Source organism: Chiloscyllium plagiosum, unplaced genomic scaffold (genome assembly GCF_037043375.1).
Source record: "Chiloscyllium plagiosum isolate Xiang-an unplaced genomic scaffold, Cpla_swu_hap1 HiC_scaffold_36, whole genome shotgun sequence".
NCBI lineage: Eukaryota > Metazoa > Chordata > Chondrichthyes > Orectolobiformes > Hemiscylliidae > Chiloscyllium > Chiloscyllium plagiosum.
Genome location: NW_028270174.1, coordinates 58,680,608 through 58,824,786, shown reverse-complemented (window position 1 = coordinate 58,824,786; position 144,179 = coordinate 58,680,608). Strand labels below are relative to the sequence as shown.

General features: G+C 50.0%; 1 long non-coding RNA gene across 5 annotated transcripts; it reads right to left on the bottom strand.

The window, feature by feature from the left end:
• Positions 1 to 48,295: 48,295 nt before the first annotated feature.
• On the bottom strand, positions 48,296 to 137,223 carry LOC148139966 (uncharacterized). Of its 5 annotated transcripts, XR_015753269.1 has the most exons (8): positions 136,702 to 137,223; positions 136,116 to 136,249; positions 133,484 to 133,691; positions 129,747 to 130,075; positions 128,100 to 128,189; positions 59,684 to 59,852; positions 54,496 to 54,570; positions 48,296 to 48,621 (listed from the first exon to the last, which is right to left on the bottom strand). It is a non-coding gene; the product is annotated as an uncharacterized LOC148139966 (long non-coding RNA). The 5 variants fall into 5 exon arrangements; XR_015753272.1 differs by lacking the exon at positions 59,684 to 59,852; XR_015753271.1 differs by lacking the exon at positions 128,100 to 128,189 and having other exon boundaries at positions 59,684 to 59,855.
• Positions 137,224 to 144,179: the final 6,956 nt, after the last annotated feature.

The following is a 144,179-nucleotide window of genomic DNA, read 5'->3' as shown; positions in this document are numbered from 1 at the left end:
AACATGCAAAGTGCACGGCTCATGCTCGTCTATACATCACGGCTGTGGGTCCCATTTGGATTCATAATGCATCAAGAGCTGGCATTGTGAAGCTCAGAAACAATGAAGTGGTGTGTCTCGGGCTGTTCACTGCCTGGTGTGTCCCATGTGGTGATCCATGAACAGTAGAGTGTGTGTTGGGTTGCTGTTCACTTCCCGGTGTGTCCCATGTAGTGTTCCATGGTATACAGGGGGTCCCAGCAGCTTTGAGACACGTCTTTGAAACTTGGTCTGTGCCTGTTCACTGAACATCTGTGTTTGTCCCTCTCAGCTGATCATGCGGTCAGTTACACGAGGAAGCCCCTCGAGTACTATTGTTAATTACCAGGCATCAAACTTGGAACTGAGAGGCTCCGGAATGACTCCTGTTATTGGAACGTTAGTGGAGGTGCTGGGAATGCTTTGTTGGAGGTTGTGCTGTGAGCTGTCGCAGACATTCAGGAAGACCTGAGGATTTGGTGACACAACTGTGGATGGAGCATGGGGACGATAGTAACAGCATCTGGGTCTGTAACATGAACAACAAATGGAGCAGAGGCTGCAGAGAGGGGAAGCTCTGAAATCACAAATGCGTGTGTCTGGGGAAAGGGATCCACCCCGGGTTTTCCAGGAACAACTTCCCAAGCTCCACCTAACCAAGGAGCAGAGTGTGAGGGGACCTTGATTGAACAAGGAGCTAGTCACAGAGCGGTGTCTCCTCCTTCAACACGACCTGCAGCTTCACATCAGGGGGAGGACCGTGCTACCAGTGGTTTTTGGGTCAGAGTTTCATTCAGCTTCTATGTTCCAGAAATTTCCAGGCAGGAGTGGGTGACAGCTCCACCATCTTTCCGATCTCAACATCAATGTCATCATTCAGTGACGGATGATATTTATGGTGGATGAGAACAATAGGCCCCCTGGGAACATCAGGCAGCAGACGATCAGGGTGATGGAGCAACACTTGCCATGTCTGAACGGCTCAGAGTGAACCGTCCAGTACACACGGTGTAACTAAGTCCTGTAATCCCTCTGTATTTCAGTAACATACGGCCTGCCGTTCTTCCTGGAAGAAAATGACAGGTTATATATGACGTTAAATCCCACCTGCCAAACTTTTATCCATTGATTAACTTGTCCATATCCATTTACAGACTCTACAACTTCCATTGATTATTTAATTTCCTGCTTATCTTAGTTTCATTGGCAAACTTAGTTACAGTACATTTGTTCCACTCCTCTAGATCATTGATATAGATGGTAAATAGCTGAGGACCTTGCACTGGTCACTGTGTGACCCTACTGGTTACATTCTTTTAAACTGATTAAATCTGATTTATCCGGAGTGCCTGTTTTTTCTGTCCGATAACCAGCCCTCCCCCATTCCTGTGTAACACGCTTGAAGGGCTGAAGAAGGACAAGGAACTTCAGTCAGCAATCCAGCCCCACCAGCCTGCTCCACCATTGAATACAATCATGGCTGATGTCAGTCTGCTCCACCATTGAATACAATCATGGCTGATGTCAGCCTGCTCCACCATTGAATACAATCATGGCTGATATCAGCCTGCTCCACCATTGAATACAATCATGGTTGATATCTGCCTGCTCCACCATTGAATACAATCATGGCTGATGTCAGCCTGCTCCACCATTGAATACAATCATGGCCGATGCCAGCCTGTTCAACCATTGAATACAATCATGGCTGATGTCAGTGCTCTCCACCAATGAATACAATCATATGTGATGTGAGCCTGCTCCATCATTGAATACAATCACGGCTGATGTCAGCCTGCTCCACAATTGAATACAATCATATCTGATGTCAGCCTGCTCCACAATTGAATATAATCATATCTGATATCAGCCTGCTCCACGATTGAATACAATCATATCTGATGTCAGCCTGCTCCACTATTGAATACAATCATATATGATGTCAGCCTGCTCCACTATTGAATACAATCATATCTGATGTCAGCCTGCTCCACTATTGAATACAATCATATCTGATGTCAGCCTGCTCCACTATTGAATACAATCATGGCTGATGTCATCTCGGTCTCAGTCCCACTTTCCAGCCCACTCTCCATATCCCTTCAGTTACTCAATATCCCAGCATCCACTGCACTCTGGAACAGTGAATTACACAGATTTACAATCCTTTGAGAGAAGTTCTCTCATCACTGTTTTAATTCCTCTCCATTTATCCTAAAACTATGAAGTCTTGTTGTCGATTGCCCCACATGAGAAAATACCCAATGCATATCGACATTATCAATCACCTTTAGCATTATCCAGTCCTCGGTGATATCTCCTCCCATTTTTCTAAACTCCAGCGAGTATAGGCCTGAACTGCTCAATCTCTATTCAGAGGACAAACTCCTTATCTCTGGAATCAGTCTACTATACCTCTTCTGAACTGCCTCCATGGTAATTACATCCCTCCTGCAGTCAGGACACCAAAACTATACACAGTACTCAATTGCGATCTCACAAATGCCTGGCATTATTGCAGCAGTACCTCCCTCGCTTTATTCTTTCAGAAATAAATACCAAATTTGCAGTTGTCTTTCTCATTATCTGCTATACCTTCATCTGTGTCTTTTGCGATATGGATGAGGATACCAGATCCCTCTGTACCTAAGCACTCTGTAGTTTCCCTCTGTTTGGATAGAAAGTTGCCTTTCTATTACACTGACCAAAACAGCCTCATACGTTTCATTGTTTCATTTCGTCTGCCAAATAATGGCGCAACCTATCCTTAACCATTCATTACAATTTCTCACCTGAGTCAGTGTCTTCTGAAAAACTGATTACAGCATGTCCATCCCCTCAAATAGGTGATAGTATCTATTGCTAATATTTCGGGCCTGGGGACTGAGCCCTATGGTATTTTTGGAAACAGAAAATAGACCAGTTATTCCAACTCAACGCAATTCTTTGTTTCGTCAATCCTACATCCAAGCGAATAAATTACTTCTAACCATATGCGATCTTATTCTGCAGATTAGTCTTTTGTGCACACCTGATTCAATGTCTATTGCAAGTCCTGATTTTACATCTCTCGGATGCTCATTATGCAGCTTGCTTGTCACATTCTTAAAGACTCAAACAAATAATGAAAATACGATTCATCCTTTGTAAAATTATGTTGATTCTGATGGATTGTGGCTTGACTCTGTAAATGTCCTTTCATTAATTCCTGAATAATCGATTTTAACAATTTTCTTAAATTCCAGCAGTTTTCTCACTACTTTATAATTCCATCGTGAAGGTGATAAACTTAAATTCTCACCTCTCTATATTCTCTTTGTTCCCTCCAATCCTGTACAATTGACGCATGGTGTGAAATGACCTACTCTGGTTGCCGTGAAAGAGGCATGAGTGGCTGAATGGACTCATTCTCTTCCCTGTGCACAAAATCAATGGGCTGATGTCAAAACAAAATCAAAACAAAACATAGATTAAACCGAGCTGAACCAAGGCAAATTAAATTAAATTACATGAAGTTACAATACCTAGCACAATCCTACCAATCACCGGTAGCATGAGTTGCCATACCCGTATTTGTTCAGAATTCTTCCTCTCAGAGCCCTCACTGTTACGCAAATGCCCTGACCAATATAGCCAATGAAACCATGTATATATGGTTGAAATAGGGCCGCCACGTCCTATAACAATGTTCCTTTTTTCTGGTGCCCATACTCGTAAGGACGTCTAGGGGGATGGGCTCCATAACTAATCTACACCACGATCAGAGTCTTGGGAGGTTTCATGGAACACAGTTCATCAGAATGTTCTTCCTCGCACAAAATGAAAGAATACTAAACAATTTATTCCCATTCAAGTCCAAACAGGGAGGATTCAGCGAACACTAGAGGAGGGGCACCGGATTTGCCTTGACCTCGGTTCCCAAAACACCTTCCAAAACACTTGCTATAGTGCACCAATACCTACGAAGCTTGTGGCATGATCACAAGCAATACGTATGTGTACCAACATCTATTGTACATTTGGGGCACATTGAGGACGCTCCTGTCTTAAATTTGACAAGCTGCTCGGGTGTCAATTAAACCTGCGGAGTACCTTCAACTGCATAGCCTACATCCTATTGCAAATTGAAATCTTCCTTACGGTCTCCCAAATATTTTCTCACTCCTCTGGTGAGATCTCCACCCACAATTCCTGAGCCCAGATTCCATGCAGCCGCTCTATATCCTTTGAGACACTACTTCTTAATAAATGATAGAGGGTGCTGACCGAGAGAGCACTCTTCTCTCCATTTCCGACCTATGGGGACTAACCATTAATGTAGTCTTTTTTCTGTATAATATTCATCATTTGAAAGTAACGAAAGTGGCCCCTCCAAGGTAACTCATATTTCTGGCTCAGCTGCTCGAAAACCATCATGACCACCACATCAAATAATTCTCCCAAACATGAAACTCCTCTGGACTCTCAGAGCCGAAAGGCAGAATCCATCAATCCCAGCTGGGATCCTATCAATCCTACAATGGGAGTAAAAGGGGACGTTTATTTTTGTAAATTGCCCTCACTTTGTCGCATCATTTTATAGGCTTTAACTATTTTAAGGACAATTTGATTTCTGCAATGGTTCATAACAGTCCTCGTCTTGGCAATGAACAACAGATTAATGAGGGGTCATTTTGCCTGGGATGCCTCAATGTCCAGCCGAACTGACCGCAGTTCTTTGCAAGCTGAATCAGCCACATACGGTTGCAGGGAACCTAGTTGGCATTTCTTAAAGTCTAGAAAATTCACACCCTTCACCTCCTGCAGAAGCTGCAATTTGGCGAGCTTCATAAGAGGCCACCTGTGGTGCCAGATAAACAAGCTTAACCAACTGTAAAGCCTCCATAGAACTGACCTGGAGAGCATCAAAAGGAACATTTGCATGGGAAAGAAGAAACGAGGAAGTGCATTCATTCTAACCGGAGGTATTCTACCCAACCAGGATATTGGAATATCTTCCCAGAGCTGAAAGTCCTGTCTTATCTTCTCGAGCACCTGCACAAAGTTTGCTTTATATAATTGACTGAAGGCCGGTGTGATAAAAATGCCTAAATAGAGGAGACCTGCTTGTGACCATCTGAAAGGGAATCGGATTGCACCCCCCATGATCAGGTACTCGAATAACACCCGAACAGGCATGGCGTCCTATTTCATAAAATTGGTGTTATACCCCGAGAAATATTTAAATAAATTAATCACTTCTATTAAACGGGGCAAAAATATCATCGGGTTAGTTAGAAATAGAAGAACGTCATCTGTGTAAAGGATGATGTTATGCCTTCCTGACCCTACCACCCGTTCAGTTATATTGGGACCCCTTTGGGTGGCCTCTGCCAATGGCTCAATCACCAACATAAATAATAATAGCGAAAGGGGCTCCCTTGTCGGCTGCCTCTGCTGATGCTAAAATTATACTATTAGACATTATACCATTAGTGAGAACTCCTTTTGCTGTTGCGTCACTATATAATTCTGCCATCCAACAGGCAAAGACACCTCCAAGGCAAAACGGTTCCAAGACATAAAAGAGGTATGGCCACTACACCCAATCAAATGCTTTCTCTGCATCCAGCGAGACTACCAAGCCTGGAATCGACCTTGCTGGCACACCTAAACCATATTTTGCACTCTCCTAATATTAATCAGGGACCTGTGACTCCTAACAAAACGTGTCTGGTCCTCTTTCACAATGAAGGACAAGATCTTCTCCAGCCTCAATGCTAGTATTTTCGACAAAATTTAAAATTCCACGTTTAATAACTGTATAGGCCCATACGAATAGGCAATCCTCTGGGGCTTTCCCTCTCTTGAGAATAAGAGAAATGTTTGTTTCTCTCTGTGAGGATGGGAGGCAGTCCTGTCCACAAGAATAATTGAATATATCCAACATTGGCCCAGCCATCATGTCTATGAACTCCTTATAAATCTCACTCCACAAGCCATCTGGGCCGGTCGGGTTGCCACTCTGGAGCTGCCTTACCGCATCCTGTATCTCTTGGATGTCACGGGGCATTCAAAAGAGACTCCTATTCTGTAGTTATACCTGGGAGGTCCAGGGTGTTAAAAATGACTCCGTTTTCATAAATCTGTCCGCACAATCCTCTGATTGGAGCAATGCCGAGTAGAACTTTCGGAATGCTGCATTAACCCTTTTGGGAGCGCAGGTGATAGTATCAGCACCCTCTCTAATGGATGTAATAGTTTGGGGGCACTCTTCTTTCTGGTCAAGTGCGCCAAATACCTTCTCAGTTTAGCACCATACTCGAATAACCTCTGTTTCGCAAAGGAAATCTCCCTCTTTGCTGTCTGGGTGAGCGCAGTGTTCAGAGCAGCCCGGAGGGCTGTAATCTGCTGCAACTTAGTTACAGACAGTCTGTCAAAGTATGCTGTCTCAGCTGCCTTCAGCCAAGCCTTGAGCATATGCTACTGCTTTGCCTTTTGCCGCTTCCGAGTCACCGAGTAAGAAATAATCAAACACCTTGCATAGGCCTTGGCAGTCTTCCAGACAGAGATGGATTACTGGCCGTACCCAAGTTAAGTTCCTAATGAAAACTTAAATTCCCGCGAAAAGTACTCAATGAATTTGCTATCTTTCAGGAGGCAAGGATCCATGCGCCAGTGCGGTGAGCCTGTACCATCGCCATCGACCTTAACATTCACGTACACTGTTGCATGATCAGAAGTTTGCAGGGCAGCAACGAATTTAAAAAGTCCAAGGGGGCAAAAATTATGTCAATGCTGGTATAGCACTTACGTGGTTTAGAAAAAGGTGAAAATTCACCCACAGCAGACTGACTCATAGAGGAGCATGGAGAAGTGCAGCAGGCAAAGTTAGGGGGGAACCCACGACGTTCTACAAAAACATCAAGCTGAACAGAATAATCAGGACCCATTTCGAAACCAATGGGGTAATCAGTATGTGAAACCGGGGAACATTGATAGACTGTGACATGAGAGCTTCACAACTGTTTTATTTGGGAAAGGAAGATGCAGGTACAGAATTCAAGAAGATGGACTGGGAAGCTCTCGAGCAGATTGATATAAGATGCAAGTTTGGATTAATGGTTTTCGATGATGTAAAGTCCAGGTGAGTTGTATCGCAGGAGACAAGAGAGGAAATGTCCTGACCTAAATGTTTTAGTCGAATCTGACCACACAAGAGAGGTGCTAGACGACTAGAAAACAGCTACGTGGTCCCAAGTCACTCGGAAGGTGGTAGCGATAGACCCGTGTCTGGTGGTGTACCACTGCGAGAAGTGCAGTGTATCTAATTGTTTGTGGTATCATAAATTATGTAAATATGAATGTGGAGGGTGTGGTGGGGGGATGGGGTCAAACGTAATAAGCAATTTTGTGTTTGACACAAAGATTGGCCAGGTGGTTGGCAGTGAGGAGGAAGGCCTAATGTTATGGGAAGATACAGGTGGAATGGTCAGATGGTCAGATCAATGGCAGATGGAATGGGACCCTGATAAATAGGATGTGATACACTTTGGATGAAGGAACTAGACAGGGGAGAATTCAATGAATAGCAGAACACTAGGGAGGTCAGAGGGTGTTTCTCTACACATCCCTGAATGTGACTGGACATTGTAATAGCCAGTTAAGAAATCACACGGGACTGGAGGCATGGTGTTTATTCATTGAGGCGACATAATATGAGTTAAACATGCCATTGGTTAGGCCATAGATAGAATACTGTGTGCAGTTCTGGCAGCCACATTACAGGAAGTGTTTTGGTTTCTCAGTAACATCAGAACCTATTGGGGTCACCACAGAGTTGGAAGCTTCAGTGGATTTGTTTTCCCTCCTAGATTGGAGAACTGCATCTGAGAATCTGTGTCTGATCTTTCCTTTTTGCCAAGTACATGCTTATGGGATATTACTGTATCAGAACACTTAATTGTTGATAGAGTCTAGGCCAAAGCCTTCAAATATTTTTGAAGAGCTCTGCTGTCTTCTATAACACGTGACTACATCTCTTCTTGTATAATTAGTTGGCTGCACTAAATGGGCTATCTCTACACTTCTCCAATAATTTCATTGAGCTGAATGACTTCCTCATATTCCTGTGAAGCTAGCGTGAGGAGCTGAATAATCTCTTCCTTTTAACTGTGGAAATGTGCAGTGTCCGGCAACACTGTTGCATGAATACTTCCAACAGAACAAGCCTGAATGTTGTCCAGGTCTTGCTGCACATGGACACAGACTATTTCAGGAGCTGAAGGGGGACATTTTTCCTGAAAATTGTGTGACCTTCAATGAACACCCCCAATTCTAATCTTTATGAAGCAGCTGAAATGTTTGTGCTGAGGAACTACCTTGAGGATCTTTTGCAGACATGTCCAGGACTGCATGGACTTTTTGTCCACAAACCACAATCATTGTGCTTTATGCTTTAAACCATTCTAACCAGGAAAGTTTACAACTCATTCCCATTAAGTGCAATCCTACTCAGGCTCCTTGAGACCATTCTTAGTTAAATGATGCCTTGATGTCAGGGCCGGTCACTCTTCCCTGAGCCCTTGTGTTCACGTCTTTTGCTCATATCAATAGGTCACAGTGTGGGGGTAAGGAGTGCTTTTTGACCAATCAGAGTTGAGGGCTGTGAAGAACTGGACATGAAAGAGGATATTAGAACTTATGATCTTATTGTGGGTGAAGGCATGCTTGCGGGGTGGGGGTGGGGGGGGGGGGGCGTGTGGATGAATTACATATCCCAGTTTGTGGCATTCTCACATTCTATTATTGGAAAGAAGAGGGTGTTATTTTTCTGGAAGCTCTGATATTGAATATTACCAGATTGTCTGGACCATCTCTGGCTGAGGTGTTGGGGCTGTATTCACAGTGAGACTGGGTCTACAACATGACCAACATATGAAGCACATGTTGCAGAGAAGGGATGCTCTATAAAAAGAGATGAGCGGCCTCTTTGATACCCAACCTGGGTTTTCCAATTACATTTTCCAAACCAGCCCAAATTGTGTGTGACAGTTTTGAGGGGCTGAATGGTCTCCTGTGTTTCTGTTCACCATGATATCACAGTATTAGCCTCTAACTGTTCCTGTCTAGCAGGTTTGAGGGACTGAATGGAACACAGAAACATGGGACTGAGTAGCGGGAGTGGGCCATTAGACACTTGGAGCCTTTTCCAAGAGGCACTAAGATTGTGGCTGATCAGGTTATGGTCACAGCCCCTCTTTCCTGACTGTATCCTTTATCCATGACTCACTTCTCTGCCAAATATTTAACTAACTTAGCTTTGAATCAATGTAAACAAAGAGGCATCTCAAACTTGTGGGGAAGAGAATTCCCACTTGAAATGCCTGTTTAGAATGTCTCCTCATCCCTCTTATAACAGTCATATGGCATGCAAATTTGTCCACGCTGACCAGACATCCCAATCTGATCGAGTCTGATTTGCCCGCATCTGGCTCATATTCCTCTATACCTCCTTATTCAGATACCCATCAAGATGCCAGACTCCACCACTTCCTCTGGCAGATGATTCCATATGCATACCTCCCTCTGTATGAAAACATTGCCTCTAAGTTCCATCTAAAATATATCCCCTCGCACCTTAAACCTATACCCTCTATTTTTAGAATCCCCTATTCTGGGAAGTAGACCTTTTCTATTTACAAACTCCATGCCCCTTATGATTTTATAAACCTCTATAAGGTCAGCCCTAAGCCCGTAATTCTGCAGGGAAAACCGCTTTAGCCTATTCAGCCTCTGCTTATAGCTCAAACTCTCCAAACCTGGCAACATCCTGTTAAATCTTTTCTGAACTTTTTCAAGTTTCGCAGCAACCTTCGTACAGCAGGGAGACCAGAACTGCACACAATATTCCAAAATGTGGCCTCACTGACATCCTGTACAACTGTAACATGACATCCCAAATCCGAAACTCAATGCTCTGACCAATGAAGGCAAACATGCCAAACACCTTGTTCACTATCCTATTCACTTTGAAGGAGCGTTGCACTACATCTCTCCGTCTCGTTGCTCAGCAACATCCTCCAATATATTTCCATTAAGTACCCCGATTTCCTTCCCAAAATGCAGCACTTCACATTTACCTGAATTAAACACCATCTGCCAATCGCCAGCCTATAGGCCCATCTGATCGAGGTCTCATTGCACTCTGAGATAATTTTCTTCATTACCCACAACACCAAAAATGCTGGTGTAATCTTCAAACTTGCTACCCTTACCACCTATGGTCACATCTACATCATTTTTATAAATAACGAAAAGCAGTGTGCTCAGCATTGATCCTTGTAGCACACTACTGTTCACAGGCCTCCAGTGTGAAAAGCAATCCTCTACCAACCTCTGTCGCCTTCCCTCAATCTATTTTTTTATTCAATTGTCTTGGGTGCGCTGGTTCCCATGTGTCCTAACCTTACTAACTTGCCTAATATGCAGAATCTTGTCGAAGAACTTGCTCTAGTCTATATGGAAAGCATCTACAACACTGCCTTCATCAATCCGCTTTGTCACCTCTTTAACATACTCAGTCAAATTAGTGTGACATGATTTCTCATGCAAAAAGCCTGGTGACTATCCCTAATCAAGCCTTGCCTTTGAACATGCATGTAATTGGCTATCCCTCAGAATCCCGTCCAACAACTCACCCACCACTGATGTCAGGCTCACCGGTCCAGAATTCCCTGGGTTGTTGAGTAACTGTTTTCTTTTCTACTGCCACTCCTCCATTGGTCACAGCAAATTATTGGTGTGACCAGTTTGATGATATGGCTTATAATATAGGTCTCACATTGGGTCAGGGCCGTCCTAGGAAGAAGTCATATAGATTTCCTTCTCTGTTAAAATAACAAATTCATGATTAAAACAAAGTTCCTCAAGCTATAATGTAAAGATGAATGACAAGCAGTGTAGAAATGACAAAAATGTACATTGATATTTCCATTACTAAAAGTAATGAGGAACAAAAACATATGCAGACACACACAGATACATACACAGGCACACATAGATAAACTCAAACACACACACAGATGTACACACGCAGACACACTCAACCTCACAAAAACACAGAAACACAAAAACACGGACACACAGACACACATGCACCTGCAACTACACACACTAACACAGACGAATGCACGTACCATAGTGCGTACAAAATTAGAGCAGTAAAAAGGTCATTGGCCCATCCAGTCTACTGAACTATTGATCATGGCTATCATGTTTTTCAAGCCAGTTCTACTACCCTCTCATAACAAGCCTTGAGCCCATCTTTAATCATAACTTATCGAGTTATATCCTAAAGACGCTAAGATATATGTGTGTGCGGCACGCGCATGCACGTGTGTATCTGTGTGTGTGGGTCTGTGTGTGTGTGTATGTTTCTTTGTGTGTCTGTGTGCATGTGTTGTCTTTGTGTGTCTGTGTCTGTGCGTGTGCATGTGTCTGTGTGTCTCTGTGTGCGTCTCTTTGTGTGTGTGTATTTGTGTATGTGCGCCTGTGCGTGTGTGTATGTCTCTCTGTGTGTGTCTGGGTGCGTGTGTATGTGTGTGTGTGTGTCGTGTACGTGTCTGTGTATGTGTGTGCGTTTGCCTAATAGCAGGAGACAGCATTATCGAGGACGGTTGTTTTTCAGACTGGAGGCCTGTTGTTATGGACCACTCAAAATATTCTTGAGCAGGCAGCGCACACTATAACTTTGTAATTTGTTTCAGTAAGTGCACAGTGAAAGTTATCAGGTTTTAAAAGAGACAAAAAGTATTCACAAAGCTACACAATGAAACACAAAGAACAGAATAAAGAACCCCTACAGAACTCAATCTATTCAAACTAGACTTAATTAGCTGTTCTGGAAGTACACAACCATCGCAATAAGCAAACCCCCCTTAAAAACAGTACAAATGGAACAAATGATTGCACGTTAAAGTTAGAAGGGCAGAAGGAGAGACAGAGAGAGAGAGAGAGAGAGAGAGAGAGAGAGAGAGAGCCTGTCCACACAGCTAAACTACAAACTGGTTCTGGACTGAACTGCTCACCTCGAGAGCTGACCACTCCCCTTTCATTATAACTTTAATCACAAAACCATGTAATCTCTGTACCAAACCAGTCACCTTGGAGCCGGGAACTATTTACGACGCCTCTGAAAAAAAAATCAAGGACACAGTATCTTTGAGATAAGGAAGCATTTAGAGAAACGGCACCAGCTTTGTGACACTGTGCACAGTGGTGTTCCACAGGGACTTCTGCTCAATCCATTTTTGTTTTGACATTTAGACAAATGATTCAGATGAGAATTATAGAAGGCGTGGTTAGAAAGATTGTGGATAAAACCAAGTTTGGCTATATAGTGGACAATGAAGATTACACAGGGACCTAGATCAAATTGCTTGATGAATCTTAAGAGTTGTACAGCACCGAAGCAAACACTTTTGACCAACTCGTCCATGCCAACCTGATTTCTGAAATTAATCGTGCCCGACTTGGGGTGGTGCAGTGGCTCAGTGGTTAACACTACTGCCTCCCATACCAGGGACCTGCATTTGATTGCTGGCACAGCTGACTGACTGTGTGGAGTTTGCACATTCTCGCTGTGTCTGCGTAGGTTTCTCCCACAGTCCAAAATTGTGCAGGTTATGTGAATTGGCCATGTTAAGTTGCACATAATATCAGGTGCATTAGTCGGGTAAATTTGGTGAGATGGTTCTGGGTGGGTAACTCTTCAGAGAGTTGGTGTGGACTTGTGCCATACTGTAGGGAATCTAATCTATTTGCCAGCAATTGTAATATATCATTCTAAATCCTTCCTATCAATATATCCATCTGGGTGCCTTTTAAATGTTGTAATTATACCTACCTCCACCACTTCTTCTGGCAGTTCATTATGTACACGCTCCACTTTCTGAGTGGAAACGTTGCCCCGACGTCACTTTAAAATCTTTCCCCTCTCACATTAAATCTATGCTTTCTAATTTTGGACTTCCAAGCATGGGGAAAATATCTTGACTACTCACCCCCTATCCATGCACTTCATGAATTTATAAACCTCTAGAAGGTGCAAATATGTCTCCCACGCAGCCTCTGTGCTTTCAGTCATCCGGCGCTTAAATTCTGAAATTCAATACAGACACCTCTTCCATCTCGATCAAACCACAATTTTAAAATCATTTTAGTCAACCACTCCACAATAGCCCCAAAAGTTGCAGCATTATTCTCCTCTGTGTTCGTTCATCAGCCTGTTCTGTCATGCTGCACCTGAATCCAGACAATCTGGTCTCGAGCTAGGGACACTACCAGACAAGTTCAGGAACTGGAATAGAATCCAGAGCTCTGCCTCAGAGGCAGGGATACTACAGACTACACAAAATCTAAACCATGCCCAAATTTTTAACTTTAAATGCCAGCTTCCAGATCGGTATGGATTTATTGAAATCTGGTTCACTCGACTGAATTACCCAGTTAAAATAACAACGTTGTTAAAAAATGCAAGGTACTTGCCTCAACTGTAGGATGTCGAGTTTATGTGCTCTGCCTTCGAGATAAACTATGAACATCTTTAAATACTTGTCTATTATTTCCAGTTTAAATGGCTATTATCTGTAGTCTGCAATATGAGGAATGAAATCCTGCAGACACACTCTGCACTATGAAGGATCTCGAATAGATATCAATACTGAACATCAGAGACATAGACGAGCATACTTTCTGGCCTGAAACACCGATCACTGTTTCCCACCTCTAACGTGTGACTGCCCTCTTCCTAAAACCATTAAATGGTACAAGGTAACTGATTACGTTCCAGCCTTTCTTCCCCAGTATTATCACTCACTGGGCTAAAGAATTGCAGATGGAGTTTAATGTTGATAAATGCAAGGTATTGCACTTTGGTAAAACAAACTTAAAAACACATATACAATTAAATGTTGAGCCATTGGTAATGTTGTAGAACAGAGCAACCTAGGGTTTCAGGCATGCTTCTTTGAAGTTTGCTTCATATGTAGACAGCATGGTTATAAAGATGTTTCACTTGATGTTCTTCATTATATAGACATAGTCATAGAGATGTACGGAAACGGACCCTCTGGTACAACTTGTCCATGTCGACCAGATACCCTAACCTAATCTTGTCAATTTTGCCAAGACCTGTCCGTCTTGAACCCTTCCTATTTATATATACTCATCCAGTTTTTAAAATACTTTATTTTTACCAGCCTCTGGCAACTCATTCCATAGCTGAAAATATGTTGCTGGAAAAGCGCAGCAGGTCAGGCAGCATCCAGGGAACAGGAGAATCGACGTTTCGGGCATAAGCCCTTCTTCAGGAATGAGAACCTTTTCCTCCGCTACATCGATGACTGTATCGGCGCCGCCTCATGCTCCCACGAGGAGGTTGAACAGTTCATCCACTTCATCAACACCTTCCACCCCGACCTCAAATTCACCTGGACAGTCTCAGATTCCTCCCTCCCCTTCCTCGACCTTTCTATTTCTATCTCAGGCGACCGAATCAACACGGACATCTACTACAAACCAACCGACTACCACAGCTACCTGGACTACACCTCCTCCCATCCTGCCCCCTGTAAAAACACCATCCCATTCTCCCAATTCCTTCGACTCTGCCGCATATGCTCCCAGGAGGACCAGTTCCAAAAACGCACAACCCAGATGGCCTCCTTCTTCAAGGACCGCAATTTCCCCCCCGACGTGGTCGACGATGCCCTCCACCGCATCTTTTCCACTTCCCGCTCCTCCGCTCTTGAGCCCCGCCCCTCCAACCGCCACCAGGACAGAACCCCACTGGTCCTCACCTACCACCCCACCAATCTCCATGTTCAGCGCATCATCCGCCGTCATTTCCGCCACCTCCAAACGGACCCCACCACCAATGATATATTTCCCTCCCTTCCCCTATCAGCATTCCGTAAAGACCACTCCCTCCGTGACTCCCTCGTCAGGTCCACACCCCCCACCAACCCAACCTCCACTCCCGGCACCTTCCACTGCAACCGCAGGAGGTGCAAGACTTGCGCCCACACCTCCCCCTTCACCTCCCTCCAAGGCCCCAAAGGAAACTTCCATATCCGCCACAGATTCACCTGCACCTCCACACACATCATCTATTGCATCCTCTGCACCCGATGTGGCCTCCTCTATATTGGGGAGACAGGCCAGCTACTTGTGGAGCGCTTTAGAGAACACCTCTGGGCACCCGGACCAACCAACCCAACCACCCTGTGGCTCAACATTTCAATTCCCCCTCCCACTCCACCAAGGATATGCAGGTCTTTGGACTCCTCCAAGGCCAGACCACAACAAAACGACGGTTGGAGGAAGAGCGCCTCATCTTCCGCCTAGGAACCCTCCAACCACAAGGGATGAACTCGGATTTCACCAGTTTCCTCATTTCCCCTCCCCCCACCTTGTCTCAGTCTAATCCATCGAATTCAGCACCACCTTCCTAACCTGCAATCTTCTTCTCGACCTCACCGCCCCCACCCCAGTCTGACCTATCACCCTCACTTTGACCTCTTTCCACCTATCACATTTCCGACACCCCTCCCCCAAGTCCCTCCTCCCTACCTTTTGTCTTAGCCTGCTGGACAAACTTTCCTCATTCCTGAAGAAGGGCTTATGCCCGAAACATCGATTCTCCTGTTCCCTGGATGCTGTCTGACCTGCTGCGCTTTTCCAGCAACAGATTTTCAGCTCTGATCTCCAGCATCTGCAGACCTCACTTTCTCCTCAACTCATTCCATACACATACCACCCTCTAAGCATAAAAATTGCCACTGTTGTCCCTTTTAAATCTTTCCCCTCTCATCTTAAACCTATGCCCTCGAATTGTGGACTTGCTTATCCCGGGGAAAAGACATTGTCTATTTTCCCTATGCATGCCTCTCATGATTTTATAAACCTCTATAATTCACCTTTCAGCCCCTAATGATTTAGAGAAAACAGCCTCAGCCTATTCCGGCTCTCCCTACAACTCAAATCTTCCAGCCCTGGCAACATCTTTGTCAATGTTTTCTGAAACTTTTCAAGTTTCACAACATCTTTCCGATAGGAATGAGACTAGAATTGTATGCAATATTGCAAGTGTGGCCTAACCAATGTCCTGCACTGCCGCAACATGACCTCCCGACTCTTGTACTCAGTGGTTTGAACAATAAAGGAATGCATATTAAACACCTACTTCACTATCCTATCTACCTGCAACTCTACATTCAAGGAAATATGACCCTGTACTCCAAGGTCTCTTTGTTCAGCAACACTCTCCAGGACTTTATCACAATAAGTCATGCTCTGATTTGCTTTATCAGGATGTAACACCTCGCATTTATCTAAATATACCTCCGTCTGCCACTCCTCAGTCCATTGGCCTTTCTGAACAAGATTCCATTTTACTCTGTGGTACCATTCTTAACTGTTTACTACACCTCCAATTTTGATGCCATCTGCACATTTACTGGCTATATCGCCTATGTTCTCATCCAAATCATTTATATAAATGACGAATAGCAGTGAACTGTCCTTTGAGTACAAGTGTTGGGACGGTATTTTCAGGTTGCACAGGACATTCATGAGGCATGTCCTGGAGGACTTTGTGCAGTTCTGTTCGCCATTTTATATTGAGAATATTATCAAGTTCGGGAGAGTTCAGAAGAAATTTATCAGGATGTTGCTGGGAATGGAGTGTTTGCTTATAAGGACAGGCTCAATAGACTCGGACATTTTCTACTCGAGCGTAGGGGGCTGAGAATTAACCTTTTAGAGGTTCATAATATTTGAGAAGAATCGGTAATGTTGAATGGTAGGTGTCTTTTCCCTCGAGTGGGGGATTGTTTTAAGATAAGAGGAGGATGTTTGTTAAAAGACATGGCGTCATAGAGCTGTATAGCATAGAAAGAGACCCTTTGGTCCAACGTGTCCATGGCAACCAGACAGCCAAAGTTAATCTCCTCCCATTTGCCAGCATTTGGTCAAATTCCATCTAAACCCTTCCCATTCATCGGTCCATCCAGATGCCTATTAAATGTTGCAATTGTGCCAGCCTCAATACCTTCCTCTGGAGGCTCATTACACACGGACCATCCTCTACATGAAGATATTGCCCATTCGAGCCTTTTTGTCTTTCCCATCCAACCTTAAACCTTTGGCATCTAGTTTTTGACTGCACTACCCTAGGGAAAAGACTTTGGCTATTCAATCTATCCGTTGCACCCATGATTTTACTAACCTCTAACATCAACCCTCCTCCTCTTATTCTCCAGGGAAAACAGGCTCAGCCTATTCAGCCTCTTCCTGTAACTCAAACAGTCCAATCATGGCAACCTCAGTGTAAACCCTTCTTGAACCCTTTCGAGTTTGACAACATGCTTCCTACAGAGCAGGGAGATCAGAATTGCATACACTATTCCAAAAGTGGCCCAAACCAATGTCCTGTACCGTCGCAATCCAGTCTCCTAACGCATATACACAATGCGCTTGACCAATAACATAGCAAATACTTTCTTCACTGTCCTATCTATCTGCAAATCCACTTTCAAGGAAGTATAAATCTGTACTCTGAAATCATTTTGATCAGCAATACTCCCCAGGATTTTACCAGTAAGTGTATAAGTCTTGCCCTGATATGCCTTTCCAATATGCAGCATCACACATTTATCTAAATTAAACTCTGTCTGCCACTCCTCGGTCCATTGGCCCACCTGATTAAGATCCCGCCGTAATCTGAAATAACCTTCTTTGCTGGACACTATACCTCCAATTTTGGTGTCGTCTGCAAATGTACTAACTGTCCTATGTTCATATCGAAATCATTTATATAAGTGACGAAAAGTAGCGGACACAGCACCGATCACTGTGGCACTCCACTTGTCACAGGCCTCCAATCTGAAAAACAGCCTTCCACCACCACCCTCTGTCCTCTACCTTTGAGCCAGTTCTGTACCCAACTGGGTAATTCTCCCTGTATTCCATGTGATCTAATCTTGCTAACCAGTCTCCATGGGGAGCTATGTCAAATGCCGAACTGAAGTCCATATAGATCGCATCCAGTGCTCTGCCGTCATCAATCCTGTCCGTTACTTCTCAACAAAAACAAAATCAAATTAGTGAGACATGATTATCCACGCACACCCCCATTTCACTATGCATATAAAGGGCTTTTGTCCATATAATCGATTTTCCTGTTTGTCAGATGCTGCCTGACCTGCTGTTCTTTTCCAGTACCACTGTCATCTAGACTCTGATCTCCAGCATCTGCAGTCCTCACTTTTGCATATCCCTAATCAGTCCTTGCCTTTCCAAATGCATTTAAATCCTGTAGCTCATGATTCCCTCCAACACCGTGCCCACCACTGATGTCAGGCTCCCCAATCTATAGTTCTTGGCTTTTTCTTTCCATTTTGTTTAATAGCAAAACTTTAGTCAAACTCATGACTTCCAGCATCTCACCTGTGGCTATTGATGATGACAACATCTCATCAAGGGACCCAGCATCACTTCCTTAGCTTCCTACAAATTTATTGGGTCCACCTGATCAGGACCTGTGAGGTGATTCATGTTTTACACAGCATGTGGTTCGTGAAGGGAATGCACTTTCTGAGGAAATGATGGATTGTGGGTGAAGTTATATCATTTAAAACGCATTTGATTAAGTACAAGAATAAGAGAACATTTGGACAAATCTGAGCCAAGCGCAGGCAGTGGGAATGATTTAGCTTGGGATTATGGTCAGCATGGACTGTATGGGCCGAAAGGCCTTTTTGCAAATACCCTGTATAACTCGATGAGTCTATGTGTGTTTGCATGTCCAAGTATGTGTCTGCATATTTCTGCTCGTGTTTGTCTATTCATGTGTGTCTATATATGTCTCTGTTAACCGCGGTGCGCATGTCTATCTCTCTGTGCTTGTTACATGTGTTCCTGCATTGGTGTGTGGATCTCTGTCTCTGCATCGCTATGCAATGGGAACTCTTCTTGTTTTTGGTGTGAATCACTGAAACTGGGTCAAAACCGCTCTCCCTTCCTCTCCATTTCCCTCTTTTCTTTAAAGTGATACAAGCCCACACTCTGCTGGTCTGGTTTAGGTCTTTTCAATCCATTCTCACATGTAAGGTTACTTGTGAGAGTAAAACATTAAAAATTCCAAGATACAGGAAGTGCATTAAAATTAACCCCATCGCCTTGGAAAGTGGCTCACTCGGAATTGCTTGGATATAATTGCAATAGAAATATGCTTTCATGTGTACACTGTGTGTTGGAAATATTACCCAGTGACAAACCATTTCCACATTGCAGAAGGAGCGCAGACATTTCTCCACACGAACATGTTCCAATCTGCGGGCCTAAGTACAATGACAATCCTCTCCAAACCAACCTCGTGTGTGCATGTGCGTGAGTGTGTGCGCGCGCGTGTAAGTGTGTGTGTTTGGTGCAATCAACATTCAGGTTGTATTGTGCTGCGAGCTGCTGCTCTCCCTATCTCCCTCTCAGACTGAATCCCTGATCGTTTACACACTTTAGCACCACGATTACAGTGGCGTAGGGGGTGGGGGATTGGCGTGGGGGTGCAACAGAGATTGCCAACAACAGAAATCTCAGCAGCTCTGGAAGCATCTTTGGACAAAAATGAAAGTTGACGTTTTGGATCGAGTGATCCTTACTCAGAACTCATATCGGGGCATATTACATCACTTTAAACATCACAGAGACTGCCAGACCCGCCCCACACAGATACACACACGAATACAGACACATAGAAGCACTCACTATACATTGACAGTAATACAGACCTGGAGAGTGTGTCAATATTTCACTCGCTCTGTTTGGTGTGTGTCAGTATATTTAAGTGGAGTGTGACTGTAGGACAATTTCAATAGTTGCAGATACCAAACCTGAAAGAATTGTAAAGTTTGTTGAGGACGGTGTGGAACTCCAACAGGAAAGTTATGTGTTGATGTAGTGTTCAGGTGTATGGCAGATGAGGATCAATGCAGCGCAGTGTGAGGTGATGCTCTTTAGTAGGAAGGACATTGAAAGACCATATAAAACAGGTTGTACCGTTATAAAGGAGGTGCAGGAACAAAGGGCCAGGGTGTATATGACAACAGGTTATTGAAGATGTCAGGACAAGTGGGGAAAGCAGTAAATCTCACAGAATAGTTTCAGAATCTGAGCTGTTAACAGGAGGAGGTGTAGAAGGGAGTCTCCGTGCTCCTTTCCTGGGATGTGAAGGAGACGATGTGTTGCGAGCCCACCCTCCTGCCGACCGAGACCGTGGGGATTCCATTTGTACCAGCTCGACACAAAAGGGAGATGGCATCAGGGATACGTCTTCTAAGTTGTGCCGGGGGGAAACGGAGGTGCCAGTAAGTTAAAAGTCAGAATTGCCCTTCACTGAACATTGCTCCTTACTCGGTTGCTGGGACGTTTCAGAATCTCCACTCGAGGCGTCCCAATACTCTCCGGCTCGTACCAGGGTCCTCCCAACATGGCGGGGGGAGGGGAGACGTGAGGGAATGGATATCGGGCACTCCACCACTCGGCTTTACACTTACTGTCCTATTCCAGGCTGTTTCTCCTGGAATGGGAGAAAGGGAGGGACGGAGGGAGGGAGGGTGGGAGTGGGTGCCTCTGCTGTTAGTGCTGGTGTAGGTGGGAGGAGATATGGTGAGGTATCTGGAGGGAGTCAGTCCACAGTGTTGTATCCATGCAATGTTATTAGTGTGTGTGTGTGGGGTGGGGTGGGGGAGGAATAATGGGGAGAGAGAGAGAGAAGAAAGGTACTGCAAGCAGCAGTGAGAGTGTGGAGCATGAAAGCTGTTCTGGGTCGCTGCTGCAATAGATATACAGTGAGTGTGAAGGACCAAAAAGAATACGGTGACCCTTATCCTGACAGAGCGGGGAAGGTTATTGATGCTTGTCCTGTATTGCTAGACATTTCTTCAGACTGCAGATACTGCACTGAGCTGGGTGGGGAGCTCAGACCATGCCAGGTGTGTCTGATAGTGTGAGCACCCTCTGGAAAGAGATTGGTCCCCCTCTGTACTACCCCATCCACCAGCACCTCCGTGCCCCTGTTGACAAACTGTGGTGTAATTGCCCCTTATCTGCCATGCTCGGGGTAAACTGTACAAACCAGCTCCGACATCAAAAAAGCTCAACTGTGTGCCCACTGGCCTTTTAAAGATGGCACCAGTGCCAGGGATCACGGAATACCCAGGGGCATCAGTGCGATGGTGAGTACCTCCAGCCGTGATGGGTGGGAGAATAGGACTGGCATTGTATGAGAGGGACACCATGGGGTGGGGTAGGTAGTTAATGAGGTGAGTTAGATAAGGTAGCACCAGGAAATTAGCTCGACCTTGTGCAGACAATCCCTCTGTCACACTCAATGAAAATGACACTGAGATAAATTATGGTTCGATCCAGCCCAATGGGACGAAGACACTTTTGAGCCTAATCCCAGTTATAACGCTGCAGCTGCTTGACCAATGCTCTCCATCACAGCGAAGGAGCTCAACGTCACCTTCCCCTTGGAAAATATGGCAGGGCAGGAGACTTAGGTATCAGTGGGGAAGCACTTTGAGACATATAATCATAATTCTATTAGTTTTAAAATAGAGATGGAAAAGGATAAACTGGGTCTAAAAGGTAACGCTCTAACTTGGAGGAAGGCCAATTTTGATTATATTAGCAAAAACTTCCAAAATGGATTGGAACAGATATTCGCAGTTACAGGGCCAGCTGAGAAGAGGGAAGCCTTCAAAAAGGAAATGTCAAAATCACAGAGACAGTCTGCCCTGTTAGGGTTAAGGGTAAGGCTGATAGGTGTAAGGAATGCTGGAGAACGGGAGAAATTGAGTGTCTGGTCACGGATAAGAGGGAAGCATATGTCAGGTAGAGAGAGCAGGAGTCAAGGTTTTTTTCAGTACTCATTCACGGGTTGAGGGTATCACTGGTTGGGCCTGCATTCATTACCCATTACTAATTTCCCAGCGGCCAGTTACGAGTCACATTTCAACTCCCCCTCCCACTCTGCCGAGGATATGGAGGTCCTGGGCCTCCTTCACCGCCGCTCCCTCACCACCAGACTCCTGGAGGAAGAAAGCCTCATCTTCCGCTTCGGAACACTTCAACCCCAGGGCATCAATGAGGACTTCAACAGTTTCCTCATTTCCCCTTCCCCCACCTCACCCCAGTTCCAAACCTCCAGCTCAGCACTGGCCCCGTGACTTGTCCTGACTTGTCCTACCTGCCTATCTTCTTTTCCAGCAATCCACTCCACCCTCCCCCCGCCAACGACTTATCACCTTCATCCCCTCCCTCACTCACCTATTGTACTCTATGCTACTTTCTCCCCATCTCCACTCTCCTCTAGCTTATCTCTCCACGCTTCAGGCTCTCTGCCTTTATTCCTGATGAAGGGCTTTTGCCCGAAACGTCGATTTTACTGCTCCTCGGATGCTGCCTGAACTGCTGTGCTCTTCCAGCACCACTAATCCAGTTACGAGTCACACACATGGTTGTCGGTCTGGAGTCACATGTAACCCATGCCAGGTAAGGAGGCAGTTTGCTTCCTTCAAGGCCATCAGCGAACCTGATGGGTTTTCCAAATATCGAAAATGGATTCATCATCGTCAATTGGCTCTTAATTCCAGATTTAAAGTGACTGTCGAGAAGGGTCTAAAGCCAGTAGGAGAATACATAAGAGGGAAATCCAGAGGCCATAAAGGGGACATGAGATAGTTATGGCAAATAGGGTTAAGGAGAATCCAAAGGGACTCTACACATACATTAAGGGCAAAATAATAACACAGGAGAGTTTTGGGCCACTTAAAGATCAGCAAGGTTGCCGATGTGCAAAACCGCAGGAGATGTAGGCGATATTAAACAAGCACCGTGCGTCAGTATTGGCTGTGCAGAAGGATATGCAAGCTAAAGAACTTTGGAAATAAACCGTGACGTGTTGAAAAGTGCCTGTATTACAGAGAAGGAGATGCTGGAGTTCGTAAACCCATAAAGGTGGGAAAATCTTCAGGACGTGATCAGATGTACCCGAGAACTCTGTGGAAAGCGAGTGAAGTGATTGCTGGGCCCCTTGCTGAGATATTTGTATCGTCAATTGTCACAGATGAAGTACCGGAAGATAGGAGGCTTGCGAATTTGGTGCGATTATTGACAACATTTAAGAAGGATGGTAAGGAAAAGCTAGTGAGCCAGACTTCAGTGGAGGGCAAGCTGTTGATAAGGATTATGAGGCACAAGGTTTGCATGGATTTTGAAAAACCAGGACTGATAAGTGATAGGCCACATGGATCGAAGCATGGAATGTTGAGTCTCACTAAATTGACTGAGTATGTTTGAAGAAGTGACTAAGAGGATTCATTGCGGCAGAGGTGTATATTGTTGGTATGGACTTCAGTAAGGCATTTGCCAACTTCCTGCATGGTAGATTGGTTAACAAGTTTAGTTCATATGGAATACAGGGAGATCTAGCCATATGTATACAGAATTAGCCCGAAGTCAGGAAAGAGAGGGTGGTGGTGAAGGATTGTTTTTCGAAAAGTAGGGTTTTTACCATTTGTGTGCTACAAGGGTTAGTGCTGGCTCCACTGCTTTTCAGTATTCACATAAATCATTTCGATGTGATCATTGCAGCAATAGTTGCTAAGTTTGCAGATGAAACCCAAAATGATGGTGTAGTGGACAGCAAAGAAGGTTTACCTCAGAGTACAATGGAATCTTGATCAGATGGGCAGATGGGCTGACAATTGGCAGGTGGTTTTTAATCTAGACAAATGGGAGGTGCTGCATTTTGGAAATGCAAATCAGGGCAGGACATGTACACTTCATGCTAACGTCCTGGGGAGTGTTGCTGAACAAAGAGACCATGGAATGCAGGTTCATAGTTTCTTAAAAGGAGAGTCGCAGTTAAGTAGGATAGTGAAGAAGGCATTTGGAATGCTTGCCTTTATTGGCCAGTGCTTTGACTATTTGAATTGGGTGGTCATGTTGCTGCTGTACAGCACATTACCTTCGCCATTTTTTGGTGTACTACATTCAATTCTGGTCTCCTTCCTTTTGGAAATATATTGTGAAACCTGAAGGGAGTCAGTCAAGATTTACAAAGATGTTGCCAGGATTGGAGCTATAGGGAGAGTGCGAGTAGATTGGGTTCTCACAAACTTTGATGATTGGGTTATTTTATTCCTGTAGCGTGGGGAGCATGTATAGTGTGCATAGCCAAGGTCTTTTTCCCCAAAACTAGAGGGCATGGATTTCTGATGAGAGGAAAAAGATTTAAAAATGACCTAAGGAGCAACTTTTTCCCACAGAGGGTGGTGCATGTGTGGAATGAGCTGCCAGAGGAGGTGGTGGAGGCTTTTACAATTATAACGTCTAAATGATTTTGGGATGGGGACATGAAGGGGAAGGGTTTACATCGACATTGGCCAAATGTGACTAGTTTAATTTGGGATATCCCATCAGCATGGACGAGTTAGACTGAAGCGTCTTATTCCATGCTGTACATCTCCGAGACTCTGACTCTATCTGACCTTGCACAGTGCTAACCACTGTGCCACCTTAGTGGGTGGCACGGTGACACAGTGGTTAGCACTGCTGCCTCACAGCACCAGGGACCCGGGTTCAATTCCCGCCTCAGGCGCCTGACAGTGTGGAGTTTGCACGTTCTAACCGTGGCTGCGTGGGTTTCCTCCGGGTGCTCCAGTTTCCTCCCACAGTCCAAAGATGTGCAGGTAAGGTGAATTGGCCATGCTAAATTGCCCGTAGTGTTAGGTAAGGGGTAAATGTAAGGGTATGGGTGGGTTGCGCTTCGGCGGGTCGGTGTGGACTTGTTGGGCTGAAGGGCCTGTTTCCACACTGTAATGTAATGTAATCTAATCTAATCAATATCGTATTAATTCATCATTCGCGGACATGCTAACCTATGTTGCTAGATATGATCGAAATGTCTTCATTTCAGCATTCTGAAACCTGCAAACACATCCTTCTATAACAGTGACTCAGAGTCTCTCTCCCTCTGGCTATTTCCCAAATCCCTCCCATTTGTTTATGTTTAAACTGCTTCCCCACCATCTAGTTTTAATTGTCCAGTTTCAATGTGAATAACTGTCCTATATCTTTTCCTGCCCTTGAATGTTGCTCACTCAAGTGCATCAGCTTCCAACACTAAGAAGCTTAGAAACAGTGGTCAAAAAGCATTGCTTGCGTTTTCTTTGACTTCCCAGTGTCCTGCCGTGTGCTTCATGTTGGATAATGGGGTTTTAACAGTTTCGAGGCACACCTTTGTAACTTGCTCTTTGCCTATTCATTGAACGCCTGTGTTAATCTCTCTCTGCTGCTCATGTGCTCAGTACCATGAGGAATCCTCACAACTGTTAGTGATTCAGACCAGGCTTCTCATTTGCCTTTGACTGACATTTGACTTAACTCTAGTTTTTGTACGTTCGTGGAAATGCTGGGGACGGTTTCCTCGAGGCTGTGTTTTAAGCTGCTGTGGAAATTCAGGAAGACCAGAGGCTTTGGTGACCAAACTCTGGATGAAACATGGTGACTGTAGTTACAGCATCTGGATCTGCAACATGACCAACAAATGGAGCAGAGGCTGCAGAGAGGGGAATCTCTGTAAAATGGGATGAGGGAATCACAATCAGATCAGCCATGGTTTTGAAGAATGTTGGAGCAGGATTGAATGGCTCGCTCATGCAACTTATTCAGATGTTTCTGCTGGTACCAAGCCAATTCCTCTTCTCTCCCAGTGTCTCACAGTGGTGGGTAATGAGTCACCTCCTCGTGTTCCTGGGGAACAGAAATCTGGGCCTCACTAGCCTCCAGATTTCCCTGTATCCCACTATCGAGCAGTTGAGTGACTGCCTCCTGTTCCTGTGTCCCAGTATCGAGCAGTAGAGTGACTCCTCCTGTGCCTGTGTCCTAGTCTCGAACAGTTGAAAGACTGCCTCCTGTTTCTCCCTGTTCCTGAGCCGCAGTTTCAATGCTCTGAATGATGTCACAAGGTTAAGAAAGGACTTGATAACAGGGAATTTAAAACTTGGAGCAGCATTACACAAAGGTATCTAGAAACGTCTCCACCAAATATTTTATGCAGCTCGTCTGTTATTTTATTCCTGTCTCCTTTTAGAAACAGGGTGAATCATATACAACAGTGCAGTGTTCCGACAATACTCCCATATATAGGGAAGACAGATTAAAAAGATTGAAAGATTTATGATCTATCCCTCAGCAACTCTCATTCATTCCATCCAAACCTAGTAAATGTGCCCTTTTATTGTGTTATGTAAAATGATGTAAGGAACTGGTTAACTGAACCTGTTTGTTTGGTGACTGTGACTAATGTCAGTCTCCATGGATTCTAATTATCCCAGTGAAGAGTTTCCATCTTTTAATGATAAAAGGGCTCGATTCAATATGTTATCCCATGGTATGGGCGGGAGCATCACCGATAGCACTAACAGGGATCGGCTGCTCGACTGAGAACATTAGACTGGACAGTTCCAACAGTGGGTCAGAATCTGAGAACCTTATACTGGAATGTTACAACAATGGATCAGAATCTGCGAACAATAGACTGGAAAGTTCCAACAATGGATCAGAATCTGAGAACAATAGACTGGAATGTTATAACAATGGATCAGAATCTGAGAACAATAGACTGGAATGTTAAAACAATGGATCAGAATCTGAAAACAATAGATTGGAATGTTCCAACAATGGACATCCTATTTTGTTTGGATTTTTTCTACGTATTCTTGGTGGCCATTATCATTACGGATCAAATATGTACTTTACATTATTCAATGTTTTTATTATCCTATCCTGGCTATTGTTGGTGTCCCTGGTAAGTTTCACTGTCGATATATTATTTGCATTAACCATGTGCGACTGTATTACTGTTATTTTCATTTACTCTACTCTGTAAGCATTCACGCTCCAAACCACAACAACTTGTTCATTATTTCTCGCCTTCTTTATTCTGGCACTGTGCCTTTTTGGTTGACCTATTCATTTTCAGGAATGAACCAGGATGTATTGCATCACTGCCCTTGCTATTTAAATATTGAGAGATTGGAGGTCACTGTCTTCTGTTCTGGATGCAAACTCCATTTCCTTCCTCTGACTCTATCTCATCCTTGGCCAATAACTGAGGCTGAAACAGACGAGTCACAACTACGGTGATCCCTTTGGCCACAAGCTGATTACTGACACCATATCCTGACCATTCCTAATTTTAACTATTGACAACTGCAGAATATACTTCACTGGTTCATCCCATCTGCTGTTTGAACCTTCAGCTATGAAAGACAGTCTTAATAAAGCCAATAATCTGCTGCTGTTTAACCAAATCTGAGTCGGTATTCCATGGCTTGTATCTAAATGCAACCAAAATCCCATCATTCCTGTACGGATTGCTTTATATTGTTGTTGGGTCTGGCAATATCTTTACTTTAATATTCACAAGCATGTCGTTACCTCTGTCTATAACACGGTCCTCAGTCTCCCTCGGTTAATGACACAAAACCCTGTCAGTTGTTCACATTTAAACTGATTTGCTCTATGTCTATTCTCTCTCAAATAATAATTTTCATATCTACTGCTACCAACACACACACACACACACACTCAATCTCTTATCTCATATTTCGGCAGTAGAGGTACAGAGCCATACATTTGTGGGAGTCTATTTACTGTCACTTACTGCATGGGTTACACATCTTCCTGTGCAAGACATTTCTGTAGTGCAAGTATAGTAGCAATATACTGGCAAAGGTTTGCAATGGTCCCCATGTCCAGGTAGTCCAGTTTATAGAGTAGTCCACTAGCATGTTCTGCACAGCTCTCCATTCTTGCTAGTCCCTTGTCCCAGTTTATGGTGTCTTGGATGGTTCTGTGAGGCAGATTCACAATTTGATGTAACTAACCACTTCAACTGATATGGCAATAATTTTATTGAATGCTCCCATTCTTGTGATTGGACCCACCATTGTCTCACTTCTCCAGTTACTCCCACTCTCCTGTCTCCTTGTCCATATTTTCACAACATGTTATCAGTTAATTAATTGTTTGTTTTTCTGTACCTTTCCCTGGTGTTTTTTTCACTCCCGAGTGTATCGAGTGCTGGCATTGTGAAGCTCAGAAACAATGCAATGGTATGTGGCAGGCTGTTGCTCCAAGTTGGAAAGGGGGTTCCAGCAGCTTTGAGACATGTCTTTGAAACTTGGTCTGTGCCTGACCTCTGAAGGCCTGCGTTTGTCCCTCTCAGTTGATTGTGCCGTCCATAACATGAGGAAAACCCTCGAGTATTATTCTTCGAGGAGAAAGTGAGGTCTGCAGATGCTGGAGATCAGAGCTGAAAATGTTTTGCTGGAACAGCGCAGCAGGTCAGCCAGCATCCAGGGAACAGGAGAATCGACCTCCCCCAACCCCCTCCCCCAAGTCCCTCCTCCCTACCTTTTATCTTAGCCTGCTGGACACACTTTCCTCATTCCTGAAGATGGGTTTATGCCCGAAACGTCGATTCTCCTGTTCCCTGGATGTTGCCTGACCTGCTGCGCTGTTCCAGCAAAACATTTTCACCTCGAGTATTATTGTCAAGGAACAGGAGCTGAGGGACATCTGACTGCCTCCTGTCATGGAAAGGTTAGTGGAGGTGATGGAGATGATTTACGGAGGTTGTGCTGTGAGCTGCCTTAGACATTCAGGGAGACCTGAGGATTTGGTGAACCAACTCTGGATGGAGCATGGAGACTGCAGTTACAGCATCTGGGTACGCAACATGAACAACAAATGGAGCAGTGGCTGCAGAGAGGGGGAGCTCTGAAACCACAGAGTGTTTGTGGGGAAAGGGATCTGCCAAACCTGCCTGTGTTTTGACGAGGAGACACACATCCTTTCCCTCTCCCCTTTAAATACACCCATGCAAATTCACCCTCTACTTCTCGCACACAAACACAATCCCCCTCTCTCACATGCACACACACTCTCCCCTCTCTCACACGCACGCATACCCTCTCTCTCCCTCCCAAAGACACACATACTCTCCATCACTCTCTCACAAACACACACACTCTCTCTCCCTCCCACAGACACTCCACCTTGTTTTCAATCACGCACGCACGTGCGCGCAAACACACACACACAAACACATCTAATCTGTAAGATGAATTTTCATTTGCCGGTTTGTATTTCCAGATGAATTATATTTTCTCAAACAAATATACAATTTGTAGACAGTCAGTCAATACGATATTTTATTAACTCCTACTTTGGAAATAAACCCAGTCTGATTCCAGGTGAAGACATATACAGACTCCAAACAAGACCGCATGCCTAAAATACGATGTCTGACTGGGAGGGTCACCTCCTTTACATCGATAATACCTGAAGGTATCTCCAGGCAGGACTTGAAAGGAACTCTGGATTTGCATATTCATTAATCAAAATCTGCATCTCCATTCTAACCGATTAAAGATTTAGCAGCCATCTTAGATGTGATCAATTCATGTGCATGTGTTGTAAAAGCCTTTCATCTTTTCCTTATAAAGGTCTTTTCTCTCTAACACCTGACGAAGGAGTAGGACAATGAAAGTTTGTGTTTTCAAATTAATCCGTCAGACTATAACCTGGTGCCATATGATTATTGACCTTACTCAACCCAGTCCAAAGCTAGCACCTCCATATCATGGTTTTTTATTGGTTAGCCAATTTTCTCTCCAAGCAAATAAATTGTCCGTGTGTGCTCTTGTCTTGCATATTAATCTTTCGGCAAACATTGGGCAGCACGGTGGCACAGTGGTTAGCACTGCTGCCTCACAGCACCAGAGACCCGGGTTCAATTCCCGCCTCAGGCGACTGACTGTGTGGAGTTTGCACGTTCTCCAAGTGTCTGCGTGGGTTTCCTCCGGGTGCTCCGGTTTCCTCCCACAATCCAAAGATGTGCAGGTTAGGTGAATTGGCCATGCTAAATTGCCCGTAGTGTTAGGTTAGGGGAATGGATGGGTTGCGCTTCGGCGGGGCGGTGTGAACTTGTTGGGCCGAAGCGCCTGTTTCCACACTGTAAGTAATCTAATCTAATCATTGCATTCTTGAAGTCCAGATATAATACATTTTTCAGATCCCCGTTATTCAACTTGTTAGTCACACGGTTTAATTAAAAAAAGTTAGGAAAATCATTCAAACATGATTTATCCTTAATACAATCATGTCGACTTCGATGGGTTGTGGTTTGACTTTCAAAGTCTCCTGTTGTTAATAACAGATTCGAACAATTTGTCTTCAAACGTTTGCTCATAACTTTTCATTCCTGATTGAAGTTGGTTATTCTAAGTTCTTCCTTTTCCATAACCTCGACAGTCCGTTTCAATTCCTGTGAAATAGGCACGAGGCTGTGAAAGATCGGCTCCAATTGCTGTGTAAGAGGCATGGGTGGCTGATTGGACTCATTGTGTTCCTGTTTCACACACACGATGGGCTGAATGTCCTCCTGGTATTCCTACACTATAGCTTCGATGTCTTGCATGTCCTGCGCCTGTTCCTGACCAAGCCGCTCAAGATATCATTGTCCTCATCCTGTTGCTCAATGACAAGTTTGGGGACTTATGGAATCTCCCTGCTGTTATGCCACATTTCGAGTGTTGAATTGTGCAGGCAGGTTGCGTTGCCCACAGTGGGTAGCTCAGTTGTTAGCACTGCTGCCTCCCAGCACCAGAGATCTGGGTTCAATTTTAGTCTCTGGTCACTGTTTGTGTGGAGTTTGCGCATTTTCTCTGTACTTGCAAGGGTGTCTGTCGTGTACTGCAGTTTCCTCCAACAATCCCCAGATGTGCCAGTTAGGTACATTAGTCATGGAAAATACTAGGTTGCAGAGATTGGGTTGGGAAGGGGGTTGGAGAGTGGGGTTTGTATGGGATAGCCTTCGGAGGATCAGCGTGGAGACGATGGGTCAAATGGTCTGCTTCCACACTGTAGGGATTCTATGATTAACACCTTCATTGCAGAAATCAGTTGAGGGAATAATATCTGAGTTAATACCAATGCCCTTTCTTAGTGAGGAGATTAAATCTGTGCATATTACTCCAGAAGTGATCTCACTAAGAACCTGTACAGCAGCAGCTACACTTTACCAGCTTGTTGTAAGGTTCCCACTCAGGTTAGAGCAGGTTCAGATGTCACGGGAATGCACAATTTTGTTGAAAATGAATGTTGTGCTGACCTTCATTTCAGGGTGATTTGAGTCCAGGCGTCTTACTGAAGCTGTACAGGCCCTTGGTGAGACCCCATCTTGAACATTGTGCAGTATTGTGTGCAGTTTTGGTCTCCATACCTAATAAAGGGAGAGCAGTGAAGGATGACCAGAGTGGTCTCTGGGATGACAGGCTTGTTGTGGGAACAGAGTTTGGGGCGACTGTGCCTATATTCCATGAGGTTGAGGAAAATGGGTGAACTATATAAAACCCTGACATGGCGAGACAGATTGGAAGCAGGGATGATAATTCCCCTGGGTGGGATGTCCAAAACACGGGCTCACAGTGTTGGGTACAGCCAGGCCAAAGTGCGTTGAGATGAGACTAAATGTCTGCACTCAGAGACTGGTGAACTTGGGGGATTATTTCCCTGATCAGGCTGTGAAAGCTAAAGTACTGAATATAAATAAGGGTTTCAAGACACAGAAGGGATGGGGAGAGTGCAGGGGTTTGGTGTGGAGGTATAGAATCAGCAATAATTACAGGCAGTTATCCAATACTGTGGCAGCTTTGTTCCTGTGGAATACCATATTATAGAAAACGGTGCAATATAAATAATGGGGCCAATGGGAAAAAGAGGCTTCGATGCAAAACCCAAAATTACCAGTAAAAATCAAAATAAAAATAATAGTCGGCCTAAAGCAAACTATAGCACAGGCTACATAAATCTTTAACCTGTATATTGTAATGAGTTAGTGCAGTAAATGCCACACTTTAACACTACAGCCACTGACTACAGCACTGTACCTTTCACCAAGATCTTCACCAGAAATTGCGCGGCTGACTGACCACGTGATGCGGAATTCTAGTTCTCTCCAAAATATTCCCCTCCCGCTTTGAAATATAGTTCCTTCTAAGTGTAGACTACAAATCCCACATTCAGGCTCAGTTTCAAGGCTTGAAGAGCGGATTACAGACCTGCTTTATCTGAACACACTGAGGGTGCATTTGGCAGACAGAGGGATCCTGAGGCTGGGATTTGCTGTTCAGCTGGTGCCAGAGACGGACTCCCATAACAATGAACGGGAGCTCACTTTAAAAAGAAAGGGGCACAATTCACTAATTGTGTTGCAGCGAAATTGCGTTTAATAAACACACCTTTACTGGATAATTGCCTGTATATTGAATGGAGGATCAAAATTGATGGACCAACGCGAATACAATAGTTCCGAATTTATATGTTCCTATGTTTAAACATGCTAAAGGATACGAACACTGTGTGGGGAAAACTGAATTGAGGAGATTTTCACCATGAATTAGAATGGAGGATGCTTAGTGTGTTGAATGACCTACACTTTTCCCGAAGTTTCTGTGTCGTCTGTGGAAAAGCTCTGTAAATCCTGCCACCTGTTCTCTTGATGTTAGGAAGGAGATTTCTGCAAGGTCAACACAGTAGTATTTCCCGTTCCAATACTGAGGCTGGTGCCGGGTGATCTGTACGGTTTTATCCTTTAATACCTCCAGAACAGTTTGATACAATAGACTGTCTTGCTTGGCCTTTTCCGAGACCATTGAAGAGTTGATCACATGTCTGTGTGTCTGGAATCACGTTTAGGCCAGACCAGGAAAGCACGGGAGATTCACTTCCTGAAAGTACATTGAGGAACAAAATTGGTGTTTACAATCAGCATTGGCTTCAAGGTCACTGTTAATGACTCCAGGTTTTACATCTCGATATTTTATTCATTATAAAGTCCACCAGCCGCCATTAACCTGGTCTGGATTAGTAATCCAGTGACATTTCCACAACTGCACCACCTCCACATGGAGACCTATCTGAAATCACACTGAGCTGGTTATTTCTGTGCTGCTTGACAGCTCTGTCAAAAAAGAACTCCCACCAATGTGACTATCACGATGGGACTCAGGGCGTGGTAAATGGTCAGACTGTAGTTATTCCCTTGTTATGGGATTGGAAATAGCTGAGTAAATTTCCACATTGCCAGGGAGATGTCAGAATTGGAGCTGGAATGAAACAGCTTCCCCAGGGACACGGCTTGTTGTGCAGCACAGGTCTTCAGACCTATTGCAGGAATGGGGTCAGGGCCCATTGCCTTTGTCTTATCTATTGTGTTCAGCTGTTTCTTCATGTCATATACAGCAAATCAGATTGATTAAAGACTGGCATCTGTGGTTCTGCGGGCAGCATGGCGAGGGTGAGTTGGATCATCAACTCTACACTTCTGGCTGAGGACGGTGCAGATAAAACAACCATGTCTTTTACACTGATGTACAGGGCTGTCCCGTGATTTAGGATGGCGATATTTATGGAGTCCTCTTCTCCAGTGAGTTGTTTAAAAGTCCATCAACATTTATGTCTGGACGTGGCAGCACTGCAGATCTTAGATCTGATCTGTTAGTCTTGGTATCATTTCGCCTTCTATATCAGATGTTAGTCCTGCTGTTTCGAATGGAACCAGTCAAGTGCGATAGCTTTAATGGATTGTCATCAGGTTTACACATGGTTCCGGCCCTATCATGTTCAGCCACATTCGTCGCTTAACCATAGATCAGCTTGATGTTAATGGTAGGCTAAGGGATTATCCTGGGGAAAATGTTACAGATTGTAGTTGAATACAATTCTGCTGCTGCTGTGATTCTATCGCATCACATGAATGCCCACTTTGAGCTCCAATATGTTCAATTCAATTCTACTGACTGTCCCCCAGTTCACACCAAGACCCATTCATCCATCAGCCCTGTACTCAGTGTCTTAAACTGGTTTCTGATGTGGTAACACTTCCATTTTCCTATTCTCATTCTTCTCTCCCTGGTGTCACGCCTCCAACTTGTTACTTTACTCAAAACCCTTCACATACGCATCTGAATCTTTTCCATTCCCTCAATGCCATCTTCTGTGTTTGATGTGAATGTGCTCCCCTCTGTTTCTCTCCCTGACCGTGATTAAGAGCTCTGCACAGTCAGTGATGCCAGCCTTATGCAGTTTTAGATCAAGGAATTTGTGCACCTTGCATTATTGGTCACTTCCCAGTGCACGGCATTCTGTGTTAGGCAAGGCATTTGAGCCGCTTTAACACACGTGTATGAAACTTGTTCAAAAACAGAAATTGCTGACGGAACTCTGCAGGTCTGGCAGCATCTTGTGGAGTGAAAGCAGAGTTAATGTTTCAGTGCCAGTGACCCTTCTACAAATCTCGCATTTCTCCAGCAATTTTTGCATTTTCATATTCATAATTATTTGTTTAATTGAAAATTTGTTCTGAGTCAATTCATTTCTAGAGAAACTCAACAGGTCTGGCAGTGACAGACAAACAGAGTTAGCGTTTCAAGTCCAGTATGACACTTCTTCACAACTGAAAAGGATTGGAAAATGAACTTAATAATCCCTTGACAAATGTGGGGAGTGGGTAAAAGAGAGTGTGGCAAAAGATGAACATGCTTTTAGTAGTGGTGAACGAGAAGATCATGTGAAGTAGCCTCTCTCTGTTGAGTGAACGATAAAGAAGATACAAACATACAAGGTCATAGGGAGGCCAGGAGGGAGAATGTACGGAAACTGGAGTACAGTTATAATGGGGTCAGACTGTGAAGTTATGAAATTGTACATAAACTCCTATAGGATACAACGTACGAAAGTGTAAAGTGACTTGTTACTCGAGCTTGGGTTGTGCTTCCTTGGAATATTGCAGCAGCCTAGGGCCAAAATGTTAGCATGAGAGCACGGTAGGTTATTGAAATGGCAAGAAATGAGAAGGTCTGGGTTATTTCTACAACAGAGTGGGAGAGTTCCTCAAAGCAATCTATGTTTGGTCTCGCCAATATAGAGAGACTGCATTGTGAGCAACAATGATAGGATACCAGATTGAAAGTTTACAAATGAAATGCTGCTTCATCTAGAAGGTATGTTTGGGGCCTTGGACAGTGAGGAGTGAAGAGGTGAATGAGCAAGTTTTGAAGTTTTTGCAATTGCATGGGAAAGTGCCATGGGGGAGTGGGGAAGTGTTCGGAGTGATGGGGGGTGACACAGAGGGAACGGTCCCTGTGAAATACTGACAGTGGCGGGAGGGGAAGATGTGTTTGATGGTGCTGTCCTGCTGGAGATGGTGGAATTGGTGTAAGATGATTATGTGAATATGGATTCTAGTGCAGGAGGAAGTGTGGACAAGGAGGAATCTATCATTGATCTGGGATGGTAGAGACGGATTGAGGGCAACACCATGGGAGATGGGACAGTGACAGCTGAAGTCATTGGGCCTTGTCCCCCAGAGTTAGGGGATTTCTGGTTTGAAGGAAAATTAGGTCATGTTAGACGCAGCTCAAAGGAATGTGGCATCATCAAACAGAAATAACAGAGATGGAGAAACTTGGAGAATGGAGTCAGCCTCCGCTGATTATGTGTTCAGCCACATGCAGAATTTCCCCCAAATGATTGAAAAGAACCAGGCATCTAATTTGAGGATTTCTGCCTCACATCTGGTCTGAAGCAGAATGTGAAAATTGACCAGAGGAAGGTCATTGAGTATACATGAGCAGACATTCAAGCAGATATCCCAAACCACTAAGTATTGTTTCTGTTCAAAAAGAAGAACTCGATAAGCAGGTGAACCACACATGGTTGACAAAAGCTCTCAAGGATACTATTGATGATATTTAGTGGTGGGCCAGATTTATAATGTTTATTTCAGGGACCATGAATTTCAGCTGTGCTTCCTGATTTACTCCCCAGAAAACTCTGCCAATGCTGCTCCATCCTCTTCCCTGCTCATCTCCCCTTCCTGATTCCAGGTTCTCCCTCTCCAATTACAGAGTACATTCTCTCACATTATGGTCCCCACCCACTTCACCTGAAACTCTTTGATCAAGTCTAGCTACTCTGCTGTAGCAGCAAGCTGCGTTTTGTGCTGCCACTTTGCCCCTGGTCTCAGTGTGGCTCAGCCTCTCCATTCATGAAGTTTTACACCTCCCACTCACATCTCACTCCGGAAAGTTTCCCTCTTGGAGTAAACCTTATTGAAAACACCTCTCCCCCTTTGCACTGAATTCACACTATGATCCAAATTTCAAAAAGTATACTCAGACTTCATCTCACTCTGCTAAAGGTAGACGCTGACAGTGTGGTACAAGAATTCCCCATCTTATATGGTTCGTGCCAGAGATGCGCTTTCACTTTAGAGATCATTATCCCATTTGGACAAAGCAATTTAGGTGTTTGACCTCTTATTGGTACTCGTACGATTATCCTGCTGGCTTAGTGTTGTAACATGGAGAAAAACAAATCACAGTATGAAGCTTGAGCTGAGTGTTATTTACCTGTCATTTGAATAATGTTTCAAATTTGCAGTGTTTATCTTTAAATGCTTGTTCGTGAAGTTAGTGTCAGATAGCGTGTAGGAGGTTGACGGATGACATTGTAGAAGTTTATAAAATCATGAGAGGTATGAATAGAATGACCGGCAAAGGTCTTTTCCACTGGATGGGGGAGTTCAACCATAGAAGGTATCGGTTTAAGGTGAAAGAGGGAAGATTTTAAATGGATGAAGGGTCAACGTTTTCACACAGAGGGTGATGTGTGTATATGGAATGAGCTGTTAGAGGAAGAGTAGGAGATGCAAGTACAGCGACAACATTGAAAACTCATTAGCGCCAACATATGAATGGGAAACGTTCAGAGGCATATGGACAAAAAAAATCTGATGGGACTAGTTTAGTCAGCATGGACAATTTGGACCAAAGGGTCCATTTGTGTGCTATATGACTGCATGAATCTAGAAAGTGAGGAAAAGGGGAGAAAATACATGTTTTGGCAAATTAGCACGAAATACAAAAACAAGAGCACGAGCTTTTCCGAGCATATAAAAAAAAATCAAGATGAGTGTGTGACCTTAGGTAGAAATTAAGTCAGGAAAGTACACTGAGGATAATTGGAGGGTGTGACTGAAGAATTGGCTACAGGGAGCAGACAGATAATTTACACCCATGTTTTACATCTTTTCTCAGAGAGGAAGGCACAGTATGTATTTCAATGATGTAAACAAAATGGTAATAGGAGGGAAGTTCTTGAAACATCTCTAACAAAAGGAACAAGGATTTTTCTAATAGATAAGAGTAATAGTAGACAGGCCAGCAGTAATTCACAGCTGGTTTTAAAAGAAATTGTCACAGTCTTGGGGTCATTGCGCCCTCTCTATCAGATGTTAGTTCTACTGTTTGTTAATATAAGTGTGGTAGCTTGAATGGGTTGTCATCAGGTTTAGGTACACACGGTTCTGACCGTGGCATGTTCACCCACACTCATCACTGAACCGGAGATCGGCTTCATGGTAATGGTAGACTGAGAGATTATCTTGTGGTTGAATATAATTCTGCTGCTGCTGCTGCTACTACAGCTGCTATGATGTGCAGCATCACATGAATGCCCAGTTTGAGCTGCAATATCTGCAACACAATTCTGCTGCCTGTCCTCAATTCGCACGGGGACCCTGTCACCCTTCTCCCCTGTACACAGTGCCCTGTCCTGGTTTCTGATGTGGGAACGCTTCCTTTTTTAAAAAATTCTAATGCTGTTAGGGTATCTTCATGATGCCATGCCTCCAATTTGTCACATTCCTCAAAAGCATTTGACGTTTTCATCTGAATCTTTTCCCCTCCAATAATGCCACCTTCTGTTTAAAGCGAATGTGTTTCCCTCTGTTTCTCTCCATGACCATGATTCAGAGTTCTGTCGTGTCGGTGATGACCGCCTTATGTAGTTTCAGAACAAATACATTTGTATATCTTGCGTTATAATTCACTTCCTGTTGTATGGCGCTCCATGTTGGACAGGGCGTGTGAGCAGCTTTGACACACATGTTTGAAATATGCTCAAAAACAGAAATTGCTGAATTCACTGACAAAACTGACAGCATCTGTGGAGTGAAAGCAGTGTAAAGGTTCTGTGACTGTTCCTCAAAGTACCCAGTAAGTCAAACAAGTTTTGTTTTTGTTTCAGAATTCCTGTATCCAATGATCTTTGCTCTAATGAAAATGTGTTCTGTAACTTTTCATTTTTGAAGAAACTCAGTGAGTCTGTCAACATCTACAGAGACAGAGAAACAATGTCAATGTTTCAAGTCCAGTGTAAATCTTCTTCAGAAGTGTAAAGGATTGGAAAGTGAGTGTTTTAATATCTTGGCCTTAGTGGGAAAGAGTGTTTGGAGGCCCAGTGTGAAAGACAAATGGGCTTGAAATTGTGGTGAAAGAGACACAGATATATAATGGATGTAAATTAATGTGTAAATATTAGAAATTGATTCTCTGTTGAATGTAACATAAACAAGACACAATCTGAGGGAGCCCATTAGGGAGAGTGTACGGAAAATGGAGAACAGCCATAATGGGTTCAGGCTGTGAATTTATGGAATTGAATATTAACTCCTACAGACTGTAATGTACCAAAGTGTAAAGTGAGGTGTTACTCGAGCTTCGGTTATGCTTCATTTGAATATTGCAGCAGCCTGCATTTTCTTAGAATCCCTACAGTGTGGAAACAGTCCCTTCAAGCCAACAGGTCTATACTGACCCTACAAAGAGTATGTGGACCAATCCTATTCTGTACCTTAATACTATACATAGACCCTTGCCTATTGCACCTCTCCTCAACATCCCTGAACACAATCGGCAATTCAGCATGGCCAGTTCACCTAATCTGCACAACCTTGAACTGTAGCAGGAAACTGGAACACGCAGAGGAAATCGAACCCAGTTCCCTGATGCTGTGAGGCAGTGGTGCAAACCACTGAGCCACCGAGCCATCCAGGACCGACCACAACTCTATACAAGCAGAAATGAAGCCATTCGGACCATCAAGTCTGCTCTGCCGTTCGATCATGACTGATAGATTTTCAACCCCATTTCCCCGCTTCCTCTCAGTAACCTTTGATCCCCTTGTCAATCAAGAACTAATCTGTTTCTGTTTAAAATATTCTAAATAGAACATAGAAATGTAGAGCAAAGAACAGGCCCTTTGGCCCACGATGTTGTCCCAAGATTTAATCCTAATGTAAAATATAGTAACTTAACGTATGCACCCCTCAACTCACTGCTCTCCATGTGCATCTCCAGCAGTCGCTTAAATGCCTCCAATGACTCTGCTTCCACCACCAGAGTTGGCAATGCATTCCATGCATTCACAACTCTCTGCGTAAAGAACCTACCTCTGACGTCTCCCTTATACGTTCCTCCTAATACCTTCAAACTATGACTTCTCGTACCAGTCAATCCTGCCCTGGGGAAAAGTCTCTGGGTATTGACTCTATCTATTCCTCTCATTATTTTTTACACCTCGATCAGCTCTCCTCTCTCCTCCTTGTCTCCAGAGAGAAAGGTCCAAGCTTGTTCAAGCTCTCTTCGTAGAGCAAGCCCTCCAGTCCAGGCAGCAAACTGGCAAATCTTCTTTCCATCCTCTCCAAAACCTCTGTATCTTTCCCATAGTAGGGCGACCACAACTGGACACAATATTCCAAGTGTGGTCACACCAGGGACTTGTAGAGCTGCAGCAAAACTTCGCGGCTCTTAAACTTGATTCCCTGTTAATGAAAGCCAAAACACCGTATGTTTTATTGACAACCTATCCAATTGGGTGGCAACTTTGAGGGATCTATGCACTTGTGCACCGAGATCCATCTGTTCCTCCACACTGCCAAGAATCATCTCTTTAATGCTATATTCAGGATTCGTTTTTGACCTTCCAAAATGCATCATTTCGTATTTATCCACGTGGAACTCAATCTGCCATTTTTCCGCCCAGCTCTGCATCCTGTCTATGTCACTCTGCAGCCTACAGTAGCCCTCTATACTATCGACGACACCTCCAACCTTGTGTCATCAACAAATTTACTAATCCACCCCAGAACCTCCTCATCCAACTCATTTATAAAAAGTATAAAGAGGGGAGGCCAAATAACACAGCCCTGTGGTATCCCTCTCAACACTGTCCTCCAAGCAGAATACTTTCCATCTACAACTACTGTCTGCCTTCTGCCAGACAGACAAATCTCCCTGTATTCCATTCTTCCTGACTTTATGAATGAGCCTTCCATGGGGAACCATATCAAATGCCTTGCTGAAGTCCACATGCAACACATCCAATGCTCGACCGTCATCGACCTGTCTTAATACCTCCTCAAAGAACTCAATAAGATTCGTGAGGCATGACCTGCCCCTCACAAAGCCATGCTGACTGCCTTTAATCACGCTATACTTTGCCAAATAGTCATAAATCCCATCCATCAGAACTTTTTCCAAACTTTGCTGACCACAGACGTAAGACTGACTGGTTTCTAATTGCCAGGGATTTACCTATTACTCTTCTTGAAATAAGGAACAACATTCGCTTCCTTCCAATCCTGTGATACGATTACTGTGGAGAGTGAGGAGGCAAATATCCTCGCTGGCGGCTTAACAACCTCCTTTCTTACTTCCCGGATAGGATAAATTTTGTCTGGCGCTGGGGACTTATCCATCTTAATGTTTTCCAAATTTTCTAGCACATCATCTTCATCAATATTGATCTGGTCAAGACTGAACTCGCCAAGCATCTCTAAATTTTCATTTACAACAAGTTTCCTTTGCTTAGTGAAAATCGAAGCAAATATCTCATTTAGGGCTTCCCCGATCTGCTCAGACTCCACGCATATGTTCTCTACGCTATTCCTGATCGACCCTACCTTCTCCCTGATTATTCTCTTATTCCTCACGTATGAGAAAAATGCCTTTGGTTTCTCCCTAATCTTTCTGCCAAGCCTTTTTCGAGACCTATCATGGCTTTCCACAGTCCATTTCTAAGCTCCTTTCTAGCAATCCCTGTAATCCACTACAGCTGTGCTAGATCCTTGCTTCATCCATCTTACGTAAGCTGCCCGCTTCCTTCTGACGAGAAGTTCCTCTGTTCTCATCATCCAAGGTTCAATAATGTTACCCCTTCTTACCTGTCTCAGAGGAACAAATTTGCGTATCACTCGCAACAACCACTCCTTAAATAGTCTCCATATGTCTGCTGTGCCCTTTCTGTGGATAAATTGCTCCCAGTCTATACTTCTCAACTCATGTCTGATAGCACCACAATTTCCTTTTCCCCAATTAATATCTTCCCTCGGAAACTGCTCCTTTCACTCTCCCAGACTATGCTGCATGTGAGGCAGTTGTGATCACTTTCATCAAAGTGCTCTCCCACCGTGAGTTCTGACACCTGTACTGGCTCGTTGCCAAGCACCAAATCCAAACTGGCCTCTCCCCTCGTCGGTCTGTCGACATACTGAGCAAGGAAACCCTCTTGAACACACCTGACAAAAACGGATTCATCCACACCATTCGATATTGGAAAAGTTGAAATCACCCACAAAAATAACCCTGCTAATTTTGTATTTTTTCCAGAATCTGCCTGCCTATGAGATCTTCAATCTCTCTACTGCTCTTAGGTGGTCTGTAGAAAACCTTCAAATGCGGTGACTGTTCCCTTGCTGTTGCTAACTTCCACCCATACTGACTGAGTACACAAACCTTTCTCAACAACCTTCATTACTGTAGCTGTGACACACTCTCTGATTAGTAATGCTACAGCCCCTCCTCATTTCCCACCCACCCTGTTTTTTTTACATTATTTACATCGTGGAAACAGGCTCTTCGGCCCAATAAGTCCATACCAACCCTCCAACGAGCAACCTACGCAGAACCAATCCCCTACATTTACCCCTTCATCTACCACTATGGGCAATTAACATGGCCAATTCACCTAATCTGCACATTTTTGGATTATGGGAGGAAACCCATGCAGGCACGGGGAGAATTTACATACTCCACACAGACAGTTCCCTGAGGTGGGAATTGAACACATATCTCTGGCACTGTGAGGCAGCAGTGCTAGCCACTATACTACCGTGCCGCCGCAAAATGCTTTTAACCATTTTTAAACGTTCTGAACCCTGGAACATCAAGCAACCATTACTGCCCCTGTGAAATCTACGTCTCCTTTATGGCCACGACATCGTAGCCCCAAGTACTGATCCATGCTCTAAGTTCGTTACTCTTATTTCGGATGTTTCTTGCATTAAAGCAGACACACTTTAACAGATCCCTTTGTTTCATCGTGTGAGAAACCATCCTGATAGATTCAATATATTCTGTCACTATCCCGTCCGCAACTAACCCCCTCTCAGTCATGTGGTCTGATTCCTACCCCCCTGGCAAACTAGTTTAAACCCGCCCGAGCAAACCTCCCACCCAGGACATTTGTGCTCCTCCAGTTCAGGTGCAACCCGTCCTTCATGTACAGGTCCCACCTTCCCCAGAAGGTATCCCGATGGTCTAGGTATCTAAAGCCCTCCCTCCTGCACCAGCCTCGAAGTCACGTGTTAAGCTGCATTCGCTGACTGTTCCTCATCTCACTACCTCGTGGCACTGGCAGAAAACCTGAGATCACTACTCTACTCGTCCTGCTCTTCAGCTCCCAAACTAACTCTCTGTAGTCACTTTTCAAATCCTCAGTCACTTTCCTGGCTATATCATTGATGCCAAATGATCTGGTTTCCACAGTCTTCTGTGGTAAGGAATTCCACAATTTCACCACTCCCTGGCTAAAGACATTTCATCTTATCTCCGTTCTAATGGGTTTTCCCTTTACTCTAAGCCTGTGCCCTCCTGCCAGTGCACACGTCCTCACAATGTTGTGTATATCCAGGTCATTCAGTATTCTGTAAGTTTCAACTGGATCCCCCCTCATCCTTCTAATCTCCATTGAGTATAAACCCAGAGTCCTCAAAACAGTCCTCATGTGTTAAGCTTTTCATTTCTGGTGAACCTTCTCTCAATACGCGCCAAGTCTAAAACATGCTTCCTGAGGTATGAGGCACAAAATACTGGAAATGTGGTCTGACCAGAGCCTTAGACAGCCTCAGAATCCCCACCATTATATCCTACTCCTCTCGAGATGAATGACAACATTGTATCTGCCTTCTGAACTGCTGACTCAACCTGCAAGTTTTTCTTCGGGAATCCTGGGCTTGGAATCCCAAGTCCCTTTGTTACTCAGATTTCTGATTTCTTTCCCGTTTAGTAAATAGTCCATGCCTGTATTCTTCATATCAAAGTGCATGACCTCACACTCTCCCACATTGTATTCCATCTGCTACTCCTTTTCCCACTCTCCTAAACTGTCGAAATCTTTCTGCAGGCTCCCTGCCTCCTCAATACTATATGCCCTCCCACCTATCTTTGCATCATCTGCAAAGGTAGCCAGAATGCCTTCTGTCCCGCCACTCAGATCATTAACCTATAAAGTGAAATGTTGTGGTCCCAGCACTGACTCTTGTGGAACATTGCTAGTCACCGGCTGCCATCCTGAGAGGGACAATTTTATCCTCATTCTGCATCCTGGCAGAGAGGCAACCTTTTATCGAAGCTACTACCTAGCCTCTGACACCATGGTCCTTATCTTACTCTGCAGCCTCCTGTGCTGTACCATATCAAAGGCCTTCTGGATATTCAGATAGGTAACTCTCTCTGGTCCAACCCGTCATTACCTCCTCAAAGAATTGTCATTATATTGAGAACAACGTAGGTTATTGAAATGGGGAACAATCAGAAGGCCAGTGTCATTTCTACAGACAGAGTGGAGATGTTCTTCAAAGCAGTTTCTAATTGGCTGACTAATGTAAAGAAGACTGCATTGTGAGCAGCAATGACCGGAGACTGAATTGAAAGAGTACAAGTGAAATGCTGCTTCACCTGGAAGATGTGTTAAGGACCTTGGACAGTGAAGAGGGAAGAGGTGAATGGGCAAATGTTGCAGCTTCTGCATTTACTTGGAAAGGTGCCATGGGGGGTTGGTGGGGAAGTGTTCGGTTGGTGGAGGTTATCACAGAGAGGATTGTCCCTGTGAAATACTGACAGTGGACGGGAGGGAAGATGTGTTTGATGGTGCTGTCCTACTGGAGATGGTGGAAAAGGCGGAGGATGATTCTGTGAATGCAGATTCTAGTGTAGTAGGAAGTGAGGCCAAGGGGAGATCTATCATTGCTCTGGCAAGGAGGGGACGGAGTGAGGGCAGAAGTGAGGGAGACGGGACAATCACAGCTGAAGGCCCATTCGAGTGAGGGGATTTCTCGTTTGACATGTAGGAAACTTCCTCCTGGAATGTGACATCATCGAACAGAAATCACAGAGCCAGGGAAAATGGGACAATGGAGTCACTCTCAGCTGATCATGCGTTCTGCCACAAACGTAGGTTCCACCTGAAAGACTGAAAAGAGCCAGGCATTTCAAATGCAGATTTATATCATATATCTGGTCAAATACGGAGTGTGAACATAGACATAGGTGAAGGTCAGGGAGACATTTAAGCAGGTACTGCTTAGTAATGCTCAGCAATGATTGACTCTGGTCAAAAAAAGAGATGATATGAAGATGTGAAGATGACCCCCCACCCCACCCCATGATGCTCAAAGGCTGTGAAGGATGCGAATCAATCACAAACTAAAGAATTCAGATTGGCGAGCACTAGCGTCGGCTCCATTTGGGAATTTACTTTTGGAACCAGAAGCAGATTGTCTCAAACAAAATACAAAGAAAAATGTTCCAAAATTGTCAAGAAATATGAAAAAAAACTAACCACAAGAGTTTTCCCACAGCGAATAAAAAATGTTCATGATGTGTGTGTGAGACACTTGGACGAAAGTTAGAAAAGTATATGTGGGACATTTGGAGATTTGGTTTCAGGGAACAGGCAGAGAATTTAAAACAGTATTTTACATCATTCCTCACAGGGGAAGGCACAAACAGTTTCAATATCATAAACAAATTTGTAGTCAGATTAAAGTTTTGCACTGTCTCTGACAAAACGAACAAGGCTTTTCTCAAACATAAAAGACCAAGTGTAAACAGCTCATCAGCAGTTATTAGCCAGTTTCAATCGAAGTGATTACAGAGTGACTGGTGGCACTATGTGAAATATTATATACCTCTCGGGATTACAGGAGTGTCCCAGTGAAACTGGCGAAACTCCAATGTGGCGCCTGTCTTCAAGTAGAGAGTGAGTCTTCAAGTGTTTAGGTGCTCCCTTTGTCTGAATAGTGGAGCATAATTGAGAGGCTTAATGGCCTTATGATGTACGTCCCTCCTAAGTGATTTAAAAACAAGTAAAACTCTGCTCCATCCTCTGATGCGTTATATACTGGGGGAATGAACATTTTATGAAAGTTAAATTATTTTCAAAATTATCTGGAACATTGTACAAACACATCATCCAGAGGATCCTAGAAACAGCATTCATAAGAACATTTTATAACCATGTGGGGATATTGCGTAGGAGAGAGAGAGAGAGAGAAGGTGCTTCATTACAATGGTGAGAGTGATGGAGCCTTATTCTCGGGAAGGCGCTATACAATGAGTATGAGAGAGCTGAGAGAGTAGTGGGCGGCACGGTAGCACAGCAGTTAGCACTGCTGCCTCACAGTCCTAGGGATTCGGGTTCATTTCCCGACTCAGGCGACTGACAATATGCAGTTTGCACATTCTCCCCGTGTCTGTGTGGGTTTTCTCCGGGTATCCTCCCACACTCCAAAAATGTGCATGTCATGTGAATTTGCCATGGTGAATTGGCCATGTTAAATTGCCCGTAGTGTTAGGTGTAGGGGAATGGTTCTGGATGCGGTTGCTCTTTGGAGGGTTGGTGTCGACTTGTTGGGCCAAAGGGCCTGTTTCCACGCTGTTAGTAATCTAATACAGTGACCCTTATCCTGACAGGGCGGGGAAGGTTATTGGTGCTTTTCCTGTATTGCTGGACATTTCTTCAGATCGCAGATACTGCACTGAGCTGGTGGTTGAGCTCAGACCATGCTGGGTGGGTCTGGTGGTGCGGCTCCCTCTGGGAAGTGGCCTCCCTCTGTACTCAACCATTCACCAGGACCTCCGTGCCCCTCTCGACAAGCTGTGGTGTAATTTTCCCTTATCTGCCATGCTCAGGTAAACTATGCAGGGCAACTCCAAACTGAGAAAGCTCAACCGTGTGTCCATTGGCCTTTTAAAGATGGCACCAGTGCCAGTGGTAACAGAATATCCAGGGATAACTGGACGATGGTGAGTACCACCAGCCATGATGGGTGGGAGAATCAGGCTGGCATAGAATGAGAAGGACACCATGGGGTGGGGTGGATAGTTAATGAGTTGGCTTTGATAAGATAACACCAGAAAACTAGTTCTGACTGGTCCAGACAATCCTTCTGTCACACTCAATTAAAATGGCAATGAGACAAATTATTGTCAGATTCAGCCCAATGAGTCGAAGACTCTTCTGACCCTACTGCCAGTTACAAAACTGCAGGACAAATGCTTATCCAAAACACTCCAACATCTTAACTTACACCAATATCCTGCTCACCCATCATTCCTGTAAACAGTGGCCTATATTCAAGATGCTATCGAAATGTTTTCATTTCACAATTTTTAAACATACCATCAGATCCTTCTCTGAAATTCTCTCCCAATCTCCCCCTCCCATTTAACAAAGCTCCTCCCATTTGTTGGTATTTAAACTGATTTCCCTACCATCTGTCTCTGGCAGTGCGTTTCACACCCACAGCACCCCCTGTGTGATACCACAATGGAGATATAGAGCTGTAAGTGGAGGCGAGCTGCACATCCTGTCATTTCCAGCATGGGTGCAAGTTTCCCCATGTATGGCAATAATCTAACACAGTGTTACTCAGCAATGCAGAGATTGGTGTACACAGCTGAGTATGCTGGGAAGATAACTAATCGAAATTAATAGATAAATTCCTGGCTATTCACTGCAAAGCTCCCCATGCTGCACAGATATCCAGTCCGCGTGTATGGAACAATGCCTTTGTGTGTTCTGCACTGCGCCCTGTGCTGAACAGATTATCTAGTCCAAGTTTATAGATCAGTGCACTGTTGGACAGATAAGTAGTGAACTGTTGAGCTCTAAACAGTGTTCGATTCTGGATGGATTGCTGAGCAGTACACTAGCCTGGTCTACGCAGTGCTTCATGCTGAGCAGGTATCTCATCTGGGCTCAGACGTGTCCGGGCTGGATCTGTAAGGTGGATTGAGTATTCGATATAATTCCTGACATGATTATCACTCCTCCAGCTCGGCCCATTCCGCCAATAAATGTGAGGTGCTGTTTTTCAGGTAGAATTTACTTGGTCAAAATATTCGACATTAAGCAAAGCACAATTTATTTGAACACTGTCGATAAAATACATCAAAAGAAAGAGGAACTTGCAATAACGTAATTCTGTTGGAAAACTTGGCAGAACAATAGTTTACTTAACTAGTATACAGTAACTGCTCCAATATGGTATCATCCAATAAGGACATAAGTCAAAAATCAAATGCAGGAAACAAATAGTCTCACATGCAGTTCTCCAATCCAGGAGGAAAGAAAAACAAAAGACAATTCTGAGAGAAATCTCAGAGAGAGTGTGTAGCACCCGGGAGAGATTTACTGCCTTGGAACCCTGCTGAGACCCCAGCAATAACTGGTGAAAGGTATAACTAAGTCTCCTGGTTCTGTGAGAGTTTGACCATCACACCACAGGACCAGGCTGCGGCTGCAAGAACACAAGGAATGGACTGCATCTACACCGTCTATGGCTCTGTAGGTGTCTCCAAAAATGCCTAAACCCACCTAAGCCGTTTAATGCTGGACAGAAAAATGTCAAAGTTAAACATAAATAAATACAACGAAAAGATGCAGCAAGCCTGGTGAACAGACACAGACGGCCTCGTGAGTCCAGCAGTGCCTACCCTGCCAAAACACAGCAGATACATCGAGCTAGGTAAAAGCAATGACTGCAGATGCTGGAAACCAGATTCTTGATTAGTGGTGCTGGAAGAGCACAGCAGTTCAGGCAGCATCCGAGGCTCAGTAAAATCGACGTTTCAGGCAAAGGACACTTGCCCGAAACGTCGATTTTACTGCTCCTCTGATGCTGCCCGAACTGCTGTGCTCTTCCAGCACCACTAATCCAGATACATCGAACTTGTGAAGAGAAAACATTATCTCTGTCCCTCACCTCTATGTTTACAATTGGAGGTGTGCCATTAGCCCAATAATCAGCGATATCAAAATCCCACCCACACCAAGTATTATTGCGATATATCAGAGTTAACTGGAGTTGTTTGTTCAGTAACTGTGATTAATATCAGTCTTTCTGGACCTAACTGGGTCACTGGAGGACTTCCGTCTTCCATAATTAGGGACTTCTTTCAACTTGCTATGCCATAGTATTCGGGGTAGAGCCAACCTCAACAAGATTGGGATCAGCAGCTACAGAGAAAGAGAGAGAAATCAGAGTCAGAATCTGAGAACATTAGAATGTTCCAACAATGGATTTGAATTTGACAATATTAGACAGGAATCTCCCAACAATGGATCAGAATCTGAGAACATTAGACAGGAATGTTCCAACAATGAGTAAGAGTTTAGCCTGGGGTCTTTACTTCCTTTCTCAGGATTGGCCATGGTTAGATTTGCGAATAGAAGCCGTATTGATGATTAGTCAAGTTGGTACTATCCAATCCTCGCTATTATTGGTGTTCCTGGTAAGTCTATCTCTCTCAATTCCATAAATGCTGCTGAATTGCATTGCTATTCTGGTTGATTATATTTAACAAATACGTAAACTTTCCGTCACAAACGCGACTTCCTTCTCATGCATTTCCAAACTACTTAATCATAAATATCTGAGAAGGAATAAGACTGTTCAGAACGTTGAGTCTCCTATTTACCGTCAACTATTTTATGTCTCCATATTCTCTGTGATTAAACCTGCTGACGCCCACCTTCATAATATCCCCAATCTCCAGCTCTGCCTGAGTTCTGATGCTGATTTCAGCATCATCTAACCCTTCATTAACGACAGATTTTATGGTGTCAGTTCACTTCTGACCTCTCTGCCAGTTACAAATAGTTTGACCACAAACTTTTTCTTGTATCTACAGATACTTCACAACTGGAACTCTTAAACAGAGTAATAGGTTATGACTCTAAAAGGATTGTCTGAAATCCTACCACAGTCAATGACTAAATTTAAATTCCAATGACATAAATTGGAATGAAACCTAATTTCATGACAACCATAAACCATTCGGATTTCTTTTCTTATTTTATTGATAACGTTTGGTAAAGAAACCTAACATGTTTGCCCTGTCTGAACTAAGTGTCATCTCAGATCCCCAACAATATGGTTGCCTCCATTTTGCCTTGACAAATGGCCACGTGGTCAAGGGCAGTTAGGATGGACAACAAATGCTGCCCTTGCCAGTGATGCTGGCATCCGGGAAACAACAACATTAAAGGTGAAATAACCAAGGAACTGTGGAAGCTGGCGATCTGAAATAAAATTCTCCACGGTCTGAAAGAATGTTGGAGAATCTCAGAAGAAACACAAATAACGTTTCGAGTTCAGTGAAGCTATCAAAACTGAATGCAACGGAGAAATAATATTATTATATCAGGGATGGTTGGAAGGGTGAGCAGGAGGTTTGTGTTGAGTGGATGATGTCCAGCAAGAGAGAGAGAGAGAGAGAGGAAAAGCAAGCAAATGTATTGCTGATGATGGACTGGAAAGAAAACAGAATGGGAAGTTATTCTAACATTTCCCCTTTTCACAGTTTCCTGAATATCATATTTATTACGGCATGTCCCTGCTTACGTGAGTTATGTTCCTCTATCTCTCATCTCTTAGTGTGGTGATCAACTCCATCAGCAATACTTTTAGTCGCTGAGATATAGAGAAACATAATGTTCCATTGTCAACTGCTTCTTTGGAGAGAGGAACTGTTACTGTGCCACTGTGTGGATATGTAAGAGCTTTCTCAGCCAGGAAGCAAAACTGAGGAGACCGAGGCATTTTCAACACTGAATGGATGCACTATGGGTGTGGGGAATTGACTTGCTGCTGTCATCTAGAAAGGAGGCTCTGTGGATGGTGTTCTCAGGATTGTAATGTCAGCGACTGGTTTCATTCAGGGAGCCCCGAGGTTCTGGGGACCCCACTGTGAATACTGCATTTACAGTGTACATAGAATATAGCGCAGCACAGGCCCTTTGGCCCTCGATGTTGCGCCGATCCAAGCCCACCTAACCTACACTCGCCCACTATCCTCCATATGCCTATCCAATGCCCGTTTAAATGCCCATAAAGAGGGAGAGTCCACCACTGCTACTGGCAGGGCATTCCATGAACTCACAACTCGCTGAGTAAAGAATCTACCCCTAACATCTGTCCTATACCTACCACCCCTTAATTTAAAGCTATGCCCCCTCGTAATAGCTGACTCCATACATGGAAAAAGTTTCTCGTGGTCAACCCTATCTAAACCCCTAATCATCTTGTACATCTCTATCAAGTCACCCCTAAACCTTCTTTTCTCCAATGAAAACAGCCCCAAGTGCCTCAGCCTTTCCTCATACGATCTTCCTACCATACCAGGCAACATCCTGGTAAACCTCCTCTGCACCCGTTCCAGTGCCTCCACATCCTTCCTATAGTATGGCGACCAAAACTGCACGCAATACTCCAGATGCGGCTGCACCAGAGTCTTACACAACTGCATCATGACCTCAGGACTCCGGAACTCAATTCCTCTACCAATAAAAGCCAGTACGCCATATGCCTTCTTCACTGCACTATTTACCTGAGTGGCAATTTTCAGAGATCTGTGTACATGGACACCAAGATCCCTCTGCTCATCCACACTACCAAGTATCTGACAATTAGCCCAGTACCCCATCTTTTTGTTACTCTTACCAAAGTGAATCACCTCACACTTACCTACATTGAACTCCATTTGCCACCTTTCTGCCCAGCTCTGCAGCTTATCTATATCCCGCTGTAACCTGACACATCCTTCCTCACTGGCAACAACTCCACCGACTTTCGTATCATCCGCAAACTTGCTCACCGAACCTTCTAGCCCCTCCTCCAGGTCATTTATAAAAATGACAAACAGCAATGGTCCCAAAACAGATCCTTGCGGAACACCGCTAGTAACTGCACTCCAAGATGAACCTTTACCATCAACTACTACCCTCTGTCTTCTTCCAGCCAGCCAATTCCTAATCCAAACCTCCATCTCACCCTCAATGCCATACCTCCGTATTTTTTGCAGTAGCCTACCATGGGGAACATTATCAAACGCCTTACTAAAATCCATATACACCACATCTACCGCTTTACCCTCGTCCACCTCCTTAGTCACCTTCTCGAAGAATTCAATGTTTGTGAGGCACGACCTGCCCTTCACAAAACCATGCTGACGATGCTTGATCACATTATTCCTATCCAGATGTTCATAAATCCTATTCCTTACAATTCTCTCTAAGACGTTGCCCACAACAGAAGTGAGACTCACCGGCCTATAGTTACTAAGGTTATCCCTACTCCCCCTCTTCAACAAAGGAACCACATTTGCTATCCTCCAGTCTTCTGGCACTATTCCTGTAGACAACAAGGACATAAAAATCAAGGCTAATGGCTCTGCAATCTCCTCCCTTGCTTCCCAGAGAATCCTAGGATAAATGCCATCAGGTTAGGGGACTTATCTATTTTCACCCTTTCCAGAATTTCCAACACCTCTTCCCTACATACCTCAAAGCCTTACATTCTAATTAATTGTGACTCAGTATTCACATCGGCAACAATGTCCTGTTCCTGAGTGAATACTGATGAAACATATTCATTCAGTGTCTCCCAATCTCTTCAGCCTCCACACACCACTTCCACCACTATCCTTGACTGGACCTATTCCTACCTTAGTCATTCTTTTATTCCTGACATACCTATAGAAAGCCTTAGGGTTTTCCCTAATCCTACCAACTAAGGACATTTCATGTCCCCTCCTGGCTGCTCTTAGCTCTCTCTTCAGATCCTTCCTGGCTACCTTTTAACTCTCAATCGCCCCAATTGAACCTTCACGCGTCATCTTTACATAGGCCGTCCTCTTCCATTTAACAAGGGATTCCAATTCCTTATTAAACCACGGCTCCCTCACACAACCCTTTCCTCCCTGCCTGACAGGTACATACCTATCAAGGACACTCAATAGTTGCTCCTTGAACAAGCTCCACATATCAATTGCACCCTTGCCTTGAAGTCTACCTTTCCAAGTCGTGCCTCACCGCATCATAATTTCCCTGCCCCCAGATATAACTCTTGCTCTGCAGTGCACACTTATCCCTCTCCATCACTAGAGCAAAAGTCACCGAATTGTGGTCACTGTCCCCAAAGTGCTCACCTACCTCCAATTCGAACACCTGGCCTGGTTCGTTACCCAGAACCAAATCCAGTATGGCCTCACCTCTTGTTGGCCTGTCTAAATATTGTGTCAGGAAACCCTCCTGCATACATTGGACAAACACCGACCTATCTAACGAACTCGAGCTATAGCTTTCCCAGTCAATATCTGGAAAGTTCGAGACCCCATAACAACCACCCTATTACTTTCACTCTTCTCCTGAATCATCCTCGCAATCCTTTCTTCTACATCTCTAGAACTATTAGGAGGCCTGTAGAAAACTCCTAACAGGGTGACCTCACCATTCCTATTCCTAACCTCAGTCCAAACTACCTCAGATGGCGAGTCTTCATCCATCGTCCTTTCCACCGCTGTAATACTATCTTTGACAAGCAATGCCACACCTCCCCCTCTTTTACCCCCACCTCTGACCCTACTAAAAAATTTAAACCCTGGAACCTGCAACAGCCAATCCTGTCCCTGTTCTACCCAAGTCTCCGTAATAGCTACAACATCGAAATCCCAGGTACCAAGCGGCAAGTTCACCTACCTTATTTCGTATACTTCTTGCATTGAAGTATACACACTTCAAGCCACTTTCCTGTTTACAGGCACCCTCCTTTGAGATTGATGCCATGTTCCTAACCTCCCTACACTCCAGGTCCTGCACCCTAAAGCTACAGTCTAGGTTCCCATGCCCTTGCAGAGTTAGTCTAAACCCCCCACCTCCCCCCCCCCAAAGAGCACTGGCAAACCTCCCCCCAAGGATACTGGTGCTCCTCAGGTTCAGGTGTAGACCATCCTGTTTATAGAGGTCCCACCTTCCCCAGAAAGAACCCCAGTTATCCAGATCCCGGAATCCCTCCCTCCTGCACCATCGCTGTAGCCACGCATTTAACTGTTCTCTCTCCCTATTCCTTGACCCTCTATCACGTGGCTCGGGTAACAAACCAGAAACAACAACTCTGTTTGTTCTAACTCTGAGCTTCCAACCTAGCTCCCTGAAAGCCTGCCTAACACCCTCAGCCCTCCTCCTACCTATGTCGTTGGTGCCAATGTGGACCACGACTTCGGGCTGCTCCCCCTCCCCCTTAATGACCCGAAAAACATGATCAGAGACGTCACGTACCCTTGCACCTGGGAGGCAACATACCAAACGTGAGTCTCTCTCGCCCCCACAAAACCGCCTATCTGTGCCCCGAACTATCGAATCCCCAATTACTATTGCTCTGCTCTTCTCCACCCTTCCCTTCTGAGCAACGGGGACAGGCTCCGTGCCAGAGGCCTGAACCCCATTGCTTACCCCTGGTAAGTCATTTCCCCCACAAGAATCCAAAACGGTATACTTGTTCTTGAGGGGAACGGCCGCAGGGGGTCCTTGCACTGGCTGCGTCCTCCCAGTCCTCCTCACTGTCACCCATCTGTCTGCAATAGTTGGAGTTACTACTTCCCTAAAGCTCTGATCTATGACCCCCTCTGCCTCCCGAATGATCCTCAGTTCATCCAACTCCAGCTCCAGTTGCCTAACACTGTCTTGGAGGAGCTGGAGATGGGTGCACTTCCTGCAAGTGTAATCAGCAGGGACGATCATGGCATCCTTCACCTCAAACATGTTGCAAGAGGAACATTGCACTGCCTTCACTGCCATCCCTCTAAAAGTAACCTTTAAAAAATACTAGGTCTAAACAATAGAACAAGCAAAAAACTTACCCACGTAAGCTTGCTCTACACCAGCTTCCGGGTCCACTCCGCGCTTTTAAAAAAAAATAAACTTGCAAATTTAAACCGTTAAACAAACGTCACCGAGCCTTCAAACAGCCACTGCCAAACAGCCCTTACCTGCTCTGCTGAGAGAGTGAGCAGGATAATCATCATAACTTTATCAGAGGGATGTCACACCTACCGAATGTGAATTAGTTTGAGGAGGTCGCTTAATTAGGTTTGCAGCAAGGCCTTTGACAACGCTCCACATGGGAAACTGAAAAATAAAGTAAAATCCCATGGAATCAAGGATAACTTGACAAATTACAACTAAAATTGTCTCAGTGGCAGAAGTCAGAGGGTGGTGGGAGAAGGCTGTTTGTGTGACTGGTGACCAGTGTCCCTGGTGTACCACAGGGATTGGTGCTGTGTCCCTTATTGTTTGTGGTATTCATAAATGGTGCAGATGTGAATGGAGGGGAGTGGGTGAAGGGGTGGGGATTGTGATAAGTAAGTTTGTGTTTGCCTGGTTGGTTGGTAGTGAAGAGAAAGGTCTTATGTTACAGAAAGATACACATAGATTGGTCAGATGGGCAGATCAATGGCAGATAGAACGTAAACCTAATAAATATGATGTGATAAACTTTGGAAGAAGGAACCAGATGGGGAGGACTCAATGAATGGCAGCACGCTAGGAAGCTCAGAGGGTGCTTCTCCACGCATCCCTGAATGTGACTGGACAGGGTAATGGTTTAGTTAAGAAGTGGACCTTGGGTGCAGCAATTATTAAACGGGGCGTAGATTATAAGAGGTGTACGCGGCTTTGGTGAGGCCAATATGGAGTACTGTGTGTAATTCTGGGAGCCACATTACAGTAAGGACGTGATGGTACTGGAGGGTGTGCTAAGGAGATTCACCAGGATGTTCCCTGGGTTGGAACATATCAGCCATGGAGAGAGCTCGGGTTGCTTAGTTTGGAGCAGAGGAGGCTGACGGGGATGTGATTCAGAAGGACAGGATGATGAGGGGCATGGAGAGGGTGGATAGACAGCAGCTGTTCCTTTTAGTCAGACGGCCAAGAACAAGTGAGCCCACTTTAAAAGTGAAGGGTTTGAGGTTTAGTGAGGATTTAAAGATAGTTTTCATTCACACAGAAGGTGTTGAGGTCCGGAATTTAATTCCTGAGAGGAGAGTTATCACGAGAGTTATCCTCACTGCCATTAAAAAGTGCTTGGACGAGCAATTGGAAGTGTCATAATATTCCAGGCTATGTGCCTGGTGTAGAAAAGTGGGACTACTGTAGATCGTGCTGTATTTCTGACAGTACAGAATATATACTCCTGTGAGTGTATGGCTGTGCAAGGACAGTCATTGAACAGCGTAAGGCAGGAATTGATGGATTTCTGAAGAGTATATTCACAAGAGTTATAAGAGTGAACTGTAATAGTTGTCAAATTATGCCAATGTGAGTAGTATGAGAAAACAATTGCAGCTTCCTTACAATCTGAATCCAGAGAATGGAGAATGGGGAACAGGGAAATGGCAGAACTATGAAGCCACTACCTCAGCTCTGTCTTCACAGAACTTTCTATCAATACTAGGAAAACGAAGTCTGGTGTGGAAAATAATATAGTACATGGAACATAGAACATAGTAAGTACATGGTTTTGAAGAAATTGTTGGGAGTGAAAGTAATGGTCATAGACAACACTAATATAGATTTATGAAATGGAAATTATGTTTGAGAAGCAGACTGGGAGACAAATGAAACAGAAGCAATCGGTGTAAAACATTTGCATTTTTAGAAAAAACATTCGTAAAGCTCCAAGCCCAATTTACAAAAAACTAAATCTTAGTGGACTGGGGTGAAAATATGGCCATGTTTCTAGAATTGGACAGCTGGCAGGAAACAGGGAATATAAATAAACAGACTCGTCAAGCAACAGCCTGACATTATGTGAAAGGTACAATTCTGTGAGTATGACCATGTCCCAGACACCGCATTAACTTCCCCAGATATCTCCTGTCTCATCAGCAGGACAGACACAGCACAAGTGGCGGTACAGTGGGAGACAGTTGGAAGGGAATTGCTCTGGGAGTCCTCAACAGTGACTCTATATCCCATGAAGTCTCATGGCGTTAGTTTACACATGGGAAAGGAAACCTCCTGCTGATTACCATGTACCAGCCTCTCTCAACTGATGAATCAGTACTCCTCCTTGCTGAACAAAACTTGGAGGAAGCACTGAGGGTGGCAAGGGCGCAAAATGTACTCTGTGTGGGGGATTTTAATGTCCACCACCAAGAGTAGCTCTGCAGCAGCATTACTGATGGAGTTGGTCGGGTCCTAAAAGATATAACTGCTCAACTGGGTATACAGCAGGTGGTGAAGGAACCAACATGAGGAAAATACATACTTGACCACAGCCTTACTAATCTGTCAGTTGCAGAAGTATCTGTCCATGACAGTATCGGTAAGAGTGACCACGCATAGCCATTGTGGAGACAAAGTCCCACCTTCTCATTGAGAATAACCTCCATCATTTTGGGTTGTACTATCACGGTGCTAAATGGGACAGACTTCAAGCAGATCTAGCAGCTCAAGTCTGGGTTTCCAAAAGCTGCTGCGGGTCAGCAATAGCAGCAGAATTGTACTCCAGCACGACCACATGACCTGGCATATCGCCCTCACAACAATTACCATCAAGCCAGAGGATCAACCTTGGATCAATGGAGTGTGCAGGAGGGCAGGAGCAGCACCAGGCATAACTGAAAATGAGGTGTCAGCCTGGTGAAGCCACCAAACATGACTACCTGTGCGCCAAACAACATAAGCAGTAAGTGATAGACAGAGCTTAGTGATCCCACAAGCAACGGTTCAGATCTCTGCTGTCCTTCCACTTCGAGTTGAGAATAGTTATGGACAATTAGACAAGTCATTGAAGGAGATGATTCCACAAATATCCCCATCCTTAATGATGGAAGAGCCCAGCACTTCAGTGTATACGATAAGGCTGATGCATTCGCAACAATCTTCAGTCAGAAGTGCTGAGTGGATGATCCATCTCGGCCTCCTCCAGTTGTCCTCAGCAATTCAGCTCCCAGTCATCAGCCAATTTTATTCAGTCCACGCGATATCCAGATTCAGTTGGAGACACTGGATACTCCAAAGCGTACATACCCTGACAACATTCTGGCAATAGTACTGACAACTTGTGCTCCAGACCTTGTCACTGCCCTAACTAAGCTGTTCCAATATCGTGACACCAATGACATTGCCCCGATTATGTGGAAAATTACCCAAGTATCTCCGATACATAAAAAGCAGAACAAATCCAACCCGGCCAATTACCAAACCCATCAGTAAAGTGGTGGAAGGTCTCAGTGCTTTCAAGCAGCACCTGCTCAGCAATACCCTGGTCAATGACACTCAGTTTGGGCTCCACCCGGGCCACTCAGCTCCTGACCTCATTACCTTGGGTTCAAACATGGACAAAAGAACTGAATTCCAGAGGTGGGGTGAGAGTGACAGCCCTTTAAAATAAGGCTGCCTTCGACCAATTGTGGTATCAAGGGGCCTAAACAAAACTGGAATCAATGGGTATCCGGGGCAAACTCCCCGCTGGTTAGAACCATACCTGACACTTAGCAAGATGGTCATGGTTGATAAAGGTCAATCACTCCAGCTCCAGGACAAGTCTGTAGGGGTCCCTTGGGCAGTGGTCTAGGTCCAAACATCTTTGAGGCTGCTTCACCAATGACCTTCCCTCCATTTTAGGGTCAGAAGTGAGATGTTTGCCAATGATTGCACAATGCTCAGCAACATTTGTGGCTCCTCAGATATTGAAGCAATCCATGTCTAAATGCGACAAGATCTGGACAGTATCCAGGCTGACAACTGGCAAGTAATATTCAGGCCACACAAATGCCAGACCGTGACCATCTCCACTAAAATATAATCTAACCACTTCTTCTTGGCGTTCAATGGTATTACCATCACTGAATCCACAGTGGACTGCAGCGGTTCAACAATGCAGCTCACCACCAACCTCTCAGGAGGCAACCAGGGACAGGCAATAAATGCTGGCCCAGCCAGTCACACCCAGATTCACGATTTTTTTTAAAAGAATTAACAGTGTAAGGTTGCTTAGACATCATAGTGATCGGTGCTCAGGCCCCAGCTGTTCACAACAGCCATTAAACATTTGGTTGCTGGAATCAAATACAACATATCCTAACCTGCTGACAGAACTAAAGGATGTTGGATTGTGAGTGGGTGAAGAGGTTGTAAAAAGCTTCAAGGTGACTAAGACGAGTAGAGTGAATGGACAAATATTTTGCAGATGGAGAGCAAGGTGTGCAGAGGTGACGGTGTGCCCTTCGTTGGGAACAATAGACTGGAAGCATATCGTTTGAAAAGGGATTGTTTGGAACATGTTGATCTACAAAGGGACGCATGCACCTTTTTGTTGTTTCCTTCTGCGCAGCCCTCCAAGGTCCCTGCAGCGCAGTGAGGTCTGAACCCACAAGGCAATACTGGGAATGAAATTGGCACGCTGACCAGTGCACATAGACCCTCCAAGTGAGTAGCTGTAACATTGCAAAGGATCATTGAAAAGTGACATTTCCAGAACAGCACCATCTCCACATGGGGACCTATCAGAAACCACACTGAACAGATTATTTCTGTGCTGCTTGACAGCTCCGTCAAAAATAACTCCCACCAATTTGACTGTCGTGATGGAACTGAAGGGGTGGTGAATGGTCAAATTGTAGTTACTCCCCTCTTAGGGGATTGGATATAGTTGAATAATTTTCCACATTGCCAGAGAGATGTCAGAGTTGGTGCTGGAATGAAACCGCTTCCCCAGAGACACGGCTTGTTGTGCAGCACAAGTCTTCAGTCCTATTGCAGGAATGGGGTCAGGACCCATTGCCCTTGTCGTATCTACGGTGTTCAGCTGTTTCTTCATGTCACCTGCAGCAAATAAAATTGGTTGAAGACTGGCAAAACTGATTCTGTGGGCATCATGGCGAGGGTGAGGTGGATCATCAGTTCCACACTTCTGGCTGAGGATGGTGCAGATATGACATCCTGGTCTTTCACACTGAGGTGCAGGGCTGTTCGATTATTTAGGATGGCGATATTTGTGGGGCCCTTTCCTCCAGTCATTTGTTTAATCGTCCATCACCATTTATAACTGAATGTGTCAGGATAGCGGAGCTTTGATCACATCTGTTGGTTAATGCGGTAACTTTAATGAGACATGATTTCCCATGCAGAAAGCTACGTTGTCTACTCCGATCAGCCCTTGCCTTCCCAAATGTATGCAAATGGTATTCCTCAGAATCCCTTCCAACAACTTACGCATCACTGACATCATGCTCACCAGCCTATAGTTCCCCGGTTTTTTGGGTCACTCTTTCCGTTTCTAGTCCCACTCCTCCACTGCTCACAACAGATGTTAAATGTAACCAGGTCGGTGATATGGCCGATGATATCGGTCTCAGACTGGGTCAGGGTCAGTTTTAGGAACAAGTCCGGCTAGTTTCTTCAATCTGCTAAAACAACACGTTTATGATCCAGAGCAATGTTACTCAAACAATGTTAGAAAGACGAATGGCAAACTGTTTGGGTATTGCAACTATATCATCAATATTTCCCTTTCTAAAACTGCTGACACACACACACAAAATCTCTGCAATTTTAACTTGAAAGAACTTGGTCCAAATATTATTGGAACTCATGACAAAGGAAAAATTGTGAGATTGTCCAAAACGTTATTCTGCTTCTGAAGATATTGTACTCACACAAGCTGCTAGCAATGGGATTTCATCCGGGGAGAGTTTGGATTTGGCTGAATTCCCTTTGCTTTAGGCAGTGAGTAGATTCCAGTGAATTCTGGTCAGGGATCATCCAAAGGGTAGCACGGTGGTTAGCACTGCTGCCTCACAGCACCAGGGACTTGGGGTCGATTCCAGCCTTGGGTGACTGTCTGTGTGGAGTTTGCACATTCTCCCCTTGTCTGTGTGAGCTTCTAATCGGTGATCCAGTTTCCTACCACAAATTGTGTAGGTTCGGTGCATTGGTCATGCTAAATTGTCCGTAATGTTCAGGGATTTCTAGGTTATGTGCAATAGTCAGGGGTAAATATAGGGAAATGGGTTGGGAAGGTTGGTATGGACTTGTTGGGTCAAAGGGCCTGTTTCAACACTGCAGGGATTCCATAAAAATAAGAATGGTAACGATGACTGTAGAGGTTGTGTTTTAGCTCGCACACATTGCTGTGATGAGGAACAATGAAGGAGAGAGAGTGCAATAGGCCATTCCTTCTTAGGCAGATTACATTTTCTCCCTCTCTGAGTTGAATCACACAGTAATGTCATCCTCTCCCAAACTGGACCATGTGAGGTCTCCTTGTACATTGTCCAAACGATGTCTCCATCACATTCCCTGTTCCATGTAGGTGCATCATTGCTGCTGTCATACACAGAGCCATACCCTCAGCAGAAAATTGTCTCGGTCAATTTGAAGATATGTTTATATGTCCCTGCGTCATTAAAAAATAAAAATGTTAAATTTATTCATAATAACTGTGTTAAACTGAATGCATTTTTAAAAGAAATACAGACATTGCTGGAAAGGCTCGCCAGGTCTCTCAGTACCCAGATGCTGCAGTTGTACCAGCCTCCACCACATCCTCTGGCAGCTCATTCCATCCGCACACCACCCTCTGTGTGAAATGGTGCCCTTTAGGCCTCCTCAAAAACTTTTCCCCTTACACTTTCCACCAATGCCCTCTAGTTTTGGACACCCCTAACCTGAGGAAAACCCCCTGACTACTCACCCTATCCATGGCCATTTTGATTTTATAAACCTTCACTGCTGCAAAATGTGACCCCAATCAACACGAATGGCTGTACTTTCAGTCATCCCGGGCCTAAATTCTGAAATGCAATACTGACACCTCTTCCTTCTCCATCAAGTCACAATTCTAAATCCATTTCAATTAGTTTGTTCAGATGTATCCTGAGACACTTCTGTGGGCTTTACGCCTGGACCTTTGTGCCCGGAGCTAGGGACACTAGCATCACTCAGCAATACCCATAAAGCTGTAACAGTATTCTCGTGTGTTTTTGTTCTTCAGACTGTCCTGATATGCTGGGACATACCTCTGCAACAGGCAGGACTTGAATCCAGACCTTCTAGCCCAGAGCTAGGAACACTGCCACACAAGTTCAGGAATTGGAATCAAATCCAGAGCTCTGGCTCAGAGACAGGGACACTACCCACCACACTACCATACCCAGATTTTGGGTCAGCTTTTAGTGCCAACTTTCAGCTTGGTGTGGATTTATTATAATCAGGTTACCATTACTGAATTACAAACAACACTTTGTATTATTAAACAAATGCAAGATATTTGTCTCAACTGAAGGATATTGAGTATACGTGCTGTGCCATCGAAATTAACTATAAACATCTTTAATTGCTATTATCTATAGTCTGCAATATTAAGGAAAGAAATCGTGCAGACATACTCTGCCCAATGAAGGGTCTCAAATAGATATTTATTGCTGAAGACCAGAGACGAAGGAAGAGCTTAATTTCTGTCCCCAAAACACCGATCACTCTTACACAACTCTCACGTGCGACTCCCCTTTTCCTAAAACCATGAAATGACACCAGGCCGCTGATTACTGGCCAGTCTCTCCTCCCCACTGACTGTGTCTACAATCTATCCCTCCTCCCAATAACCATACAAGGCATACCAAGCTCAGGGTCTTTGTGAAAATCAAGGCCGGAGTGTGTAGGCATCCTGGAGACGGGTGGGCGTTTTAAAATTGAAGGGGGAGGGTAAGGTGACCGTAATATCACGCACTGGGCTGAGGGATGGCTGATGGAGTTTAGTTTGGATTAATGCGAGGTATTGGGTTTGGTAAATCAAACAACAGCAGGACCTATACAATTAAAAGTAGAGCCTTTGGCAGTGCTGTACTACAGAAACCTAGGCCGTCAGGTTTAATTCTTTAAAATTTGCATCTCCTATAGATAGCGTGGTTAAGAAGGTGTTTAACACACATGTCTTCATAGGACAGACCTTTGAGTATCGGAATTGGGACATCATGTTGTGGTTGTACAGGACATTGGTGAGACCTCTTCTGGAATATGTGTCCAGTCTGGTCACTCTGCCCGCTCATTCCATATGCACACCACCCCCTGGGTGAAAAAGCTGCCCCTTAGGTCACATTTAAATGTTTCCCCTCTCACCTTAAGCCTATGTCCTCTAGTTTTGGACTCCCAGTACCCTTAGAAAATACCTTGACTATTCACTTTGATATTACTGATGTTGATATTATTAAGCTGGAGAGGAATGAGAAGAGATTAACCTGGATGTTGCTGGGAAAGGAGGGAGTGAGCTATAAGGAGAGGCTGGATCGGCTGGGACTTTTTTCAATGAAGAATATGAGATTAAGCAGTAACTTTACAGAGGTTTATAAAATAATGAGGGTTACAGAGAAGCTGAAGGGCTGATGTCTTTTCTCTAGAGTTGAGGATTCAAAACTGAGGCATTTTTAAGGTGCAAGGAAAAAAGATTTACGAAAGTCATGAGAGGTAATTATGTTAGACAGAAACTGGCTTGTGTGTGGAATGAAATTCCAGAGCAAGTGGCGAAAGCAGGGGCAGTTACAACGTTTTTAAGGACATTTAGATCAGTCCACGGATAAGACATCAGTTTGGATGGTGCTGTGAGCAGCTGCCCTCTCCCTCCCCATCTCTGAATGTATCCCTGTTGGTTTTCACCCTCTGCCAATGCCTGTGCAGTGGCGTGTGGGGGCCAGCAGAGAGTGGCATGGCATCACTTTAAGCACCACAGAGACTGCCAGACATGCCCCACACAGAGACATACAGATACACACACGGGAATGGTTAGGGCACGACGTGAAGCTCATCTGATAACTTAAATGAAACATAAAGAAATGCTCAATTCGCCTCGTAAACTGTTAAAATATGAGTGACAGATCTGCCAAATTCCACTGTTTAAATAAAAACATCAATTTATTTTTTCACTCTGAGAGTGAACATTTTACATCAACTATTCACAACTCTGGGACCCTCTTTCTCTTAACTGCTTATTACCCGACTCCAGCTCTTTTGCAATATACTGTATCTGGGTCTGCCATCCTCTCATACCACAGGTGCTTGTCAGCTCTCAGTTCAGACCAGTATTCCCTCTCTCTTGAAGGTACAGTACACACTTTCAACTTCATCACATTATACCCTGATAAATATCGATAAGTGGAGCCTATCCGGATTTCGTTTGCTCTGTGGTTTGTCAATATTTCATTTGCTCCGTCTGGTGTGTGTCAGGACTTTTATTGCTCCATTGACAGCATGTCATTATTCGACTTTGTCCATAGGAATATATCAGTATTTCACTTGCTCACACTCGTGTATGTGGGGAAGGATTTCAGTTGTTTCATGGGGACTGTGACGCTACAACAATCTCAATGTTTGTAGATGGCACCGAACCTGGAAGAACTCTGAAGTCTATGGAGGACAGTGTGGAACTCTAACAGGACAATCACACGTTGGTGTAGTGTTCAGGTTTATGGCAGATGGGGATCAATGCAGAGCAGTTTGAGGTGATACACTTTGGTAGGAAAGACAATGAAATACAGTTTAACACAGGCTGTGCCATGATAAAGGGGGTGCAGGAGCAGAGAGTCCTGGGTGTATATGAGCACAGATTGTTGAAGATATCAGGACAGATGGGGATAACAGTAACTATCACAGATTAGTTTCAGTATCTGAGCTGTTTACAGGGGGAGGTGTAGGAGGGACTCTCCGTACTCCCTTTCTGGGGGAGGAGACGATGTGTTGTGAGCCCACCCTCCTGCCCACCAAGACCGTGGAGATTCCATTTGTATCAGCTCAACACAAAAGGGACATGGCATCAGGGCCACGGCTTCTAAGTTGTGCCGGGGGGAAACGGAGCTGCCAGTGGGTTTAAAGTGAGAATTGCCCTTCACTGAACATTGCTCCTTACTGTGGGACGTGGATGTTTCAGAATCTCCACACGAGGCGTCCCCGTCCTCTCCGGCTCCGACCACGGTCCTCCCCACATGGCGGGGGGTGGGGGGGAGGGAACGGATATCGGGCACTCCACCACCCGGATAGGCCCTTCCTGTCCTATTCCAGGCTGTTTCTCCTGGAATGGGAGAAAGGGAGGGAGAGAGTGAGGGTGGGAGTGGGTGGCCCTGCTGTTAGTGTTAGTGTAGGTGGGGAGGGGGTCATGGTGAGGTGTCCAGAGGGAGTCAGTCCACAGTGTTGTATCCATGCAGTGTTATTAATGTGGGGGGGGGGGGGTAAAGTGGAGGGAGGGAGAGAGAGAGAGAGAGACAGAGACAGAGACGGAAAAGGGGAAGGTGCTGCATGCAGCAGTGAGAGTGGTGGAGCATGAACCTTGTTTGGGGGTCGGTGCTATAACAGATATACAGTGTGTGTGAGGGAGCAGAGAGAATACGGTGACCCTTATCCTGACAGAGTGGGGAAGGTTATTGATTCTTGTCCTCGATTGCTGGGCATTTCTTCAGACCACAGATACTGCACTGAGCTGGGTGAGGAGCTCAGACCATGCTCGGTGGGTCTGGTGGTGTGGCCCCCTCTGGGAAGAGAATGGTCCCCCTCTGTACTAGCCCATCCACCAGGACCTCCTGTGTAATTGCCCCTTATCTGTCATGCTCGTGGTAAACTGTGCAGGGCAGCACCTTATTGAGAAGGCTCAACCGTGTCCCAATTAGCCTTTTAAAGATGGCACCAGTGTCTGGGATCACGGAATATCCAGGGGCACCCAGGAGATGGTGAGTACCTACAGTCATGATGGGTGGGAGTATCAGGCTGGTATTGAATGAGAGGGATATCATGGGGTGGGGTGGGTGGTTAATGAGGTGAGTTCGATAAGATAGCATCAGGAAACTAGCTGAGCCTCATGTGGACGATCCCTCTGTCATACTCAAGGAAAATTAAACAAAGATAAATTATTGTTAGAATCTTCCCAATGAGTCATAGATTCAATTGAAACAAATTCCAGTTACAAAGATGCAGAACAAATGCTCATCGATATTTAAACAGATTCCCCAGCCATCTCTCTCTGGCAGTGATGTTCACACCCACAGCACCCCCTTGTCAGGGCACAATGGAGATATGGAGCTGTAAATGGGGGTAGCTGCACAACCTGTCACTCCCAGCATGGGCTGCGAGTTTCCCCACGCTGGGCAGGGATCCAACGCAGTGTTACTGAGGAATGCACTGGGGTGGTGTTCACAGTCCTACATGCTGGGAGGGTGAATGCTCCTGGTTTACAGATCAATGCACTGGGGTGGTGTACACAGTCCTACATGCTGGGAGGGTGAATGCTCCTGGTTTACAGATCAATGCACTGGGGTGGTGTACACAGTCCTACATGCTGGGAGCGTAACTGCTCCTGGTTTACAGATCAATGTACTGGGGTGGGGTACATAGCCCTACATGATGGGAGTGTAACTGTTCCTGGTTTACAGACTAATGCTCTGGGGTGGTGTACACAGCTCTCCATGCTGGGAGGGTAACTGCTCCTGGGTTACAGATCAATGCACTGGGGTGGTGTACAAAGCATTACATGCTGGGAGGGTAACTGCTCCTGGTTGACAGATCAATGCACTGTGGTGGTGTACACAGTCCGACATGCTGGGAGGGTAACTACTCCTGGTTTACAGATCAATGCACTGGGGTGGTGTACACAGTCCGACATGCTGGGAGGGTAACTACTCCTGGTTTACAGATCAATGCACTGGGGTGGTGTACACAGTCCGACATGCTGGGAAGGTAACTGCTCCTGTTTTGCAAATTAATTCACGGTTGATCACTGCACAGGTCACTGCTGGTCAGTCATTCTGGTTGAGGTTTATAGATACTGCAATGATGTGGTCTGCACAGCTCCCCGTGCTGGATAGATATCTAGTCCGGCTTTATAGATCAATGCATTGCTGTGGTCTGCGCAGTGTTCCACTCTGGACTGATTACTGGATTGTACTGAGCAGGACATTGGACTGGTCTGCACAATATTCCACGGTGAACAGATATCTCCTCTGGGTTGATGGTGTCTGGGCTGGTTCTATGAGGTGGATTGCGAATGTGGTATATTGAGCCATTTCAGCTGATCTGGCAATGCCTTTAGTTCCCATTCCTGTGATTGGACCCTCCGTCTCTCACCCCATTCACGTTAAAGTGTGTCCAGGCACAGGACATCATGGTAGTGGGGTGGGTAGGGGGGAAAGCTGATGGACAGGTCAAGGAGTTCCCCGGAACGTTCTGTCCCCGACATTCTATAACTGTCATTCCCCGGAACGTTCTGTCCCTGACATTGTTTGTAAACGGCCGGATGTCAGAGAAATGAACAAACGATAACATCCCGAGGGAAGAGATCCCGTTCCAGGGAGAAGGAGACACTGTTCCGAAGGCCCTTCAGGCAGTTAAAGGGAGGAATACGTTTTCCCTGCGTGTACATTTCTTCACGACACAGGATCGACTACAATTTAGATCAAAATACAGAAATTCCCAAACTCGGTTTGTCTTCAGGAAACTGGGAGAGAATCCTTCTGGACAGCAAAGTTTCCACCCTCCGTATTAGGAACTGGGAAGGAGTGACCTGTGTCTGCTCTCGAGTGATCGAGTGTGTGGGAATGTTCTAGAAACCATCTGTCCTTATGGATGTGTCTCTGTGTGTTTGGGGAGGGAGGGTTTCTTGTGGTTATGTCACATTTTTGTCAGTAATTCCAACCTTCCCATTTGTTATTCCAGCTCCAATTATTTTAATAAATCCCTGAATACAGGGACACCTTTGAAAATCTCACTGGGTCCCCGATCAAACGGGTCCCTTTGCCTCCAGGCTGATGGATAATGGGTTTGTTTTCCTTCCTCACAGTTAACGTAGTGACCATCTACGTCCTGCTTTATAAAGATTGTGGATTGTCTCCATGTGTCAGACGTTACCTGGGGGCCATGGCAACGGCGGATCTCCTGGTCATTATCCTCGACCTGATCCTGAGACACATTCCCATTGTTTATTGGGAACAGTTTGATTTCCTGTACTCCGTCCCCGTGTGTAATATCCACGCCGTCCTGCTTTATGCAGCCACTGACTGCTCTGTCTGGTTCACCGTCACTTTCACCTTTGATCGGTTTGTGGCCATTTGTTGCCAGAAGCTGAAAAGTAAATATTGCAGTGAGAAAACGGCGGCTGTGGTTCTGGGAGCAGTGACTGTGCTGAGCTGTTTAAAGAACATTTCCTGGTATTTTATGCTCAAGGCTTGGTATCGGCTGGGGAACGTCCCCTGGTTTTGTGATGTAACAGGCGCTGTTGTATTCTCCAGTGTTTGGGTCACAATCGAGTTCCTCCACCACGTTCTAACCCCGTGTGTCCCATTTCTCCTGATTCTGCTGCTCAATGTTCTCACCGTCAGACACATTTTAGTGACCAGCAGAGCCCGCAGGAGACTCCGCGCTCACACCAATGGGGACGCTCAGTCTGACACTGAAATGAGAAACCGAAAAAAATCCATCATTTTACTGTTTGTGATCTCGGCCAATTTCATCCTGTTATGGTCAATGTTAATGCTGTTTTCTCTGTGGAACCGGATGTGGTATTTTGGGTATCGGTCTGTGTATCTCCATCCCTTTGTGCAGGAATTGGGCTTCATGCTGCAGCTCCTCAGTTGCTGCACAAACACCGCGATTTATGCCGTGACCCAGACTAAGTTCAGGCAGCAGCTGAAGAATGTGCTGAAATGTCCCTTCAACCAAATCCATCCATCCATCAAATTCCCTCATTAATCAATCCATCCGGGATTTTCTCATTTCAGTTCAGTGTTTCAGGGATGGAGCAACCTGTCGCTATGGTAACAGACTGAGGGTAGCGCTGGTTTGTCTATCCTTATCCACCAGGGGGGTTACAGGGAAACATCTCAATGTTTCTCACAACTCAGGGGCCAGTGAGAAAAGGCACCATCCCACTGACTGTATCCATCACTTCCATTTGTAAACAATAAAAATGTTGATTAAAGCGTGCCGAGCAGCAGAGTGAACAATGTTGTTGTGTGTCTTTGTGTTGGAGAATCTGAGCTGGAGAGAGACAGACTCAGCCCCAAGTCCTGGTCCTTAGGGAAGGGGAGAGCACCGCGCCCTCAGCTCAGGAGCAGGGTTTAACTCCCTCTGTCCTTACTTTCACCTCTGGGTGTCTCACTCCAACTTGGCTATCAGCAGAATTCACCTTGCTCCCTTTGTCCCTCTCCCTCCATATATCCCTCCCACTCTCACACAGCACTGCTATTTCTCTCTCCTTTTCCCATTTACACACTCAATTCCACTGTCCTTGCCTTCCCCAATCTCATTCACTCTCTCTCCATCATGCGATCATAACCTCCCAATGTTACTGTCTTCCTCGAATCCTTCGGTGCTGGGGGAACAGAAGAGAGTTGTCGATCTTCAGGCCGATGTTAGGGAACAGAGATTGGGACTGCATGTCAGGCCATTGCTCGAGCAACAGTATGGAGCTTGGGCCAAACGCCATTGCTCAGGGACATAGTGGGTTTGAGAACACGAGCCGTTACTAGGGGGTAACAGGTGGAGTGGCACCGTAGACTGTGGCTGAAACTGGTAAAACAGGATATCACAAACAGAACACATTGTGTGGACCATACTGTCTGTTACTCAGGGAATAGAATGGGGATGGGGTTAAAGGCTATTTAGAGGGGATCAACTGGGTCGGTGTTCACAGGCAGGAGCTCAGTTTAAAGTGTGTGAGGGGTGTGATGGTGGGAGATTGCGTGGGCGTGTGAGCGTGATGCTGGGGGAGTGTGAAGGGGAGTGAACGGGACAATGGGAGTGAGCGAGGGAGTGAGTCTGATGGTGGGGGAATGTGTGTGGGATTGAGCATGACGGTGGCAGTGGTGTGGGGCAGTGTGTGTGATAGTGGTGGAATGTGTGGGGGTGGGGGTGAGCGTGACGGTGGTGACAGTATGGGGCACTGTGTGAAAGGGTAGTAGAGTGTGTGGGGATGAGCGTGACGGTGAGTTTGGTGTGGGGCAGTGTGTGTGATGGTGGTGGAATGTGTGGGGAGAGCGGGACTGTGAGGGTGGTGTGGGACAGTGTGTGAGAGGGTGGTCGGGTGAGTGGGGGTGAGCGTGACGGTGTGGGTGGTTTGGGGCAGTGTGTGAGATAATGGTGGAGAGTGTGGGGGTGAGCGTTACGGTGTGGGTGTGGTGGCGCAGTGTGTGTGAGGGTGGTGGAGTGTGTGGTGGTGAGCGTGACGGTGTGGGTGGCGTGGGGCAGTGTGTGTGATGGTGGTGGAGTGTGTGTGGGTGAACGTAATAGTGGGGATGTTGTGGGACAGTGCGTGTGGTCGTGGTGGAATGTGCGGGTGTGAACGTGGCAGTGAGTGTGGTGTGGGCCTCTGTGTGTGAGGGTAGTGAGAGTGTGGGGGTGAGAGCGACGGTGGGGTAGGCTTGGGACAGAGTGTGTGAGGGAAGTGGAATGTGTGGGGGTGAGCGTGACGGTGTGGGTGGTGTGGGGCAGTGTGTGTGAGGGTGGTGGAGTGTTTGGGTGTAAGGGTGGTGTGGGTCAGAGTGTGGGATGTTGGTGGAGTGTTTGGGGTGAGCGTGACTGTGGGAGTGGTTTGGGGCAGTGTGTGAGACTGTGGTGGAGTTTGTGGGTGTGAGCATAACGGTGGGGGTGGTGTGGGGCAGTGTGTGTGATAGTGGTGGAATGTGTAGAGGGGAGCGTGATGGTGGGGGTGGTGTGAGGCAGTGTGTGTGAAGGTTGTGGAGAGTGTGGGTGTGAGCGTGACTGTGAGGGTGGTGGGGGGCACGGTGTGTGATGGTGGTGGAGTGTGTGGAGGTGAGCATGACGGTGAGGGTGGTGTGGAGCAGTGCGTGAGATGGTGGTGGAGGGTGTGGGCGTGAGCGTGCCGGTGTGCGTGGCGTGGGGCAATGTGTGAGATAATGGTGGAGTGTGTGGGGGTGAGTGTGACGGTGAGGGTGGTGTGGCACAGTGTGTATGATGGTGGTGGAGTGTGTGGAGGTGAGCGTGACAGTGGGGGTGGTGTGGGGCACGGTGTGTGAGGGTGGTGGAGCATGTGGGGGTGAGTGTGACGGTGAAGGTGGTGTGGGACATTGTGTATGATGGTGGTGGAGGGTGTGGGCGTGAGCGTGCTGGTGTGCGTGGCGTGGGGCAGTGTGTGAGGTAATGGTGGAGTGTGTGGGGGTGAGCTTGAGGGTGTGTGTGGTGTGGGGCAGTGTGTGTAATGGTGGTGGAGTGTATGGGGGAGAGCGTGACTGTGGGGGTGGTGTGGGGCAGTGGTGCGTGAGGTTGGTGGAGTGTGTGGGGGTGAGCGTGACAGTGGGGGTGGTGTGGGGCACGGTGTGTGAGGGTGGTGGAGTGTGTGGGTGTGAGCGTGACGGTGAGGGTGGTGTGGGACAGTGTGTATGATGGTGGTGCAGGGTGTGGTCGTGAGCGTGCCGGTGTGCATAGCATGGGGCAGTGTGTGAGGTAATGGTGGAGTGTGTGGGGGGTGAGTTTGAGGGTGTGTGTGGTGTGGAGCAGTGTGCCTGATGGTGGTGGAGTGTGTGAGGGTGAGCTTGAGGGTGTGTGTGGTGTGGGGCAGTGTGTGTGATGGTGGTCGTGAGTGGGGTTGAGCGAAACGGTGAGGGTGATTTGGGGCAGTGTGTGCGATAATGGTGGAGAGTGTGGGAGTGAGCGTTATGGTGTGGGTGTGGTGGGGCAATGTGTGTGAGGGTGAGCGTGATGGTGGGAATTGTTTGGGGCAGTGTGGGTGAGGGTGGCGGAGTGTGTGGGGGTGAGCATTACGGTGAGTATGTGGTGGGGCAGTGTGTGTGATGATGGTGGAGTGTTTGGGGGTGAGCTTGAGGGTGGATGTGGTGTGGGGCAGTGTGTGAGATTATGGTGGAGTCTGTGTGGGTGAGCGTAATGGTAGGGTGATGTGGAGCAGTGTGCGTGAGGGTGGCAGAGTGTGTGGGTGTGAGTGGGAGGGTGTGGGTGGTGTGGCACAATGTGTGTGATGTTGGTGGAGTTTGTGGGGGTGAGCGTAACAGTGGGGGTGGTGTGTGAGATAGCAGTGGAGTGTGTGGGTATGAGCGTGACTGTGAGGGTGGCGTGGGAAGTGTGTGTGAGGGTGGCGGAGTGTGTGGGTATGAGCGCGACAGTGGGGGGTAGTGTGGGGCACTGAGTGTGAGGGTGATGGAATGTGTGGGAGTGAGCGTGACAGTGGGGCTGGTGTGGGGCAGTGTGTGTGTGTGATGGTGGTGGAATGTGTGTAGGTGGTCATGACCGTGGGGGTGGTGAGGGGCGGTTTGTGTGATGGTGGTGGAGAGTGTGGGTGTGAGCGTGAAAGTGAGTGAGGTGTGGGGCAGTGTGCATGAGGTTGATGGAGTGTGTGGGGGTGAGCGGGAAGGTGAGGGTGGTGTGGGGGAGTGTGTGTGAGGTTGGTGGAATGTGTGTGGGTGATTGGGACCGTGGGGTGGTGAGGGGCAGGGTGTGTGATGGTGGTGGAGTATGCGGGGGTGAGCTTGAGGATGTGTGTGGTGTGGGGCACTGTGTCTGATAGTGGTGGAGTCTGTCGGGGAGAGCTTGAGGGTGTGTGTGGTGTTGGGCAGTGTGTGTGATGGTGGTCGTGAGTGGGGGTGAGCGAAATGGTGAGGGTTGTTTGGGGCAGTGTGTGTGATAATGATGGAGAGTGTAGGGGTGAGCGTTACGGTGTGGGTGTGGTGGGTCAGTGTGTGGGAGGGTGGTGGCGTGTGTGGGGGTGAGCGTGACGGGGAGGGTGGTGTGGGGCAGTGCGTGAAGGTGGTGGAGTGTGTGGGGGTGAGCGTATCGGTGAGGGTGGTGAGCGGCAGTGCGTATGAGGGTGGTGGAGTGTGCGGGTGTGAGCGGGAGGCTGTGGGTGGTGTGGGGCACTGTGTGAGAGTGTGGTGGAGTGTGTGGGGGTGAGCGTGACCGTGGGAATGGTGTGGGGCCAGGTGTGTGATGGTGGTGGAGTTTGTGGGTGTGAGCGTAATGGTGAGCATGATGTGCAGCATTGCATGTGAGGGTGGTGGAATGCGTGGGGCTGAGTGTGACAGTGGGGGTAGTGTGGGGCACTGTGTGTGATGTTGGTGGAGTTTGTGGGGGTGAGCGTAACGGGTGGGGGTGGTATGTGAGATAGCAGTGGAGTGTGTGGGTATGAGCGTGACTGTGAGGGTGGCGTGGGAAGTGTGTGTGAGGGTGGTGGAATGTGTGAGTGTGACTGTGGGGGTGTTGTGGGGCAGTGTGTGCGCGATGGTGGTATAGTGTGTGGGTATGAGCGCGACTGTGATGGTGGCGTGGGAAGTGTGTGTAAGGGTGGTAGAGTGTGTGGGGGTGAGCATGACAGTGGGGGTGGTGTGGGGCAGTGTGTGTGTATGATGGTGGTGGAATGTGTGTAGGTGATCATGACCGTGGGGTTGGTGAAGGGCGGTTTGTGTGATGGTGGTGGAGAGTGTGGGTGTGAGCGTGAAAGTGAGGGTGATGTGGGACAGTGTGCGCGAGGTTGATGGAGGGTGTGGGGGTGAGCGTGAAGGTGAGGGTGGTGTGGGGGAGTGTGCGTGATGGTGGCGGAGTGTGCGGGGGTGAGCTTGAGGGTGTGTGTGGTGTGGGGCACTGTGTCTGATAGTGGCGGAGTGTGTGGGGGTGAGCTTGAGGGTGTGTGTGGTGTTGGGCAGTGTGTGTGATGGTGGTCGTGAGTGGGGGTGAGCTAAACGGTGAGGGTTGTTTGGGGCAGTGTGTGTGATAATGGTGGAGAGTGTAGGGTTGAGCGTTACGGTGTGGGTGTGGTGGAGCAGTGTGTGGGAGGGCGGTGGAGTGTGTGGGTGTGAGCGTGATGGTGTGGGTGGTATGCGGCAGTGTGTGTGAGGGTGGTGGAGAGTGTGGGGGTGAGCGTGACAGTGAAGGGCGTGTGGGGAGTGTGAGTGAGGGTGGTGGAGTGTGTGGGGCTGAGCGTTACAGTGAGTATGTGGTGGGGCAGGGCGTGTGAAGTTGGTGGAGTGTGTGGGTGTGAGCGTATCGGTGAGGGTGGTGTGGGGCAGTGTGTGTGAGGGTGGTAGAGAGTGTGGGGGTGAGCGGGGGGGGGTGACGGCGAGGGTGGTGTGGGGCAGTGCATGTGAGGGTGGTGGAGTGTGTGGGTGTGAGCATGACGGTGGGGGTGATGTGGTGCAGTATATGTGTGAGGGTGGTGGAGTATGTGGGTGAGAGTGGGAGGCTGTGGGTGGTGTGGGGCACTGTGTGAGTGTGTATGGAGTGTGTGGGGTGAGGGTAACCGTGGGGATGGTGTGGGGCCAGGTGTGTGATAGTGGTGGAGTTTGTGGGTGTGGGCGTAATGGTGAGCATGGTGTGGAGCAGTGCATGTGAGGGTGGTGGAATGCGTGGGGCTGAGTGTGACAGTGGGGGTAGTGTGGGGCACGGTGTGTGAGGGTCATGGAGTGTGTGGGGGTGGGCGTGACAGTGTGGGTGGTGTGGGCAGTGTGTGTGTGATGGCAGTGGAGTGCGTGGCTATGAGCGTGACTGTGAGGGTGGTGTGGGGCACGGTGTGCGAGGGTGGTGGAGTGTGTGAGAGTGGACGTGACGGTGGGGGTGGTGTGGGGCAGCGTGTGTAATGATGGTGGAGTTTGTGGGTGTGAGCGTAACTGTGAGGGTGGTGTGGAGCAGTGCGTGTAAGGTGATGGATTGCGTGGTGGTGAGCATGACAGTAGGGGAGTGTGTATGAGGGTCATGGAGTATGTGGGGGTGAGCGTGACAGTGTGGGTGGTGTGGGGCAGTGTGTGTGTGATGGCGGTGGAGTGTGTGGGAGTGGGCGTGACGGTAAGGGTGGTTTGGGGCAGTGTGTGTGAGGGTGGTTGAGTGTGGGTATGAGCGTGACTGTGAGGGTGGTGGTGGGGGAAGTGTGTGAGAGGGTGGTGGAATGTGTGGGGGTGAGTGTGACCGTGGGGGTGGTGAGGGGCAGTGTGTTTGATGGTGGTGGAGTGTGCGGGTGTGAGCGTAATGGTGAGCATGATGTGGAGCAGTGCATGTGAGGGTGGTGGAATGCGTGGGGCTGAGTGTGACAGTGGGGGTATTGTGGGGCACTGTGTGTGATGTTGGTGGAGTTTGTGGGGGTGAGCGTAACGGTGGGGGTGGTATGTGAGATGGCAGTGGAGTGTGTGGGTATGAGCGTGACTGTGAGGGTAGCGTGGGAAGTGTGTGTGAGGGTGGTGGAATGTGTGGGTGTGAGGGTGACTGTGGGGGTGTTGTGGGGCAGCGTGTGCGCGATGGTGGTACAGTGTGTGGGGGTGAGTGTGACTTTGGAGGTGGTGTGGGAAGTGTGTGTGAGGGTGGCAGAGTGTGTGGGTATGAGCGCGACTGTGATGGTGGCGTGGGAAGTGTGTGTAAGGGTGGTGGAGTGTGTGGGGGTGAGCATGACAGTGGGGGTGGTGTGGGGCAGTGTGTGTGTATGATGGTGGTGGAATGTGTGGGGCTGAGTGTGACAGTGGGGGTAGTGTGGGGCACTGTGTGTGAGGGTGGTTGAGTGTGGGTATGAGCGTGACTGTGAGGGTGGTGGTGGGGGAAGTGTGTGAGAGGGTGGTGGAATGTGTGGGGGTGCGTGTGACCGTGGGGGTGGTGAGGGGCAGTGTGTTTGATGGTGGTGGAGTGTGCGGGTGTGAGCGGGAGGCTGTGGGTGGTGTGGGGCACTGTGTGAGAGTGTGGTGGAGTGTGTGGGGGTGAGCGTGACCGTGGGAATGGTGTGGGGCCAGGTGTGTGATGGTGGTGGAGTTTGTGGGTGTGAGCATAATGGTGAGCATGGTGTCGAGCAGTGCATGTGAGGGTGGTGGAATGCGTGGGGCTGAGTGTGACAGTGGGGGTAGTGTGGGGCACTGTGTGTGATGTTGGTGGAGTTTGTGGGGGTGAGCGTAACGGTGGGGGTGGTATGTGAGATGGCAGTGGAGTGTGTGGGTATGAGCGTGACTGTGAGGGTGGCGTGGGAAGTGTGTGTGAGGGTGGTGGAATGTGTGGGTGTGAGTGTGACTGTGGGGGTGTTGTGAGGCAGTGTGTGCGCGATGGTGGTATAGTGTGTGGGGGTGAGTGTGACTGTGGAGGTGGTGTGGGAAGTGTGTGTGAGGGTGGCGGAGTGTGTGGGTTTGAGCGCGACTGTGATGGTGGCGTGGGAAGTGTGTGTAAGGGTGGTAGAGTGTGTGGGGGTGAGCATGACAGTGGGGGTGGTGTGGGGCAGTGTGTGTGTGTGATGGTGGTGGAATGTGTGTAGGTGATCATGACCGTGGGGTTGGTGAGGGGCGGTTTGTGTGATGGTGGTGGAGAGTGTGGGTGTGAGCGTGAAAGTGAGGGTGATGTGGGACAGTGTGCGCGAGGTTGATGGAGGGTGTGGGGGTGAGCATGAAGGTGAGGGTGGTGTGGGGGAGTGTGTGTGATGGTGGCGGAGTGTGCGGGGGTGAGCTTGTGGGTGTGTGTGGTGTGGGGCACTGTGTCTGATAGTGGTGGAGTGTGTGGGGGTGAGCTTGAGGGTGTGTGTGGTGTTGGGCAGTGTGTGTGATGGTGGTCGTGAGTGGGGGTGAGCTAAACGGTGAGGGTTGTTTGGGGCAGTGTGTGTGATAATGGTGGAGAGTGTAGGGTTGAGCGTTACGGTGTGGGTGTGGTGGAGCAGTGTGTGGGAGGGCGGTGGAGTGTGTGGGTGTGAGCGTGATGGTGTGGGTGGTATGCGGCAGTGTGTGTGAGGGTGGTGGAGAGTGTGGGGGTGAGCGTGACAGTGAAGGGCGTGTGGGGAGTGTGAGTGAGGGTGGTGGAGTGTGTGGGGCTGAGCGTTACGGTGAGTATGTGGTGGGGCAGGGCGTGTGAAGTTGGTGGAGTGTGTGGGTGTGAGCGTATCGGTGAGGGTGGTGTGGGGCAGTGTGTGTGAGGGTGGTAGAGTGTGTGGGGGTGAGCGGGGGGGGTGACGGCGAGGGTGGTGTGGGGCAGTGCATGTGAGGGTGGTGGAGTGTGTGGGTGTGAGCATGACGGTGGGGGTGATGTGGAGCAGTGTATGTGTGAGGGTGGTGGAGTATGTGGGTGAGAGTGGGAGGCTGTGGGTGGTGTGGGGCACTGTGTGAGAGTGTATGGAGTGTGTGGGGTGAGGGTGACCGTGGGGATGGTGTGGGGCCAGGTGTGTGATTGTGGTGGAGTTTGTGGGTGTGGGCCTAATGGTGAGCATGGTGTGGAGCAGTGCATGTGAGGGTGGTGGAATGCGTGGGGCTGAGTGTGACAGTAGGGGTAGTGTGGGGCACGGTGTGTGAGGGTCATGGAGTGTGTGGGGGTGGGCGTGACAGTGTGGGTGGTGTGGGCAGTGTGTGTGTGATGGCAGTGGAGTGCGTGGCTATGAGCGTGACTGTGAGGGTGGTGTGGGGCACGGTGTGCGAGGGTGGTGGAGTGTGTGAGAGTGGACGTGACGGTGGGGGTGGTGTGGGGCAGTGTGTGTAATGATGGTGGAGTTTGTGGGTGTGAGCGTAACTGTGAGGGTAGTGTGGAGCAGTGCGTGTAAGGTGGTGGATTGCGTGGGGGTGAGCATGACAGTACGGGAGTGTGTATGAGGGTCATGGAGTATGTGGGGGTGAGCATGACAGTGTGGGTGGTGTGGGGCAATGTGTGTGTGATGGCGGTGGAGTGTGTGGGAGTGGGCGTGACGGTAAGGGTGGTTTGGGGCAGTGTGTGTGAGGGTGGTTGAGTGTGGGTATGAGCGTGACTGTGAGGGTGGTGGTGGGGGAAGTGTGTGAGAGGGTGGTGGAATGTGTGGGGGTGAGTGTGACCGTGGGGGTGGTGAGGGGCAGTGTGTTTGATGGTGGTGGAGTGTGCGGGTGTGAGCGGGAGGCTGTGGGTGGTGTGGGGCACTGTGTGAGAGTGTTGGAGTGTGTGGGGGTGAGCGTGACCTTGGGAATGGTGTGGGGCCAGGTGTGTGATGGTGGTGGAGTTTGTGGGTGTGAGCGTAATGGTGAGCATGATGTGGAGCAGTGCATGTGAGGGTGGTGGAATGCGTGGGGCTGAGTGTGACAGTGGGGGTAGTGTGGGGCACTGTGTGTGATGTTGGTGGAGTTTGTGGGGGTGAGCGTAACGGTGGGGGTGGTATATGAGATGGCAGTGGAGTGTATGGGTATGAGCGTGACTGTGAGGGTGGCGTGGGAAGTGTGTGTGAGGGTGGTGGAATGTGTGGGTGTGAGGGTGACTGTGGGGGTGTTGTGGGGCAGTGTGTGCGCGATGGTGGTACAGTGTGTGGGGGTGAGTGTGACTTTGGAGGTGGTGTGGGAAGTGTGTGTGAGGGTGGCAGAGTGTGTGGGTATGAGCGCGACTGTGATGGTGGCGTGGGAAGTGTGTGTAAGGGTGGTGGAGTGTGTGGGGGTGAGTGTGACAGTGGGGGTAGTGTGGGGCACTGTGTGTGAGGGTGGTTGAGTGTGGGTATGAGCGTGACTGTGAGGGTGGTGGTGGGGAAAGTGTGTGAGAGGGTGGTGGAATGTGTGGGGGTGCGTGTGACCGCGGGGGTGGTGAGGGGCAGTGTGTTTGATGGTGGTGGAGTGTGCGGGTGTGAGCGGGAGGCTGTGGGTGGTGTGGGGCACTGTGTGAGAGTGCGGAGGAGTGTGTGGGGGTGAGCGTGACCGTGGGAATGGTGTGGGGCCAGGTGTGTGATGGTGGTGGAGTTTGTGGGTGTGAGCATAATGGTGAGCATGGTGTCGAGCAGTGCATGTGAGGGTGGTGGAATGCGTGGGGCTGAGTGTGACAGTGGGGGTAGTGTGGGGCACTGTGTGTGATGTTGGTGGAGTTTGTGGGGGTGAGCGTAACGGTGGGGGTGGTATGTGAGATGGCAGTGGAGTGTGTGGGTATGAGCGTGACTGTGAGGGTGGCGTGGGAAGTGTGTGTGAGGGTGGTGGAATGTGTGGGTGTGAGTGTGACTGTGGGGGTGTTGTGAGGCAGTGTGTGCGCGATGGTGGTATAGTGTGTGGGGGTGAGTGTGACTGTGGAGGTGGTGTGGGAAGTGTGTGTGAGGGTGGCGGAGTGTGTGGGTATGAGCGCGACTGTGATGGTGGCGTGGGAAGTGTGTGTAAGGGTGGTAGAGTGTGTGGGGGTGAGCATGACAGTGGGGGTGGTGTGGGGCAGTGTGTGTGTGTGATGGTGGTGGAATGTGTGTAGGTGATCATGACCGTGGGGTTGGTGAGGGGCGGTTTGTGTGATGGTGGTGGAGAGTGTGGGTGTGAGCGTGAAAGTGAGGGTGATGTGGGACAGTGTGCGCGAGGTTGATGGAGGGTGTGGGGGTGAGCATGAAGGTGAGGGTGGTGTGGGGGAGTGTGTGTGATGGTGGCGGAGTGTGCGGGGGTGAGCTTGTGGATGTGTGTGGTGTGGGGCACTGTGTCTGATAGTGGTGGAGTGTGTGGGGGTGAGCTTGAGGGTGTGTGTGGTGTTGGGCAGTGTGTGTGATGGTGGTCGTGAGTGGGGGTGAGCTAAACGGTGAGGGTAGTTTGGGGCAGTGTGTGTGATAATGGTGGAGAGTGTAGGGTTGAGCGTTACGGTGTGGGTGTGGTGGGGCAGTGTGTGGGAGGGTGGTGGAGTGTGTGGGTGTGAGCGTGATGGTGTGGGTGGTATGCGGCAGTGTGTGTGAGGGTGGTGGAGAGTGTGGGGGTGAGCGTGACAGTGAAGGGCGTGTGGGGTGTGTGAGTGAGGGTGGTGGAGTGTGTGGGGCTGAGCGTTACGGTGAGTATGTGGTGGGGCAGTGCGTGTGAAGTTGGTGGAGTGTGTGGGGGTGAGCGTATCGGTGAGGGTGGTGTGGGGCAGTGTGTGTGAGGGTGGTAGAGTGTGTGGGGGTGAGCGGGGGGGTGACGGCGAGGGTGGTGTGGGGCAGTGCATGTGAGGGTGGAGGAGTGTGTGGGTGTGAGCATGACGGTGGTGGTGATGTGGAGCAGTGTATGTGTGAGGGTGGTGGAGTATGTGGGTGAGAGTGGGAGGCTGTGGGTGGTGTGGGGCACTGTGTGAGAGTGTGGTGGAGTGTGTGGGGGTGAGCGTGACCGTGGGGATGGTGTGGGGCCAGGTGTGTGATGGTGGTGGAGTTTGTGGGTGTGGGCGTAATGGTGAGCATGGTGTGGAGCAGTGCTTGTGAGGGTGGTGGAATGCGTGGGGCTGAGTGTGACAGTGGGGGTAGTGTGGGGCACTGTGTGTGATGTTGGTGGAGTTTGTGGGGGTGAGCGTAACGGTGGGGGTGGTATATGAGATGGCAGTGGAGTGTGTGGGTATGAGCGTGACTGTGAGGGTGGCGTGGAAAGTGTGTGTGAGGGTGGTGGAATGTGTGGGTGTGAGTGTGACTGTGGGGGTGGTGAAGGGCAGTGTGTTTGATGGTGGTGGCGTGTGTTGGTGTGAGCGTGATGGTGAGGCTGCAGTGGAGCAGTGTGTGTGGTGGTGGTGGAGTGTGTGGGGTGAGCGTGGCAGTGAGAGTGGTGTGGGGCTGTGTGTATGATGGGGTAGAGTGTGTGGGGGAGAGCATGTTGGTGGCACGGGCGTGTGGCAGTGTGTGTGAGGGTGGTGGAGAGTGTGGGGTTGAGCGTAACAGTGGGGGTGGTGTGGGTGTGAGTCTGAGAGGGTCAGGTTGACGGTGATAGAGTGAGTGTGAAGAGGACATGGTGACGGTGATGGAGTCAGTGTGAGGGGGTCAGGGTGAGGGTGATGGCGTGAGTGTGAAAGAATCAGTGTCACAGTGATGGAGTGAGTGTGAGAGGGTCATGGTGATGGTAACTGAACGAGTGTGATGGGTCAGGGTGACGGTGATGGGGTAGGCGTGAGGGGGTCAGGGGGACGGTGATGGAGCGAGTGTGCGGGGGTCAGGGTGACAGTGATGCAGTGAGTGTGAGAGGGTCATCGAGACTGTGATGGGAGTGAGTGTGTGGGGTTCAGGGTGACGGTGATGGATTGAGTGTTAGGTTTCAGGGAGAGTGTGATGTAGTGAGTGTGAGCGGGTCAGTGTGACGGTGATGGACTGATTGTGAGAGTATCAGGGTGGCTGCGATGAAGCGAGTGTGACTGGATCAGCGTGACGGTGCTGGAGTGAGTGTGAGGGGGTCATTGTGACTGTGACTGGGTGAGTGTGAGTGGGTCAGGGTGAAGGATCGGAGTGAGTGTGAGGGTGTCATAGTGACTGTGATGGGAGTGAGTGTGAGGGGGGAATTCGACGGTGATGGAGTGAGTGTCAGGGGGTCAGGGTGACAGTGATGGGGTGAGTGTGAGGGGGTCATAGTGACTGTGATGGGAGTGAGTGTGAGGGGTTCAGGGTGACGGTGATGGAGTGAGTGTGAGGGGGTCAGGGTGACAGTGATGGAGAGAGTATGAGGGGGTCAGGGTGACGGTGATGGAGCAAGTGTGAGGGGGTCATTGTGACTGTGATTGGAGTGAGTGTGAGGGGTTCAGGGTGACGGTGATGGAGTGAGTGTGAGGGGGCAGTGCGACGGTGATGGAGTGAGTGTGAGGGGGTCAGGGTGACAGTGATGGGGTGAGTGTGAGGGGGTCATAGAGAACTGTGACTGGGTGAGTGTGAGGGGGTCATAGTGACTGTGATTGGAGTGAGTGTGAGGGGTTCAGGGTGACGGTGATGGTGTGAGTGTGAGGGGACAGTGCGACGGTGATGGAGTGAGTGTGAGGGGGTCAGGGTGACAGTGATGGGGTGAGTGTGAGGTGGGTCATAGAGGACTGTGACTGGGTGAGTGTGACCGGGTCACGGTGACGGTGATGTAGTGAGTGAGAGGCGTTCAGGTTGACGGTGATGGAGTGAGTGTGAGGGCGTCAGTGTGACAGTGATGGTGAGTGTGAGATGATCTGTGTGACGGTGATGGAGTGACTGTGATGGGGTCAGTGTTACGGTGATGGAGTGAGTGTGAGGGGGTCAATGTGACAGTGATGGTGAGTGTGAGGGGATCAGGGTGACAGTGATGGAATGCATGTGAGGGGGTCAGGGTGACGGCAATGGAGTGAGTGTGAGGACGTTAGTGTGACGGTGGTGGAGTGAGTGTGAGGGGATTATGGTGACTGTGACGGGGTGAGTGTGACGGGGTCAGGTTGACAGGTTTGGAGTGAGTGTGAGGGGGTCAGACAGGCGGTGACGAAGTGAGTGTGAAGAGGTCAGGGAGACGGTGATGGAGTGAGCGTGAGGGCGTCATAGTGACTGTGACTGGGTAAGTGTGAGGGGGTCAGGGTGACGGTGATGGAATGAGTGTGAGGCGGTCCGGTTGAGGGTGATGGAGCGAGTGTGAGGGGTCAGGGTGACAGTGATGGAGTGAGTGTGAGGGGGTCAGGGTGACGGTGACTGAGTGAGGGTGATGAGGTCAGTGTGACAGTGATGGAGTAGGCGTGAGGAGGTCAGGGAAATGGTAATGCAGTCAGTGTGAGGGGGTCAGGGTGAGCGTGATGGAGCGAGTGTGACGGGGTCAGGGTGACAGTGATGGAGTGAGTGCAAGGGGCTAATAGTGTCTGTGACTGGGTGAGTGTGAGGAGTTCAGGGTGACAGGTTTGGAGTGAGTGTGAGGGGGTCAGCGCGGCGGTGATGGAATGAGTGTGAGGCGGTCAGGGTGAGGGTGGCGGAGTGAGTGTGAGGGGCTCATAGTGTCTGTGACTGGGTGAGTGTGAGGGGGTCAGTGTGACGGTGATGGAGTGAATATGAGGCGGTGACGGTGATGGAGTGAGTGTGAGGGGGTCAGGGTGACAGTGACGGAATGAGTGTGAGGGGGAAGTGCGACGGTGATGGATGAGTGTGTGGGGGTCAGGGTGACAGTGATGGAATGAATGTGAGGGGGTCAGGGTGAGGGAGCTGGAGTGAGTGTGAGGGGGTCAATGTGATGGAGATGGAGTGAGTGTGAGGCGGTCAGGGTGAGGGTGGTGGAATGAGTGTGAGGGGGTCAGGGTGACTGTGATGGAGTGCGTGTGAGAGGGACAGGGTGACGGTGATGAAGTGAGTGTGAGAGTGTCAGGGTGACGTTGATGACGTGAGTGTGAGAGTGTCAGGGTGACAGTGATGAAGTGAGTGTGAGGGGATCAAGTTGGCAGTGATGGAGTGAGTGTGAGGGTGTCAGGGTGACAGTGATGGAATGTGTGTGGGCATGTCAGGGTGACGGCGATGGAATGCGTGTGAGGGGGTCAGGTTGACAGCGATGGAATGTGTGTGAAGGGGTGAGGGTGATGGTGATGGAGATGGAGAGATTGTGAGGGGATCATGGTGACGGTGATGGAGTGAGTGTGAGGGGCTCATAGTGTCTGTGACTGGGTGAGATTGAGAGGATCAGGGTGACGGAGATGGAGAGAATGTGAGGGGGTCAGCATGGCGATGATGAAGTTAGTGTGAGAGTGTCAGGGTGACGGTGATGGAGTGATTGTGAGCAGATCAGGTTGGCAGTGATGGAGTGAGTGTGAGGGTGTCAGGGTGTTGGAGATGGGGTGAGTGTGAGAGGTTCAGGGTGACAGTGATGGAGTGAGCGTGAGGGGGTCATAGTTACTGTGACTGGGGAAGTGTGAGAGGGTCAGGGTGACGGTGATGGGGTAGGTGTGAGGGGGTCAGGGGGACGGTGATGGAGCAAGTGTGCGGGGGTCAGGGTGACAGTGATGCAGTGAGTGTGAGAGGGTCATAGAGACTGTGACTGGGTGAGTGTGAGGGGGCCATAGAGACTGTGATGGGAGTGAGTGTGTGGGGTTCAGGGTGACGGTGATGGATTGAGTGTTAGGTTTCAGGGAGTGTGTGATGTAGTGAGTGTGAGCGGGTCAGTGTGACGGTGATGGACTGATTGTGAGAGTATCAGGGTGGCTGCGATGAAGCGAGTGTGACTGGACCAGCGTGACGGTGCTGGAGTGAGTGTGAGGGGGTCATTGTGACTGTGACTGGGTGAGTGTGAGTGGGTCAGGGTGAAGGATCGGAGTGAGTGTGAGGGGGTCAGCATGGCGGTGATGAAGTGAGTGTGAGGGTGTCATAGTGACTGTGATGGGAGTGAGTGTGAGGGGGGAATTCGACGGTGATGGAGTGAGTGTCAGGGGGTCAGGGTGACAGTGATGGGGTGAGTGTGAGGGGGTCATAGAGACTGTGACTGGGTGAGTGTGAGGGGGTCATAGTGACTGTGATGGGAGTGAGTGTGAGGGGTTCAGGGTGACGGTGATGGAGTGAGTGTGAGGGGGTCAGGGTGACAGTGATGGAGAGAGTATGAGGGGGTCAGGGTGACAGTGATGGGGTGAGTGTGAGGGGGTCATAGAGGACTGTGACTGGGTGAGTGTGACCGGGTCACGGTGACGGTGATGTAGTGAGTGAGAGGCGGTCAGGTTGACGGTGATGGAGTGAGTGTGAGGGCGTCAGTGTGACAGTGATGGTGAGTGTGAGATGATCTGTGTGACGGTGATGGAGTGACTGTGATGGGGTCAGTGTTACGGTGATGGAGTGAGTGTGAGGGGGTCAGGGTGACAGTGACGGAATGAGTGTGAGGGGGAAGTGCGACGGTGATGGATGAGTGTGTGGGGGTCAGGGTGACAGTGATGGAATGCATGTGAGGGGGTCAGGGTGACGGCAATGGAGTGAGTGTGAGGACGTTAGTGTGACGGTGGTGGAGTGAGTGTGAGGGGATTATGGTGACTGTGACGGGGTGAGTGTGACGGGGTCAGGGTGACAGGTTTGGAGTGAGTGTGAGGGGGTCAGACAGGCGGTGACGAAGTGAGTGTGAAGAGGTCAGGGAGACGGTGATGGAGTGAGCGTGAGGGCGTCATAGTGACTGTGACTGGGTAAGTGTGAGGGGGTCAGGGTGACGGTGATGGAATGAGTGTGAGGCGGTCCGGTTGAGGGTGATGGAGCGAGTGTGAGGGGTCAGGGTGACAGTGATGGAGTGAGTGTGAGGGGGTCAGGGTGACAGTGATGGAGTGAGTGTGAGGCTGTCAGGTTCATTTTGATGGAGTGAGTGTGAGAGGGCCAGGGTGACGAAGATCAAGTTAGTGCGAGAGGGTCAGTGTGACGGAAATGGAGTGAGTGTGAGAGGGTTCGGGTGATGGAGATGGAATGAGTGTGACAGAATCAGGGTGACGGTGATAGAGTGAGTTTGAGGGGGTCATGGCGACGGAAACGGAGTGAGTGTGAGGGGTTCAGGGGGACGGTGACTGAGTGAGGGTGATGAGGTCAGTGTGACAGTGATGGAGTGACTGTGAGGGGATCAGTGTGACGGCGATGGAGTAAGTTGAAGAGGTCAGTGTAACTGTGATTGTGTGATTGTGAGGGGTCAGGGTGACGGTGATGGAGTGAGTGTGAGGGGATCAGGGTAATGGTGATGGAGTGAGTGTGAGGGGGTCAGGGTGACGGTGACTGAGTGAGGGTGATGAGGTCAGTGTGACAGTGATGGAGTAGGCGTGAGGAGGTCAGGGAAATGGTAATGCAGTCAGTGTGAGGGGGTCAGGGTGAGCGTGATGGAGCGAGTGTGACGGGGTCAGGGTGACAGTGATGGAGTGAGTGTGAGGGGGTCAGGGCGATGGCAATGGAGTGAGTGTGACGGGGTCAGGGTGACAGTGATGGAGTGAGTGCAAGGGGCTAATAGTGTCTGTGACTGGGTGAGTGTGAGGAGTTCAGGGTGACAGGTTTGGAGTGAGTGTGAGGGGGTCAGCGCGGCGGTGATGGAGTGAATATGAGGCGGTGACAGTGATGGAGTGAGTGTGAGGGGGTCAGGGTGACAGTGACGGAATGAGTGTGAGGGGGCAGTGCGACGGTGATGGATGAGTGTGTGGGGGTCAGGGTGACAGTGATGGAATGAATGTGAGGGGGTCAGGGTGAGGGAGCTGGAGTGAGTGTGAGGGGGTCAATGTGATGGAGATGTAGTGAGTGTGAGGCGGTCAGGGTGAGGGTGGTGGAATGAGTGTGAGGGGGTCAGGGTGACTGTGATGGAGTGCATGTGAGAGGGACAGGGTGACGGTGATGAAGTGTGAGAGTGTCAGGGTGACGTTGATGACGTGAGTGTGAGAGTGTCAGGGTGACAGTGATGAAGTGAGTGTGAGGGGATCAAGTTGGTAGTGATGGAGTGAGTGTGAGGGTGTCAGGGTGACAGTGATGGAATGTGTGTGGGCATGTCAGGGTGACGGCGATGGAATGAGTGTGAGGGGGTCAGGTTGACAGCGATGGAATGTGTGTGAAGGGGTGAGGGTGATGGTGATGGAGATGGAGAGATTGTGAGGGGATCATGGTGACGGTGATGGAGTGAGTGTGAGGGGCTCATAGTGTCTGTGACTGGGTGAGATTGAGAGGATCAGGGTGACGGAGATGGAGAGAATGTGAGGGGGTCAGCATGGCGATGATGAAGTTAGTGTGAGAGTGTCAGGGTGACGGTGATGGAGTGATTGTGAGCAGATCAGGTTGGCAGTGATGGAGTGAGTGTGAGGGTGTCAGGGTGTTGGAGATGGGGTGAGTGTGAGAGGTTCAGGGTGACAGTGATGGAGTGAGCGTGAGGGGGTCATAGTTACTGTGACTGGGTAAGTGTGAGGGGGTCATGGTGATGGTTATGGAGTGAGTATGAAGCGGTCACGGTGACGGTGATGGAGTGAGTGTGAGAGGGTCAGGGTGACGGTGATGGAGAAGCGCGGGGGTGTCAGTGTGACGGTGATGGAGTGAGTGCGAGGGGGTAAGTGGGACAGTGATGGTGTGATTGTGAGGGGATCAGTGTGACGGTGATGGAGTGAGTGTGAGGCGGTCAGGGTGAGGGTGATGGAGTGAGTGTGAGGGGTCAGGGTGACAGAGATGGAGTGAGTGTGAGGAGGTCAGGGAGTCGGTGGTGGAGTTAATATGAGGGGGTCATGGTGACGGTGACAGAGAGTGTGAGGGGATCAGGGTGACGGTGATGGAGTGTGTGAGAGTGCGTTAGGGTAATGGTGAAGGAGTGAGTGTGAGGGGGTCAGGGTGAGGGTGATTAAATCAGTGTGAGGGGGTCAGGGTGACGGTGATGGAGTGAGCGTGAGTGTGTCAGGGTCACGGTGATAGAGTGAGTGTGAGGGATCGAGGTGACATTGATGGTGCGAGTGTGAGGGTTTCAGTGTAACAGTGACTGGATAAGTGTGAGGGATTCAGGGTGACGGTGATGGAGTGAGTGCGAGGGGGTCAGGGTGACAGAGATGGAGTGAGTGTGAGGAGGTCAGGGTGAGGGTGATTAAATCAGTGTGAGGGGGTCAGGGTGACGGTGATGGAGTGAGCGTGAGGAGATCAAGGTGACAGTGATGGTGCGAGTGTGAGGGTTTCAGGGTGACAGTGAGGAAGTGTGAGGGGAAAGGGTGAGGTTGATGGAGTTAGTGTGAGGGGGTCAGGGTGACGGGGATGGAGTGGGTGTGAGCGGTTCAGGGTCACGGTGATAGAGTGAGTGTGAGAGGATCAAGGTGACAGTGATCGTGTGAGTATGATGGGTGGAGGTTGACAGTGACTGGATAAGTGTGAGGGGGTCATGGTGACGGTGATGGAGTGTAAGGGGGTCATAGTGACTGTGACTGGGTGAGTGTGAGGGGGTCAGGGTGACGGTGATGGAGTGTGCGGAGGGTCATAGTGACTGTGACTGGGTGAGTGTGAAGGGGTCAGGTTGAAAGGTTTGGAGTGAGTATGAGGGGGTCAGCATGGTGGTGATGAAGTGAGTGTGAAGAGGTCAGGGAGACGGTGATGGAGTGAGCGTGATGGGGACATAGTGACTGTCACTGAGTGAGTGTAAGTGTGTCATGGTGACGGTGATGGAGTGAGCGTGAGGGAGTCAGTGTGACGGTGATGGAGTGATGGTGAGGGGGTCATGGCGACGGTGACTCAGTGAGTGTGATGGAGTCAGTGTGACGGTGATGGAGTGAGTGTGAGAGGGTCATGGTGATGGTGACTGAATGAGTGTGATGGGTCAGTGTGACGGTGATGGGGTAGGCGTGAGGGGGTCAGGGGGACGGTGATGGAGCAAGTGTGCGGGGGTCAGGGTGACAGTGATGCAGTGAGTGTGAGAGGGTCAGGGTGACGCTGATGGAGTGAGTGTGAGGCGGTCACGGTGAGGGTGATGGTGTGAGTGTGAGTGGGCCAGGGTGACAGTGATGGAGTGAGTGTGAGGACGCCAATGTGACAGTGATGGTGAGAGTGAGGGGTTCTGTGTGACGGTGATGGAGTGAGTGTGAGCGGGTCAGGTTGACAGCGATGGAGTGAGTTTGAGTGCGTCAGCGTAAGCGTGATGGAGCGAGTGTGAAGGGGGTCAGGGTGACGGCAATGGAATGCGTGTGAGGGGGTGAGCGTGATGGTGATGGAGTGAGTGTGAGGGGATCATGGTGACGGTGATGGAGTGAGTGTGAGGGGCTCATAATGTCTGTGACTGGGTGAGTGTGAGGGGGTCAGGGTGACGGTGATGGAGTGAATGTGAGGGGTCAGGGAGAGTGTGATAGAGTGAGCGTGAGGGGGTCAGTTTTACGGTGATGGAACGAGTGTGAGGGGGTCAGGATGACGGTGCTGGATAGACTGTGAGGAGGTCAGTGTGATGGTGATGGAGTGAGCGTGAGGGGGTCAGTGTGATGTGATGAGTGAGTGAGGGGGTCAGGGAGACGGTGGTGAAGTGAGTGTGAGGGGCTTACAGTGTCTGTGACTGGGTGAGCGTGAGGGGTTAGGGTGAGGGGGATGGAGTGAATGTGAGGGGTCAGCATGGCGGTGATGAAGTGAGAGTGAGAGTGTCAAGGTGACAGTGATGGAGTGATTGTGAGGGATTCAGGGTGATGTTGGCGGAGTGTGTGTGAGCGGTTCAGGGTCACGATGATAGAGTGAGTGTGAGGGTATCAAGGTGACAGTGATGGTGTGAGTGTGAGGGATTCAGGGTGACGGTGATGGAGTGAGTGCGAGGGGGTCAGGGTGACAGAGATGGAGTGAGTGTGATGGGTCAGTGTGACGGTGATGAGGTAGGCGTGAGTGTGTCAGGGCGACGGTGATGGAGAGAGTGCAAGGGGGTCAGGGTGACGGTGATGGAGTGAGTGTGAGGAGGTCAGGGTGACAGTGATGTAGTGAGTGTGAGAGGGTCAGGGTGACGCTGAAGGAGTGAGTGTGTGGCGGTCACGGTGAGGGTGATGGTGTGAGTGTGAGTGGGCCAGGGTGACAGTGATGGAGTGAGTGTGAGGTCGCCAATGTGACAGTGATGGTGAGAGTGAGGGGATCTGTGTGACGGTGATGGAGTGAGTGTGAGCGGGTCAGGTTGACAGCGATGGAGTGAGTTTGAGTGCGTCAGCGTAAGCGTGATGGAGCGAGTGTGAGGGGGTCAGGGTGACGGCAATGGAATGCGTGTGAGGGGGTGAGCGTGATGGTGATGGAGTGAGTGTGAGGGGCTCATAGTGTCTGTGATGGGTGAGTGTGAGGGGGTCAGGGTGATGGTGATGGAGTGAGTGGGAGGGGTCAGGGAGAGTGTGATAGAGTGAGTGTGAGGGGGTCAGTTTGACATTGATGGAACGAGTGTGAGGGGGTCAGGATGACGGTGCTGGATAGACTGTGAGGAGGTCAGTGTGATGGTGATGGAGTGAGCGTGAGGGGGTCAGTGTGATGTGATGGAGTGAGTGTGAGGGGGTCAGGGAGACGGTGGTGAAGTGAGTGTGAGGGGCGTACAGTGTCTGTGACTGGGTGAGCGTGAGGGGTCAGGGTGAGGGGGGTGGAGAGAATGTGAGGGGTCAGCATGGCGGTGATGAAGTGAGAGTGAGAGTGTCAGGGTGACAGTGATGGAGTGATTGTGAGGGGTTCAGGGTGATGTTGGCGGAGTGTGCATGAGACGGTCAGTACGACGATGATGGAGTGAGTGTGAGAGTGTCAGGGTGACGGTGCTGGAGTGAGTGTGAAGGGATCAAGTTGGCAGTGATGGAGTCTGTGTGAGGGGGTCAGGGTGACGGTGATGGAGTGAGTGTGAGGATGTCAGGTTGACGGTGCTGGAGTGAGCGTGAGGGGGTCATTGTGTCGGAGATGCAGTGGGTGTGAGGAGGTCAGGGTGACGGTGATGGAGTGAGTGTGAGGGGGTCAGGTGGATGGTGATGGAGTGAGTGTGAGGGGCGTCAGTGTGACGGTGATGGAGTGAGTGTGAGTGGGTCAGTGTGACGGTGATAGAGCGAGTATGAGGGGGTCAGGTGGACGGTGACGGAGTGAGTGTGAGGAGTGTGTGTGTGATGGATTGAGTGTGAGGGGCTCATAGTGTCTGTGACTGGGTGAGTGTGAGGGGGTCTGGATGACGGTGATGGAGTGAGTGTGAGGGAGTCAGGGTGACGGTGACGGAGTGAGTGTGAGGGAGTCAGGGTGACAGTGATGGAGTGAGTGTGAAGGGTCAGTGTGACAGTGATGGAGAGAGTGTGAGAGCGTCAGTGTGACAGTGATGGAGTGAGAGTGTGGGGATCAGTGTGACGGTTATAGAGTGAGTGTGAGGGGATCATGGTGAGGAGACTGAGTGAGTGCGAGGGGGTCAGTGTGACGGTGATGGACAGAATGTGAGGGCCTCATTGCGAGCGTGATGGAGTGAGTGTGAGGGGATCAGGGTTACAGTGATGGAGTGAGTGTGAGCGGGTCAGTTTGACACCGATGGAATGAGTGTGAAGGGGCCAGGGTGACAGTGATGGAGTGAGTGAGAGGGGGACAGGGTGACGGAGAAGGAGTTAGTGTGAGGGGATCAGTGTGACGGTGATGGAGTGAGTGTGAGGCTGTCAGGGTGAAGTTGATGGTGTGAGTGTGAGGGGATCATGGTGAGGTGACTGACTGAGTGTGAGGGGGTCACTGTGACGGTGATGGAGTGAGTGTGAGGATGTCAGGGTGACACTGATGGAGTGGGTTTGAGGGGTTCAGGGTGATGTTGGCGGAGTGTGCATGAGAGGGTCAGTACGACGATGATGGAGTGAGTGTGAGAGGGTCAGGTTGACGGTGCTGGAGTGAGCGTGAGGGGGTCATTGTGACGGAGATGCAGTGGGTGTGAGGGGGTCAGGGTGACGGTGATGGAGTGAGTGTGAGGGGGTCAGGTGGATGGTGATGGAGTGAGTGTGAGGGGCGTCAGTGTGACGGTGATGGAGTGAGTGTGAGGGGGTCAGTGTGACGGTGATAGAGCGAGTATGAGGGGGTCAGGTGGACGGTGACGGAGTGAGTGTGAGGGGGGCAGTGTGTGTGTGATGGATTGAGTGTGAGGGCCTCATAGTGTCTGTGACTGGGTGAGTGTGAGGGGGTCTGGATGACAGTGATGGAGTGAGTGTGAGCGGGTCAGTTTGACAGCGATGGAGTGAGTGTGAAGGGGCCAGGGTGACAGTGATGGAGTGAGTGAGAGGGGGACAGGGTGACGGAGAAGGAGTGAGTGTGAGGGGATCAGTGTGACGGTGATGGAGTGAGTGTGAGGCGGTCAGGGTGAAGTTGATGGAGTGAGTGTGAGGGGATCATGGTGAGGTGACTGAGTGAGTGTGAGGGGGTCAGTGTGACGGTGATGGAGAGAGTGTGAGCGGATCAGAGTGACGGTGATGGAGTGAGTGTGAGGAGGTCAGGGCGATTGTGATGGAGTGAGTGTGAGGCGGTCAAGGGTGAGGGTGATGGAATGAGTGTGAGGGGATCATGGTGAGGTGACTGAGTGAGTGTGAGGGGGTCAGTGTGATGGTGATGGAGAGAGTGTGAGGGCGTCAGTGTGACAGTGATGGAGTGAGAGTGAGGGGATCAGTGTGACAGTGATGGAGAGTGTGTGAGGGCGTTAGAGCGAGGGTGATGGAGTGAGTGTGAGGGGGTCAGGGTGACGGTGATGGAGTGAGTGTGAGGCTGTCAGGGTGAAGTTGATGGTGTGAGTGTGAGGGGATCATGGTGAGGTGACTGACTGAGTGTGAGGGGGTCACTGTGACGGTGATGGAGTGAGTGTGAGGATGTCAGGGTGACACTGATGGAGTGGGTTTGAGGGGTTCAGGGTGATGTTGGCGGAGTGTGCATGAGAGGGTCAGTACGACGATGATGGAGTGAGTGTGAGAGGGTCAGGTTGACGGTGCTGGAGTGAGCGTGAGGGGGTCATTGTGACGGAGATGCAGTGGGTGTGAGGGGGTCAGGGTGACGGTGATGGAGTGAGTGTGAGGGGGTCAGGTGGATGGTGATGGAGTGAGTGTGAGGGGCGTCAGTGTGACGGTGATGGAGTGAGTGTGAGGGGGTCAGTGTGTGTGTGATGGATTGAGTGTGAGGGCCTCATAGTGTCTGTGACTGGGTGAGTGTGAGGGGGTCTGGATGACAGTGATGGAGTGAGTGTGAGCGGGTCAGTTTGACAGCGATGGAGTGAGTGTGAAGGGGCCAGGGTGACAGTGATGGAGTGAGTGAGAGGGGGACAGGGTGACGGAGAAGGAGTGAGTGTGAGGGGATCAGTGTGACGGTGATGGAGTGAGTGTGAGGCGGTCAGGGTGAAGTTGATGGAGTGAGTGTGAGGGGATCATGGTGAGGTGACTGAGTGAGTGTGAGGGGGTCAGTGTGACGGTGATGGAGAGAGTGTGAGCGGATCAGAGTGACGGTGATGGAGTGAGTGTGAGGAGGTCAGGGCGATTGTGATGGAGTGAGTGTGAGGCGGTCAAGGGTGAGGGTGATGGAATGAGTGTGAGGGGATCATGGTGAGGTGACTGAGTGAGTGTGAGGGGGTCAGTGTGATGGTGATGGAGAGAGTGTGAGGGCGTCAGTGTGACAGTGATGGAGTGAGAGTGAGGGGATCAGTGTGACAGTGATGGAGAGTGTGTGAGGGCGTTAGAGCGAGGGTGATGGAGTGAGTGTGAGGGGGTCAGGGTGACGGGGATGGAGTTAGTGTAAGGGGATCAGTGAGACGGTAATGGAGTGAGTGTGACAGAATCAGGATGATGGTGATGGAGTGAGTGGGAGAGGGGTCAGAATGACGGTGACTGAGTGAGGGTGATGAGGTCAGTGTGACAGTGATGGAGTAGGCGTAAGGAGGTCAGGGCGACGGTGATGGAGCGAGTGTGAGCGGGTCAGGTTGATGGTGATGGAGAGAGTGTGAGGGGGTCAGGGTGACGGTGATGGAGAGAGTGTGAGGCGGTCAGGGTGAAGTTGATGGAGTGAGTGTGAGGGGATCATGGTGAGGTGACTGAGTGAGTGTGAGGGGGTCAGTGTGACGGTGATGGAGAGAGTGTGAGCGGGTCATGTTGATGGTGATGGAGCGAGTTTGAGGAGGTCAGGGCGACGGTGATGGAGTGAGTGTGAGGGGATGAGGGTGAAGGTGATGGAGAGAGTGTGAGGGGGTCAGGGTGACGGTGATGGAGTGAGTGTGAGGGGGTCAGGGTGACGGTGATGGAGCGAGTGTGAGGGGATCAGGGTGACGGTAATGGTGTGAGTGTAAGGGTGTCAGGTTGACGGAGATGGAGTGAGTGTGAGGGGGTCATGGTGACAGTTACGGAATGAGTGCGAGGGGGACAGTGCGACGGTGACGGATTGAGTGTGTGGGGGGCAGTGTGAGTGTGATGGACTGAGTGTGAGCGACTCATAGTGTCTGTGACTGGGTGAATGTGAGGGGGTCAGGGTGACGGTGATGGAGTGAGTGAGGGGATCAGGGTGACGGTAATGGTGTGAGTGGACTGAGTATGAGGCGGTCGGGGTGATGGTGATAGAGAGAATGTGAGGGGGTCAGCGTGGAGGTGATGGAGTGAGTGTGAAGGGGTCATAGTGACTGTGACTGGGTGAGAGTGAGGGGGTCAGTGTGACAGTTTGGAGTGTGTGTGAGGGGGTAAGCGTGGTGGTGATGAAGTGAGTGTGAAGAGGTCAGGGAGACAGTGATGGAGTGAGCGTGATGGGGACATAGTGACATTGACTGGGTGAGTGTGAAGGGATCTGGATGACAGTGATGGAGTGAGCATGAGGGTGTCATAGTGACTGTGACTGGGTGTGTGTGAGGGGGTCAGGGTCACGGTGATGGAGTGAGTATGAGAGGGTCAGGGTGACAGTGATGGAGTGAGCGCGAGGGCATCAGTGTGACGGTGATGGAGTGAGTGTGAGGGCGTCAGTGTGACAGTGATGGAGTCATTGTGAGGGCATCAGTGTGACGGTGATGGAGTGAGTGTGAGGGCGTCAGTGTGACAGTGATGGAGTGATTGTGAGGGCATCAGTGTGACAGTGATGGAGTGATTGTGAGGGCGTCAGTGTGACAGTGATGGAGTGATTGTGAGGGCGTCAGTGTGACAGTGATGGAGTGATTGTGAGGGCATCAGTGTGACGGTGATGGAGTGATTGTGAGGGCGTCAGTGTGACAGTGATGGAGTGATTGTGAGGGCATCAGTGTGACGGAGATGGAGTGAGTTTGAGGCGGTCTGGGTGAGGGTGTTGGAGTGAGTGTGAGGGGGTCTGTGTGACGGTGATGGAGTGAGTGTGAGGGCGTCAGTGTGACAGTGATGGAGTGAGTTTGAGGCGGTCTGGGTGAGGGTGTTGGAGTGAGTGTGAGGGGGTCCGGGGGACGGTGATGGAGTGAATGTGAGGGGGTCAGGGTGACGGTGATGGAGTGAGTGTGAGGTGATCAGGGTGACGGGGATGGAGTGAGTGTGAGAGGGTCAGGGTGACGGGGATGGAGTGGGTGTGATGGGGACATAGTGACTGTGACAGGGTGAGTGTGAGGGGATCATGGTGACGGTGATGGAATGAGTGTGAGGCGGTCACGGTGAGGGTGATTGTGTGAGTGTGAGTGGGCCAGGGTGACAGTGATGGAGTGAGTGTGAGGGCGCCAGTGAGACAGTGATGGTGAGTGTGAGGGGATCAGTGTGATGGTGATGGAGTGAGTGTGAGGGAGTCAGGGTGACGGTGATGGAATGAGTGTGACAGAATCAGGGTGATGGTGATGGAGTGAGAGTGATGGGGTCAGTGTGACAGTGATGGAGTAGGTGTGAGGGGGTCAGGGCGACGGTGATGGAGTTAGTGCGAGCGGGTCAGGTTGACAGGGAAGGAGTGAGTGTGAGTGCATCAAGGTGAGCGTGATGGAGTGAGTGTGAGGGAGTCAGGGTGACGGGGATGGAGTTGGTGTGAAGGAGTCAGGGTGACGGTGATGCCATGGGTGTGAGTGGTTCAGGGTGAGGGTGATAGAGTGAGTGTGAGTGAATCAGAGTGTCAGTGATGGAGTGAGTGTGAGGGGGTCATAGTGACTGTGACTGGGTAAGTGAGAGGGTGTCATGGTGACGGTGATGGAGTGTGACGGGGTCATAGTGACTATAACTGGGTGAGTGTGAGGGGGTCAGGGTGACGGGTTTGGACTGTGTGTGAGGGGGTCACCATGGCAGTGATGAAGTGAGTGTGAAGAGGTCAGGTATACGGTGATGGAGTGAGTATGAGAGGGTCAGGGTGACAGTGATGGAGTGAGCGCGAGGGCATCAGTGTGACGGTGATGGAGTGAGTGTGAGGGCGTCAGTGTGACAGTGATGGAGTCATTGTGAGGGCATCAGTGTGACGGTGATGGAGTGAGTGTGAGGGCGTCAGTGTGACAGTGATGGAGTGATTGTGAGGGCATCAGTGTGACAGTGATGGAGTGATTGTGAGGGCGTCAGTGTGACAGTGATGGAGTGATTGTGAGGGCGTCAGTGTGACAGTGATGGAGTGATTGTGAGGGCATCAGTGTGACGGTGATGGAGTGATTGTGAGGGCGTCAGTGTGACAGTGATGGAGTGATTGTGAGGGCATCAGTGTGACGGAGATGGAGTGAGTTTGAGGCGGTCTGGGTGAGGGTGTTGGAGTGAGTGTGAGGGGGTCTGTGTGACGGTGATGGAGTGAGTGTGAGGGCGTCAGTGTGACAGTGATGGAGTGAGTTTGAGGCGGTCTGGGTGAGGGTGTTGGAGTGAGTGTGAGGGGGTCCGGGGGACGGTGATGGAGTGAATGTGAGGGGGTCAGGGTGACGGTGATGGAGTGAGTGTGAGGTGATCAGGGTGACGGGGATGGAGTGAGTGTGAGAGGGTCAGGGTGACGGGGATGGAGTGGGTGTGATGGGGACATAGTGACTGTGACAGGGTGAGTGTGAGGGGATCATGGTGACGGTGATGGAATGAGTGTGAGGCGGTCACGGTGAGGGTGATTGTGTGAGTGTGAGTGGGCCAGGGTGACAGTGATGGAGTGAGTGTGAGGGCGCCAGTGAGACAGTGATGGTGAGTGTGAGGGGATCAGTGTGATGGTGATGGAGTGAGTGTGAGGGGATCAGGGTGACGGTTATGGAGTGAGTGTGAGCGGGTCAGGTTGACAGCGATGGAGTGTGTGTGAGTGCGTCAGGGTGAACGTGATGAGTGAGTGTGAGGGGCTCACAGTGTCTGTGACAGGGTGAGCGTGAGGGGGTCAGGGTGAGGGGGATGGAGAGAATGTGAGGGGGTCAGCATGGCGTGACGAAGTGAGTGTGAGAGTGTCAGGGTGACAGTGATTGAGTCAGTGTGAGGGGGTCAGGGTGAAGGTGATGGAGTGAGTGTGAGGATGTAAGGGTGAAGGTGATGGAGTGAGGGTGAGGGGTTCAGGGTGATGTTGGGGGAGTGTGCATGAGAGGGTCAGCACGACAATGATGGAGTGAGTGTGAGAGTGTCAACGTGACGGTGCTGGAGTGAGTGTGAGGTGGTCATTGTGATGGAGATGCAGTGGGTGTGAGGAGGTCAGGGTGACGGTGATGGAGTGAGTGTGAGGGGGTCAGTGTGACGGTGATAGAGTGAGTGTGAGGGAATCGAGGTGACAGTGATGGTGCGAGTGTGACGGTTTCAGGGTGACAGTGAGGAAGTGTGAGGGGTAAGGGTGAGGGTGATGGAGTGAGTGTGAGGGGGTCAGGGTGACGGGGATGGGGTGGGTGTGACCGGTTCAGGGTCACGGTGATAGAGTGAGTGTGAGGGTATCAAGGTGACAGTGATGGTGTGAGTGTGAGGGGTTCAGGGTGACAGTGACTGGATAAGTGTGAGGGATTCAGGGTGACGGTGATGGAGTGAGTGTGAGGAGGTCAGGGAGTCGGTGGTGGAGTTAATGTGAGGGGGTCATGGTGACGGTGACAGAGAGTGTGAGGGGATCAGGGTGACGGTGATGGAGTGTGTGAGAGTGCGTCAGGGTGATGGTGAAGGAGTGAGTGTGAGGGGGTCAGGGTGACATTGATGGAATGAGTGTGAGGGGGTCAGGGTAACGGAGATGGAGTGCGTGTGAGGGGGTCAGGGTGATGGGGTGAGTGTGAGGGGGTCATGGTGACTGAGATGGAGTGAGTGTGCGGGGGTCAGGGTGACAGTGATGCAGTGAGTGTGAGAGGGTCAGGGTGACGCTGATGGAGTGAGTGTGAGGCGGTCACGGTGATGGTGTGAGTGTGAGTGGGCCAGGGTGACAGTGATGGAGTGAGTGTGATGACGCCAGTGTGACAGTGATGGTGAGTGTGAGGGGATTTGTGTGACGGTGATGGAGTGAGTGTGAGCGGGTCAGGTTGACAGCGATGGAGTGAGATTGAGTGTGTCAGCGTAAGCGTGATGGAGCGAGTGCAAGGGGGTCAGGGTGACGGCAATGGAATGCGTGTGAGGGGGTGAGCATGATGGTGATGGGTGAGTGTGAGGGGGTCAGGGTGACGGTGATGGAGTGAGTGTGAGGGGGTCAGGATGACGGTGCTGGATAGACTGTGAGGAGGTCAGTGTGATGGTGATGGAGTGAGCGTGAGGGGGTCAGTGTAATGTGATGGAGTGAGTGTGAGGGGGTCAGGGAGACGGTGGTGAAGTGAGTGTGAGGGGCTTACAGTGTCTGTGACTGGGTGAGCGTGAGGGGTCAGGGTGAGCGGGATGGAGAGAATGTGAGGGGTCAGCATGGCGGTGATGAAGTGAGAGTGAGAGTGTCAGGGTGACAGTGATGGAGTGATTGTGAGGGGTTCAGGGTGATGTTGGCGGAGTGTGCATGAGAGGGTCAGTACGACGATGATGGAGTGAGTGTGAGAGTGTCAGGGTGACGGTGCTGGAGTGAGTGTGAGGGGATCAAGTTGGCAGTGATTTGAGTCTGTGTGAGGGGGTCAGGGTGACGGTGATGGAGTGAGTGTGAGGATGTCAGGGTGACACTGATGGAGTGAGTGTGAGGGGTTCAGGGTGATGTTGGCGGAGTGTGCATGAGAGGGTCAGTACGACGATGATGGAGTGAATGTGAGAGTGTCAGGGTGACGGTGCTGGAGTGAGTGTGAGGGGGTCATTGTGACGGAGATGCAGTGGGTGTGAGGAGGTCAGGGTGACGGTGATGGAGTGAGTGTGAGGGGGTCAGGTGGATGGTGATGGAGGGAGTGTGAGGGGCTCAGTGTGACGGTGATAGAGCGAGTCTGAGGGGGTCAGGTGGACGGTGACGGAGTGAGTGTGAGGGGGGCAGTGTGAGTGTGATGGAGTGAGTGTGAGGGGCTCATAGTGTCTGTGACTGGGTGAGTGTGAGCAGGTCTGGATGACGGTGATGGAGTTAGTGTGAGAGAGGCAGGGTGGTGGTGGTGGACTGAGTATGAGGCGGTCAGCGTGAGGGTGATGGAGTGAGTGTGAGAGGATCAGGGTGACAGTGATGGAGTGAGTGTGAGCGGGTCAGTTTGACAACGATGGAGTGAGTGTGAAGGGGCCAGTGTGACAGTGATGGAGTGAGTGAGAGGGGGACAAGGTGACGGGGAAGGAGTGAGTGTGAGGGGATCAGTGTAACGGTGATGGAGTGAGTGTGAGGCGGTCAGGGTGAGGTTGATGGAGTGAGTGTGAGGGGATCATGGTGAGGTGACTGAGTGAGTGTGAGGGCGTCAGTGTGACAGTGATGGAGTGAGAGTGAGCGGATCAGAGTGACGGTGATGGAGTGAGTGTGAGGAGGTCAGGGCGATGGTGATGGAGTGAGTGTGAGGGGATCATGGTGAGGGTGATGGAATGAGTGTGAGGGGATCATGGTGAGGTGACTGAGTGAGTGTGAGGGGTCAGTGTGATGGTGATGGAGAGAGTGTGAGGGCGTCAGTGTGACAGTGATGGAGTGAGAGTGAGGGGATCAGTGTGACAGTGATGGAGAGAGTGTGAGGGCGTTAGTGCGAGCATGATGGAGTGAGTGTGAGGGGGTCAGGGTGACGGGGATGGAGTGAGTGTGAGGGGATCAGTGAGACGTTAATGGAGTGAGTGTGACAGAATCAGGATGATGGTGATGGAGTGAGTGTAAGAGGGGTCAGAGTGGCGGTGACTGAGTGAGGGTGATGAGGTCAGTGTGACAGTGATGGACTGGGCGTGAGGAGGTCAAGGCGACGGTGATGGAGTGAGTGTGAGCGGGTCAGGTTGATGGTGATGGAGCGAGTGTGAGGGGGACAGGGTGACGGTGATGGAGAGAGTGTGAGGGGGTCAGGGTGACGGTGATGGAGAGAGTGTGAGGGGGTCAGGGTGACGGTGATGGAGAGAGTGTGAGGGGTTCAGTGTGACGGTGATGGAGTGAGTGTGAGAGGGTCATGATGGCGGTGATTGAGCGAGTGTGAGGGGATCAGAGTGACGGTGATGGAGTGAGTGTGAGGGAATGAGGGTGAAGGTGATGGAGTGAGTGTGAGGGGGTCAGGTTGATGGTGATGGAGCGAGTGTGAGGGGATCAGGGTGACGGTAATGGTGTGAGTATAGGGAGGTCAGGGTGACGGAGATGAAGTGAGTGTGAGGGGGTCATGGTGACAGTTACGGAATGAGTGTGAGGGGGACAGTGCGACGGTGACGGATTGAGTGTGAGGGGGCAGTGTGAGTGTGATGGACTGAGTGTGAGCGGCTCATAGTGTCTGTGACTGGATGAGTGTGAGGGGGTCAGAGTGACGGTGATGGAGTGAGTGTGAGGGGATCAGGGTGACTGTAATGGTGTGAGTGGACTGAGTATGAGGCAGTCGGGGTGAGGGTGATGGAGAGAATGTGAGGGGGTCAGCGTGGCGGTGATGGAGTGAGTGTGAAGGGGTCAAAGTGACTGAGACTGGGTGAGAGTGAGGGGGTCAGGGTGACAGTTTGGAGTGTGTGTGAGGGGGTAAGCGTGGTGGTGATGAAGTGAGTGTGAAGAGGTCAGGGAGACGGTGATGGAGTGAGCGTGAGGGAGACATAGTGACATTGACTGGATGAGTGTGAAGGGATCTGGATGACAGTGATGGAGTGAGCATGAGGGGGTCATAGTGACTGTGACTGGGTGTGTGTGAGGGGGTCATGGTGACGGTGATGGAGTGAGTATGAGAGGGTCAGGGTGACAGTGATGGAGTGAGCGCGAGGGCATCAGTGTGACGGTGATGGAGTGATTGTGAGGGGATCAGTGTGACGCTGATGGAGTAAGTTTGAGGCGGTCTGGGTGAGGGTGTTGGAGTGAGTGTGAGGGGGTCCGGGGGACGATGATGGAGCGAATGTGAGGGGGTCAGGGTGACGGTGATAGAGTGAGTGTGAGGGGGTCAGGGTGACGGTGATGGAGTGAGTGTGAGGGGGTCAGGGTGACGGGGATGGAGTGAGTGTGAGAGGGTCAGGGTGACGGGGATGGAGTGAGTGTGATGGGGACATAGTGACTGTGACAGGGTGAGTGTGAGGGGATCATGGTGACGGTGATGGAATGAGTGTGAGGCGGTCACGGTGAGGGTGATTGTGTGAGTGTGAGTGGGCCAGGGTGACAGTGATGGAGTGAGCGTGAGGGCGCCAGTGTGACAGTGATGGTGAGTGTGAGGGGATCAGTGTGATGGTGATGGAGTGAGTGTGAGGGGATCAGGGTGACGGTTATGGAGTGAGTGTGAGCGGGTCAGGTTGACAGCGATGGAGTGTGTGAGAGTGCGTCAGGGTGAGCGTGATGGAGTGAGTGTGAGGGGGCTCACAGTGTCTGTGACAGGGTGAGCGTGAGGGGGTCAGGGTAAGCGGGATGGAGAGAATGTGAGGGGGTCAGCATGGCGTGACGAAGTGAGTGTGAGAGTGTCAGGGTGACAGTGATTGAGTCAGTGTGAGGGGGTCAGGGTGAAGGTGATGGAGTGAGTGTGAGGATGTAAGGGTGAAGGTGATGGAGTGAGGGTGAGGGGTTCAGGGTGATGTTGGGGGAGTGTGCATGAGAGGGTCAGCACGACGATGATGGAGTGTGTGTGAGAGTGTCAAGGTGACGGTGCTGGAGTGAGTGTGAGGTGGTCATTGTGATGGAGATGCGGTGGGTGTGAGGAGGTCAGGGTGACAGTGATGGAGTGAGTGTGAGGGGGTCAGTGTGACGGTGATGGAGTGAGTGTGAGGGGGTCAGGTGGACGGTGATGGAGTGAGTGTGAGGGGGTCAGGTGGACGGTGATGGAGTGAGTGTGAGGGGGTCAGTGTGACGGTGATGGACAGAATGTGAGGGCCTCATTGCGAGCGTGATGGAGTGAGTGTGAGGGGATCAGGGTTACAGTGATGGAGTGAGTGTGAGCGGGTCAGTTTGACACCGATGGAGTGAGTGTGAAGGGGCCAGGGTGACAGTGATGGAGTGAGTGAGAGGGGGACAGGGTGACGGAGAAGGAGTGAGTGTGAGGGGATCAGTGTGACGGTGATGGAGTGAGTGTGAGGCTGTCAGGGTGAAGTTGATGGTGTGAGTGTGAGGGGATCATGGTGAGGTGACTGACTGAGTGTGAGGGGGTCACTGTGACGGTGATGGAGTGAGTGTGAGGATGTCAGGGTGACACTGATGGAGTGGGTTTGAGGGGTTCAGGGTGATGTTGGCGGAGTGTGCATGAGAGGGTCAGTACGACGATGATGGAGTGAGTGTGAGAGGGTCAGGTTGACGGTGCTGGAGTGAGCGTGAGGGGGTCATTGTGACGGAGATGCAGTGGGTGTGAGGGGGTCAGGGTGACGGTGATGGAGTGAGTGTGAGGGGGTCAGGTGGATGGTGATGGAGTGAGTGTGAGGGGCGTCAGTGTGACGGTGATGGAGTGAGTGTGAGGGGGTCAGTGTGACGGTGATAGAGCGAGTATGAGGGGGTCAGGTGGACGGTGACGGAGTGAGTGTGAGGGGGGCAGTGTGTGTGTGATGGATTGAGTGTGAGGGCCTCATAGTGTCTGTGACTGGGTGAGTGTGAGGGGGTCTGGATGACAGTGATGGAGTGAGTGTGAGCGGGTCAGTTTGACAGCGATGGAGTGAGTGTGAAGGGGCCAGGGTGACAGTGATGGAGTGAGTGAGAGGGGGACAGGGTGACGGAGAAGGAGTGAGTGTGAGGGGATCAGTGTGACGGTGATGGAGTGAGTGTGAGGCGGTCAGGGTGAAGTTGATGGAGTGAGTGTGAGGGGATCATGGTGAGGTGACTGAGTGAGTGTGAGGGGGTCAGTGTGACGGTGATGGAGAGAGTGTGAGCGGATCAGAGTGACGGTGATGGAGTGAGTGTGAGGAGGTCAGGGCGATTGTGATGGAGTGAGTGTGAGGCGGTCAAGGGTGAGGGTGATGGAATGAGTGTGAGGGGATCATGGTGAGGTGACTGAGTGAGTGTGAGGGGGTCAGTGTGATGGTGATGGAGAGAGTGTGAGGGCGTCAGTATGACAGTGATGGAGTGAGAGTGAGGGGATCAGTGTGACAGTGATGGAGAGTGTGTGAGGGCGTTAGAGCGAGGGTGATGGAGTGAGTGTGAGGGGGTCAGGGTGACGGGGATGGAGTTAGTGTAAGGGGATCAGTGAGACGGTAATGGAGTGAGTGTGACAGAATCAGGATGATGGTGATGGAGTGAGTGGGAGAGGGGTCAGAATGACGGTGACTGAGTGAGGGTGATGAGGTCAGTGTGACAGTGATGGAGTAGGCGTAAGGAGGTCAGGGCGACGGTGATGGAGCGAGTGTGAGCGGGTCAGGTTGATGGTGATGGAGAGAGTGTGAGGGGGTCAGGGTGACGGTGATGGAGAGAGTGTGAGGCGGTCAGGGTGAAGTTGATGGAGTGAGTGTGAGGGGATCATGGTGAGGTGACTGAGTGAGTGTGAGGGGGTCAGTGTGACGGTGATGGAGAGAGTGTGAGCGGGTCATGTTGATGGTGATGGAGCGAGTTTGAGGAGGTCAGGGCGACGGTGATGGAATGAGTGTGAGCGGGTCAGGTTGATGGTGATGGAGCGAGTGTGAGGGGGTCAGTGTGACGGTGATGGAGAGAGTGTGAGGGGGTCAGTGTGACGGTGATGGAGTGAGTGTGAGGGGGTCATGATGGCGGTGATTGAGCGAGTGTGAGGGGATCAGAGTGACGGTGATGGAGTGAGTGTGAGGGGATGAGGGTGAAGGTGATGGAGAGAGTGTGAGGGGGTCAGGGTGACGGTGATGGAGTGAGTGTGAGGGGGTCAGGGTGACGGTGATGGAGCGAGTGTGAGGGGATCAGGGTGACGGTAATGGTGTGAGTGTAAGGGTGTCTGGTTGACGGAGATGGAGTGTGTGTGAGGGGGTCATGGTGACAGTTACGGAATGAGTGCGAGGGGGACAGTGCGACGGTGACGGATTGAGTGTGTGGGGGGCAGTGTGAGTGTGATGGACTGAGTGTGAGCGACTCATAGTGTCTGTGACTGGGTGAATGTGAGGGGGTCAGGGTGACGGTGATGGAGTGAGTGTGAGGGGATCAGGGTGACGGTAATGGTGTGAGTGGACTGAGTATGAGGCGGTCGGGGTGATGGTGATGGAGAGAATGTGAGGGGGTCAGCGTGGAGGTGATGGAGTGAGTGTGAAGGGGTCATAGTGACTGTGACTGGGTGAGAGTGAGGGGGTCAGTGTGACAGTTTGGAGTGTGTGTGAGGGGGTAAGCGTGGTGGTGATGAAGTGAGTGTGAAGAGGTCAGGGAGACAGTGATGGAGTGAGCGTGATGGGGACATAGTGACATTGACTGGGTGAGTGTGAAGGGATCTGGATGACAGTGATGGAGTGAGCATGAGGGTGTCATAGTGACTGTGACTGGGTGTGTGTGAGGGGGTCAGGGTCACGGTGATGGAGTGAGTGTGAGGATGTCAGGGTGACACTGATGGAGTGAGTTTGAGGGGTTCAGGGTGATGTTGGCGGAGTGTGCATGAGAGGGTCAGTACGACGATGATGGAGTGAGTGTGAGAGTGTCAGGTTGACGGTGATGGAGTGAGCGTGATGGGGACATAGTGACATTGACTGGGTGAGTGTGAAGGGATCTGGATGACAGTGATGGAGTGAGCATGAGGGGGTCATAGTGACTGTGACTGGGTGTGTGTGAGGGGGTCATGGTGACGGTGATGGAGTGAGTATGAGAGGGTCAGGGTGACAGTGATGGAGTGAGCGCGAGGGCATCAGTGTGACGGTGATGGAGTGAGTGTGAGGGCGTCAGTGTGACAGTGATGGAGTCATTGTGAGGGCATCACTGTGACGGTGATGGAGTGAGTGTGAGGGCGTCAGTGTGACAGTGATGGAGTGATTGTGAGGGCATCAGTGTGACAGGGATGGAGTGATTGTGAGGGCGTCAGTGTGACAGTGATGGAGTGATTGTGAGGGCGTCAGTGTGACAGTGATGGAGTGATTGTGAGGGCATCAGTGTGACGGTGATGGAGTGATTGTGAGGGCGTCAGTGTGACAGTGATGGAGTGATTGTGAGGGCATCAGTGTGACGGAGATGGAGTGAGTTTGAGGCGGTCTGGGTGAGGGTGTTGGATTGAGTGTGAGGGGGTCTGTGTGACGGTGATGGAGTGAGTGTGAGGGCGTCAGTGTGACAGTGATGGAGTGAGTTTGAGGCGGTCTGGGTGAGGGTGTTGGAGTGAGTGTGAGGGGGTCCGGGGGACGGTGATGGAGCGAATGTGAGGGGGTCAGGGTGACGGTGATGGAGTGAGTGTGAGGTGATCAGGGTGACGGGGATGGAGTGAGTGTGAGAGGGTCAGGGTGACGGGGATGGAGTGGGTGTGATGGGGACATAGTGACTGTGACAGGGTGAGTGTGAGGGGATCATGGTGACGGTGATGGAATGAGTGTGAGGCGGTCACGGTGAGGGTGATTGTGTGAGTGTGAGTGGGCCAGGGTGACAGTGATGGAGTGAGGGTGAGGGCGCCAGTGAGACAGTGATGGTGAGTGTGAGGGGATCAGTGTGATGGTGATGGATTGAGTGTGAAGGGATCTGGATGACAGTGATGGAGTGAGCATGAGAGGGTCATAGTGACTGTGACTGGGTGTGTGTGAGGGGGTCATGGTGACGGTGATGGAGTGAGTATGAGAGGGTCAGGGTGACAGTGATGGAGTGAGCGCGAGGGCATCAGTGTGACGGTGATGGAGTGAGTGTGAGGGCGTCAGTGTGACAGTGATGGAGTCATTGTGAGGGCATCAGTGTGACGGTGATGGAGTGAGTGTGAGGGCGTCAGTGTGACAGTGATGGAGTGATTGTGAGGGCATCAGTGTGACAGTGATGGAGTGATTGTGAGGGCGTCAGTGTGACAGTGATGGAGTGATTGTGAGGGCGTCAGTGTGACAGTGATGGAGTGATTGTGAGGGCATCAGTGTGACGGTGATGGAGTGATTGTGAGGGCATCAGTGTGACGGTGATGGAGTGAGTGTGAGGGAGTCAGTGTGACAGTGATGGAGTGAGTTTGAGGCGGTCTGGGTGAGGGTGTTGGAGTGAGTGTGAGGGGGTCCGGGGGACGGTGATGGAGCGAATGTGAGGGGGTCAGGGTGACGGTGATGGAGTGAGTGTGAGGTGATCAGGGTGACGGGGATGGAGTGAGTGTGAGAGGGTCAGGGTGACGGGGATGGAGTGGGTGTGATGGGGACATAGTGACTGTGACAGGGTGAGTGTGAGGGGATCATGGTGACGGTGATGGAATGAGTGTGAGGCGGTCACGGTGAGGGTGATTGTGTGAGTGTGAGTGGGCCAGGGTGACAGTGATGGAGTGAGTGTGAGGGCGCCAGTGAGACAGTGATGGTGAGTGTGAGGGGATCAGTGTGATGGTGATGGAGTGAGTGTGAGGGGATCAGGGTGACGGTTATGGAGTGAGTGTGAGCGGGTCAGGTTGACAGCGATGGAGTGTGTGTGAGTGCGTCAGGGTGAACGTGATGAGTGAGTGTGAGGGGCTCACAGTGTCTGTGACAGGGTGAGCGTGAGGGGGTCAGGGTGAGGGGGATGGAGAGAATGTGAGGGGGTCAGCATGGCGTGACGAAGTGAGTGTGAGAGTGTCAGGGTGACAGTGATTGAGTCAGTGTGAGGGGGTCAGGGTGAAGGTGATGGAGTGAGTGTGAGGATGTAAGGGTGAAGGTGATGGAGTGAGGGTGAGGGGTTCAGGGTGATGTTGGGGGAGTGTGCATGAGAGGGTCAGCACGACAATGATGGAGTGAGTGTGAGAGTGTCAACGTGACGGTGCTGGAGTGAGTGTGAGGTGGTCATTGTGATGGAGATGCAGTGGGTGTGAGGAGGTCAGGGTGACGGTGATGGAGTGAGTGTGAGGGGGTCAGTGTGACGGTGATGGAGTGAGTGTGAGGCGGTCAGGGTGACGGAGATACAGTGAGTGTGAAGGGATCCAGGTGACAGTGATGATGTGAGTGTGAGGGGGTCAGGGTGATGTTGAAGGAGTGAGTGTGAGAGTGTCAGGGTGACGGTGATGAAGTGAGTGAGAGAGGGTCAGGGCGACGGTGATAGAGTGAGTCTGAAGGCGTCAGTATGATGGAGATGGAATGAGTCTGAAGGTGTCAAGGTGACAGTGATAGAGTGAGTGTGAGACTATCAGGGTGAGTGTGAGGGGGTCAGGGTGATAGTGATGGAGTGAGTGTGAGGGGGTCAGGGTGACAGTGGCGGAGCGAGTGTGAGGGGCTCGTCGTGTCTGTGACTGGGTGAGTGTGAGGGGGTCATTGTGAGGGTGATGGAGGGAGTGTGAGGGGGACAGGGTGACGGAGATGGAAGGAATGTGAGTTGGTCAGGGGACGGCGATGGAGTGAGTGAAAGGGGGTCCGGTTGACGGTGATGGAGTGAGTGTGAGGGTCAGGTTGAGAGCGATGGAGTGAGTGAGAGTGCGTCAGGGTGAGCGTGATTTAGCAAGTGTGAGGGGGTCAGGTGACGGTGATGGAGTGAGTGTGAGGGGATTATGGTGATGGTGATGGAGTGCGTGTGAGGGGATTATGGTGATGGTGATGGAGTGCGTGTGAGGGGATCACAGTGTCTGTGACTGGGTGAGTGTGAGGACATCAGGGTGAGGGTGATGGAGTGAGTGTGAGGGAGTAAGAGTGTGACGGTGATGAAGTGAATGAGAGTGGGTTAGTGTGACAGTGATGGGGTGAGTGTGAGGGGGGGTTAGGGTGACGAAGATGGAGTGAGTGTGATGGGGTCAGTGTGACGGTTTGGAGTGAGTATGAAGAGGTCAGGGAGACGGTGATGGAGTGAGCGTGATGTGGACATAGTGACTCTCACTGGGTGAGTGTGAGGGGATCAGGGTGACAGTGATGGAGTGAGTGCGAGGGGGTAAGTGGGACAGTGATGGTGTGATTGTGAGGGGATCAGTGTGACGGTGATGGAGTGAGTGTGAGGCGGTCAGGGTGAGGGTGATAGAGTGAGTGTGAGGGGTCAGGGTGACAGAGATGGAGTGAGTGTGAGGAGGTCAGGGAGTCGGTGGTGGAGTTAATGTGAGGGGGTCATGGTGACGGTGACAGAGAGTGTGAGGGGATCAGGGTGACGGTGATGGAGTGTGTGAGAGTGCGTTAAGGTAATGGTGATGGAGTGAGTGTGAGGGGGTCAGGGTGAGGGTGATTAAATCAGTGTGAGGGGGTCAGGGTGACGGTGATGGAGTGAGCGTGAGTGTGTCAGGGTCACGGTGATAGAGTGAGTGTGAGGGAATCGAGGTGACAGTGATGGTGCGAGTGTGAGGGTTTCAGGGTGACAGTGAGGAAGTGTGAGGGGTAAGGGTGAGGGTGATGGAGTGAGTGTGAGGGGGTCAGGGTGACGGGGATGGGGTGGGTGTGACCGGTTCAGGGTCACGGTGATAGAGTGAGTGTGAGGGTATCAAGGTGACAGTGATGGTGTGAGTGTGAGGGGTTCAGGGTGACAGTGACTGGATAAGTGTGAGGGATTCAGGGTGACGGTGATGGAGTGAGTTTGAGGAGGTCAGGGAGTCGGTGGTGGAGTTAATGTGAGGGGGTCATGGTGACGGTGACAGAGAGTGTGAGGGGATCAGGGTGACGGTGATGGAGTGTGTGAGAGTGCGTCAGGGTGATGGTGAAGGAGTGAGTGTGAGGGGGTCAGGGTGACATTGATGGAATGAGTGTGAGGGGGTCAGGGTAACGGAGATGGAGTGCGTGTGAGGGGGTCAGGGTGATGGGGTGAGTGTGAGGGGGTCATGGTGACTGAGATGGAGTGAGTGTGCGGGGGTCAGGGTGACAGTGATGCAGTGAGTGTGAGAGGGTCAGGGTGACGCTGATGGAGTGAGTGTGAGGCGGTCACGGTGAGGGTGATGGTGTGAGTGTGAGTGGGCCAGGGTGACAGTGATGGAGTGAGTGTGATGACGCCAGTGTGACAGTGATGGTGAGTGTGAGGGGATCTGTGTGACGGTGATGGAGTGAGTGTGAGCGGGTCAGGTTGACAGCGATGGAGTGAGTTTGAGTGCGTCAGCGTAAGCGTGATGGAGCGAGTGCAAGGGGGTCAGGGTGACGGCAATGGAATGCGTGTGAGGGGGTGAGCGTGATGGTGATGGAGTGATTGTGAGGGGATCATGGTGACGGTGATGGAGTGAGTGTGAGGGGCTCATAGTGTCTGTGATGGGTGAGTGTGAGGGGGTCAGGGTGACGGTGATGGAGTGAGTGTGAGGGGGTCAGGATGACGGTGCTGGATAGACTGTGAGGAGGTCAGTGTGATGGTGATGGAGTGAGCGTGAGGGGGTCAGTGTAATGTGATGGAGTGAGTGTGAGGGGGTCAGGGAGACGGTGGTGAAGTGAGTGTGAGGGGCTTACAGTGTCTGTGACTGGGTGAGCGTGAGGGGTCAGGGTGAGCGGGATGGAGAGAATGTGAGGGGTCAGCATGGCGGTGATGAAGTGAGAGTGAGAGTGTCAGGGTGACAGTGATGGAGTGATTGTGAGGGGTTCAGGGTGATGTTGGCGGAGTGTGCATGAGAGGGTCAGTACGACGATGATGGAGTGAGTGTGAGAGTGTCAGGGTGACGGTGCTGGAGTGAGTGTGAGGGGATCAAGTTGGCAGTGATTTGAGTCTGTGTGAGGGGGTCAGGGTGACGGTGATGGAGTGAGTGTGAGGATGTCAGGGTGACACTGATGGAGTGAGTGTGAGGGGTTCAGGGTGATGTTGGCGGAGTGTGCATGAGAGGGTCAGTACGACGATGATGGAGTGAATGTGAGAGTGTCAGGGTGACGGTGCTGGAGTGAGTGTGAGGGGGTCATTGTGACGGAGATGCAGTGGGTGTGAGGAGGTCAGGGTGACGGTGATGGAGTGAGTGTGAGGGGGTCTGGTGGATGGTGATGGAGTGAGTGTGAGGGGCTCAGTGTGACGGTGATAGAGCGAGTCTGAGGGGGTCAGGTGGACGGTGACGGAGTGAGTGTGAGGGGGGCAGTGTGAGTGTTATGGAGTGAGTGTGAGGGGCTCATAGTGTCTGTGACTGGGTGAGTGTGAGCAGGTCTGGATGACGGTGATGGAGTTAGTGTGAGAGAGGCAGGGTGGTGGTGGTGGACTGAGTATGAGGCGGTCAGCGTGAGGGTGATGGAGTGAGTGTGAGAGGATCAGGGTGACAGTGATGGAGTGAGTGTGAGCGGGTCAGTTTGACAACGATGGAGTGAGTGTGAAGGGGCCAGTGTGACAGTGATGGAGTGAGTGAGAGGGGGACAAGGTGACGGGGAAGGAGTGAGTGTGAGGGGATCAGTGTAACGGTGATGGAGTGAGTGTGAGGCGGTCAGGGTGAGGTTGATGGAGTGAGTGTGAGGGGATCATGGTGAGGTGACTGAGTGAGTGTGAGGGCGTCAGTGTGACAGTGATGGAGTGAGAGTGAGCGGATCAGAGTGATGGTGATGGAGTGAGTGTGAGGAGGTCAGGGCGATGGTGATGGAGTGAGTGTGAGGCGGTCAAGGGTGAGGGTGATGGAATGAGTGTGAGGGGATCATGGTGAGGTGACTGAGTGAGTGTGAGGGGTCAGTGTGATGGTGATGGAGAGAGTGTGAGGGCGTCAGTGTGACAGTGATGGAGTGAGAGTGAGGGGATCAGTGTGACAGTGATGGAGAGAGTGTGAGGGCGTTAGTGCGAGCATGATGGAGTGAGTGTGAGGGGGTCAGGGTGACGGGGATGGAGTGAGTGTGAGGGGATCAGTGAGACGTTAATGGAGTGAGTGTGACAGAATCAGGATGATGGTGATGGAGTGAGTGTAAGAGGGGTCAGAGTGGCGGTGACTGAGTGAGGGTGATGAGGTCAGTGTGACAGTGATGGACTGGGCGTGAGGAGGTCAAGGCGACGGTGATGGAGTGAGTGTGAGCGGGTCAGGTTGATGGTGATGGAGCGAGTGTGAGGGGGACAGGGTGACGGTGATGGAGAGAGTGTGAGGGGGTCAGGGTGACGGTGATGGAGAGAGTGTGAGGGGTTCAGTGTGACGGTGATGGAGTGAGTGTGAGAGGGTCATGATGGCGGTGATTGAGCGAGTGTGAGGGGATCAGAGTGACGGTGATGGAGTGAGTGTGAGGGAATGAGGGTGAAGGTGATGGAGTGAGTGTGAGGGGGTCAGGTTGATGGTGATGGAGCGAGTGTGAGGGGATCAGGGTGACGGTAATGGTGTGAGTATAGGGAGGTCAGGGTGACGGAGATGGAGTGAGTGTGAGGGGGTCATGGTGACAGTTACGGAATGAGTGTGAGGGGGACAGTGCGACGGTGACGGATTGAGTGTGAGGGGGCAGTGTGAGTGTGATGGACTGAGTGTGAGCGGCTCATAGTGTCTGTGACTGGATGAGTGTGAGGGGGTCAGAGTGACGGTGATGGAGTGAGTGTGAGGGGATCAGGGTGACTGTAATGGTGTGAGTGGACTGAGTATGAGGCAGTCGGGGTGAGGGTGATGGAGAGAATGTGAGGGGGTCAGCGTGGCGGTGATGGAGTGAGTGTGAAGGGGTCAAAGTGACTGAGACTGGGTGAGAATGAGGGGGTCAGGGTGACAGTTTGGAGTGTGTGTGAGGGGGTAAGCGTGGTGGTGATGAAGTGAGTGTGAAGAGGTCAGGGAGACGGTGATGGAGTGAGCGTGAGGGAGACATAGTGACATTGACTGGATGAGTGTGAAGGGATCTGGATGACAGTGATGGAGTGAGCATGAGGGGGTCATAGTGACTGTGACTGGGTGTGTGTGAGGGGGTCAGGGTCACGGTGATGGAGTGAGTATGAGAGGGTCAGGGTGACAGTGATGGAGTGAGCGCGAGGGCATCAGTGTGACGGTGATGGAGTGATTGTGAGGGGATCAGTGTGACGGTGATGGAGTGAGTTTGAGGCGGTCTGGGTGAGGGTGTTGGAGTGAGTGTGAGGGGGTCCGGGGGACGATGATGGAGCGAATGTGAGGGGGTCAGGGTGACGGTGATAGAGTGAGTGTGAGGGGGTCAGGGTGACGGGGATGGAATGAGTGTGAGGCGGTCACGGTGAGGGTGATTGTGTGAGTGTGAGTGGGCCAGGGTGACAGTGATGGAGTGAGCGTGAGGGCGCCAGTGTGACAGTGATGGTGAGTGTGAGGGGATCAGTGTGATGGTGATGGAGTGAGTGTGAGGGGATCAGGGTGACGGTTATGGAGTGAGTGTGAGCGGGTCAGGTTGACAGCGATGGAGTGTGTGAGAGTGCGTCAGGGTGAGCGTGATGGAGTGAGTGTGAGGGGGCTCACAGTGTCTGTGACAGGGTGAGCGTGAGGGGGTCAGGGTAAGCGGGATGGAGAGAATGTGAGGGGGTCAGCATGGCGTGACGAAGTGAGTGTGAGAGTGTCAGGGTGACAGTGATTGAGTCAGTGTGAGGGGGTCAGGGTGAAGGTGATGGAGTGAGTGTGAGGATGTAAGGGTGAAGGTGATGGAGTGAGGGTGAGGGGTTCAGGGTGATGTTGGGGGAGTGTGCATGAGAGGGTCAGCACGACGATGATGGAGTGTGTGTGAGAGTGTCAAGGTGACGGTGCTGGAGTGAGTGTGAGGTGGTCATTGTGATGGAGATGCGGTGGGTGTGAGGAGGTCAGGGTGACGGTGATGGAGTGAGTGTGAGGGGGTCAGTGTGACGGTGATGGAGTGAGTGTGAGGGGGTCAGGTGGACGGTGATGGAGTGAGTGTGAGGGGGTCAGGTGGACGGTGATGGAGTGAGTGTGAGGGGGTCAGGTGGTCGGTGATGGAGTGAGTGTGAGGGGGTCAGTGTGACGGTGATGGAGTGAGTGTGAGGCGGTCAGGGTGATGGAGATACAGTGAGTGTGAGGGGATCAAGGTGACAGTGATGATGTGAGTGTGAGGGGGTCAGGGTGATGTTGAAGGAGTGAGTGAGAGAGTGTCAGGGCGACGGTGGTGAAGTGAGTGAGAGAGGGTCAGGGCGACGGTGATAGAGTGAGTCTGAAGGCGTCAGTATGATTTTGATGGAATGAGTCTGAAGGTGTCAAGGTGACAGTGATAGAGTGAGTATGAGACTGTCCGGGTGACGGTGATGGAGTGCGTTGGAGGGCGTTAGTGTGATGGTGATGGAGTAAGTGTGAGGGGGTCAGGGTGACGGCGATGGAATGCCTGTGAGGGGGTCTGGACGACGGCGATGGAAAGCGTGTGAGGGGGTCAGCGTGGCGGTGATGGAGAGAGTGTGAGGGGTTCAGAGTGACGGTGATGGAGTGACTGTGAGGGGGTCAGTGTGACGGTGATGGAGTGAGTATGAGGCGGTAAGGGTGAGGGTGATGGAGTGAGTGTGAGGGGATCGTGGTGACGGCGACAAAGAGAGGGTGATGAGGTCAGTGTGACAGTGATGGAGTAGGCACGAGGAGGTCAGGGGGACGATGATGGAGTGAGTGTGAGCGGGTCAGGTTGACAGCGATGGAGTCAGTGTGAGTGTGTCAGTGCGAGCGTGATGGAGTGAGTGTGACAGAATCAGGGTGATAGTGATGGAGTGAGTGTGAGGGGGTCAGGGTGAGCGTGATGGAGTGAGTGTGAGGGGGTCAGGGTGACAGTAATGGAGTGAGTGTGAGGGGGTCAGGGTGACAGTGGCGGAGTGAGTGTGAGGGGCTCATAGTGTCTGTGACTGGGTGAGTGTGAGGGGGTCATTGTGAGGGTGATGGAGTGAGTATGAGGCTGTGACGGTGATGGAGTAAGTGTCAGGGGGTCAGGGTTACAGTGATGGGTTGAGTGTGAGGGGGTCAGGGTGACGGAGATGGAAGGAATGTGAGTTGGTCAGGGGACGGCGATGGAGTGAGTGCAAGGGGGTCCGGTTGACGGTGATGGAGTGAATGTGAGGGTCAGGTTGAGAGCGATGGAGTGAGTGAGAGTGCGTCAGGGTGAGCGTTATGTAGCAAGTGTGAGGGGGTCAGGTGACGGTGATGGAGTGAGTGTGAGGGGATTATGGTGACGGTGATGGAGTGCGTGTGAGGGGCTCACAGTGTCTGTGACTGGGTGAGTGTGAGGGGGGTCAGGGTGAGGGTGATGGAGTGAGTGTGAGGGAGTAAGAGTGTGACGGTGATGAAGTGAATGAGAGTGGATCAGGGTGACAGTGATGGGATGAGTGTGAGGGGGGTTAGGGTGAGGAAGATGGAGTGAGTGTGAGGGGGTCAGTGTGATGGAGATAGAGTGAGTGTGATGGGGTCAGAGTGACGGAGATGGAGTGAGTGTGAGGGGGTCAGGTTGACGGTGATGGAGTGAGTGAGAGGGGGTCAGGGTGACGTTGATGGAGTGAATGGGAGAGGGTCAGGGTGACGGTGATGGAGTGAGTGTGAGCGGGTCAGGGTGACGCCGATGGATAGAGTGTGAGGGGGTCAGGTTGACAGCGATGGAGTGAGTGGGAGGGGGTCAGATTGACAGTGATGGAGCGTGCGGGGGGGGGGGGTCAGGTTGGCGGCGATGGAAAGCGTGTGAGGGCATCATTGTGGCGGTGATGGAGTGAGTGTGAGGGGTTCAGGGTGACGGTGATGGAGTGAGTGTGAGGGGGTCAGTGTGACGGTGATGGAGTGAGTGTGAGGGTCAGGTTGAGAGCGATGGAGTGAGTGAGAGTGCGTCAGGGTGAGCGTGATGTAGCAAGTGTGAGGGGGTCAGTGTGATGGAGATAGAGTGAGTGTGATGGGGTCAGAGTGACGGAGATGGAGTGAGTGTGAGGGGGTCAGGGTGACGGTGATGGAGTGAGTGAGAGGGGGTCAGGGTGACGTTGATGGAGTGAATGGGAGAGGGTCAGGGTGACGGTGATGGAGTGAGTGTGAGGGGGCCAGGGTGACAGTGATGGAATGAGTGTGAGCAGGTCAGGGTGACGGCGATGGATAGAGTGTGAGGGGGTCAGGGTGACGTTGATGGAGTGAATGTGAGAGGGTCAGGGTGACGGTGATGGAGTGAGTGTGAGCGGGTCAGGGTGACGGCGATGGATAGAGTGTGAGGGGGTCAGGTTGACAGCGAAGGAGTGAGTGTGAGGGGTCAGGGAGAGTGTGATGGAGTGAGTGTGAGGCGGTCAGGGTGACGGAGATACAGTGAGTGTGAGGGGATCAAGGTGACAGTGATGGTGTGAATGTGAGGATGTCAGGGTGATGTTGAAGGAGTGAGTGTGAGAGTGTCAGGGCGACGGTGATAGAGTGAGTATGAGGGTGTCAGGATGATGGTGATGGAGTGAGTATGAGGAGGTCAGGGTGACAGTGACGGAGTGAGTGGGGGGGGGTCAGATTGACAGTGATGGAGCGTGCGGGGGGGGGTCAGGGTGACGGCGATGGAAAGCGTGTGAGGGAGTCATTGTGGCGGTGATGGAGTGAGTGTGAGGGTGTCAGGATGACAGTGGTTGAGTGAGCGTGAGGGGGGCATCGTAACTGTGACTGGGTAAGTGTGAGGGGGTCATGGTGAGGGGATGGAGAGAATATGAGAGGGTCAGGGCGACGGTGATGAAGTGAGTGTGAGAGTGTCAGGGTGACGGAGTTGGGGTGAGTGTAAGAGATTCAGGGTGACAGTGATTGAGTCAGTGTGATGGGGTCATGGTGACGGTGACGGAGTGAGTGTGAGGGGGTCAGGGTGACGGTGATGGAGTGAGTGTGAGGGGTTCAGGGTGATGTTGGCGGAGTGTGCATGAGAGGGTCAGTACGACGATGATGGAGTGAGTGTGAGAGTGTCAGTTTGCCGGTGCTGGAGTGTGTGTGAGGCGGTCATTGTGACGGAGATGCAGTAGGTGTGAGGAGGTCAGGGTGACGGTGATGGAGTGAGTGTGAGGGGGTCAGGTGGACGGTGATGTAGTGAGTGTGAGGGGATCAGGTAGACGGTGATGTAGTGAGTGTGAGGGGGTCAGGTGGACGGTGATGGAGTGAGTGTGAGGGGGTCAGTGTGACGGTGATGGAGTGAGTGTGAGAGTGTCAGGGTGACGTTGATGAAGTGAGTGAGAAAGGGTCAAGGCGACGGTGATAGAGTGAGTATGAGGGGGTCAAGATGATGGTGATGGAATGAGTGTGAAGTTGTCAAGGTGACAGTGATACAATGAGTGTGAGACTGTCAAGGTGACGGTGATGGAGTTGGTGTGAGTGGGTTAGTGTGACTGTGATGGAGTGAGTGTGAGTGGGTCAGGATGAAGGTGATGGAGTGAGTGGAGGAGGGTCAGGGTGACAGTGATGGAGTGAGTATGAGGGTGTCAGGGCGACGGTGATGGTGTGAGTGTGAGGGGGTCAGGTGGACGGTGATGGAGTGAGTGTGAGGGGGTCAGGTGGACGGTGATGGAGTGAGTGTGAGGGGGTCAGTGTGACGGTGATGGAGTGAGTGTGAGGGGGTCAGGTGGACGGTGATGGAGTGAGTGTGAGGGGGTCAGGTGGACGGTGATGGAGTGAGTGTGAGGGGGTCAGGTGGTCGGTGATGGAGTGAGTGTGAGGGGGTCAGTGTGACGGTGATGGAGTGAGTGTGAGGCGGTCAGGGTGATGGAGATACAGTGAGTGTGAGGGGATCAAGGTGACAGTGATGATGTGAGTGTGAGGGGGTCAGGGTGATGTTGAAGGAGTGAGTGAGAGAGTGTCAGGGCGACGGTGGTGAAGTGAGTGAGAGAGGGTCAGGGCGACGGTGATAGAGTGAGTCTGAAGGCGTCAGTATGATTTTGATGGAATGAGTCTGAAGGTGTCAAGGTGACAGTGATAGAGTGAGTATGAGACTGTCCGGGTGACGGTGATGGAGTGCGTTGGAGGGCGTTAGTGTGATGGTGATGGAGTAAGTGTGAGGGGGTCAGGGTGACGGCGATGGAATGCCTGTGAGGGGGTCTGGACGACGGCGATGGAAAGCGTGTGAGGGGGTCAGCGTGGCGGTGATGGAGAGAGTGTGAGGGGTTCAGAGTGACGGTGATGGAGTGACTGTGAGGGGGTCAGTGTGACGGTGATGGAGTGAGTATGAGGCGGTAAGGGTGAGGGTGATGGAGTGAGTGTGAGGGGATCGTGGTGACGGCGACAAAGAGAGGGTGATGAGGTCAGTGTGACAGTGATGGAGTAGGCACGAGGAGGTCAGGGGGACGATGATGGAGTGAGTGTGAGCGGGTCAGGTTGACAGCGATGGAGTCAGTGTGAGTGTGTCAGTGCGAGCGTGATGGAGTGAGTGTGACAGAATCAGGGTGATAGTGATGGAGTGAGTGTGAGGGGGTCAGGGTGAGCGTGATGGAGTGAGTGTGAGGGGGTCAGGGTGACAGTAATGGAGTGAGTGTGAGGGGGTCAGGGTGACAGTGGCGGAGTGAGTGTGAGGGGCTCATAGTGTCTGTGACTGGGTGAGTGTGAGGGGGTCATTGTGAGGGTGATGGAGTGAGTATGAGGCGGTGACGGTGATGGAGTAAGTGTCAGGGGGTCAGGGTTACAGTGATGGGTTGAGTGTGAGGGGGTCAGGGTGACGGAGATGGAAGGAATGTGAGTTGGTCAGGGGACGGCGATGGAGTGAGTGTGAGGGGGTCAGGTGGACGGTGATGTAGTGAGTGTGAGGGGGTCAGGTAGACGGTGATGTAGTGAGTGTGAGGGGGTCAGGTGGACGGTGATGGAGTGAGTGTGAGGGGGTCAGTGTGACGGTGATGGAGTGAGTGTGAGAGTGTCAGGGTGACGTTGATGAAGTGAGTGAGAAAGGGTCAAGGCGACGGTGATAGAGTGAGTATGAGGGGGTCAAGATGATGGTGATGGAATGAGTGTGAAGTTGTCAAGGTGACAGTGATACAATGAGTGTGAGACTGTCAAGGTGACGGTGATGGAGTTGGTGTGAGTGGGTTAGTGTGACTGTGATGGAGTGAGTGTGAGTGGGTCAGGGTGAAGGTGATGGAGTGAGTGGAGGAGGGTCAGGGTGACAGTGATGGAGTGAGTGTGAGGGGGTCAGGGTGACGGTGATGGAGTGAGTGTAGGAGGGCCAGGGTGACAGTGATGGAGTGAGTGTGAGGGGGCCAGGGCAACTGTGATGGAGTGAGTATGAGGGGTCAGGGTGACGGTGATGGAATGAGTGTGACAGAATCGGGGTGATGGTGATGGAGTGAGTGTGATGGGGTCAGTGTGATGGTGATGGAGTAGGTGTGAGGGGGGTCAGGTTGACAGCGATGGAGTGAGTGAGAGTGCATCAGGGTGAACGTGATGGAGCGAGTGTGAGGGGGTCAGGTGACGGTGATGGAGTGAGTGTGAGTGGATCACAGTGTCTGTGTCTGGGTGAGTGTGAGGGGGTCAGGGTGAGGGTGATGGAGTGAGTGTGAGGGGATCAGCATGGCGGTGATGGAGTGAGTGTGAGGGTGTAAAGGGTGTCGGAGTTGGGGTGAGTGTGAGAGGTTCTGGGTGATAATGATTGAGTCAGTGTGAGGATGTCAGGGTAAACATAATGGAATGAGTGTGAGGGGGTCATGGTGACGGTGACGGAGTGAGTGTGAGGGGGTCAGTGTGACAGTGTTGGAGTATGAGGCGGTCAGGGTGTGGGTGATGGAGTTAGTGTGTGGGGGTCAGAGTGACGGAGATGGAGTGAGTGTGATGGGGTCAGGGAGACGGTGGTGGAGTGAGTGTGAGGGGATCACGGTGATGGTGATGGAGTGAGTGTGACAGAATCAGGGTGATGGTGAAGGAGTGAGTGTGAGGGGGTCAGGGTGAGCGTGATTTAGTGAGCGTGAGGGGGTCAGGGTGACAGTGATGGAGTGAGTGAGAGTGGGTCAGGGTGACAGTGGTGGAGTGAGTGTGAGGGGCTCATAGTGTCGGTGACTGGGTGAGTGTGAGGGGGTCATGGTGACGGTGATGGAGTGAGTGTGAGGCGGTCAGGGTGACGATGATAGAGTGAGTGTGAGGGGGTCAGGGTGACGGTGATGGTGAGAGTGTGATGGTGATGGAGTGAGTGTGAGGGGTCAGGGTGACGGCGATGGAATGAGTGTGAGGGGGTCAGGTTGACAGCTATGGAGTGAGTGTGAGTGCTTCAAGGTGACCGTGATGGAGCGAGTGTGAGGGGCTCATAGTGTCTGTGACTGCGTGAGGGTGAGGGGGTCAGGTTGACGGTGATGGAGTGAGTGTGAGGGATCAGGGAGAGTGTGATGAGGTGAGTGTGAGGAGGTCAAGGTGACGGTGATGGAGTGAGTGTGATGGGGACATAGTGACTGTCACTGAGTGAGTGTGAGGTGGTCAGGGTGACGGTGATAGAATGAGTGTGAGGGGGTCAGTGTGACAGTGTTGGAGTATGAGGCGGTCAGGGTGTGGGTGATGGAGTGAGTGTGAGGGGGTCAGAGTGATGGAGATGGAGTGAGTGTGATAGGGTCAGCATGACGGTGATGGAGTGAGTGTGAGGGGATCACGGTGATGGTGATGGAGTGAGTGTGACAGAATCAGGGTGATGGTGAAGGAGTGAGTGTGAGGGGGTCAGGGTGACGGTGACTGAGTGAGGGTGATGAGGTCAGTGTGACAGTGATGGAGTGAGTGTGAGCGGGTCAGGTTGACAGCGATGGAGTCATTGTGAGTGTGTCAGTGCGAGCGTGACGGAGTGAGTGTGAGGGGGTCAGGGTGAGCGTGATTTAGTGAGCGTGAGGGGGTCAGGGTCACAGTGATGGAGTGAGTGAGAGTGGATCAGGGTGACAGTGGTGGAGTGAGTGTGAGGGGTTCATAGTGTCGGTGACTGGGTGAGTGTGAGGGGGTCATGGTGGCGGTGATGGAGTGAGTGTGAGGCGGTCAGGGTGACGATGATGGAGTGAGTGTGAGGGGGTCAGGGTGACGGTGATGGTGTGAGTGTGCTGGTGTCAGTGTGAGGGTGATGGAGTGAGTGTGAGGGGGTCAGGGTGACGGCGATGGAATGAGTGTGAGGGGGTCAGGTGGACAGCTATGGAGTGAGTGTGAGTGCTTCAAGGTGACCGTGATGGAGCGAGTGTGAGGGGCTCATAGTGTCTGTGACTGCGTGAGTGTGAGGGGGTCAGGTTGACGGTGATGGAGTGAGTGTGAGGGATCAGGGAGAGTGTGATGGGGTGTTTGTGAGGGGGTCAAGGTGACGGTGATGGAGTGAGTGTGATGGGGACATAGTGACTGTCACTGAGTGAGTGTGAGGGGGTCATAGTGACGATGATGGAGTGAGTATGAGGTGGTCACGGTTAGGGTGCCTGAGTGAGCATGAGGAGGTCAGTGTGATGGTGATGGAGTGAGTGTGAGAGGGTCAGCGTGACGGTGATGGAGTGAGTGCGAGGGGGTCATGGTGACGGTGACTTAGTGAGTGTGATTGGGTCAGTGTGATGGTGATAGGGTAGGTGTGAGGGCGTCAGGGCGATGTGATGGAGCGAGTGTGAAGTGTTCAGCGTGATGGTGATGGAGCGAGTATGAAGGGGTCAGCATGACGGTGATGGAGCGAGTGTGAGGGGGTCAGGGTGAGCGTGATGGAGTGAGTGTGAGAGGGTCAGGGTGATGGGGATGGAGCGAGTGTGAAGGGGTCAGCATGACGGTGATGGAGCGAGTGTGAGGGGGTCAGGGTGACTGTAATGGAGTGAGTGTGAGAGGGTCAGCGTGACGGTGATGGAGTGAGTGCGAAGGGGTCATGGTGACGGTGACTTAGTGAGTGTGATGGGATCAGTGTGATGGTGATAGGGTAGGTGTGAGGGCGTCAGCGCGATGGTGATGGAGCGAGTGTGAGGGGGTCAGGGTGACGGTGATGGAGTGAGTGTGAGGGGGTCAGGGTGAGCGTGATGGAGTGAGTGTGAGAGGGTCAGGGTGATGGGGATGGAGCGAGTGTGAAGGGGTCAGCGTGACGGTGATGGAGCGTGTGTGAGGGGGTCAGGGTGACTGTAATGGAGTGAGTGTGAGGGGGTCAAGGTGAGCGTGATGGAGTGAGTGTGAGAGGGTCAGGGTGATGGGGATGGAGCGAGTGTGAAGGGGTCAGGGTGACGGTGATGGAGTGAGTGTGAGGGGGTCAGGGTGAGCGTGATGGAGTGAGTGTGAGAGGGTCAGGGTGATGGGGATGGAGCGAGTGTGAAGGGGTCAGCGTGACGGTGATGGAGCGTGTGTGAGGGGGTCAGGGTGACTGTAATGGAGTGAGTGTGAGGGGGTCAGGGTGAGCGTGATGGAGTGAGTGTGAGAGGGTCAGGGTGATGGGGATGGAGTGGGTGTGATGGGGACATAGTGACTGTGACAGGGTGAGTGTGAGGGGGTCATGGTGACTGTAATGGAGTGAGGATGAGGCGGTCACGGTGAGGGTGCAGGTGTGAGTGTGAGTGGGCCAGGGTGACAGTGATGGAGTGAGTGTGAGGGCGTCAGTGTGACAGTGATGGTGAGTGTGAGGGGATCAGTGTGATGGTGATGGAGTGAGTGTGAGGGAGTCAGGGTGACGGTGATGGAATGAGTGTGACAGAATCAGGGTGATGGTGATGGAGTGAGAGTGATGGGGTCAGTGTGACAGTGATGGAGTAGGTGTGAGGGGGTCAGGGCGACGGTGATGGAGTTAGTGCGAGCGGGTCAGGTTGACAGGGAAGGAGTGAGTGTGAGTGCATCAAGGTGAGCGTGATGGAGTGAGTGTGAGGGAGTCAGGGTGACGGGGATGGAGTTGGTGTGAAGGAGTCAGGGTGACGGTGATGCCATGGGTGTGAGTGGTTCAGGGTGAGGGTGATAGAGTGAGTGTGAGTGAATCAGAGTGTCAGTGATGGAGTGAGTGTGAGGGGGTCATAGTGACTGTGACTGGGTAAGTGAGAGGGTGTCATGGTGACGGTGATGGAGTGTGACGGGGTCATAGTGACTATAACTGGGTGAGTGTGAGGGGGTCAGGGTGACGGGTTTGGACTGTGTGTGAGGGGGTCACCATGGCAGTGATGAAGTGAGTGTGAAGAGGTCAGGGATACGGTGATGGAGTGAGTGTGATGGGGACATAGTGACTGTCACTGGGTGAGTGTGAGGGGGTCAAGGTGACGGTGATGGAGTGAGTGTGATGGGGACATATTGACTGTGACTGGGTGAGTGTGAGGGGGTCATAGTGACGATGATGGAGTGAGTATGAGGCGGTCACGGTGAGGGTGACGGAGTGAGCGTGAGGAGGTCAGTGTGATGGTGATGGAGTGAGTGTAAGCTGGTCATGGTGACGGTGACTTAGTGAGTGTGATGGGGTCAGTGTGACGGTGATAGGGTAGTTGTGAGAGCATCAGGGCGACGGTGATGGAGCGAGTGTGAAGGGGTCAGCGTGATGTTGATGGAGTGAGTGTGAGGGGGTCAGGGTGACGGTGATGGAGCGAGTGTGAGGGGGTCAGGGTGAGCGTGATGGAGTGAGTGTGAGAGGGTCAGGGTGATGGGGATGGAGTGACTGTGACAGGGTGAGTGTGAGGGGGTCATGGTGACTGTAATGGAGTGAGGATGAGGCGGTCACGGTGAGGGTGTAGGTGAGAGTGTTAGTGGGCCAGGGTGACAGTGATGGAGTGAGTGTGAGGGCGTCAGTGTGACAGTGATGGTGAGTGTGAGGGGTTCTGTGTGACGGTGATGGAGTGAGTGTGATGGGGTCAGTGTGACGGTGATGGAGTAGGTGTGAGGGGGTCAGGGCGACGGTGATGGAGTGAGTGCGAGCGGGTCAGGTTGACAGGGAAGGAGTGAGTGCGTCAAGGTGAGCGTGATGGAGTGAGTGTGAGGGGGTCAGTGTGACGGTGATGGAGTGAGTGTGAGGGCTTCAGTGTGACGGTGATGGAGTGAGTGTGAGGGCTTCAGTGTGACGGTGATGGAGTGAGTGTGAGGGGATTATGGTGACTGTGATGGAGTGAGTGTGAGGGGGTCATAGTGACTGTGACTGGGTGAGTGTGAGGGGGTCAGAGTGATCGGTTTGGAGTGAGTGTGAGGGGGTCAGCATGGCGGTGGTGAAGTGAGTGATAAGACGTCAGGGAGACGGTGATGGAGTGAGCGTGATGGGGACACAGTGACTTCCACTGGGTGAGTGTGAGGGGATCAGGGTAACAGTGATGGAGTGAGTGTGAGGGGGTCAGGGTGACGGTGATGGAGTGAGTGTGAGGGGGTCAGGGTGACGGTGATGGAGTGAGTGTGAGGGGGTCATAGTGACTGTGACTGGGTAAGTGTGAGGGGGTCAGTGTGAGGGGGATGGAGAGAATGTGAGGGGGTCAGGATGACCGTGATGGAATGAGTGTGAGGCGGTCCGGTTGAGGGTGATGGAGTGAGTGTGAGGGAGTCAGGGTGACGGTGCTAGAGAGAGTGTAAGGGGGTCAGGGTGACGGCGGTGATGGAATGAAAGTGAGTGGGACAGGGTGACGGTGATGGAATGAGTCTGTGGCGGTCCGGTTGAGGGTGATGGAGTGAGTGTGAGGGGCTCATTGTGTGTGTGACTGGGTGAATGTGAGGGGGTCAGGGTGACGGTGATGGAGTGAATATGAGGCGGTAAGGGTGAGGGTGATGGAGAGAATGTGAGGGTGTCAGCGTGGCGGTGATGGAGTGAGTGTGAGAGGGTAATGGTGATGGAGATGGAATGAGTGTGACAGAGTCAGGGTGACGGTAATGGAGTGAGTGCGAGGGGGTCATGGTGATGGTGACGGAGTGAGTGTGAGGGGGTCAGGGTGAGCTTGATGGAGTGAGTGTGAGGGGGACATGGTGATGGTTACGTAGTGAGTGTGAGGGGATCAGTGTGACGGTGATGGAGTGAGTGTGAGGTGGTCAGGGTGAGGGTGATGGAGTGAGTGTGAGGTTGTCAGGGTGACGGTGATGGAGTGAGTGTGAGGGGGTCAGAGTGAGCGTGATGGAGTGAGTGTGAGGGGGTCAGGGTGACGGTGCTGGAGTGAGTGTGAGGGTGTCAGGGTGACAGGGATGGAGTGAGTGTGAGGGTGTCAGGGTGACGGTGATGGAATGAGTGTACGGGGTCAGGAAGACAGTGGTGAAGTGAGTGTGAGGGGCTTATAGTGTCTGTGACTGCGTGAGTGTGAGAGGGTCAGTGTGATGGAGATGGAGTGAGTATGAGGGGGTCAGGGTGACGGCGATGGAATGCATGCGAGTGGGTCATGGTGACAGTGATGGTGTGAGTGGGAGAGGGTCAGGGTGACAGTGATGGAGTTAGTGTGAGAGGGTCAGGGTGACAGTGATGGAGTGAGTGTGAGAGGGCCAGGATGAAAGTGATGGAGTGAGTGTGAGAGGATCAGGGCGACAGTGATGGAGTGAGTTTGAGGTAGTCAGCATGACGATGATGGAGTGAGTGTGAAAGGGTTAGGGTGATGGTGATGGAGTGAGTGTGAGGGTGTCGGGGTGACAGTGATGGAGTGAGTTGAGTGGGTCTGTTTGTTGATGATGGAGTGAGTGTGAGGGGGTTAGGGTGATGGTGATGGAGTGAGTGTGAGGCTGTCAATGTGAGTGTGATGGAGTGAGTGTGAGGGGGTCAGGGTGACAGTAATGGACTGAGTGTGAAGGGGTCAGAGTGACAGTGATGGAGTGAGTATGAGTGATTCAGGGTGACCGTGATGGAGTGAGTGTAAGTGGGTCAGAGTGACAGTGATGGAGAGAGTGTGAGTGGGTCAGAGTGACAGTGATGGAGAGAGTGTGAGGGGGTCAGAGTGACGATGATGGAGTGAGTATGATGGGGTCTCGGTGATGGGGATGGAGTCAGTGTGAGAGGTTCAGGTTGACGTTGATGGAGTGAGTGTGAGGGGGTCAGATTAACCAGGTTGGAATGATAGTGAGGGGGTCAGGGTGACGGTGATGGAGTGAGTGTGAGTGGGTCGAGGTGACAGTAATGGAGTGAGTGTGAGAGGGTCAGGATGACGATGTGGAGTGAGTGTGAAAGGGTCAGGGCGAAGGTGATGGAGTGAGTGTGAGGGGGTCAGGGTGACAGTGTGGAAGTCAGTTTGAGGGGTCAGAGTGAGTGTGAAAGGGTCAGGGTGACGGTGATGGAGTGAGTATGGGGGGTCAGGGTGATGGGGATGGAGTGAATATGAGGGGGTCAGGGTGACGGTGATGGAGTGAGTGTGTTGGCGTCAGGGTGATGGTGATTGAGGCAGTGTGAGGGGATCAGGGTGACGGTGATGGAGTGAGTGTGAGGATTTCAGGGTGCTGGAAATGGGGTGAGTGTGAGTGGGTCAGGGTGACGGTGAGGGAGCAAGTGTGAGGGTGTAAGTGTGACGGCGATGGAATGAGTGTGAGGGGGTTAGGGTGATGGCGATGGAATGAGTGTGAGGGGGTCAGGGTTACGGTGATTGGGTCAGTGTGAGAGGGTCGGGGTGATGGTGATGGAGTGAGTTTGAGGGTGTAAGTGTGACGGTGATGGAGTGACGGTGATGGGTTCAGGGTGACTGTGATGGAGTGAGTGTGAGGGGTTCACTGTGATGGAGATATACGCACACAGCCTGGGACTGACTCACACACACACACAGCCTGGGACTGACTCACTGACTCTCACACACACACAGCCTGGGACTGACTCACTGACTCACACACACACACAGCCTGGGACTGACTCCCTCAAACACACACACCAAGCCTGGGACTCAGTCACTCACACACACACAGCCTGGGACTCACTCACTCACTCACACACTTTGGGTTTCCCTTAAACACTCTGGGACATTCTGTGATTCTCTCTTACACTCGGCGATTCCCTTACACACCGTAGGACTCTGGGATTCTCTCACACACACTCTGGGCATACTCACACACTCTGGGACACTGTGATTCTCTCTCACACTCTGGGATTCCGTTACACACTCCAGGACACTATGGGATTCTCTGACACAGTCTGGGATTCTCTCACACAACCTGGGACTCTCTCAGACAACCTGGGACACTGAGACCCTCTCCCACTCACTGTGGGACCCACTCCCACACACTCTGGGACACTGTTATTCTCTTACGGACATTGGGATTATCTTGCACACTCGGGGAATCTCTCACACACTCTGGGACACTCTGGGATTGTCTCTCACATTCTGGGACTCCCTCACACACACTCTGGGATTCTCTCACACACTCTAGGCATCGCTTACACACTTTGGGACACTCTAGGATTCCCTTACGCAATTTGGGACGCTCGGACCCTCGCCCACACACTCTGGGACTCCCTCACACACTGGGACACAATGGGATTCTCTCATACACTCTGGAACTCTCTCACACACTCTGGGACACTGTGATTCTCTTACACTCACTGGGATTCTCTCACATACTCTAGCATACTCGCGGAATCTCTCTAACATTCGGGGATTCCCTTACACACCATGGGACTCTGGGACTCTCTCTCTCTCACTGTGGGATTCCGTTACACACTCTGGGATTCTCTCTCACACTCTGGGACTCTCTGGGATTCTCTCACACATTCTAGGAATCCCTAACACACTCTGGGACACTGGGATTCCCTTACGCAATCTGGAACACTGGGACCCTCGCCCACACACTCTGGGATTCCCTAACGCAATCTGGGACTCTCATTCCCTCACACACACTCTGGGACAATGGGATCCTCTCCCACACATTCTGGGATTCCCTTACACACTCTGGGACCCTCTCCCACATACTCTGGGATTCTCTCTCACACTCTGGGACACTCTGATTCCCTTGCACACTCTGGGACTCGCAAACACACTCTGGGACACTCTCACACACTCCGGGATTCCCTTACATACTCTGGGACACTGGGACGCTCTCCCACACACTCTGGGTACACACTCTGTGATTCCCTCACACACTCTGGGACACCCTCTCGCGTGCGCGCGCCCCCCCACCCCGAGACACTCTCTCTCACGTATGAAACCGTGTTCCCCACCACAAGAGATGCTCTCGCGCGCAAACCCCCCACCCACACCCCAGTACGCTCTCTCGCGCGCACACACTCTGGGACATTCTGTGATTCTCTCTTACACTTGGGGATTCCCTTACACACCATGGGACTCTCTCACACAATCTGGGACTCCCTGGGACCCTCCCTGGGGGTGGGGGCCACCTGTAAATAGAGGTACATTCCTCCCAGTGCCTTGGAGCCCCCTGTGAACACTGACACATTCCCCCTGCCAACCCCCCTCGGAGCCCCCTGTGAACACTGACACATTCCCCCTCCCACCCCCCTCAGAGCCCCCTGTAAACACTGACACATTCCCTCTGCCCAACCCCCTCGGAGCCCCCTGTAAAAACTGACACATTCCCCCTGCCCACCCCCTTCAGAGCCCCCTGTAAACACTGACACATTGCCCCCAACCCCCTTGGAGCCCCCTGTAAACACTGACACATTCCCCCCACCCCCCTTGGAGCCCCCTGTAAACACTGACACATTCCCCCTGCTCACCCCCCTCGGAGCCCCCTGTAAACACTGACACATTCCCCCTGCCCACCCCCCTCGGAGCCGCCTGTAAACACTGACACATTCCCCCTGCCCACCCCCCTCGGAGCCACTTGTAAACACTGACACATTCCCCCTGCCCACCCTCCTCGGAGCCCCCTGTAAACACTGACACATTCCCCCCACCCCTCTCGTACCCCCTGTAAACACTGACACATTTCTCCCCCTCTCGGAGCCCCCTGTAAACACTGACACATTCCACCCCCCACCTCAGAGCCCCCTGTAAATACTGACACATTCCCCTCCCCCTTGGAGCCCCCTGTAAACACTGACACATTCCAACCCCACCTCAGAGCCCCCTGTAAACACTGACACATTCCCCTCCCCCTCGGAGCCCCCTGTAAACACTGACACATCCCCCCCACCTTGGGATCCCCTAGGGGGCTCCGAGGGGGGTTGGCAGGAGGAATGTGTCAGTGTTCACAGGGGGCTCCCAAGGTGTAAACACTGACACATTCCCCCCACCCCTCTCGGTGCCCCCTGTAAACACTGACACAGTCCCCACACCCCTCTCGTACCCCCTGTAAACACTGACACATTCCTCCCCCTCTCGGAGCTCCCTGTAAACACTGACACATTCCCCCCACCCCTCTCGGAGCCCCCTGTAAACACTGACACATTCCCCCCATCCCTCTCGGAGCCCCCTGTAAACACTGACAAATTCCCCCCACCCCCCTCGGAGCCCTCTGTAAACACTGACATATTCCCCCCCCCCCCCCCCCCCCCCCACCCCTCTTGGAGCCCCCTGTAAACACTGACACATTCCTCTGGTGTATTAATCCATTCCTAAAAGTTTGTATAAACATCCCTGCAACCACGATAAATCAGCTTCTCTGAAGCTCCCACTCACAATGAAAGCTATAGCCCCCTCTACAAATGGGGGAAATGAACAATCCAAATGATACCCTTCCATTTCCTACACCAAAGCAGTAACTACTCTTCAGCTGACAATCTGAGCCTCCAGTGAATCTCTCTATCCTAGCAATTAACTGAGTAAATGATTAAAGAAATATCCGTTCTGATCCTGACAGACAACTTTTCAGGGACTCCCCCGAGGGAAAATGTAGATATTGGGTATCTCTTGGATTGTCCCAACTGTTGGAAGGTTTCTCCATCAAGATCCTCTGATTCAGAGTCCAGAAGCCGGGATGTGTGGAAGGACAGGACTGTGTGAGCTACTGTATACCACATCTGACTGTGTCAGTCACAAAAATAAATCTCTCGGTTTGAGTCCTGTCATGGTCATTGAGGATCAGTAATGGACGTCTGATTCCCTGTCTGGAAGAAAATCTTCCTGTTTTGCAAGATCAACATTTTAAATTGAATATTCCCATGTATCAGAACTGCCTACAGAGTTAGCGATGAACAATGGACCCTAATTTATACCCAGACATCAATGAGACCAGAAAGAGTCCTTGCTGTTTCAATAGCGCAATCACAGTGCCACAGTCAAGCAAATAAGAGGATTGTTTCTCCAAAACATACTTCAACCACACGGACAGATCGATACCATTTAGCCTCAGGGATCTGACCACAGCTTAATAACTCTCTTTGTTCAGCTTAAAAGTTACATCAAATGCAAAACATTAACTCTGCTTCTCTCTCTCTACAGTTGCGGCCAGTCTGTTTCAAATTTCCAGCAGCCACAGCATTTGTGTTCATTTCGTAACATCATCGTCAACTTTTCAGAACTCACTCAGTTTCTGCAACATCTTTTGATCCACTTAGTATCGCAAACATTGCAAATTATTCTCTGGAATGTAGTCAGTAATTCCGTTCTTGAGGTGGAAATGATCACAGATTCCCAGGTGTTTGAGTGAAGTCATTTTTCCTTATCTCAGTCACTCAGGCTGCTCTCCAGTCCTGAGACTGTGACCACATTGTAGATTCCTATCAGCAGAGACAGCTGCCAACATCAACCCTGCCAATCTCTTTGGTAATAATATCCAGTTCAATGAAAACACTTCTTATTCACATGCAGTACTCACCTACTTAGTCTCACTTTGTAAACAACCTCCAGTCCCAGGAATGAGTCAGTGCCCTTCTGTTACAAACACTCTGATGGCAGCGTGTGCATCCTTCAGGGAAGAAAACAAATTTGCACCCATTTGTGTCCATCTGTCTGCTTGACGTTCCACTAAATGCATTAATGGAAATCACATTGGAAAACCAAACCCCTTTCCAGGTGTTTAAAATCACTTCGTGCAGAATTTACAGACAAAAAAAAATCTGTGTTGTCGGGAGCATAATCTTATTAGAGACAGTCTGTTGCACACAGCAACATGATCCTCTCACAAACACAAGCCATTGTTTTATGTTGAAATTGAAATATTAAGCCAAAAAGATCATGTAAACAATCTGCTGCTTGTCACTTGAATAAATGTTATAAAGTTGAAGGTGAGAGAGAGAGAAAACGCTCTTCTGAACTGAGAGCTTACAACTACCTGCGTACCGTATATGACTGACCAGCAATCCCAGAGTGTACTGGGAAAGCAAACAACTGTAACATTTGGCTGTGAAATATAGACCTGAGTTGGTTGCAGTTTTGACAATAATTCAAAACCCAATCGAGTTTGAATTTATTGTTTTGCCAGCATAAAGCCAATGAGATGATCTAATGTGTGCAATTAAAATGCAGACATTTTAAAAACTGGTCAGAGAGTAACTGCTGTCTGGGAGAGTTAACATCTTGCTCGCCAAGAAATTAGGAAAGTCTCTCAATCAAATAGTACCTTTTCATATGAAACATACTCAGAGTAAAAGAAGACAACGACGACCCAGGGAGATCCTCCGCCAGAAGCAGAAAGACACAACATTCACGAGTCACTGTGTGGGTTTGAAATTAAATTGATGTAATTTTAATAAGTGTCTTATTGAAATAACGTATAGTTATAGAGCTAGAGGCAGATAATAAGCAGTGAAGAGAAAGGGAGAGCTTAGATTTATGAATAGTTGTTTAATATTCACATTTTGAGTTAAAAATAAATTGATGCTATTTTCTTTAAATAGTGGAAGTTGTGAATTTTCTGTCACTCAGACATTAACAGATTATGTGGTGAGGTGAACTTTTCTGGGTGTTTGGTTTAATTAACAGACGGGTTCACCGTCATGTTGTAACAGAAGAAACACAACAAAGAACAGCACAGCACAGGAACGGGCCCTTCAGCCCAGAATGGTGTGCTGAATGTGACACCAAATTAAACTCATCCTTTCTGCCTATCTTTGTTCCATGTCTTTGCATATTCACATGCTTACCCAAAACCCCTTAAACACCCCTCTCATATCTGCCTCCTCCACCATCCCTGGCAGCATGTTCCAGATTCCGACCACTCTCTATGGAAAACATGTTACCCCTCACATCTCCTTTGAGCTCTCCCCCTCTCACCTTAAATGCACATTCTCTAGTAAAGATATTTCAACTCTGGGTAAATCATTTTGACCGTCAACCCTGTGCATCTCATGGCGCTGCGCTGGCTGTCCCTAACTAAGTCATTCTTTACCAAATGCGCATAAATCCTATCCGTAAGAATTCTGTCCAAAGCTTCCCAACCACTGAGGTGAGACTCACCAGGCTATAATTTCCTGGATTGTCCCTATTTCCATTCTTGAAGAGAGAAAAATCATAAGCTACTCACCAGTCCTCTGCGACCTTTCCAGTGGCTAGCGAGGATTCAAAAATCTTGAACAAGACCCCAAAAATCTCCTGTCTCGCCTCTCTCAATAACCTGTCGTAGTTACCATCGGGTCCTCGGGATTAATCCATTTTAATGCTCTTCAAGAAATCCAACGCCTCTTTCTCGACCTCAAAAATGCCCGAGCACATTTGCATGCTCCACACAAATCTCACTGTCCTCTATATCCTTTTCCTGGGTGAATACCGATGCAAAGTACTTCCACTGACTTCAAGCACAAGTTCCCTCCTTTAGTCTTGACTGGCCCGACCTTCTTCCTAGTTACGTGGAAGCTGTGGAAAGAGTTCAGAGGAGATTGACTGGGATATTCCCTGGTATGAATGGAAGGTCTTACAAGGAAAGGCTGAGGGAATGGAGGCCTTTTAGTTGGAGAGAGGAAGGTCGAGAGGTGACTTAATTGAGATATATAAGATAATCAGAGGGTTAGATCGGGTAGACAGGGAGAGCTATTTTTTTCTGTGAATGGTGAAGGGGACATAGCTTTAAATTGAGGGGGGATAGATTTAGGACAGATATTAGGGGTACTTTCTTCACTCAGAACAGTAGGGGCCTAGAACACCTGCCTGCAACAATAGTAGAATCACTGACGTTCAGGGCATTTAAATGGGCATTGGACATACATATGGTAATATTGGAAGGGTGTAGGTTAGATAGGCATCAGATTATTTTCACAGGTCGGTGCAACATTGAGGGCTAAAAGGCCTGTACTGCGCTGTAACGATTCATGTTCACATCCTCTTGTGGGTAATTATCTCCAGAACGATTTGGGATTCACTTTAACCCTAATTGCTCCTCCTTGCTCTGCTCATTCCCTGTTTGGGTTCCTTTGTTTTATACATTTCTCACATGCCATGCCAAAATTTGCATAGACTTGTTTTTTTACCCTTTTGACTAAATTCTCAGCCCCCCTCATTATCTATGGGACCCTTACATTGCCAGCCTTGTTCCTCCTCCTTACTGGAACATGCTGGTCGTGAAGTCTGATCAGCTCGCCTTTAACTAACTCCCACGTGCCCAATGTGGCATTGTCTGATGACAGCTCCTCCCAATTAACACTCCCAAGCTCCTGCCTAATACTGACATCATTTGCAATCCCACAATTTAGAAACATCACATGTGATCCTGACCTTATCCTTATTCGTAGCTACCTTTAAGAAAAACTTGAGTTGTGATCACTGTTTCCAGAATCGTCTCCCACTGAAAGGTCAGTCACCTGGCGAGGCTCATTCGGCAATATAAGGCTCACTATGGCCCTGTCCCCTCCTTACTGTTTCAAGAAATCGTCTTGGATAGCCTTAACAAACTCTGCACCGTCTCAACCTCTTGCTCTAAAGTAAGCCAGCAAATGGTGGGGAAGTTAAAGCTTTTTTGAGAACTCTGTTTTTATTGCCTCTTTCCATAGTCTGCCGAGATATTTGTACGTCGAGATTTCGTTGGCAGATTGGGGGTCCTATAGTATAATCCCATCAACTGCATCCTTCTTATCCACGTTGCCTCAGTGGGTGAGCCCCTCCAGTATGTCCTGAGTACAGATGTAACATTCACCCGATTGGTAATGCAACTCCTCCACCTCTTTTACCCTCCTCTCCATTTCGTCTGAAACAATGAAACCCTGGAATACTGAGCAGCTAGTCCTGTCCTTTTCCGATCCAAATCTCTGGAATGGTCACAATATCGGATCTGAGCTTAACTACCTTAGCTATGTTGCACCTTGTGTTGAAATTAACACAATCAGCCCATTTGTACTATGGTGTTCATTTCTCTGTATTTCTTTTCTGACTGACTTGTTTGCATCTTCCGACCTTCCTTCCCCCCCACATGCTGCCCTGCTGCTGTGGTTCCCAGGCCCTTGTCATTCTAGTTTAAACCCTCACGGGTAGCAGGAGTGTGCCTCCCTATGAGGATATTGGTTCCCCTCTAGTTCAGGTCACCCCTGCTCCAGAAGAGGTCACAATGGTCCAAGATCGTGAAACTCTCCCCCTGTACCAGCTCTTCAGCTATGCATGAATGTCTGCTATCTTTCAATTCCTTGTCTCACTACCACATGGGGCTGGTGGTAACGCAGTGATTACTACCCTCAAGGTACTGCTTTTCAGTCGTTCCCTATTTCATGTGCTTACTCCTCAGGATCTCATCCCTCTTTCTATCCGTGTCGTTGGTAGCAATGTGCATCATGACCTCTGGCCTCCCATTCTCCCAATTCAGAATTTCAAGCAAATGCTCAGAGATGTCCTTGAACCAGGCACCAGGGATACAACACCCCATCCTGGAGTCTCGGACGCAGCCACAGTAACACCTGTCTATGCCCCTAGCTAGTGGCTCTCCTCCCATTTTCACTCCCTTGGATTTTGCACGACCTTGTTTTACAGCAGAGTCAGTTATAGAGTCATAGAGTCCTACAGCACAGAGAGAGGCTCTAGGGGCCAGACTGATCCCTGGCAACCATAATGTCCATCCATGGCAACCCTATTTCCCTGCCCATGCCCCGTATCCTTCTAATGTACCTGTCTCAGCCACTTCCACTGACAGCTCATTCCGTATGCGTATCAGCATCTGTGTAAAAACGTTGCTGCTAATGTTCCCTTTTATACTTTCCCCTCTAATCTTAAACTGATACCCTCTAGTCGTCAATTCTTCAACCTTAGGAAATAGACTGAATGCATTCACCCTATCCATGCCTCTCATGATCATATACATTTCTATAAGATCTCCCTTAAGTCTCCTATGCTCTGAAGAAAAATGTCCCAGCTTGTCCAACATCTCCCTATAACTCAGGCCATTGAGTTGTGGTGTTATAGACCTGGATACCGCTGTTCTACTCCCCTGAGAAGCTATCCCCAACAATATACCAGCTCTCTCTCCTTAAACATCCCGCATCCAACACCATATTTGTCCCCTGTATGATCATCTGTGTCTTGCTGTTGCTCCAACCCAACCACGCGGACACCCACCTACCTGATGGAACCTGGATGCTTGGACAGGACAAGATCTTGGGTTTTTTTTAAACACAATGAATAGAATTCTGAAATTACATTTGGACTGAATGTAATGTAGAACAGCGTGAAATGGAGGTGGATGACTTACGTGACTTGCTGTAAGGATACTGACAGTAGGATCTGAGGTGATCATGAGTATATAGAAGTAGAATGTGGGTGACAAGCTGGGACTGTGTTGGAGTAGTCATGGTGAGAGGGAACAAATACTGGATGGAGAGTTTCAGCAGCTGACGGACTGACACTGAGGTGAGCCATCGGAAACTGAGCAAGTTATCATCATCTAATAGGACAGAAAAACTGATCCATCAGCCTGAAAGTGACTGACCACGTGGCTGTCAATGAATCCAATACAAGTGAATGGAAACATCGCTCAGAGCCTGTTTCTGTAACATTCAACAACACAACCAGGAAATGGAAAGTGCATAATGAGCTGAAAACAAGGCCACTGCTCTGTTAGCGTCAAAATCATTCAATGTTCAGTCACTGAATATTCTAATCTACAGAAAGGAATCTCCCAGAATCACAGCAGTAGGAGAAAACAAGCTTGGCAGAGACAGAATGAAGCCACCGCCTGCATCACAACAGCTCAGAACAAAGTGGCTGAATTCTCAACCAACTGACAATCAATTCAGATACTTTCAGAGTTACAGATCGAGTTTAGAATTATTCAGGAAACAGACTTACCAGATACACTGGTTGGTGGTGTGTGCCAGAAATCCATGAAATAGCTTTGTGATGTGCCGTTTTTTCGTTGAGAAATGATTCTTTGTTTTCGCTAAGAAGAGCAGATGCGTAGTTCACTGATCACTAGATTTACAGACAAAGGAAACCTGATCAAGGACTCACAGGTCAGTTACACTGTTAGTGACAGTCCATCGCACACAACAACAGCCTGTTACACAGAGAACAGAACAGATTCTAGTTTAACAGAGACACTCTCACAATGAACATCTGCTGCTTTAATAAAAATGTTACCTGTTTGAAGAAAAGGAACATATCACCAATACAGCGAGACTTTTAAACTGCCCAATGTAACTGCGGAGTTTTTACCCAATTCAGTGATCACTGTTTCTATGTATTTTGAAGCTATTTTGAGCAGTGTATGTATCATGGGTCGGTGTGGACGTGCTAGACTAAGGGCCTGTTTCCACACTGGGGGGATACTATTCAATACAATTATCAACCTGTCCCACAGCAGGATGGGTAAGGCCCAAGGGGAGTCTGTACCGGGCAGGGGTTGTGTCCCACAGCAGGATGTGTAAGGCCTGAGGGGAATCTGTACCACGAAGGGTTGTGTCCAACAGCAGGATGGGGAAGGCCCAAGGGGAGTCTGCACCGCGAGGGTCTGTGTCCCACAGCAGGATGGGGAAGACCCGAGGGGACTCTATACAGGGCAGGGGTTGTGTCCCACAGTAAGATGGAGAAGGCCCGAGGAGTGTCTGTACCGGGAAATGGTCGTGTCCCACACCAGGATGGGCAAGTCTGGACCCGGGATGGGTAATGTCTGAGGGAAATCTGTCCAGGGGAGGCATTGTGTCCTACGTTAGGGTGGGTGAGGCCGGACGGAAATCTGTACAGGGGAGAGTGTCCCCCACAGCAGGATGGGTAAGGCCCGAAGGGAGCTTGTCCTGGGGAGGGGTTGTGTCCCACAGCAGGATGGGTAAGGCCTGAGGGGAGTCTGTACTGGGGAGGGGTTGTGTCCCACAGCAGGATAGGTAAGGCCCCAGGGGAGACTGCACCGGGGAGGGGTTGTGTCCCACAGCAGAATGGGTAAGACCTGAGAGGAGTCCAACCCGTAGAGGGGTTGTGTCCCACAGCAGGATGGGTAAGGCCCGAGGGGAGTCTGTTCCTCGGAGGGGTTGTGTCCCACAGCAGGATGGATAAGGCCAGAGAGTAATCTGTACCGGGGAGGGTATGCGTCCCAAAGTAGGATGGGTAAGGCTCAAGGGTAGACTGTACCAGGGAGGAGTTCGGTCCCACAGCAAGATGGGTAAGGCCTGAGGACAGTCTGTACTGGGGATGGAATGTGTTGTATAGCAGGATGGGTAAGGCCAGAGGGAAAACTGTACCCAAGTAGGGTTGTGTCCAACAGCAGGGTGGGCAAGGCTCAAGATTAGACTTTACCAGGGAGGAGTTCAGTCCCACAGCAGGATGGGGAAAGCCTAAGGGGAGTCTGTACCAGGGAGGTGTTGTGTCCCACAGCAGAATGGGTAAGGCCTGAATGGAGCCTGTACCGGGGAGGGGTTCAGTCCCACAGCAGAATGGGTAAGGGCCGAGGTCCATCTGTACCGGTGAGGGATTGTGTCCCACTTCAGGATGGTTAAGGCCTAAAGAGCAGTCTGCACCGGGGAGGGGTTGTGTCCCACAGCAAGATGGGTATGTCCCGAGGGGAGTCTGTACCGGGGAGGGGTTGTGTCCTACTTCAGGATGGGTAAGACCCGAAAGATTCAGTACTGGAGCGGCATGGTGTCCCACAGCAGGATGGGTAATGTCCAAGGGGAGTCTATGTTGGGGAGGGGTTGTGTCCCACAGCAGAATGGGTAAGGCCTGAGGAGTGACCGAGAGCAAAGATTTACTTAGGGAGCTGAGGGGCAACATTTTCCACAGAGGATGGCTCATATACGGAATGGACTGCCAGTGGCACATGGGAGAAACAAGAACAATTACAACATGGAAAAGACATTTGGGCAGGAACATGGAGGGGAGAAGGTTTGAAGGGCCATGGGCTAAACGCAGGGAAATGCAACTCATTCAGTTCAGGAAACCTGGTCAGCATTGATGACTTCGGCCAGAGAGTCATGCAGCACAGAAACAGACCCTAAGTCTTGGGTTTTTGGGGGAGTGGACTCTCGTGACAAGGCATGTTGTCGAGACTGAAGTAAGTTAGAGAGATATGGATGGTCGTCTGGACTGGAGCAGGTTCAAACGTATGAAGTGATTGGTGAGAGGGGAGGCAAGTACAGAGATAGGAACTGTTTTTGGCATTAGAATGATTGAAGACACTGATCCACAAGACAAACCATAGATACAGTGTGGGAGAGGGAACACAGAATGGAACATTCCAGACAGCATTCCCACCCTCGCGTGGAAGGCCTGATTTCCCCTCTTTTGTACTGATGCTCACTAAGACAGGCTTGGATTGATAACTGTGACACTCCCGATGTTATCTTAGTACAACAAAACTTGCTGTAAAGGCGGTGACCAAACCTGGGGTGTGTCTGTATTGTGCACCCCCTCCAGCACTATAGCTATGTCCTGTCCTGTTAGCGGATGTTTGGAGCCCTCTCATTGCTCTCTGCACTGTGAGTGATCTTACCTCACTGCAGGATTTATTGAAGGCTCCAGATCTCTCTGCCCTGTGTCTCTCTGGCTGACAAACCATCTTTCATGAGGGATGGATGAGATACCCAGCAGCTGGGAAGTCTATTAGGTCAGGACCTTCCTGAGTACCTACAGACAGATAGACAGAATGGGAAATTAGACTGATGCAGTGAGGGCTACACATGTCAAATGGCACTGAGTCCCACAGAAATCTGGAACATCCCAGTCTCCATCGTCTATCTGAAGTGGAGAATTCTATTTGCTCAGGATCTGGAGTAGCTGCAAGAGCGAGGGACACTGACAGAGGCAACAATTAGACCCACACAGTGAGGGATACCACGAGAGTTACTAAGTAATATCACCAGAGTGCAAGATCAAAAATTGTGCAGGAAGAAAGGGTTTTGATTCATGTTGCACTGGGATGCGTAACCTATGAGGAGGCGAAGTGATAGCCTAGTGGCATTATGTGAGACAATTTATCCAGAAACTCAGCAAATGTGCTCTGGACACAGGTTCAAATCCAAACCATTGCAAATGCTTGAATGTGAATTAAATGCTTCAAAAAAGATGTAATTAAAAACCTGTAAGTGAGTATTAAACAATCGTTGATGTTAAGAAAAATCCACCCAGTGCATTCATTTCTTTAGTGAAGTAATCTAAGGTGGGTCTTTCCTTCGATTGTCCTCGACCCCGATAGCCCCGCTCTCCTGCACATTGACCTTCTCAAGATGGCGGCTCTGAGGCCCGCGCTCCCTCTTGGAGGAGAAAGTGAGGTCTGCAGATGCTGGAGATCAAAGTTGAAACTTTATTGCTGGAACAGCACAGCAGGTCAGGCAGCATCCAGGGAACAGGAGATTCGACGTTTCGGGCACAGGCCCTTCTTCAGGAATGAGCAGAGAGTGTTCAGCAGGAGAAGATAAAAGGTAGGGAGGAGGGACTTGGAGGAGGGGCGTTGGAAATGTGATAGGTGGAAAGAGGTCAAGGTGAGGGTGATAGGTCAGAGTAGGATGGAGGCGGAGAGGTCAAGAAGACGACTGCAGGTCAGGAAGGCGGTGCCGGGCTGGAGGGATTCGGCTGAGACAAGGTGGGGGGAGGGGGGATGAAGAAACTGGTGAAGTCCAAGTTCATCCCCTGTGGTTGGAGGGTTCCCAGTCGGAAGATAAGACGCTCCTCCTCCGACCGTCGCGTTGTTGTGGTTTGGCGGTGGATGAGTCCAATGACCTGCATATCCTCGGTGGAGTGGGAGGGGGAGTTGAAATGCTGTGCTACAGGGTGGTTGGGTTGGTTCGTCCGGGTGGCCCAGAGGTGCTCTCTGAATCGCTCCGCAAGTAGGCGGCCTGTCTCCCCAATATAGAGGAGGCCACACCGGCTGCAGCGGATGCAGTAGATGATGTGGGTGGAGGTGCAGGTGAATCTGTGGCGGATATGGAAGTTTCCTTTGGGGCCTTGGAGAGAAGTGAGGGGGGAGGTGTGGGCGCAAGTGTTGCACCTCCTGCGGTTGCAAGGGAAGGTGCCGGGAGTGGAGGTTGGGTCGGTGGGGGGTGTGGATCTGACAAGGGAGTCGCGGAGGGAGTGGTCTCTACGGAAAGCTGATAGGGGAGGGGAGGGAAATATATCCTTGGTGCTGGGGTCTGTTTGGAGGTGGCGGAAGTGACGGCGGATGATGCGCTGTACATGGAGATTGGTGGGGTGGTAGGTGAGGACCAGTGGGGTTCTGTCCTGGTGGCGGTTGGAGGGGCGGGGCTCAAGGGCGGAGGAGCGGGAAGTGAAGGAGATGCGGTGGAGGGCACCGTCGACCACGTCGGGGGGGAAATTGCGGTCCTTGAAGAAGGAGGCCATCTGTGTTGTACGTATTTTGAACTGGTCCTCCTGGGAGCAGATGCGGCGGAGACGAAGGAATTGGGAGAATGGGATGGCGTTTTTACAGGGGGCAGGATGGGAGGAGGTGTAGTCCAGGTAGCTGTGGGAGTCGGTTGGTTTGTAGTAGATGTCCGTGTTGATTCGGTCGCCTGAGATAGAAACAGAAAGGTCTAGGAAGGGGAGGGAGGAGTCCGAGACTGTCCAGGTGAATTTGAGGTCGGGGTGGAAGGTGTTAGTGTAGTGGATGAACTGTTCAACCTCCTCGTGGGAGCATGAGGTAGCGCCGATACAGTCATCTATGTAGCGAAGGAAAAGATGGGGGGTGGGGCCAGTGTAGTTGCGGAAGATGGATTGTTCCACATACCCTACGAAGAGGCAGGCATAGTTGGGGCCCATGGCTCCTCCTTTTGTTTGGAGAAAGTGGGAGGATTGGAAAGAAAAGTTGTTCAGGGTGAGGACCAGTTCGGTCAGTCGAAGGAGGGTGTCGGTGGAAGGGTACTGGGTGGTACGGCGGGAAAGGAAGAAGCGGAGTGCTTTGAGTCCTTCGTGATGGGGGATGGAGGTGTACAGGGACTGGATGTCCATGGTGAAGATGAGGCGTTGGGGACCGGGGAAGCGGAAATCCTGGAGGAGGTGGAGGGCGTGGGTGGTGTCACGAACGTAGGTGGGGAGTTCTTGGACTAATGGGGACAGGACCGTGTCGAGGTATGCCGAGATGAGTTCGGTGGGGCAGGAGCAGGCGGAGACAATGGGTCGTCCGGGGCAGTCAGGTTTGTGGATTTTGGGCAGGAGATAGAAGCGGGAGGTGCGGGGTTGTGGGACTATGAGCTTGGAGGCGGTGGATGGGAGGTCCCCTGAGGTGATGAGGTTATGGATGGTCTGGGAGATGATGGTTTGGATCCGCGCTCCCTCTTCCCTCAAACAAATGGCGGCCGAGACCCTGGGCCGCTTTCCCGACAGAGACTACCATCTCCTTATCCGGGCCTGGAGGGTCTTCTTCGTGTTTTTTCATCTATCTGCGTCTTGTGAATTCTCTCCGCTCCGTTCTCCCAGTGAGTCTCCCACACGCCGCTCTCTGAAGCAGATCGTAGCCGCACCCGGAGAAAGCTGCCCCATGTCTCGCTGTGTCCTGGTTAATGTGACACTGCGCATGCCCTTCATAGAAACCAAACTGCGCGTGCGTCGGAGGCTATCAGTGAGTTTATAGAGAATATTCATAACTGCACAGAATCACGGGAGAAATATTGGACATTAACAATTGCTCTGTCAAGTTACAGTCATTGATATGGTTTATATACAAATAGATTTTTCGGTCCAACTTAACCATACCGGCCAGGTATGTAAATTACCAATCGTTCTGGGAGTTTGAAAATAAGTTTGTTACTCGAGTTGGGTAAATTGATTGGAAATATGTACATTGTCAGATTTACATCTTAACGATTTCTTTAAAACCTCACATTGTTTTATCAGAGGGGATAATGCTCCACTATGTTGTGAGAATGATCAATCCTGCAAAACAGTTTACTTTCTGACCAATCCTGAAGCGCTCACTCCCGAGAATGCATTGGTCCCGCTCCTCACTCACTCTGGTTGGAGGACCGGACGCTGCTCTGTCCTCCAGTTCCGCCCCTTCCTCCCAATTGCAGTGTTGATTGAGGTGCGACTCAGCAGCTCAGCAACAGAAACATTAAGGGACAAGGAAAGTTGGAGTTGATGCGTTGTGATGCAGTGAAAATATCCCGAATCTTGGACCGAGAGGCCTGGGTTCAATTCACAGATGGTGCAGGTGTGTGTAAAAACAACTTTGAACAGGTTCAAGAGGGAAAACAAGGGAAGTCAGGAACCGAGTAAAAACAATAGAAAACGCATACAATGTGGTGGGGCTCTCAATACTCAGATGATTTTAGTCTTTACCAAGTGTTTCAGGGTCCCAATACAGTCTGTTCCACTCTTCCTTGTGCATAGCCATATACCACGATTGTGGGATAAAGTGTTATGGTGAGATATAAAGGTGCTTTTCTGGAACTCCCTCAGTTTTGGAAGGTGAAAATAGGTGAGAAGGAGTAGGGTTTTGTATGGCGTTACCTGTCCCCCTCCTGTTGCAGCATCATAATATTGCCCTGACTCTACCTCGTACATGTTTGGTAGAGGTCAGTGACATTTCATAAGCCCACAATACAAGATCCGTCACTCTGTTTAAGACAGCAGAAATTTCTTTTAGCACTATAGTCATGACATGCATGGACCTGTTGCAGTGTTTCAAAGTCCATGAGGCAGCCATACTCTTTATGATAGACAAACTGATTTTGGAACCTCCTCTGTCCTTAAGACTTTATGCACTACTTGCACTCTTCCATTTCCCCTTTGCATGTTCCCGTTCCAACCCACATCACTCCACAGTTGGAGCTGTCAAGAGCAGAAGTCTGTGGAATAGCCTCCCTAACCTTCTCTATCCTCCTTTTAAGATATATTTTAAAATCATTCTCTTTAATCAACGTTTTGATCATCCATGAAGCACCTTAGGAGATTTGCCATTGTAAAAGTTCCATACAATGCAAGTAGTTGTTGTTATTGCCGTACAAATATTAGATTACTTACAGTGTGGAAACAGGCACTTCGGCCCAACAAGTCCACACATCTCCCCGCCGAAGCGCAACCCACCCATACACCTACATTTACCCCTTACCTAACACTATGGGCAATTTAGCATGGCCAATTCACCTGACCTGCACATCTTTGGACTGTGGGAAGAAACCGGATCATCCGGAGGAAACCCACGCAGACACGTGGAAACGTGCAAACTCCACACAGTCAGTCCTGAGGCGGGAATTGAACCCGGGTCTCTGGCGCTGTGAGGCAGCAGTGCTAACCACTGTGCCACCGTGCCGTACATTAGGAGAAACAGGAATGATGCAGTCAAAATTCTAACTAGAAAGTCATGATAGGCGTAGTGTATAGGCCACCAAATAATTACATCACATTGTCATAGGCAATAAACAAATTTATAACTAATGCCTGTACAAATGGAACAGCTATTATCGTGGGTGATTTTAATCTACATGTAGTTTGGTCAAACCAGATCAATCCTGACCTGCTGCGCTTTTCCAGCAACACATTTTCAGCTCAAACCAACTCAGTCAAGGTAGCCTTGAGGAGTTCATTAAGTGTATTCATGATAGTTTTCTTGAACAGTATAAAATGGAACTGACAAGGGAGCAAGCTATCCAAGACCTGGCCCTGTGCAATGAGGCAGGAATAATTAATGACTTCAGAATTAGGGATCCCCTGGGAAGAAGCGATCACCGTATGGTTGAGTTAGAATACATGTGGAGAGTGTGAAGATAAAATCTAATAACTGGGTCCTGTGCTTGAACACTGGGAACTACAATAGAATGTGAGAGAATCTGGATAAAGTAGACTGGAAGCAAAAATTTTATGCTGGGAAGTTGATGAGCAGTGGAAGATTTTCAAAAACATTTTACAAAAGTCTATTCTAGTGAAAAGGAAGGACTGTATGAAAAGGCATACGTGGCAATGGGTAGCTGAGGAAAGTGATCAAATTAAACCATAAGACCATAAGACATAGGAGTGGAAGTAAGGCCATTTGGCCCATCGAGTCCACTCCACCATTTAATCATGGCTGATGGGCATTTCAACTCCACTTACCCGCATTCTCCCCGTAGCCATTAATTCCTTGTGACATCAAGAATTTATCAATCTCTGCCTTGAAGACATTTAGCGTCCCAGCCTCCACTGCACTCCGTGGCAGTGAATTCCACAGGCCCACCACTCTCTGGCTGAAGAAATGTTTCTGCATTTCTGTTCTGAATTGATCCCCTCTCATTCCAAGGCTGTGCCCACCGGTCCTAGTCTCCTCGCCTAACGGAAACAATTTCCTGGAGTCCACCCTTTCCAAGCCATGTATTATCTTGTAAGTTTCTATTAGATCTCCTCTTAACCTTCTAAACGCCAATGAATACAATCTCAGGATCCTCAGCCATTCCTCGTATGTTAGACCTACCATTCCAGGGATCATCCGTGTGAATCTCCGCTGGACACGCTCCAGTGCCAGCATGTCCTTCCTGAGGTGTGGGGACCAAAACTGGACACAGTACTCCAAATGGGGCCTAATCAGAGCTTTTAAAAGTCTCAGTAGCACATCGCTGCTTTTATATTCCAACCCTCTTGAGATAAATGACAACATCGCATTCGCTTTCTTAATCACGGATACAACCTGCATGTTTACCTTTAGAGAATCCTCGACTAGCACTCCCAGATCCCTTTGTACTTTGGCTTTATTAATTTTCTCACTGTTTAGAAAGTAGTCCATGCTTGTATTCTTTTTTCCAAAGTGCAAGACCTCGCGTTTGCTCACATTGAATTCCATCATCCATTTCCTGGACCACTCTCCCAAACTATCTAGATCCTTCTGCAGCCTCCCCACTTCCTCAGTACTACTTGCCTGTCCACCTAACTTCGTATCATCAGCAAACTTCGTTAGAATGCACTCAGTCCCTTCATCAAGATCATTAATATATTTGATTAGGTTAGATTACATTACATTACATTACAGTGTGGAAACAGGCCCTTTGGCCCAACAAGTCCACAACGACCCGCCGAAGCGCAACCCACCCATACCCCTACATTTACCCCTTACCTAACACTACGGGCAATTTAGCATGGCCAATTCACCTGACCTGCACATCTTTGGACTGTGGGAGGAAACCGGAGCACCCGGAGGAAACCCACGCAGACATGGGGAGAACGTGCAAACTCCACACAGTCAGTCGCCTGAGGCGGGAATTGAACCCAGGTCTCTGGCACTGTGAGGCAGCAGTGTTAACCACTGTGCCACCGTGCCGCCCTCAAATATATATAATGTGACTATGCAGGTAACCATGCCTGGGATCCAATCAACAACAAGTCCAGCAGTAACTTTAGTGCAATTGCTGAATGAGCAGACTGTTTAAGTCCAAGGAGTTATCCAAGCAGCACAGTCCTCAGTCATACAATCCTCTCAAGTTCAGACTGTTCAGATTTCTACTATACTTGAAAATGAGGACTCCCATGAATCTGTGGATAGCATGACTGACTCTCAGAAACGTAGAGAAATTCTATCGAGATGGCCTTCATACAGGAAAATCCTGAATGAACCTTCTTCTGATCCCCCCAGTGTGCCAGGAAATCGATGAGGAGAAATCAGAAGAAGAGTCTGTCTCAACCATTACTACAATGACAATGCAGAGACCCATCTATCAGACTAGCAGAGGACAATACATTGCTATTACACAGGGGGGAGCAATTCAGTTAGCCAACAATGGTACGGATGAAGTGCAAGGACTCCATACACTAACAATGACCAACGCAGCTATAGCCAAGGTTGGAGCAGCCATTATACAGTATGCACAGAGCCCTGATGGACAGCAAATCTTTGTGCCGGGTAGAATTTTGATAGAAACTGTCCCATTGTACAGACACAGCATGGGTTCATGAAGGGCAGGTCATGCTTCACCAATCTTTTGGAATTCTATGAAGACATTTCAAGCATTATATAAGGGTGCATGGTGTAAGGGGTAGAAGATTGGTGGACTAATAGAAAGCAAAGTGTGGGGATAAATAAGTATTATTCTGGCTGGCAATCATTGACAAGCAGTGTGCCTCAGGGATTGGTATTGGGACTGCAATTATTTACAATTGATACAGATGATTTGGAGTTGGAACCAAATGTAGGGTGTCAAAGTTTGCATGTGACACTAAGATGATTAGCGGAACAAAGTGAGTGGAGGACTGTGAAACTTTGCAGTGGAATATAGATGCATTGAGTGAGTGGGTAATGGTCTGTCAAATGAAATAGAATGTTTGTAAATATAAAGTTTATACTCCTTTGGTTGTAGTAACATTTAAAAAAAAAGAATGTTATAAAGTTTCATCATTTGCTCTTCAGAGGGACCTGAGCATTCTTCTGCATGAAGGTTGGTCACCAGATACAACAATCAGTTCAGAAAACAAATGGAATTTTGTCCTTCATTCCTGAAGGGATTGTGTTTAAAAGCAGAGGTTATTTTCCAGCTGTAGCTGGGTGCTGGTGAGGCCACACCTGGAGTACTCCATATAGTTTTTATCTCCTTAGTTGAGAAAGGATGTACTGGCACGAGAGGGGGATGCCAAGGATGTTAACTAGGTTGACTCCGGAGTTGAG